The sequence below is a fragment of the Vidua macroura genome, chromosome 8 (assembly GCF_024509145.1).
Source record: "Vidua macroura isolate BioBank_ID:100142 chromosome 8, ASM2450914v1, whole genome shotgun sequence".
Taxonomy (NCBI): Eukaryota; Metazoa; Chordata; class Aves; order Passeriformes; family Viduidae; genus Vidua; species Vidua macroura.
Window position 1 is genome coordinate 35,115,913 of NC_071578.1, and position 121,896 is coordinate 35,237,808.

General features: G+C 43.6%; 8 protein-coding genes and 1 long non-coding RNA gene across 15 annotated transcripts; 1 reads left to right on the top strand and 8 right to left on the bottom strand.

The window, feature by feature from the left end:
• Positions 1-2,335: 2,335 nt before the first annotated feature.
• LOC128810783 (hexokinase HKDC1-like) lies at positions 2,336-21,589 on the bottom strand. Of its 3 annotated transcripts, XM_053983917.1 has the most exons (18): positions 21,356-21,589; positions 17,691-17,853; positions 14,591-14,739; positions 14,369-14,488; positions 13,492-13,587; positions 12,318-12,417; positions 11,516-11,699; positions 11,050-11,205; positions 10,087-10,320; positions 8,974-9,278; positions 8,551-8,699; positions 8,342-8,461; positions 6,778-6,873; positions 6,593-6,692; positions 5,838-6,021; positions 5,012-5,167; positions 4,094-4,327; positions 2,336-3,471 (listed from the first exon to the last, which is right to left on the bottom strand). In XM_053983917.1, the coding sequence occupies exons 1-18, from the start codon at positions 21,416-21,418 to the stop codon at positions 3,327-3,329; spliced, it is 2,754 nt and encodes a 917-aa protein (XP_053839892.1). In that variant the 5' UTR covers positions 21,419-21,589; the 3' UTR covers positions 2,336-3,326. The 3 variants fall into 3 exon arrangements, with proteins under 3 accessions (XP_053839892.1, XP_053839891.1, XP_053839890.1); XM_053983915.1 differs by lacking the exons at positions 13,492-13,587; positions 14,369-14,488; positions 14,591-14,739; positions 17,691-17,853; positions 21,356-21,589 and having other exon boundaries at positions 3,359-3,471; positions 4,094-4,305; positions 12,318-12,411; XM_053983916.1 differs by lacking the exons at positions 5,838-6,021; positions 6,593-6,692; positions 6,778-6,873; ... (10 more) ...; positions 17,691-17,853; positions 21,356-21,589 and adding an exon at positions 5,705-5,778.
• Positions 21,590-26,450: 4,861 nt separating this feature from the next.
• On the bottom strand, positions 26,451-44,226 carry SUPV3L1 (Suv3 like RNA helicase). Of its 2 annotated transcripts, XM_053983953.1 has the most exons (15): positions 44,015-44,226; positions 39,333-39,410; positions 38,967-39,074; positions 37,291-37,405; positions 36,565-36,733; positions 35,021-35,132; positions 34,652-34,729; positions 33,440-33,531; positions 32,855-33,035; positions 32,320-32,413; positions 31,414-31,633; positions 30,960-31,040; positions 29,304-29,480; positions 27,606-27,754; positions 26,451-27,263 (listed from the first exon to the last, which is right to left on the bottom strand). In XM_053983953.1, the coding sequence occupies exons 3-15, from the start codon at positions 39,028-39,030 to the stop codon at positions 26,768-26,770; spliced, it is 2,028 nt and encodes a 675-aa protein (XP_053839928.1). In that variant the 5' UTR covers positions 39,031-39,074; positions 39,333-39,410; positions 44,015-44,226; the 3' UTR covers positions 26,451-26,767. The 2 variants fall into 2 exon arrangements, with proteins under 2 accessions (XP_053839928.1, XP_053839929.1); XM_053983954.1 differs by lacking the exons at positions 37,291-37,405; positions 38,967-39,074; positions 39,333-39,410; positions 44,015-44,226 and having other exon boundaries at positions 36,576-36,689.
• A 224-nt stretch (positions 44,227-44,450) lies between these two features.
• VPS26A (VPS26 retromer complex component A) lies at positions 44,451-57,129 on the bottom strand. Of its 3 annotated transcripts, XM_053983554.1 has the most exons (10): positions 56,835-56,973; positions 54,474-54,609; positions 53,810-53,959; positions 52,048-52,120; positions 49,872-50,028; positions 49,302-49,466; positions 48,769-48,875; positions 47,733-47,801; positions 47,026-47,168; positions 44,451-46,169 (listed from the first exon to the last, which is right to left on the bottom strand). In XM_053983554.1, the coding sequence occupies exons 2-10, from the start codon at positions 54,573-54,575 to the stop codon at positions 46,056-46,058; spliced, it is 1,080 nt and encodes a 359-aa protein (XP_053839529.1). In that variant the 5' UTR covers positions 54,576-54,609; positions 56,835-56,973; the 3' UTR covers positions 44,451-46,055. The 3 variants fall into 3 exon arrangements, with proteins under 3 accessions (XP_053839529.1, XP_053839531.1, XP_053839530.1); XM_053983556.1 differs by lacking the exons at positions 54,474-54,609; positions 56,835-56,973 and adding an exon at positions 57,062-57,129; XM_053983555.1 differs by lacking the exon at positions 54,474-54,609.
• A 412-nt stretch (positions 57,130-57,541) lies between these two features.
• SRGN (serglycin) lies at positions 57,542-60,208 on the bottom strand. The gene is made up of 3 exons (XM_053983557.1): positions 59,986-60,208; positions 58,062-58,209; positions 57,542-57,908 (listed from the first exon to the last, which is right to left on the bottom strand). Exons 1-3 carry the CDS (start codon positions 60,074-60,076, stop codon positions 57,695-57,697), a joined length of 453 nt encoding a protein of 150 aa, XP_053839532.1. The 5' UTR covers positions 60,077-60,208; the 3' UTR covers positions 57,542-57,694.
• Positions 60,209-70,145: 9,937 nt separating this feature from the next.
• On the bottom strand, positions 70,146-81,971 carry KIFBP (kinesin family binding protein). 2 transcript variants are annotated; one of them, XM_053983714.1, is made up of 7 exons: positions 81,627-81,971; positions 79,253-79,351; positions 75,625-75,704; positions 75,327-75,510; positions 74,146-74,230; positions 72,266-72,375; positions 70,146-71,585 (listed from the first exon to the last, which is right to left on the bottom strand). In XM_053983714.1, exons 1-7 carry the CDS (start codon positions 81,969-81,971, stop codon positions 70,707-70,709), a joined length of 1,782 nt encoding a protein of 593 aa, XP_053839689.1. In that variant the 3' UTR covers positions 70,146-70,706. The 2 variants fall into 2 exon arrangements, with proteins under 2 accessions (XP_053839689.1, XP_053839688.1); XM_053983713.1 differs by having other exon boundaries at positions 72,266-72,378.
• Positions 81,972-82,145: 174 nt separating this feature from the next.
• Positions 82,146-94,792, bottom strand: LOC128810432 (nucleolar RNA helicase 2-like). The gene is made up of 16 exons (XM_053983237.1): positions 94,649-94,792; positions 94,032-94,529; positions 93,638-93,904; positions 91,822-91,897; positions 90,698-90,876; positions 89,448-89,565; positions 88,617-88,802; positions 87,793-87,938; positions 87,390-87,539; positions 86,418-86,579; positions 85,739-85,858; positions 85,198-85,271; positions 84,284-84,443; positions 83,520-83,654; positions 83,099-83,143; positions 82,146-82,652 (listed from the first exon to the last, which is right to left on the bottom strand). Exons 1-16 carry the CDS (start codon positions 94,790-94,792, stop codon positions 82,485-82,487), a joined length of 2,628 nt encoding a protein of 875 aa, XP_053839212.1. The 3' UTR covers positions 82,146-82,484.
• Positions 94,793-95,492: 700 nt separating this feature from the next.
• Positions 95,493-106,810, bottom strand: LOC128810580 (nucleolar RNA helicase 2-like). Its single transcript, XM_053983568.1, has 15 exons — positions 106,640-106,810; positions 105,874-106,143; positions 105,122-105,197; positions 104,252-104,430; positions 102,644-102,761; positions 101,606-101,791; positions 100,966-101,111; positions 100,154-100,303; positions 99,495-99,656; positions 98,651-98,770; positions 97,811-97,884; positions 97,438-97,597; positions 96,997-97,131; positions 96,575-96,619; positions 95,493-96,086 (listed from the first exon to the last, which is right to left on the bottom strand). The coding sequence occupies exons 1-15, from the start codon at positions 106,745-106,747 to the stop codon at positions 95,865-95,867; spliced, it is 2,151 nt and encodes a 716-aa protein (XP_053839543.1). The 5' UTR covers positions 106,748-106,810; the 3' UTR covers positions 95,493-95,864.
• Positions 106,811-107,375: 565 nt separating this feature from the next.
• LOC128810582 (uncharacterized) lies at positions 107,376-109,011 on the top strand. The gene is made up of 3 exons (XR_008438074.1): positions 107,376-107,460; positions 107,587-107,707; positions 108,647-109,011. It is a non-coding gene; the product is annotated as an uncharacterized LOC128810582 (long non-coding RNA).
• On the bottom strand, positions 107,701-113,074 carry STOX1 (storkhead box 1). The gene is made up of 3 exons (XM_053983569.1): positions 112,876-113,074; positions 109,072-111,349; positions 107,701-108,059 (listed from the first exon to the last, which is right to left on the bottom strand). The coding sequence occupies exons 1-3, from the start codon at positions 113,006-113,008 to the stop codon at positions 108,020-108,022; spliced, it is 2,451 nt and encodes an 816-aa protein (XP_053839544.1). The 5' UTR covers positions 113,009-113,074; the 3' UTR covers positions 107,701-108,019.
• Between the last annotated feature and the right edge of the window lie 8,822 nt (positions 113,075-121,896).

A 121,896-nucleotide genomic window follows, 5' to 3' on the forward strand; every position in this document is an offset into this window, starting at 1 on the left:
CACTGCTGCCACCACCCTGACCCACAGCCTGCCAGGGCCTCTTCTCACTCTGGCAGTGCTGTTTGGGGGTTTTTGGGTTGTTTTTTTTTCTATTTGTTTGTAGTATTGCATTTGTATTTTTAATTTTCCTAGTAAAGAACTGTTATACCTATTCCCATATCTTTGCCTGAGAGCTCCTTAATTTCAAAATTATAATAACTCAGAGGGAGGGGGTTTACATTTTCCATTATAAGGGAGGCTCCTGCCTTCCTTAGCAGACCCCTGTCTTTTCAAGCCAAGACACGAGTGAAGGTTGTATCCCTGGTAAAATCCCACAGTGGCCAATCCTGCCCTTCTCCAGGGCTGCCCAGCCAAGCTTTGCTCATTGCCCCCCTCCCAGCTCAGCTGCCATCTCCCTGCCCAGATGTGCATGGGGCCAGATGTGTGTGGGAGCTGCCTGGCTCCAGAGCTGCCTGCAGCAAAGGCAGGAGCACCATGGCTGGGCCTCAGGGACCTCAGCAAGAGCTGCTGAGCACTTTGTGAGCGGTTTCAGGTCCACGTGATCGGATTCCATGAGACCCACAGACTGACTGGGGAAAAAAAAAAAACCTGCATATGCAAAAAAATATTATTGTGTGGGCCTAACCTACTGCAGGAAAAGGAAGAAGTGCAGCTGAGGTGTAAACTGACTTGGGGTGAATATTAAATTTCCCAAAAAGACTAAAAAGAAAAATCAAAGCATGATAGGATTTCTTTCTATATGTGAGGGTTTTACCTTGTTTTGTTACTGATTTACATTCCAATTGTGCAGAACAGGCTTTAGAATAAAAGTACAAAATGTGTTCTGCATCATACTCACATGGCCATCGTGGGGCAAAAGTCTGCATCACCTCATTTCAGATGTACAGGTGTGGCAAGCACATTTCTCTCTCTCTCAGGATTTTTCATAGAGGTGCACAGAGAGAAAGAAAGAGAAAACAATTTATATTTCTGCCCCTTGTTTTTCCCCTGTGGAATGTGCTTGGAGAATTGTTTACCTGGGCTGATTGCTTGATTGGATTCTGGTGAGGATTGTTTGAGCCTGGTGGCCAATCCAACCCACCTGTGGCTGGACTCTGAGGAACAGGGTCACAAGTTGGGAGTTAGTTAGATTTGGTAGTTAGAACAAGCAGGTTTGTAGTTTTAGTATCTTCCTTTATATAGTTTATTAATGTATTATAGCACAGTTATAATAAAGAAATCATTCAGCCTTCTGAACTGATTTTGGACATAATTTTTCTTCCCATTGGGTTTGCCTGCATTTTACAATATACAGGGACATACTTCATTCACAGGTGCAATTCTGCAGAATCCACTCCCCCAGAAAGGCCCAAAACCACACAGATAGTACAAGATTTCAGGTGCCAAAATACCTGTTTATCCCTTTGGGGCCTAAAACAGCTTAGAAGAGCTATTCCAGGCCCCACACAGACTCAATATCTGATTTTTTTCTTCTTCTTCTTCTACACCCAGCCCCTCCAAATTTAACCTGTTTGTCACCAGCAACAAACTTCCATTCCAGATAACTGCCCTTACTACACAGGAAGCTTTGGTTTCTGCAGCTCTGTGGATTCTGAAGTAGAAAGAAAAAGCAAAATACTAAGTTTCTTGACAAAAGGAGGAAAACATTAAATCTAATATGATTTCACAACTTGTCTCTTCCCAACTGTTTGGTATAGCAAGCTCAGCACCATGAGGAATTCCTTCAAAAGTGGAAATTATTTGCAGGTATCTTCTACCCATCCAGTAACTCCAACACAGACACAGAGCTGTTGACACATTTTGTTTTTTTAAAAAAAAACACAAAACAGCAAAAGTCTGTAGCTTCCAATTTTGAATTTGTGATTGCTAAATTTAAACCCAGCAGCAGCCTTGTTACAGATTATTACATAAACCCAACTGCTTATCCCCCTGCACCACAGTTGCTTTTGACCTAACTAGGTTTAAAGCACATTTCTTGGCCCCACTTTCTGCTGTCAGCCCACAAGGAAGCAAATACCCACAAAGAGAGGATTAAAAGGGATACAGGAATGCTTGAGAAGAGAGAACTGGCAGGACACAGATTTGCAGCTTCTCTGTACCATATTATTGTTTTGGTTTGCTCTGGGTAAATCAGGTCAGGGACATTTGGTCACACAAAGCCATGAGATCTATCCACAAACCCCCTTCACAATCACTGAAGTGCTGCTGGGTACCACTTACAGATTTATATTTAAATAAAGGTTTAGGTTTAAAAATTTACGTTTTAAGAAAGCTCCCACTTGCCTGCATGTTCTTCCCACAACTCAGATGATGCACTGGACAGGGAAGCAAAGGCTCAAAACAACACAGATTTATTTACAAACACACTACAAACAGATAGAGCAGCAGGCAACAGAAAATGAAAACCAAGGATAAACTCCTTTGCACAAAATTGAAACAATTCTCTCAGGAACATGCAAGAAGATAACAGAGGGAAAACAAAGAGGAGACTTTCAGAAATTTAGGTGATTTTTTTTTCCCCCTCTACACACTATTTTGGTGGCCTGTTTGATACCCTCTATGCAGCCCTGACACAGACATTGCAGACTCTGTAGCTCCTTCTACATTCTCTGTTTCCTCCAGTATCAAAAGAATCAGTCACAGTCAGACTCCATGCAGCATTGGTTTAGCTTTATGTGACTCAGATGCACGGACATATTTTGACACAAACTCATATTCTGTGGAATCCCATTTTTTTCCTTTACATTCCTCTATTAAACATGCCTCCTGTCCTCGGGGAAGTATTGCATTACATTTGCAACCGGTGCAGCAGCGGGGGAGCATCACTGACCAAAGGTCCATTCATTTATTTCACCTGCAAATTTATTGTAAAACCTGTGAAGCATTGAACAAATGCGTCCACTAGATAAGATGCAACATCAGAATCTCAATATTCTTTTAGCCAGGGCAAGACAAAACAAAGCACACGAATCCTAAGAAACTGGTGATAAACTCAGTTGTGGTGCAGTAGCTTAATTAAGATCTTGTAAAAAGACACATTTGGGTTGATTTCATTTGTTTTGTTTTCACTCTCCCACATGCATTGGAGATGCATTGCAGGAAGTACAGAACTGAGTAGACTGTGGTATGCCAAGACATAATGCCAGTGGGGAGCAGAACACTTAATCCAAGTTACCAGAAGTCCACAATCCTGCTTGGTCAAAACCAGCTGCTCCTCAAAAGAAGGTACTTGTGTGCTGGTGTCTGGCAGAGCTATCTGGAATCACCACTCAGCAAACCCCTGCTGCACACGCCTGGCAGGGCTGAAATTACTTGACCACTCATTTCTACTTCTGTCCAACATTATGCAATCTTTTTGCAACTGCAGTAATGAGGGCAGCTCCCTTCCCGCTTCCATCTTCAGAAAGCATGAAAGTCACATCACACTGAGGGGCCAGCTCCTTCACTGTTTCCCGCAGGATCCTAGAAAAACTGAAAGGGAAGGGAGAGAAGAATATTTCAGAATGTTTCGGAATATTTCAGCAGCTGCTTTCTGATCTGAGATCTTTGGATTCGCCTATAAGCAAGGAACCTCAGCCATTGCTTTCTTTTGCTTTTTCTCCTATTCGTGAAAGATACAAATTTCTGTACACAATCACATCCTAATTTTTATTTCTCCACTCGAATTTTGTTCAGCATGATGCCACACACTGCCCACATCTTCAGAGATCATGAAGGAGGTTCTCTTCTCCCAACTCAAAAGCTAATGCATCTATTTCTAGGCCTTGCTCACAGAATACTGACCCACCTCCAAAAACTCAAGACAGCTTTCCATCTAGGAGACTCAGATATTGTAGAAATCTACCAAAACACTGGAAAATAAGTATTAGGTTCACTCAACATCCCAGAGAAAAGAGTCTCCCAGTGGTAACTGGAGTTGACTTTACAATTTTTGCTCCTATGGCTAGGAAAGGGAAATGACAAAATGCAGTGAAATGTGTTAGATCCTTACCCCCTCTCAGGTTCCTAATGATCTCAGCAGAAAGCTGGTACAGGTGTGTTTTCACAGTGAAAACAAGCAAACAGCAAAGGGAAGTGGTACCAAGGTACTCACTGCGGATGGAGCTTGTACAGAGTCCCATCCACTCCAACAGTGATTTGCAAGCGCTCCACACCTCGGTTCTCCCTCTTCTTCTCCACAACAGCAGCCAGCCCTGCCCCACAGAGCCGGGCAGCTCTTGTTGAAACAGCTCCACACACCTCCTTGACAATGATGCTGTCCTCACAGGTGCTGTCCAGGCCCAGCTGCTGCAGGATGCGCCGCACCTGCAGGAGGGCGAGCCGGTCACTGCGCAGGGAACACACGGAGCAGTTAGGGAAAGCTCCAGAGCTGACACAGCTGTGGTCCAAAGGAAATGGGACCACTTCAGCTCTAACCCTCTCCAGTTCTTTCAAGGCTGGTTTCTGTCTCAATTGAGATGGAAAAGCTGCTCCTGCCATGCCCTTTGCCATGTTAGGCTGCATCTCCAGAAGGCACAAGCAGTAATCATCCACCTAACTCCCAGAGCCATGAGGGAGCAGAGCCACAGCACTGCTACTTTAGATCTCAAAGCTGAGACACTCCTGTCGAGGCTTTCCACAGCAGAAAGTTTCAAATAGCCTAGAGACCATTGTAATCATGCACAGATATATAGGTATGCACATATTTGTGTACCACTGACTTCTTGCTTTCTTAAGTAAGTGCTATTTTAAGTCCCACAAGAAACACTTAGCTTGATGGCTAAGGCATCCAAGATAACCCAGGACATGGACAGGAAATGATAATTCATATGGTTACGAAAATAATGCTGTAACTTCCCCAGTTTCTTATTTTTAACTTTTATTCTGGAGGTGGGGGATGCTCAAAGAAGAAAACTCTAACTGACTTAATTGACTTCTTGAAGGAAAGGACTCCACACACTTGCAAAAGACTGTTTTCTAGGTGTCCCAGAAGACTTTAAGGATTTAAACCACGTAAATCTAACAACTTTACCTCTCAATCTGAGACAGGAATTTTGTTTCAAATATGCCTTTTTTCCTGAGTGATTCCGAAATGTGACCTCTGAACAGCAGCCCTTGTTTGGTTAAGTCAATCAAAATTTGCCTTACTATTTCACCTAGGTACATTCCACTGGTCATTTTTTCATACCTGTTGGGTCAAAAGAGGAATAAAAACGTTCATTTAAAGAGATGGCTTTGTTTAGCATGAGGAGTATGTACACGCCCCATGAACTCAAAAAAAAGCAGTCCAAACTTCAGAGCAATAGCCATTAAACTCCATTTCTCAATCAGCAAAAAACTGTTGCAGTGACTTCAAGTGCAAACATTAATTACAATATATTTACCTATGCTGAATGGTAACAGAAGTAGAAACAAACCCTTGCAATATTAAACAGAATATAGTGTTAAAGTCAGAGTCCACACTGAAGTGAAACTCCTCCCTGTCCCCGAATGCATTCACCAGTGAGTCACATCTAATCAATACTGTCTTTACCCAACAAGCTTGAGTTGTATTTTGGCTTTGAAAAATCACCCTAAGAGGAGGAACAAAACATGACCTAGACTTTGCAGGGAAATCTTAAAAGCAGCACTGTTTGGTAATGCTTTAAGATGAAAACAGTGCTGTGGTAACAACGTACATCTTTGTTTTTCACTTTTTTTTTTTTTTTATATTTAGGTTACTTACCAAGCAACAAAAGAAATGCAATATTAAAATTTCCTTTTTGATTATTCATTCATTAAGCACATTTTAAAAAGCAGCCAGTGTCTCTCGAAGACTGACTTTGTCAGGCTCTTGGCATCAGGACCATCACGTTTACCTCTGTTTCCCTGGGTTTAGTGAGCCTTCATCTACTTCTCCATCATATTTTGTCCTGATGTAGTCAATGCAGCCATTGTCACCAAATGCTCCCCATTCTGTATTAATGCACATTTTTCCTTCATTCCCTTCCACTATTTCTATGTTTTTCATGTCCTCCATGTAGCAAACATTGGTGCCTGTTCCTAGAAGGAAAGAAATTACAAGACTTCAGCTGGAAAAGTGAAGCAGCACCAGAAACTTACAGAAGACAATTGCAGTGCTCATCTTAAAGTTCTCTTTGCCACATCTCAAATTTCAAGGTCCCTTCCAACACAGGCCATTCTGTGATTCTATGCTTAGATAGATCAAAACCTGGAGGAACCTACTGGGGGAATAATCTGAAAAGCCCAACAAGAATTCATTCAGATTTTTAAAAATATTTTCTTGTTCCATGGTCTATGACCTGGCTACACCGTAACTATGAATGTACTTGTCAAAACAAGAATTCATGCTCTATCTGCTTGTATTCTTGTACCCTGCATACACTTGTTAGGCACCAGAGAGATGATCGGAAGTCCACCAGGTTGAGGAACTTATCTGCTACAGATGTTGATAAGTTTCCTGCTGAACACCACACAAACCTGCCAAGAACCCCAAGCAGCTAATAATACTGTATATCAAACTCAAATAAAAGGTGCTGCTTCGCAGATCCCAAAGCCCAGCTCTACATAGGTGCTTCCTTCTCACAGTGGCCACTTGTGTGCATCGCTGTACCTGCAATAAGGCCAATCTCACAGTTTGGATCCTCATAGCCACAAGTCATCATGGTCCCAACAGTGTCATTCACCACTGCTACAATGTCCAAGTCAAACTCCTAAAACACAAGTCACGATCAGCAGTGGAATGCCAGAGTGAGGGTGCATTAAATACACCAAAATGAGCAGAAAAAAATAGCTCACATTTCTTCTCCTGATAGCCTCTCTTAGCATATCAACAACATCTTCCCCCTCACAGTCTGTTGCCTTGAATCCTTTTGTCCAGCCCACAAGTGTTCCCTGAAGCAGAAGAGAAAGAAAGTCATGAGTGAAGACAAAGAGCAGATTGTACATTGCAAGCATCAGCTTTTTCTTGCCTCCCACCCCAACGTTTTTTTTTTTTTTTCAAATAACATATTTTCCTGGACAGGTTACTGTGGGTGTCTAGTGCAGGCTGTGCTCGTGTATCTTTGTTACTCAACTGCTGATGGTTGTGGCTCCAAGTTTTCTCAGCTTTTTGTCAAGGCACTGCACTCAGTACCTTCTCAATCTCATTTGGAAAATGCTTTTGTTGTAAATCATCAAGCACCCATCAAACATTAATGAACATCTACTGTTAATTTTTGGGTTGTTTCCTGAAGAACATTTGGTATGATCCCACAACTCCAGGCAACACTAATTTGCTTCTTTTCAGACAACAACCTGGCCTGACAGAAGTTGATTTCCAGGTTATATGAAGTAATTAGCTTTACACTTCCTAAGTGGCTCTGGACTGTCTGTCCAAAAGAAAAAAAAAAAAAAAAAAATAGAAGACAACTGGGAGAAAAAGCTGATATTAAGAAACACCCTCAAGTTCTAGCAACAGTAGAAGACCAAACACACAGAGCAACATATGATGGGAAACAGATGTGTCTTACTCAGTTTGCCATCAATACTGTAGAATTTGCTTCCTAATCATTTCTTAAGACCTAAATGCTAAGCTGTGGGTTTAGAAGGCATATGAATTCATTTCATTTCCACAAAAGGCCAAGTCCTATTTCTATACTCTCAACAGTGAGCTGAAAATTGAGACAGAGCAGACTAACTTCCAGGTTTAGAAGCTATTGTGAACCCCACCAGGACATAAAAACACTCAATAAAACATCAGTCTCTCATTTCCCCAATATCCTATATATTTGACTAGAACTAAGCAGCACAACATCCCCTGCCCCTCTCAGAAATTCATAAAAATAATATTTTCTTACATAGGATCTGAAAAGATAAAAGATATTATATCTGTCAAAAAGCCAACTCTTCCAAGCTGAACAAGTAAGTTCAGGCCTGTCCGCTGACACTCAACAAAAAGAAGCTAATGTGGTGCAGAAGTTACACAGACAGAGCTGTGCAGCACAGCTTGGAAAACAACCTGGGATTGCAGCTGAGCAAGCAGAAGGAGCCACTTGTTATCTGTTGCCATTGAAGAGTTAAGGCAGCATAAGGAGGTTCCTGGGTTAATAAAAATATGCACTTCATGTTGCTGTCATGAGGGCTTAATCTTTATAGAACAAAAACAAGTTCACGTCCACCACTTACCAGAGACAAGAAGTGAAAGTTTGGCCCCCATAGGCAGGTGGGTAACACGGAATGGTAACTTTCTCATGAAACACAACTGATTTGCAAAGTAAAGTAATAAATTCTCCAAACCAACAAGTCAGCCTTGCCCAAAATGATGACATTTACCAAGCAGATGCAGAGCTGCCATCTGACCATTCTGTGCTGCGGCTCGTACCTTGTCAATGCTGGCTTGCCTGCAGGGGAAGGAGAAGGTGAAGCCCAGAGGAAGACGAGCACCTTTAATCCCCATATACTCCAGAAAGTCTGCTATGCACTGGACAATATGGTCAAAGAGCTGGAAGGAAAGAAGAAGCATATAAATCTCACAAGTAATCCCATATAATGGGCCTTGGCTGGATCAGTTAAACATTCATTTAACATTACCTCTTCTCCTGTCCCTTGCATGATCTCCAAAGGAATGGCAAAGATTTTGTTATACATTTGCACTGATCTTCTTCTCCCGCTTTTGATTTTGACCAGCAGAACCCTGAAATTTGTGCCACCAAGGTCAAGGGCAAGGAACTTCCCTTTCTCTGAAGGAGAAGAAAGGTATTTCATTTTGGTACTTCTCCTAGCACGTTTGCCAGTCAGAACAACACACTGATGACAGAACTGTTCACTATGGCATTTATCCCATCAAGTCTACTAGCATGGGGCTGAAGATAACAGATGACACAGCAGGAAGCACCGGTTTGACAACATAAATCCCCCCTGGCATGTGCCAGGTTAATCAGCATACTCCCTCCCCCCAAAAACAGACAAGCAACTTTCCTGAACCGCCCCCAGGTGCTCAAGAGCTGACCTCACCTGTTCCATCTGGCGTCCCACAGACGTACGTGGGCAGCATCTTCACCGTGGCCTGGGCCTGCGTCTCTCTCTTCAGCCCGAGCTCCAGCTCAGCCCTCATCTTGTCCCTCACCTCGCGGAGGGTGCCGGGGGGCAGCAGGAAGGGCGCGAGCGCGGCGTCGAGGCGCCGGCGCTGGGCCGCCAGCCTGCGTGCCACCGCCGTGACCACGGCGGCCCCCCGGCCGCTGCCGCTCTCCGACAGCAGGAACCGCACGTCGCACGTGGGCACCAGCCTCCTCACCACCTTGTGCAGGCGTTTGGCGTACCTAGCAGGGACACAGAGTTCCTGTTTTAGGCTCTCACGGGCCTTTGGGGCGTGGTTTACTTCATCTCCATCTGCAACCAGGCCTCCAACCAGTTTGGGAGAATAGTTGGAGAAGGTTTCTGGTTTGGGAAAGCACAGGTTCAAAAACGGGGAAGTAGTGGAGGGAGAAAGAAAGAAATGAAAAAAACCACAGTGAGCTGCAAGTGTCCTAGAGGCCCAGGAGTCACTTGAGAAATCAACTGCATTTCCTCTGACACCATTATTCCAGGTGTCATGTTTTTCACAGAATGATGAGATTGGAAGAAATTTCAAAGATCATCGAGTCCAACCCAGCCCCAGCACTTCAACTAAACCCTGGCACCCAGTGCCACATCCAGTCTGTTTTTAAACACATCCAGGGGTGGTGACTCCACCACCTCCCTGGGCAGCCATTCCAGAAATTTATCACCCTTTCTGTAAAAAACTTTTTCCTAATATCCAACCTATATTTCCCTTGATGCTGCTAGAGACTGTGTCCTCTTGTTCTGTCAGTGCTGCCTGGAGAAAAGAGCCCAACCCCACCTGAGCACAGCCTCCTTTCAGGGAGTTGTAGAGAGTGATAATGTCACCTCTGAGTCTCCTTTTCTCCAGGCTGAACACCCCCAGCTCCCACCCTGCTCCAAATTCTAAAGCTGCTGGGACAGCTCTGCAATACCTAAGCCAGTTAGACCTCACCCCAAAGCTGAAGCAAAGCCGGCAGCTCTCTGAAAAGCCACACACATGTGCAGATGGAGGCTCTTAGCAATTACCAAATCTCTTTAGTTACTCACTTGGGGTGAGTTTTGTAGAGCCCCCCATCAATCCCAACAGTGGTTCGCATCCTCAGCAGCTTCTTGTTCTCCCTGAGCCGGGTCAGGATGGCTGCCAAGGCGGCGGCGCAGAGGTTGGCCGAGCGGAAGGAAACGATGGTGCAGACGTGCTGAACAGCCACACAGTCCTCCTCAGAGGGAAACAGGTTCAGCTCTGTAAGGATCTCTTTTGTGTTGCTCAGGCCTTCCTTGTACCTAACCCCAAAACAAAAGAATACATCACCAAATGCAATAACGTATAAATCAATACCTTGGCTCAGAAAGAAATGAGAGGAGACCACGACACAACCTATCAGACAGCATCATAATTGGTTCCCATAAACCAGTAATGCGTTTCCCACAGCATTCCCAAAAGTACCCAGGGGAGAGAGGCTGCTTCCTGGGGCTCAGCACTTGCTGAGATCAATCAGCTAGTCAAAAAGAGAACGGGATAAACAATCCAAAGAAGGAGGGCACAAAAACGGATACGCAGCTTCACTAAGTACAACAAAGAAAATAATTCCTGGAGTGACAGTGAGGACCGGGGTCCCTCTTCAAAACATCGGAATCCCAGTTTTCCATTAGCTGATCTATTATCTGTACTACATCTCCACAGCCCCAGTATTCCCACATCAGAGAGGCTGAAAACTGCAGCAGTCATCCCACACACTCAGGTCTCTAGAGAGGTTATTTGAACACCCTGCATCTGGGCTGTTTACCAGTACACTTGCTACTGTGGTAAAACTTTGCTAAAAGTATCTTACACCAATTCCTACTTACAGAAAGGTCAGCTTTTCTCCTAGGCAAAAGCAAGATCAAGCTGAACAGTTCAGGATTGTTCCCAGCACTCACAGTTTTTAACTACACTTTCAGTATCACTGCTGTGCTGGTGACAGACTAACTTTGAGAGTGGCTACTCTCAAGGAACATATTACAAATTCTTACTTTTCCATTGCAGACACGTGTTTCATTTCAATCTTGCCCTTAGTAAGCAGAGCTGCTGACACTTTCCCATTGAAGAGCAGACCTTCCTTTGTCATTTTTAGGAGAATGAGTCTCACAAGTTCCCCCAAATACAGGCTGCTGATCATCTTCTCAAACCTGGAATGGAGCACAGGAAGGAATCCAGGTGTTCACCAGCTCCCCTCTTTAGCCCTCCACAGCATCATACCGGAGCAACCACCTGGTTTTAACAACACATGAGCAACTGTAGCAGCAACTCCTTGGCCTGAAGTAGGGAGCTGGGAAAGGTACTCACCCTCTCCAGAGGGGAAAGATCTGGATTAGACAGAACCAGCATCAAGACATCTCAGGTTCACTTCAGACAATTTCTGTTCCAATGGGGCTCCTGGCAAACACTGGAAAAGCACTCTGAGAACTCAGACTGCAAGTCAGCTAGGGCGTCACTTACAATTGTTTTCCCGGGTTGAGAGATCCCAGATCCAGCTCCCGATCAAACTCTGTGCGGAGGTCATCCAAAGCACCGTCGTCTCCGAAGGCCCCCCACTCCGTGTTAATGCACATCCTCCCTTCATCCCCCTCCACCAGGCTGATGTGCCTCATCTCCTCCATGTAGCAGGCGTTGGTGCCAGTCCCTGTGGGTATTGGATAAACCACTGTTTGTTCCATGTGTGCTTTTTGTTTAAGGCCACATGTTTGGGAAAAAGTCAGCACATTGCCTTTGGAAGAAAACACAAACACATAACCCCGTGGCACAGGATGCTAATACAGGCCACCTGCACCCGTGAAATCATCATTTCACAGTGAATGAAAATAACCTGAAATTATTCTAAGGTTTGACTTGTTTAAAAACATTTTTTTCTCTTTCAAATATATTCCTGTGTGCCTAATCAAAGGCATCATAGTGCATAAAATGGAGAAACTGTGGAAAGCATAGCTGGTACTAACAACCAGACGTGAGGGGAATTCAGCTTTCTCTGGACAGACACAGTAATTTTCTATACAGTCAGCAGAAAAGTTTAGTATGCTGGTCACAACTGAGTCCAGACAAAATGGGGACTGTAGCATTTGACGGCAATGTGATCAGCATAAAAACAGCTGCTTTACAGAAGGCAGCCAGGCTTGAAAACCCATTGTTTTTTCCATTTTCTTTCTGCTCTTTCCTGTATTGTGAAACTCCCTCCTACTTCAGACTTGTAGCAATTCAACAAATGAGAGGGAAAAAACCCTTCATGGTGAGCAGAAAAAATTACCAATTATGAGTCCAACTTCACAGCGCTGGTCATCATATCCACAAGTCATCATGGTTCCCACCGTGTCATTGACCAGTGCCAGAACATCAACATCTATGTCCTAATAGCATAAAGATGAGTGATTAACAGGGAAAAAATGCTCAGAAAGCCTCCTCTGAGGCTTTGAAGCACCAGCATGCAGACATACTCCCTGGGTTGCACTTTGAAAGCCTCAGTCAGGAAAACTCCCTGGTTGAAAGACACTATTTCCTTTTACAACACTCTTCCCACAGCTCTGTAAGGTTACAAATACCTCTGAATTCTCAAGTGTTTCACCAGCCTCTTTGCTTGAAGGATTTGTTTTTCCCTAGTCCCACCTCCTTTGCCAGAAAAGTGACACGTTATTGGTGTGAATGTTGTGATGCTGTGCTTACAGGTTGTGTGAAAGTGCCTGTAACATCCTACCACCTGAGCAGAGCCCACCAAATGGGACAGAAAACACACACAAATGCAGCTACAGCAATACCACACTCAAGTAGAAAGTCCTTCCAACTGAGGCTGTGCCGTTTCCTCTTTACTATGAAGTCATCAAGATATGGGAAGATGCTTTGTATTTCTTATCTGGCGGTATCAATAGCACCAAACATGAAAAGCAAGACTTTCCAAAGTATTAAAACGCAGTGTTATTCAAAGGCTGTATGCTAGTTCAAGGGCAGATTTAATCATGTCTTACTGCTGACCTTAAAAATTGCCATCAGTGGCTCCATCCTACAGACTGAAGGGGACAGGCAAGCCCTGGTGGTTAGGTGTGCCAGTTTGAGGTGATAGTTTCCCCCTACCAACCTTCATCCCACAAGCCAGGCTGTGAAACACAATGTGTGAAATTACAGAGTGTTTTATATCTCACCCAGTAGTTTCACAAGAGGTTCCCTTGGGCTGAGACAGCGGGGCCGTACTGGTGAGCTGTCACAGCCAGCCTGGGCTATCAGCAGGCAGCTGCCCTCGTGTTACCAGAGCAGTCTGAATTACAGCTGTGAGAGAGATTCAGATCCACCAGATCCACCAGGCAGGCTGGGCACTTGCTACTGAGCATCCCTGAAGGATGTCTCACAGCTCCCAAAAGAACCCACACACCAAGAGATGATTTCCCCAGGAGGACGTTCTGTGGCTCAGCTCCTGCAGGTACAAAACTTGCCTGATGCTTCTGGAGGGCCCTGCGCAGAGAGCTGACCACGTCTGTGTCCTGAACTCCTCGGACCCTGAAGTGTTTTGTCCACGCAAGAAGAACCCCCTGAAAAGTAACAGTGCAGTGACCCAAAAGCACACCAAGTTTAGCACACAAACCACAAAGCCAGTCAAGACTGAAGTGTGTGGAGAAGTCCATTATTAAAACTGAGCCAAAATAAGTCAGAGTAGAACATCTTACCTTGGGGTACCTGTCAGTACCAACACAACCAAAAAGGTACAGTCATAAAGTCCCAATTCTGTGAATGTTTCTCCCTGTGCTTCATTTTAAAGCACATGTGGCTTTCCTATGCTGATCACAGTCTAATAGCATTAAGCAAAAGGCATTTGCAGGACTGGAGCCCAAAGCACAGATCACTAGAAATAAGAGAGGCTGGAATGAGAGAACACAAAATAATTGCAACCAGCCCTTCGTTTCCCCAAGAGGTGTCTCAAGCAGCTCAGCTACAGATATTTCCTATTCAGAATCAACTGTAAATACAAAAAAAACTGAGAGTGATTAAAGAAATAAAGATGCCTCAAGACACAAAAGTGCACATCTATTTCTAACCGTGTTAATACAGGGGCACATGGTTCCTGTGGAACTGGGTACTGACTGAGAGCAATAGAGTAGCTTTAGCTTAAAGATGATGCTGCCTTGAGAGGAGAAATGAATCACTGAAGGATAGTCAAATCTAGTTAAATACTAGAAGTCATCCATGCCTTCTTCAGAGAGCTATGTAAACATGACCCCACATAAAAGCCACAGGGTAGCACCCACATTCAACAGCTTCTCCAGATTCTGCAAGGAGCTCAGCTTGACAAGAGCGTTTCTTTACGCATCTTACCTCCTCCAGCTTGGTCTGTTTGCATGGAAAAGAAAACGTAAAGCCGAGAGGTAACTTCTTATGCTTCAGGTTTTTGGCCTCCATGAAGTCTGACAGACAGTCAGCAACGTAATCAAAGAGCTGCACAAGAAGAGAGGAGAGCTGGGCTGTGTCCCGCAGGCAGGCGCCGCGGCAGCAGCGCAGCAGCAGCAGTGCAGCGGCAGCAGTGCAGCGGTGCCCTACCTCGGCTCCGCTCCCCTGCGTGACCTCCTGGGGCGTGGGGTAGAACTTGCTCTCCAGCTGGCTGCTCTGCTTCCCGTCATCAAACACCTTCACCTGGTGGGCACGAAACTGGGAACCGCCCAGGTCCACAGCAAGGAATTCACCCTTCTCTGCAACAGACGGGGGCAGCCGTCACTGGGGATGGAACCCTGGTTACTGAGAATTTTAAACTTTTTGTGCTGACAAGCACCGACCCCCCAGAGAGCACTACATTTAACCTATGGCCATAGAGAAGACTTCCAAAATTAAATAATAGAACTGAAATTATAGGTGTGTAGTTTGAATAGAAGTGTGTAATATCACATAGTAGAAAATGTAGAGTTTAAAGTTTTAGGATATAGTAATATATATAAACCAAGACAGAAGTTTTAAAGTGGAAGCTAGTCCTTCTTCTTTACAAGTTTAAATTGTATTATGTAATTAGATAAAAAAGTCCACATTGTGGGCCACAGATAGATATTAAGTTAAAAGTAAAAATAATTTAAGTGTCATTTCTTAACTAGACAGTTTATCCTTAAAAAGCCTTGTAAAGAGAGAGATAGGTCTCCATTTTTTAGCTTATTAGAGTGAAGTGCTGTAGAACTCACAGTTTATAAAACTGTATTATAAATAAGAACTCATAACCATCTGAATCCAAACAAGAAATACCATCTCACACATTTAATCCCAACCCTCACAAAAAAAAAAAAAAGCAAAGGCTCAACAAGGTGCCATGCTGATGGCCACAGCCCAGGGCCCTCCCTCACCACAGCCACAGCCTCTCCTGCCCCAGCATGGCAGATCCTTATCCTGTGGGCCTGGGAGCATCAGAAAGATTGAGAGCTGGAAACCCTCAGCAAGGCTGTCAGGTCTCTCCTTTTAGCCTGCTATGTAATAGCTAATTCAATTTTTATTTGGCAGTTTGGGTTTGTTCACCCTGCTCCTTCGACAGCAGCATACTTTCAAGCTGCAGAAGGATAAGCTTTTCAGCAAGGAAGGCCCAAAGCAACTGCAAACCAACCAGAGCACACAGGGGCTGCAAAGCTGTCACCTGAAATGTGGGACAATCAGAATGTGGGATCATTACCCGTATCCAGTAGAGGATGCTGGATTTGCAGACATATGTTAAGACTGAGCTCTAGTGCAGAAGTCAGATCCCAAGTGGAGCAAAGCTAATTTGCCACCCAAAGTCAACCAACACAATCCTTTTCAAATGCCTTTTGGTGTTTCTGTGAAAGCACCATTTTGTTTTGCAGGCTTGCTCAGACACAGACATCTCCAGCAGCAAACCTCAGATGGAAGGACAGTTTGGCCTCACTGCTACAATAAAATTTGTTTATCCCTCACACAGGAAAATGCCCTTCCCAAAAGGAAAACACAGTGGTATGTGCCTAGCCTTGCATGATCTTTGTTCCACAGTCCAAACATGATTAAATCTGGTCCTGAAAGGGAAAGAAGCAGGAAATTCTACCTGTAATACCATGGTCAGCTATCAAAGGTGAGGAGGCAGACTGGGTTACTGAGTAAACTGTGACATTACTCAGACTATTAATCCCTAAACAATGAAAAACTGAAGATGTTCTATATGAGTCATTTCAGTCAGCAACACTGAGGGCACAAAAAAACCTCAAAGTTAATAATAATAAATAAGTTAATAATAATAATAATAAATAATGGGGGAATAACTAGCCAAGATTGAGCTGTTTAAACCTGCTGGAAGTTTTAACCAGTCTGGAAGCAAAATAACCAACAAGGACTTTTCTAGAGGGCAAAAACAGAAAAATCAATGTGATACTTAGAGTAGGCACTGTGTCAATAAGATATAGCCCAGCTTGATGCTGCAGCATGTCCTTGGCACATAGGAATGGCCACACAGGCCGGGAGAGCACCGCCTTGGGGGACATCAACTCTTGAACACTGATGACACTACATGCAATTTTCCAAGTCCTCTGGCCTCAGGGGCTCCCTGCTGTTCCAGAACAGCATCAGAGGCCCATGAGACCTCAGGACCAGTGACTGCCACTGAGATTGCAAGGGTTTAAGAAAGTACTTCTTTCTCTCTGACAAAGCTAGCCGAGAAGGAAGAGTGCTCCCTTCCATCCAGTCAGCTTGTGTATAATTTCTCTCAGACATGCCTCATTTCAAGGAACTTGCCTTCAGATACCTTCTTTATGCCATTAAAGCTGTTATTCCTCATTTAACTGCAGGGAAATTACCCTCAGAGGGAAAAAAGTCATGTGGAAAGGTACAAAGCTAACGTTTCAGTTTTCTGCACAGCTAGTTTACACTGAGTCCTGATCTAGGTGAGACACAGAATCCTGCACAAGTTAACTTGGTTAAACCTAAGAAAAATGTCATTTTCTGTCAGGCTGCACTGCCAGGAGCCAGCTGAGGACTTATTTTGGATGTGCATACTTCTCCAAACAAGATGAGCTTTTAGTTCCTATCTCATGTCACATCCTCCCAGAGGACACTACTGCACTTTCTCCCTCTCCGTTCAAGTCTCAGCTGAAAAAGCAGAGCAGTTTCCTGGTAGACCCCATCCAGGAGCAGATCTTCCCAATGGAGAAGGCAAGGAAGGGCAGAAGGGATCACTTTTTTGGGAATTAGCAAAAGCAGTACAGAATTTGGGGATCACAGCTCTGAGGATGCCATGCTGCTGTCACCTGGCAGTTTGAGGGGTTTCAGTGCAGCATCCTGCCCTCCCTGCAGCTCCAAGAAGGCCAGGCCACACATGCCACAGCCACGGTAGACTGCACTACAGGCTCTGAGCTGTAGAGGCTGCCCTTGCCGTGTCCAGCCACAGCTCCTACAGCAAGGCCCGGGCTAGGAACAGATGGGAGAAGCTGCTCCTGAGCACTTACTAGGTCCTTTCCTCAAACAAGCAGCTCTAGGTGAAAATCCACCTGGTTCAAGGAGAAAACCGCTCTGCCAGTGCTCCGCCAGGCTCGGTGTACACGTGTGCTTTCTCCATGAGACAGGCAGGGGCGCAGAGCCCCTGGCTGCTCATGTCTCTGCTGTGCTAACCGCAGTGCTGGCAGCAGCTGGCCCTGCAGAACAGCAGTGCTGAGCAGGGACTCACCTGAGCCATCGGGCAGCGAGCGCACGAACGAGGGCAGCATCTTCACCGCTGCCGTGGGGTTTGTGTCTCTGCCCAGCCCCTTCACCATCTCGGCCTGGAAGCGAGCTGTCACATCCAGCAGGACATCATCAGAGAGGCGCAGCTGGTACAGGTACCTGTCCACCTGCAAAGAGGGAAGGTGGCACTCACAGGAGGCACGCAGGCTCCTTGGGCTCCTTGGGCGCTTCATTTTCGACCTCAGCACCCAAGTTCTCGTGACTGTCAGTGCAAGCAAGCTCCAGGTCATCATCAGGACATTCACTCTTCTATAAAACCTTTGTTTTGGAAATGTTTAATGCAGCCCTGGTGAATTACTGCCCACAAGTTGGCCATCTTTTCTGATGGCTCAGTAGCTTGGCAATCTATGTAAGCCCATGAGATTTGCTTGAGACCCTGACAAGCTGTTTTTGCACCATCCTCTCCTGCTAGAGATGCAATGAACTAGAACTGCAAAGTATGTCAATCTGGTGAGAATTTGACCTCTCTGAGGCAGGTCCAGAAAATGCCATCAGTACCCAAGCGTGTCAGCCACAACCCAAAAACATCTATTCAGCTACTGCTTCACTCCACAGACAATTAACTTTGTTGGCATGCCAGGCTGGAACTCCAAGCCTTTTTCTCACTCCAGCTCTGCTCTCCATTCTCTCGTGATTCTAGGATTACATCTAAAACACATTTTTGTGTGCAATCAATACCCTTTGTTAAAGGTCTGTAACTCACAGAATACATCAAAATAGAAGCCAGTTGAATATAAAAGAATTCAACAGTATCTATGAAGCAGCTCATTCAGACAAACTGGCAGAGAAGCTAATGAGTGTTTATGAACAGTTTCATCAGGGCAAAGTGAAAGGTTTTTTCCTTAAGGACCACATGCTGCTGGGACTGACACATACCTGCAGGAATATAAGTAGTGTGGCCTAGAAACCACACAGCTGGGTACAACAAAGGATTAACACAGGGAAAAAAAAGAATTTGTCTACATCCAGAAGCTTTTCCACTGGGGAGCCAGACTTTGGTGCTGTATGAACATGATGCAGGCATAATAAATGTGTGCTCCAAATAGCTAGGTGTCCACTAGGTCATTGGTGTTTGCATCCCACTCCCCACCACATGAGACCCGGGGCCAGAGGAGGTGGGCAGGGGAGAGAGGTGGGACAGCTGCCAGTGCTCTGCTACTACAGACACTCAGCTCCTGCACTGTGTGCTATGTTGTTATGGTGCTTTATCTGTTCAGAGCATTTCATCAGTCCCATTTACATAGGGAGGTCTGGAGGGTTGGAAGGACACAAACCAAGTCCCACCAGCAATATGGCAGGATTTTAAAGGCTGCATTGTTTAAGCAGGAGGCAATGCAGGTTGTAGATAAGTTGGTCTCTGCTGCAATTTGGACTGGCCACCTACTTTAATGAGTTACCTATTCACAGTCGCATTTTAAACTGATGGTCAGCAATGACCCACCTGAAAGAGCCAGAATCCTGAAAGTCACTCCAGCACTTACTTAACACACACACAGAGGAGAAAGTGTTAAACTACAACATACAATTTTCCTAGAGCAGCAGCTGCCTTTGGATACAGCTGTGCCTTGAAAAGACTGTTATTCAGATTTGTCTTTGTAGCCCTTGTTTGTGCAAGATTTCCTCCAATGGTGTTTTGAAGCCCCACCACTGTGTAGGATCCATCACCTTAGCTTATGCAACCGTACTGATTTTTTGGAGAAAATACAGTGACTGGAGACATACAGCACTCATGCACTCTGACACAGACCCAAATAGCCTTGTGACAGAAACCCTTGTGAGGAAAAAAAACTCTCAAGAGCAATAAAAATTACCATGTCTGTCTGCAGAGAACATGCAGTAGCTCCCTGCTGCCCACAGACATTGCGTTCCCCGCCCTGTTTACCTACAAGCACAGGAGCAGACAGTCCTCTCCAAGGAACTAGATAAGGCAGAGCCCAGGAGAGCCTGCTGGCTCTCCAGCCTGATTTACAACCTGAGCAAGGCCCCGCTCTCATAACCATTTACTGGTAAACACAGGAATGGCCAAGCTGTGCTTAACCAAACTGGTTGCCCTCCTCCCGTGGCACAGGAACAGTGCCTTGCCTCATTTATGGAAAGAGCACTGTTTTGATGGCAGGCAGGCTCTTGGTTTTGCTACCACAGAGTAAATAAGCCTGGGGAGGGAGAGGTGGGAAGACATTCCTTCTTTCTAATAAGGGAGGAATCAGCCCTATTGTGTAAAGCCTACCCTAGGCTACTTAAAAGAGAAGTCTGAGGAACATGTGGTTTCTTGCCTTCAGGAAGGGCTAGCTTGCACCCTGCAGAAAGACTTGGATTTTTTTAATGGGTTTGCCAGAATTTCTCTGCTCCCTCGTCTCCACTGTCCTCACTCAACTACAAGCTGGATGTTTCTCTGCAAAGCCCACTACACCCAAGCACTGCTCCACAAGGTCTTTCTCTTTCTTAGTAAAAGGAATGAAGAAATAGTACTGTCTAGATAAGAGATCAGCTCCTCACAGAGGGGAGGGGCAGCGAGGCCTTTTTGGATTACATTCAATCCTAGGGATAAAAAGGCTATGACTGAGTCAGGGACATGATTGTTGAGATACCAGTACCTCTCTCGGAATGCCTCTCTCCAAAACAGAATTAATGGAAGAAGTCCCCCTTGGAACAAGCCACTCCATGTTTTGGGCACAGACAGGAGAACCTGGAGAGGCTCACTTTGCTGATGAGCTCAGTGATGGAAGCAGATCCATGCACCAGGACCTTGGATCTCCCACCATGCATCCACAGACAGCCCCACCTCCCACCTTTCCAGCCCCTGGCTGGAAAACCAGAGGATGGAGCCTGGCAGCAATGGCCACCTGCCAGCACTCAATGAAGACACCAGGAATACAGAGGACCTGCAGGGGACATGTCCACAACCAGAGGACCTCTGACTCATGAAGCTTACAGGTCTCACATGGTCTTATGATGGACATAAGCCCACAGACCCATTTCAGCATGGCCATGAAAGTAGATTAGGGAAGAGCAACCATTAGGCAGCTGACTCCCAGTACTGACAGCTCCAGATCTGAGCCATCTCGAGCTTTTCCAACTGTAAATAAAGGTCACACCTATAAACCTCAGAGTGATTAGCCAGTTTTGGACAACCAGAGAGGAGGCACAGGAACCTCAACACCAGTTGGAAATCTGTCCTGAATCTCAGCAGACCCAGACCAAAGACCACAGGGGTTTTCCCTATCCCTGCTACGTGACCGATTCCTGATTCCTGCTCAGATTGAGAAATCCCATCATTCACAATACACTTGCAAGGCGATTCAGAAAGAGTCATCCTTTCTGTCCTCTGGGCTCTTCCACACCATGCCAGATAAAGCCTAAGCACTTTCCCTTACTGAAGGGAATTTGCTCCATTACTAGGAGAGCACTTGTAACTGTGCAGGGAAAACCACTAACCAGACCTATTTTCACACTCATCAGGTAGTTTAAAGTCTAAATACCTCCCACCCCGTTTGGCTGAATGGTTTTAGTGGATAATGCCATTATATGGTCTGCATTACGCACTGCAGACCCCTCCGTATCTGGGCAACACAGTTCTTAAAATAGCAATCAGCTAACGCTGCAACTTACCTTTTTTATTTGATCCTCTTTTAGCTTTGTGAAATGGAAAGCTAGCAAGTGGACAGCAAACATTTTCTTGAAGCAGATGGATGAGTCAGTTAGTAGTGACAGAGCTGCTGTGAATAACTCCAAGGTGACAGATCTTTATTCACGAAACTGGAGCTACAGAAACTTCAGCAGAGGCATTTCCCCCCTTGTGGAATAGCAGAGTTCCTGGGAAATTGAGTCCAGAAATAAATCCATCCAGTGCGATCAGGTCAGTAATTAAACTTCTGCCTCTTTGTATCACACCCCCCATCAACCCCAAGTCCCTCCCTCCCCAGCTACACTCTTCATTGTGCCAGAGCAGGCACCTGGAGAGCTGCCAAGCTGAAGGGGAGAAAAATCGATTTTGTTACTGCCCCACTTGGGAATTGTTACCACTTCTCAATGCAGTTGCTACGCAGCCTGCCCCGCTTCATTCCAGGGGCTGACAGGCTCCCACCACTGCCGCCCGCTGCCGGGAATCTGGAAAGTTGAATGGTTTTAGGAGACTTCTTCCCTCTGCTCAGCACTCCCACTCGTGAGACAAGCTCTTCTGCATGAATTAACTTCACTCTAGCTCTGCACAGTGCACCCTTATCTGCAGCTTTGTACCAATTAAGCTTCAGCTGTGTAAAGAGCAGAGACACACAGACCCCTGCCCCCAGCTGGAATGCCTCTTGTGCAATTCCCAGCAGAGAGGTTTTGGACTGATTCTTCTCCCTTCTCCCAAAGCTCCAGACCAGTGAAGATCCTCAGTACTGCAAAACCTGGGGAGAGGACAGATTTACCTGGCAGGCAGCAGTGTAGGTATCAGACTGTCCCACTGGAAGGATGCCTTTAACTGGCAGCACAGAGCACCTACAGCAAGAGCAGCTTCCTTACACCATCAGATTCTGACACAGCCTTTAACCAGCACTCTCAAATTCATTCTGAATACACCAGTGTTTCCAGGATTTTGTCACTGTATCAAGTGATATGGACTAGGAAAACATCACCCCAAGAAAACTCGGTGAAATGCTGACACAAAGGAGAGGAAGAAAAAAAAAAAAAAAGGCATTTTCATGGGGTAATTAGAGGTTCACTCTCAAACTACACCTACACACAATGTGTTTCCCCCCAGTTACTGTTCAGCTGAACTGAGCACAGTTACTGCAGACAATTGTCACCCTAAATTCTGCAGAAGAAGGTAACAATTAAAAATTATTTTGAAAGATTAGAAAAACAGCAGGGGGAGAAGAGGAAAGGGGGAGGGGAGTGCCAAGTAATGTGAAGAAACACAAAGAAGTACTGAGCAGTAGGAATTGTCTAGAGATCCAGGGAAGGGCAGAGGCAGCCAGTCAGTAGAAAGGATGTCTGGCTACATCAGTTCATAGCCTAGAGTGGACCCAACCATCTCATGCTATTGTAAAAAGAAAAAAAGTAGAACTGATCATGGTGGGCTGTATCCTCCTCTATAGGAGGATAATCCAGAGGCACACAAACCAGCACTCAGCTCCATACTCAGCACCAGTCTTGCAAAGAGGACTCTGCCCAGTCCTGTCAGCTATGGCACGTCAAGAAAGCAGGGATCACGAGGAGTTAGCTCTGCTGAACATCAGGAGCAGTCACAGGTCACATATTTTCAGCTTCTGATCATGAGGAAAGATTGAAAGAGCTGAGGGAGGGGAACTCCCTCTGCAGAGACAAATCATAGAGAACCTCTGCTAGGAAAGGTCTTTTTCTTTTTTTTTCCTCCTGCCTTGCATCAGGGATGAGCTCTGGACACTGGGAGATCCTGCCAGCTCTATTTATTTTCCATTATTCTAGAACAAGAGTAAAGCAGACAGAGTGGCTGAGCAGTCCATAAATAGGGCTTGTTCTAAAATTAGGCCTTTGATCTTTGAGAGAAAGAGAGAAAAGAAAGAAGAAAATAAGCCACACTACCAGCCAGAAAGCACGGTTCACTTCTCCTCTATTCATCTTTTAATAACTGCTGGCTCGTTAAGTCAGACACTGACTCCCAAAGGGACTGTCTCTCTCCTCATTGTTTACCCATGCCATCCGAGTCACAACCCCTCTGGCCAGCAAAATTGAAAACATCACCTTTCAAGCTCCATCCCACTTTGATCCAGAGCTCATTGTGTCTGTAACACAGTAGATTTATTTTTCATTCTCTCTTTTCTTTCTTTCTCTGATGGACACCACTGGAAAATGGTCTCAAAGATCTAAATGTTCCTAAACTGGCAGCAGGCTCTGTGAAATACCTGACATGTCAGAATCACTGTGTAACCTGTTCACTCACCCCTGGTGCATCCCAGCTTCCGGCAGGCTGCTGTGCAAGAGAAGACAAGACATGATCTCATTTCCACACAGACAGAAGTTCAATGTACCAAGGGCCCAACACCCAAAAGTGTCACAGCCATTTTGTACATATCCTGGCCAGGACAGGGGAACTAGTCCAGGCCCCAGTGAACAGATCAGCTCCAACTGCGTGCAGCCTGGAAGTTTGAGGCGATGTTGGTTTTCCCTTTTGTTAGACCTGCACCAATAAAAGTTATTCACAAACCTTCCCCCTCTCTGCATTGCAAGGGCCAACAAGACTTTAAAATTGTAATGCCTCCCTCTGTACTTTCTTCTCCTGCAGTTCTGCCTCCAAACCCCATCTCACGGCACAATGGAGAATCCTGAAGAGTCTGGTGCTCATCTGCCTCCCACAGCCTTGCAATCAAAGGCCTGCAGAGAAAAGGAGCTCATAGCTACAATGGGGAAACTCACAAAAAAGTCTTAAGTACATCAGCAAAACATGCCCTTATTACCTCCAGAAAGAGGTACTGTATCAATAAGCATTTTACTGCAACATAAACTCATCTATCTTTGGTGAGGTATCAAAGGCAGTAGCAATGCTGGCTGCTAAATTTGATATCCAGGTTAACAAGGAGACAGTGGACAAGGCTACTAGCACATCATCAGGGGAAATCCTTCTTTGTTATAGTTTATGATTCCAAAACCAACCCCTAGAACACACTCCCCCTTCCCTGCAGTAGCAGCAGGCTCATCCCCCATTATACTCCCAAAGGTTCATCAAAGCTCAGGAGAGAAAGGGGTCCCCATATTCATTCTTCCTGCATGCACCACCCCTAGTGCAACATCAGGACATAAAGCAAGGCAGAACACCCGAGGGGACTGACAGGAAAAATCGGAACAGAGATGGAAACAGCACAGACAGAACAGAGCATACTGGGCTTAAAAGACAAAAGGATTTTACCAAGCAGTGCTGTTACAATCAGCATTTGAAGGACAGCAAATAAACAATTAATGAATAAAGTTCCAAACATCTCTAATTTTGATGTCTGAAATTAATCTTGAAATCTGAACACCTGAAATAGTTTTGCAAATGGGATTCCCAGATCAAGAGAACAGTGCTGTTGCTTAAAAACAAAGCTTCAGCAGAGCCCCATGAGGCAGGTTAAAAATGAGTAGTTGGGATAAGTGCACCACAGCAGTCCAGATTGTACCAATTTGGCAGCCATTCTAATGGGAGTCAATGACAGCCACACCATTAGCTCAGAAGAAAAGAAAACTTCCATAAAGTCAGCCTGGAAACGCCTGAATAAACTTCAGAGCTTCTGAAACAGTTACTATGGAGTCACTATGGAAACAAGCAGTGAGTTAAGCAAAGTGCTAATCTCAGCAAAACACAAAAAAGAATGCCTATAGTCATTTAGCTTCTTTATTGCAAGGCTTGGTGCTGAAACACAAGGCTGGCTTACACCCTGAAGTCCCAGACACTCTTTCCTTGCTCAAAATATACACTAGCACTCAGCTTACTGTATGATTGAAGGACAAATTCAGCCTAACAGAAGCAAAGCACAATACCAGTGTGGGTCTCCCACAAGCCAACCTCACACATTGGGCAGAGAAAACGACAGCCAAGGTGGTTTCAAACAGTGGTTTGCACATCCACCCTGGATCTGGGGGAAGTGCAGTCCCAGGGGTAAGTGGGACAACGCATGTGGTCAAAACGTGCCTCAGGCTTCCCTTCCAGTGAGTGCCAAGCAACGAGGAGGCAACTGATACCACTCCATCACACAAGCTGTGTGAGAGTAGCAAATACAACACATTTGGAAGGGTTAATGCAAGCTTGCACTCTGTGCAAGTGGTGCTGCTGTTCAGCAGGACTCTGGGAAAGCAAAGCTGAACTACTCATCTACAGAGCAGAAAATCCACAACACTCACATGGTCACTGCCACACACATAGAACTGCTGCTTGGTTTTTCTTGAGGGAGGAAAAAAAGATGTGGCAGGGGAAGGACCTAAAACTTTCTCTTCCCACCAGTACTGTACTGAAAGCAGCAGGAGATCATGTGGGCTAGAAACATTTACGCACTGCTTGCTTTTTAGTAAATGATGAGGAAAGAGCACATGGACTACACTGAAAACAGCTGAAAAAACATTTTTCAAACTGCTGCAGATTTCTTTCTGAACAGCAGCATAAAGGACTGATACCAGGAGAAAGAAAAGGGGATTCAGAGCAAACTTTCAGCCTGCAGAGAAACACATTTGATCACTTCAGAAAGTCAGGTATTTGACAATGAAACTCAGCCTGGATCTTAAAGGCTTCCCAACACTGACACAAGCAGGACCTGTGCACTTGTACACAGCTAACCCCAGATACGTGGCCAGTGTAGCATTATTCTCCTCAGGCAGCCCAGCAACATGTGCAAGTGCTGAAACCCATTTCTGTAAATACACAGCAGTTTCAGCATCTGATTCTTTCCACTCTCCAGTATCCATACTGGGAGCTCAAGAGCACACCTTAAAGCTCCTCGCACGAAAACCAAATCACACAGCATCATAATTACTCCTCAGATTACAGAACTGAAATTCACTCCAAAATTCTTGTGGCCAGAATTCCATCACTCCTGACATATTACCACAAATGCTTTTAACCTCCTTACATATTTTCACAGGACATAATGGTTAGAGGCACATGACTCCTATCGCCATTCTGAGCCAATTTTGTTCCAGGCTGTTCATCACTTGTTTGTGGTCTGTTAAACTCTGCCCTTTGGGAAGGGGTGGAATGAGTAGCTAATTCATGACTAGTGAAATTTCTGACATTTATTGATGATGAGAGGATATCTTGCAAGAAGACACCAAGTTCAAATTTTCACATAGCAGCAGATCATACACTGATGCTGAACACCATGATTAAAAGAGTGTACAGCTGAGTGGTTAAAACAAACTTATGGCCTCTGAGCTTTTAAGAGTCCAGTTCTCTGAGTGCTTCACATTACTGGTCACAGGAGAAGGAAAAGCATCAAGGAGCTCCAGCAGTGTAAACATGAAATGCCAAAGAAGTTATTAAAATAGTATTTTATTTTATGAATAAAAACTAAACAGAATTAGGGCATGGTTCTATTTTCTCTTTTTTCCCGATGCCTTTGAACTATGCTGATCATCTCTTTTTGAACCAAAGCCATATCTACCATTCCTGTGCTGATCCTGCCACTCACTCTCCAGCTGTCTCAGCATTTCCTGTGTCAGAAGTCCCTCCCGCAGCAATCTGTTGGCAAGAGATCCACGTCCATAGCTTTTCAGATCCTCCTGCCTGCCACCAAGCCGAGAGGGTCTCAAGTTCTTCGCTCTTCTCAGCCCTGCAGCCTCCACTGCAATGGACAGCGCCTCTGTGGAGGCTGCACCGTGACGGTCTGACACCACCCTGGCGTCCCTCTGAGTCCTTGAGAGAGGGAAGTCTTCTGACACGGCTTCAGCTGTGCCAGGAGCAGCTGCAGACTGGGAAGCTCGGATCAGCTTTGTGATGTTGCAGACACCGATTTGTATAATGTCATCTAGTTTTTTCTGGATATCCCTTACAAGGACAGCGTCAGGGAACATATCCATGAAGCGGTAACTGAAGAGAGGCAAAAGAACACACATTTAAACCTTCTCACTGGGACAAAAATGGGATAGGTACTAAGTAAAAAGAATATTCATTACATGTTGCATGGGAATACATATTTTAATTTGCATTTCAGCTGCTCCAGTCCTTGTTTCTACCTTTCTCCTCCTGTCAGTCACAAACTGCTGTCTGCAGAACTCACTCCCTCAACATTGCATTTGTCAAGATCCTCTAAAAGGCCAAAGGAGCCCATCCTGCACCACATACACATGGGCCTGAAGACACTGCACTTCTAGGACTGTAAGTCATAAATAATAGGAAAAAATAAACAGTCTTCAAGCACAAAGACAGTACCTTAACCACAGATAGAGGTCAAAAACATCATGCACAGCTTCAAGGTGTACAAGTTCCTTGATGTTTTTTGGAGCAGCTAAGGGCCACTTGGTGTGCCGGCAGAGCCAGTCGAATGTCAGAGGCTCATTTCTACTGAACTGTCGTGCAAACTGAAAAACAAGCAGATTCAGTCAAGTCCTCAGTCAGGAAAGAAGAAATCCCCAAAAGAGTTAAATTCCCCAGAGTCTGTATACACAGAATACTCCATAAAACTCCTGCTTTGTTTTACACAACCCAAATGCCACACATTCTTTTACTTCATTACTCAACACAAGAGTCACCTCTCCTTTCCAGGGCCTCATTAACACAATTTGTCCATGGGCCATGCACACAGTTAAGCAACAAAAGCACAGAGCTATCCAGAAAAGCGTAACACTGAAGGCATTTGATTGCATCTAGCAAAGCAGATGGACTTTGGGTCTTTTTTAATCCTCCTCCTCCTCCTATTTGGTTAATTATCTTGTTTCAGGGTTGCCAGAGTTTAGAATATTAAATGTATTCCCTGGTTTAGGAAACACGCTACCCACAAACCAAACAGATTAATCTGCACTAGAAACCCACTCTTCTGAAACCCAGATACCTCAGCGCTTCAACTAACTGAAAAACAAGTCAAGTAAGATTTAAATCTAAAATTTTCAAGAGTATTGATGACTTGGAATAAGTGCTTCCTATCTGGCTAATACTAAAGTGGATTTTCTTCACCAAGGAATGGGGCTTAAATGCACACAAGCATTCACAAAAGCCTACCTCCCTCTAACATTACATTATGCCCCTCTGCACCTTCATTACTTGGAATCCAAAAGCTCAGCATTTTCCTAATGAAGCACTTTTTTCAACTCTTTAATCAATCACTCATTTTTTAAAGATTATTAGCAGGGTTCTAATATTTGTGACATGAGGGCACCACGTCAGTTTCATTTTTATACTATTTAATTTTTAAAGTTTAATGAAGTCTTTAAAAAGGGAACAATGGCAATACTGTCTAACAAAGTAACAGTCCCAAGTGACATTATTATTAAACCTGCAAAACCAAAAAATCAGCTGACTACAAATTCCTCAAAATAATGACTCCTGGGGCACAGCAAAAAACAATTCATCCACGCCTGAAAAGTAAAGTGACATAATTCTGAGAGCAACTTACAGCTCTGCATTTTCTGAGGTTTAAATTCTATGTTACTGTATTATAGCATCAGCAATCACCCTTAATCCTACATTCTCTTCTTCTCTTGGCAAGCTAACAGCTCGAAGGAGCAGTCACTTGGTTTTTAATGACTGCTTTTAGGAACATGGTAGTGCAAAGCTTAACAGTGCACAAGTGACTAGGGAACACAAACTCATCCCTCCCAGTTCAGAGCTGACAGACAAGGACAAGCAGTAGGATTTTCAGAGGCAAACAGCAGAGAAGCTATCCAAACTTTAACTTCCATCGTGAGAACCAGTTCTCAGAAGTTAAAAGCCTTGGTCAATAAAAACAGTGAAGAATTCAATACACGTCCAGCTATTTTATATCTCTTATACTACCTGTAAGCACTTTAAGAATGCTCTCAAATTATCTGATAGCAAAGCCCACAACAAATACAGCAGCTAGATACAGTCCCAGTGCACCAAAACCCTCTTGGTCCAACATAAACACATTTCTTGAGGGAAAAAATAGCTGACCTTCAACAAAGTGGTACACACAAAAGGCTCTTTTCTGTTCAAGGGTGCAGTGCAAAAGACGTATCGTGATCGCAGATTGAGTGGAATGTGCTGAATCATATCTGCTAGAAATTTAAAGTCATCAATGTTGCAGACAAAGTACATCCCATCGACTTGTGAGAGGCTCACAAAAATATCCTGTGAAAACAAAACCAAATGTAACAATGTTATTACAGGAGAGGGTTGTTAAACTTTGTCTTATCAGACCAAAAAATTATTTAGAGTTTGAAAGACTAGTTATACTGAAAGAATGATTAAAAATCATCAAATTTCATGACAGTAATAATAAAGTGGGCAGGGGAGTTCCCCATGCTCTTTTAGCAGAATTTGCATTAAATTCTCCAACACAGGATCAAAGACATAACACACTACACTTGATTTAGTCAGTCTCCTAAATAAAAAAGTTCTGGAAGGGTATGTTTTAGTTACAAAGAACACCATCACAGGAACCAGTTGCCACTATGTTTAGAAATTTCTCCAGGTTTGTCACTTAGCATGACCCAAAAAGCTAACTTTACAGCATACAACTCAATAATTGAGGTATTTTTAGCTCAGTGTCAGGATCAGATATATTTTAGGAAGAAAGAAAACACAAGCTAAATACAGTATTCCAACAGAGGAGTTCAAAGAAAACATGAGACATACAAGGTCTGGAGAAATGGAAGATGCAGTGCACCCTGCAGGGGGAATTTTATGGACCCCCCAAAATTATTTCTCTAATGCAAATCTTTGAAAGATTTTTTAAAAAACATCTTTAAAGAAACTATGAGCTTTTAAATTAAATATGTGACTGAATATTTAAGAGATCAAAAACAACACAAGGTTTTTATCTTAACACTACTATGCTAGCCCAGAAATTGTTAATTTAAAAATTTTAAAGATGTGTTGTTACCCTACCAGACTAAGTCTTCCAGGAGGTTTCCAGGTATGATCGTTTTTTTCAAGGTTAGAAATATACATTTTGCTACATAACAGCAGATCAGCAGGAACAATAATGCATATTTAAAACAATGAAAGCTGCCAAGGATTTCTCAGATTTACTAAAAGTTGTGATCATGTTTTTTCAATACAGCATTGGAATCTTAATTTCTATTTTTTAAATGTTTTTGTACATCCAAAAGAACTAGTATCTATCTAAAAAGGAGATCAAGTCAATCCCACAAAATTAGTTTTCTAAAAGTTCCACACTGTTTTACCACAAAATCCACAGAAACAGGAAAAAACCAATCAGGTAGCTTTCAGCTATGTGGAAATCTGACATGAACAGTTTTCTAGGAATTTTCAAATAATTTATCTAAATTTAGATCTCTAGTTATCTTCAGCCTCAGAACTAGATGTCTACATTTAAAATGCAAAAAAGCTGGAATGAAAAAGCCGCTGCACAGTTTTAAACCCATGTAAAAATGACTGACACGTTTCAAAGCTTCCAAGTTTAGCACAGAGAAGTTAAACATCTTAAACCTATCTGCAGTCACTTGTGTGGTAGAGAGAAGAATCCAATCGATAAAAAAATACGCACAAGGCTGTCAGGTCTCCCAAGGGCAGGTTTGTACAAAGCAATGACTATTAGTGATACTTCATTTTTAAAGCAAAAGCTAATATTTTGATCATTCTTACAATTAAGTTGGATAGAGTGGCATCAGGAAGATGATAAGCAAACATTTCTATCTGCTCAGGAGTAGGATGTAGGCCAGCTGCCTAAATGGGAAAATAAAGAAAAAAACTACCATTAATTCTCAATATTGTTTTAAAGTTAATGTTCCAGAAACAACATATTGAAAGGCAAGATGCAAGAAACCAAAGCACCCTGCAGGCTCCAGTTTATTTAGCACACTTAGCTGAAAGTTAAGAACTTTTGTGTTTGAGCTTTTAATTCTTAAAAGAGCAGATTGAATATAAAAGTAACACAGCAAGTCTCCAAACAGGATATATATCCAAAGTCACTCTGGCACAACACACCTCATTTTTATTACTAAATTGCAAACAGACAGAAGGAAAAATAACACGGGATCAGAGTATCATACGCCAGCCCCAGAGCACAGCTGTATAAACTGGGTACGGAGGTTCTCACCTGGACAGGGGGCACAGCCTCGCTCAGAATCTCCTTCAGCTGCGCGAGGTCATCGCGGTGCATGGTGGTGACCTCTCCCTGTTTGAAGGAGGAGCCGAAACGCCCAGCCCTGCCTGCGATCTGCAGAGCCTGCGAGGTGGTAATGGAGTCTATTTCCTTCTCTCCCTTCTCATTGACAGTCGGCTTTACTATGGAGTTAAAAATTATTCTTCTTATACACCTGAAATATTTCAACAAAAACAAAGAGGAATCCTTTTTTGCTAATTACTTCCAATATGAAGAATTAAAGCTTTTACTTTTTTACATGCTTTTTTCCTCCTCTATAAATTAGGGTATCACATATACTACTTACGGACACAGCATATTCTAAAGGGCAGGAGAAGGCTACTGGCTAGTTGCAGGAGGACCATCATCCCTGCACACATCAATCATGTCCTAACCACCTCCCAATCCATTCACCACCACCTGCCTCAGCAGTTTGTAGTGATGTGATTGCATGTCCTTCACCAATTAAACACATCTGACACTGGCCTGAACTTGCTCTGTATTTCAGAAATGCAAGAGAACAGTAACTCTGACAACCCAGCCCATATGACTCCAGTTGATCCAGCAGGCCCTGTCATCCACAGCCAACTATCACACTGAATTAGGGCCAGGGAGCCATTTAGTTCTTGGAACCAGTTTTAAAAATAAAGCTTAGTTCTGCTTAACCAAATTGATCGCTACTTCAAAATTGAAATGTATGTACTGTGTACATACAGGATACAGCAGAACTGTATATCTGCTGTGTAGACACAGCAGATATTTAGATGAGTTAATCAGACTGGGAAGATAAAAAGCAAGGAAATTAATGTGTATCATATCCAAAGGAAAACAAAAGTACTGCAACCTGCTGCAAGTACTTACAAATTGAGTCCCATTCCAATTGCATCTGTAGCAACTAAAATTTTGCATGGATCATCAGGATCATTGAATTTCTTTGCCTGTTCAAGCTTTGTTCCTAAAACAAAATGACAGAACACTTCACCTAGCAAACTTCATACAAAATAAAGACAATGCATCACTAAGTCCGATGCCATTATAATAGGCTGAAGAAAAAGATAAATAAATTGGTATTTGATTGGTACTTGGCTGCAGATGAGGGAAGAGGACAGGAGAGATTTAAATCATTCCCAGAGCTGTGGATAGACTTCCTTTAATTATATCTAGCTGAAGATCAAATTTAAGTACATAATAAAGGTCTAATCCCAAGATTAAAACACCAGTCAATGAAAGCTGATTACTTTCTCTAGCTATATAGAGAAGCAAAACTAGGAAACTTGCACTGCTTTATTTTAAAATAAAGAAAGCAGAAAAATAAATAAAGGACAAGGGGGTTTTCTCCTAAGAAGAACAGCAAGAAACAGAACACCGCTTAACAAGAAAAGCAAGAGTGCTTTACCTGGTGGCAGACTGCCGTATATGACAGCACATTCTAATCCTCTGGCTTCAATCTGCCGGCTGACAGAGTAAATGTCATTCTTACTGAAACAGACAATGCAGTCCCCAGGACGGAGGTTATCCAAGGACTCCAAGGCATAATCCAGCACAGTCAGAGGAGTCAGTCTCTCGTAGTTTCGGACCTACAATTAAAGTTGTCAAAAAGGGTATCTTTTTTAAAACACTCAAATTATGTCATATCAAGACTAACCAGCAACGCATCCTGTCAAGTCAGCAAACTCGAGAGCACTGTGCCTTCCTGGAAGATCAGAGCTGTAAAAGTCCATAAGCAGCTGTACCAGCTGCAGCATCCCCTAAAGGGAACTCAAACCACTTATGTTCTTTCAGAAAAACAGTACCACTATTTAAAAAGGGAAGGAAAGAACTTTGCAACATCTTTGCTCTACAGAAATTGAGAAACATTTTAACAAGACTTCCTGCAGGACAACTTTGAGCAGTGATACCCCCAAACAGACCCTACATTTTTTTCCTGTTTTACAGCAAAGAGAACTTGACATTCTGTTCATAGTGCCTCAGAATTACTTACTTCAACTTCCTCCCCTGTAGTGTACATGAGCTCTGTCACCAAGTCAATAGCAGCAGGTTCTCCACAAACGTGGATTTCTTCTGCACAGAGGCCTGAACAAAGTCCAGTGAAATAAAAAGCAAAATGTTACTTGTTTATATACAACAGTAGCTTTAGCTGGCTCCTAAGGTATCAAAAAAATCGTATTTTGGTTGCTAAACACAATGAAGACTTTATTTCACCTCCTTCAAGGACCCAAACCTGCACCTAAAGCCTCTCCCACAATACACTGTTTCCCTAGAGCTAGTCTTGATCTCTTACCAGCAGGTGATATTGACAATTCATTCGTGTGATAATCAGAGCAGCCAATACCTCACTGCACCCTCTCGGCCAAAACAAGAGGTACCCTCAGCCACTGAACAAATGGAGCAAAGCTTTGAGGATGTTTTACTTACTACTCATGTTTTACTAACTCCCAAACCACAGCAGAACTGAGGAGTTTTGTTTTCTGCATGAATTCACCTCTAATTCAGTCACAACAGGAAAGGGAAAAACAGGAAGTAAAGGAAGTGTGACAAATCTGCTTAACTTAGAATCAAAAGCAACGAAAGGAAGGGTCAAGAGGGAATCAGATTCCAAACTTCTGCTCCGAATACGAGGAAAAACGTTTCAAAAATTCCTCTAGAAAAATTCTAAAATTATCAAATAAGCATTCTTGTAAGAACATAACAGATTGATGCAGCTCTATAAATGAGCCATTTGAAATTAACACTATAAAATATTTAAAGTTACCATTATTTAACACAATCTCTACAAAGGTAGTCTCTTGAAAACTGGTGTTGTTTTAATTGAACAGAAAAGCATACTTGGAAATAGTCAATGTAAAAGGACACACAATGTAGTAAAAGGACAGCACAATGTAGTAAAGACTCCCTATTATCCAAGGAACGAAAAATAAAAGAGGCATTTGAATTTTAATTTTAAATTTTTAAAAATTTAATTTTAAATTTTTAAAGAAATGTAAAAACCCATTTGTTAAGCAAAACACGACAGGTAGCTTCATGTCATGCAGAAAAATCCTGAGGCAGAGTATCTCTCTAACTTGCTGTGAGAACACATGAAAAACAAATACTTTTATTTTGTATCACATAACCACTAAATGGCTACACCAACTGCTAATCTTGAATTTCATGTGCCATTAAGCTAATTCATTGCCAACACGACCAAGCTTACCTAGAAGAGCTCTTGTCCAAGCCCAGCCTCTGGCAGGATCTCTGATCATCTGAATTTCATCAATCACAGCAACTTCATCTTAAAACAAAAAAAGAAAATATGATGCACCAAGGAAGAGCATCTAGAACAGTAGTACAAGACATGGAGGAACTGAAGGAACTCACAGGTTTCCTAAAGAAGGTTGCTCAAACAAAGCTAATTATCACCAAAAAGCTATTCTGAGATGATCCAGGTTTCTTGAACTGCTCTATCATAGTTCAGGAATTGTTCAAATAAGAGTGAAAAAGAAGAGCTCAGCTACGAGTCCAAGGAATAACACCCACACACAAGGATACCACAGATAGGACAGAAACAATTCTGTGTACTTACAAGGTGTATTAGTGCTGCACATTTCAATGGTACAAGCAACATGAGGAGCATGTCTGGAGTCTTCATTGGCAAACACACGTTCTTCTCCTGTCACCAGGTCACAGGGCACATTCTAAAGGCATCCAGAAATCTCAGGGTAAGTTTCTTGAACATGAAAGAATCCCCTTTCCAAAGAGGACAAAACCAGTTTCTTAACAGTAGTTTCTAGGACAGTGTAAAAGAAGCAATCCAGGAAACAACTACTCAACCTTGAGAGACTTGTGCCTTTTATTTAAGTCCTAACAGAGTGGAGGTTTAATGAAGAGGTGGTATCTGTAATTAGATGCCTTCCCCTATTCCTGCAGGAGGTTACAACTTCCCCTGAGCATTTCAGAGATGTCACATCTACCACAAAAGAACTGTTAGAAGAGTACAAGGGGCTCATAAAGCAAGGCCCAGCAGTGAAGGGGCCTTGCAAGCTCCAGACAGCTCCAGCTCTTTTGGCAATTGTCCTGCTGCCAGCCTCACCTGCTGCTTTATATTCACACAGCAAGAGCTCATGAGGATCAGCTGTGAGAGACAGCTCTGGCCTCAGGATCAGCTGAGGCCACCACCCTGCCAGCCCTACCCTCCTTGGTGTTCATGGCTGCTCCATCCATACCTACTGCCACCTGCAGAGCCCAGCTGGAAGCCCTGTTCAAGCCCCAAGGGCCTAAATATGATCCAGGAGCCAACCACTGAAAAGCTGTCACATGGGAGAAAAGATTAGCAATTCCTAGCAAGGAACATCACTGCATGGTACCCACTGTCACTCTGTGAATACACGTGGTCCATTACAGCTATCTCCTAGGATAAAACAATCTTTCTGATGTGTTGCTTGGACATATACCAGGAGTTACAAATTCTATATTAAAAAAGAGAAATCACATCATCACTACTGTACACACACACTGTGCTGTGTTAACATGTGATATGTGGCTGTAGTGCTTCAGAGCTAGTCTGGTTCTCTGCAGCTGGAAACACACTGGTGAGGAGCTTTCAAAAATATGCCAAAAGCAATACACAACACTAATGAGAATTTCTTCTAGGGATCTGATATACAGCACTGAATACACATCTGAATCTGCAGAATTTTTCAAGGACAGTGAGGTGAAATATATTTATACATTTGCAGAAGGTTGAGGGGAGTTAAGCAAGGGTAACTTTTTGTGTACAAGCTGTAATAAAGGTCATGGGCAAAAGAAGGCATGGTCCCTATGCTTAAAAAGCTAATAGTAGAACCTGGCTAAGCCAGGGAGCAACAAGTTCCAGAAGAACAGAGGCAGGTTACAGGGATGACTGCACAGGACGTGCTCTGGGGACAGCACTGTTCCACTTGGGGAAATGATGTTCCATTCTGCTCCTAAAGCAGAAATGCACAACTGATTTCACATGAGCTGACTCCACTGCAAAGCAAAGGCACAGGGCTCCAGGGACCACCTGGGGCCACTACAGAACTTTACAGACATGCACTCATGAGACTGTTCCAGTTCTAAGGATGTTGGTAAGTAATATGACATACTGACAGCATCATTACTCTTTTGGAAGATCTCATGAGCCAGAAGTTTTAGTGGACCACAGTATATTCCAGATTTGGCTGACAAAAATCTCTGGATAGCATGGTAAGTTTTTCCACTGTTTGTAGGACCGGCATGGAATATTATCTTTCTCTGAATAGCCCTGGCATCTGGATACCTAAAGCAAAGACAGAAAAAAGCAGATCTGTTGAACATTTCTCTGGATACTGATTCAGGAGAAACTGGAAATTAGCTTAAGCATTTATTTATTAATAACTTTAATAAATGTGTGTTGAAAGCAGAAATATCAATTACTTAGAGACAGTACAAAGAGGTTACTGTGTCTTACACACTGATGTTCTGAGTCACACAATGCTTTCAAAGATTCAGAGTGAAATACACACATTGTGTTCAAAAATATTTCTTATTATTTCTGCAATTCTTTCTCCTTGAGCTTATCAATATTTTAATATTTGATGTGCTACCTCCCAAACACATTGTCAGAAAACATTTTCCTGGAAAAACCACACCAACTCAGTGACTTTCATAGCTGATATAATCTTATTTTCTTTTTAATTCATTGTGATGTATCTTGTAAAAAATACAAGAGTTCCTGACACAAATTACTGCAAAAAGCAGAGAAAAGCACAGAAAACGTAGCATAATTACACTGAAGTCCACAGCCTATGGAAGTCTGTGAGACTAAGAAAGCAGTGCAGCCACTGCAGCACTGACCAGTTGGGCGGCAGCCTCAGGTCGCTGATCTTGCGCAGATCATCCATGCAGTCCAGCATTGGGAAGATCTGCTTGGCGTGCCTCAGGAAAAATGGAAACAGATCATCCACGTGACCTAGAAGAACAAATCCTTTTCAGAAAGTTTCTGTGCTTGTCTGAGTGCCTACATTATTCATTATAAACTTTGAAAAAGTCTTTTCTGTTACTTCCACCGACACTTATGTAATGCTTTCAACTCCTGGCTCTCTACAAAGTTCAGTAATTACCTCAGTGGCAGAAAGGGAAACTAACACAAGTACATGGACTCATTTAGCAACGGAATACAAAACAATAATATGAAAAAGTGCATGTCATTTCAGTATATTCCCTCTGCTCAGCCTACTCGCCTACAGAACTTCTAAGTAAAAAATGAGAAACTGTGGAAAAGCTGGATGAGAAACAGCTTTTCTGTCCTAAGAAGATTTTAGCCCCTTCTTCCTAAATTCAGAGGGGAGGGGGGGAGTGATCTTTTAAAGCGCTTTTATGAATTAACAGAGAAAAACAAATTTGCAGCTTCTCCAAGCTACTGAGACTCAGAATGCTGGCTCCAGATTCTAAAATCAACTCAGAAGAGAAATCCAGGTTCATTCTTCTGAATGTTTGCAGAGTAGACATGTGGGCCTTAAAGGTCTCATTTCAGGTCACACTCCTACTGTGCAGCTCTCTTAGAATTTCAAAGAACTGTCTTGATCTAAAGAACTGTTATTATCAAACACACAAATACAAAAAGAAAAAGGAGTGGTTTGGGGTTTGTTGGAGTGTCTTTGTTTTGTTGGGGGGGATGTTTGATTTTGGGGGAGGTTAAATTGAGAATTATTATTCAATTAATAAAAATTATTGTGGATTTTTTTTAAACTGTAGTATATGTAATTATCATCTTTGGACATGCAAAACTCAAATTTAAAAATCTCAATACTTCTGTATATGAGTTATAAGGCATAATGCTCATCTATAATCAAATAAGAAGTGGAAATGAGAAAACCCTGTGAAATATTTTATGGACAAGTAATATAATGAGAGAATTTCCTAAGATGGCCAACATTTAAAATCTACACATCTGCATTTTAAGACAAAACTAACAGCCACTGCAACCTTTAAAATCCCATCATTAAAACACACACTGTGCAGCTCAAACCTTGGAGAAAGCCGATTCTGCTGCTCTCAGTTAAGTGCTGTTAATCACAACACAGGATGCAGTAAGCAGGCAAAGACACCTCTGTGAGTGCCACAGGGAAACACAGCACTGTCACAAAGCTGCCCCTAGAGCCACCAGCTGGGAGAGAGCTCTCCAAGTGCCCCCTAGTGACTACTGGATTCTAAAGAGAGGAATAAACAACTGCACCATTTTCATTTCAGCCCTGAACAGATGCTGTACAAACCACAGGCTGCTTCTTGCTAACACTTTCACATCTTTCATTTCCACTTCAGAAGATTTAAGAATAGAACATTCCCTAGTTTGGGCACAAGTGTTTCCGATAGGGAAGTAGGGATTTTTAATCTCTCTGACGGTAGTGAATTAATTCTCAATCATATTGAACAATAATTCTCAGTAGGGGGTCCACATGTACCTAGGTAAGTAAACAGGACAAAAACAAGTAAAAATGCACATTTTTTTTACAAGCATTCCAGATACTTGCCTGCACCACAGCATATATCATTGAGAATAATATGCAAGTCAGCACTCACAGAACTGGATTCCATGATATACTTCCTAAAGCTTATAAATGCCTGGTGAAAGAGGCGAGCTGCCAAAAATAATAAAAAAAAGGGAACAAAATTAACATGGCCAGGATCAGAAAACTCTATCTGTAAACACCGAAGCAGTTCATTAAAAACCTGTACCTTATTATAAGCTATTAAAAGTAAATAAAAAGGTTATTTGAACTAAGTGGCAGAGACAATGTAAAGAAGCAGTGTTGTGATAAAAAGATCACATTTAATACCATATTGGAATTAAAACAGATTTCACATTAAAGTAATATAAACTTAAAACATTTTCTTACCATCTAGTCCATTTTCGGCTCCTAGTCTTTGAATTTCTTTTCTTTTGTAGAACTTGTTTAAGTTTTTTAGGACTTCACCTGTAGAAAAAGATAACTTTTTTTTTTCGCTTCCTCAAAATTTAATCACATTCTCCTGGCCCAAAGATCCTGGGTTATAGTCTCCTTACTCTGAAGAGAGGGATTCTTTCTGTGCTGAACAGACACAAATGAACACCCCCTAAATCAAATAAAACCAATGAGTGAGACTGGGGCTGTTGTGGAGGACAACCTTCATCTGCAGCAGAGTAAGAACTGCCAAGAAGCTGGTGCCAGCCATCTCCCCTGCTACTTGATAGGAAACCATGAAGGTGGGAACATGCAGCTAACAAGTCATGGAACAAACTAATTACTGTGTTCGGGTGGGGTTTTGTTCGCTTTTTATCAGCGCCTATCAGGAGGTTTTAATATGAAAAGCAAATGTGCTTGAGCTACTTGGTGACAGCTTTTAATCAACACCCTGAGGTACGTTCTTCCCTCCACCCTGCTTCCAAGACAGACTCTTCGGAAAGATCAGGTAATCCAGACACAGTATTTTCTCTTTTCTCAGGTTAAATAAAAGAAAGGAAGAAAAAAAACAGAGTTTGTTCATATATATCACAAATTACTCAGCTTTCTTTGAATAAAATCTCATAAACTTATTAACGAACTCTTTCCCTCCCCTAAAAGGCAAGTTCAGTGTTGCAACATAATTCTATTTACACAAATACATGCTGATTTTAGTTCATTGAATGTTAGTTAAATGACAGTGCAAAAAGATGTATCTCCTTTCCATCTACAGCTGATCAGAAATTCACAAAAAATCAAGTAAATTTCATGAACATATATTCATGAGCTTACATTATTCTTAAAACTCAAGTCTGTGAAGCCTGCATTATAAAATGTTAGGAGTGACAAATGTAGCACACCCCGGTGCCAGTCACTGGACACAACACTGTCAAGCTCTGCTCTCTGCAACCCACTCTGTAACTGACATGACATGGAAAGCTTCCCATGAAATCAACCTGAAATTACTGAAAGCTTGCCTCCCTAAAAAGCTGTAACAGAGACAGTCCACTTGGCACAATGAAAATCACCAGCTGACAAGAATATGGCAAATTTAAATGCACATCCCATACCACTACAGGAGTGTTTTAATGGGTTAACTCATGTTCTGAAATGTTCCCAAAGGTAACAAAGAAGCAAGGGCACCAGCAGGATTACATTTCCTAGGAAGGCATCCACTCTCGTGTTTAAGGGCCCTGAAATCAAAGACAGACTGGAAAACAGTGCAGTATAAGCAAGCACAAGGCTCAATGCTCTTCAGAGCTTCCCTAAGAAGCTCTAGCAACTGACACATCATCAGCCACACAGCTAAATTCACAGCCCACTGGCCTTACTACAAGAGTAAAGGTCAATGCCAAAACATGTTTCTATCCAAGGCAACATGACATTGGGACCAGGCCGCCCAAGGTCACGATCCTTCCCAAGCACAAACACTTGTCTTAATAATTAGCTAAATAAAAACAAAACAAAGCTGGCCTTGCAGCCCATGTGAGCTTATCCAAGTTCACATACACTCAGAACATCTGGGTCCTGTCTCAATCACCACCCTTTTTACCCTTCACTCCTGCTTTGAGATTTCCCTTTGCTTACCATTCTCTCATTCTAGAACTGTGTTTTAGCTGTTACTCCTTAATTACTTTGACTTCTCAGCAGCATTTCTAAGGTTCTCTGTAAAAAGACAGCCCAACTGCAGTAAAGTTGAGAAATCATTCCGTTAGTCTCCAACGTATCAGATTCATTTAGCTGCCTCAACCGTGTTTGCAGGAAGACTTTGAGTCAGATGCCAACAATCCACTGCAGTCAGGCTGTATGTTACCACTGGGGCAGCTGAAGTGCTTTATTTACAATTCCTCCCCAACTATTAGCCTCCCATTGCCCAGTCCAAGCAACCTGTGCATCTACCAAGCCCCCTGTTCAGGCATCTCCTGCTCCTGCCATGCGAATTGCTGCCAACACTTGGTCTTTCCTGACCTGCACCTCCCACAGGTAAAGCACAGCCCCGTGGTCAGACAAGTGAAGCCACAGAACTGACAATCAATGATAACTGAATCAGAAGATACACACACCCCAATTGAAAGCAACCATCAGCACTCACAGGGCTACTCTTCCTATGAAGTTGAGGAAAACGGAAGCAGTGAGTTAATTCCAGGTATGTTACGAAGTTTTTACAAAATTGGCTTTACAAAAGTAAGCTTCTAAAAAAGACCTTTAGTCTTCCTAACAGTGTTTGACTAATGTGAAAACTATAATCACTCTCACTTGAGCAAGCTAACAAGATGATCCACACTGCTAGTACACTCACTAACAAAGTTCCTTCACAAGCTGTAATCAGAAAGATCATAAATACACATATTCCTTTAATGAATCTAATTCAGTACTTGGCAGCAGAATCTGACAGAGTATCTTCATTTAAAACATAAAAAAAACCCCAGATGCATAATACTGTGTGTGGTCAGAACCTGAAGGGGGAAGCAGAGAAGACTAATTATTTCATTTTTTAAAAATGGCTACATGTAAAGAAGGTCTTGTGCAGTGGGTTTCAAAATACCAATACTTTTAAAATATGTCATTATTTTTCAAAATAATTTTCAATATTATTGAGAGACCACCAGAGGCCAAATAAGTCAGATGAGCACCCCACTGTGGCATTCATATTCTCTGGACAGGGACAGAATTCTGTTTCTCAGGAGAAGCACAGAGATGTGAATGCCACACCCCACAGGTCACCTGGCTGCTATTCCCTGCCAGTCTCACAGAGAGGAACGTCAGGATGTCTGAAGTGGTTAATTTTCACCTGTGTGAGCACACATAATTTTAGCCAATCTGTTCTCTCTCAACAACTTAGCAAAGACCAAACAGAATCTGTACTTATTTTCCCAGAGCATTTTAGTTGTAGTTTTGAAGAAATCCAACATAACTGCTCCTCTAATAAATGACACAACAGGCTACGTACAAGTAAGAAGCCATCATTCATCTTTATTGGCACCTAAGGAATGCACTATTCACATAAAAGACAAGTTTGACAATGCAGGTTTTTGCATTACAGCTGTTCAGGATTCTTCATTCTGACTAGGTTTTTTTTTAGCTTTCAAAGACAGATATTCTTCTCTCCACAGTTCTGAACTATCAAGATAATTTGCCCATGCTCCTATACTCTGGAGTTAAGATAAATAATATGTCATCACAATACTTAATTATGAGAAGATATGAAAGATTTCCCTTTGCATCCTTAATGCTTTCAGATCAGCAAATATCAAGAGAATCAAGACCTTGTCTGTTATTTACCAAATCTTTTGAGATCACGGAGTCATAAGATCACAGAACTGTCTGGGTTGTAAGGGATGTTAAAGACCATCTCACTCCAGTCCCCTGCCATGGGCAGGGACACTTCCACTGTCTCAGGCTGCTCCAAACCCCATCCAACCCGGCCTGGGACACTTCCAGGGATGGTGCAGCCACAGCTTCTCTGGGCACCCTGTGCCAGGGCCTCACCTCCCTCCCAGGGAAGAACTTTTTCCTAAAACCCAATCTAAACCTACCCTCTGTCCATGTGAAGCCATTCCCCCTTGTCCTGTCACTTCACCCACTTTTGATCTAGGCACGTTCACACACAGACAATCTCTTCGGTCTGTAACATCAATATTTGAGGAAACTATGTCTTTTAAGTTCAGACACAGTTGTGGTTCTGGAATGCACATGGCTGCAGTTTTGCTGCAGGACTCGCCCCAAGCCAAGCTCCTTTACCCCGGCCAGCAGAGCGTTTCCTCACACAGGGCAGCCTACGGGCCCTAGGCAATCGCAGAATACCCCGAGCTGGAAGCACCCACGCGGATCATGCCCTGCACAGCACAGCCCCACGAATCCCACCACATGCAGGTGTCATCTCACCTGAGAGCCTTTACCCCACTTCACCTTCACGGGCACAGTTAGCTACAGTCACACAAGCTGCACGGAAGGGGGAGGGTCTTTGTGAGCCCAGGAAAGGACCCGAGAGCAGCAGGGGCCAGTTCCCTCAGCCCCCAGGAGGGTCACAGAATCAATGAAGCCGGAGAAGACCTCTCCGATCATCGAGTCCAACCTATGACCGAACACCACCTTGTGTGCCACATGCAGCCTGTCCTTAAACACCTCCAGGGACGGGGACTCCGCCACCTCGCCGGGCCGCCCCTTCCAACGTTCAATCACTTTTCCTGTGAAGAAATTCCTCCCAATGTCCAACCTAAACCTCCCCTGGCACAGCTTGAGGCCGTTTCCTCTTGTCGCACTGCTGTTCCCTAGGAGCAGAGCCCGACTGGCTCTGGCTGCAGCCTCCTGGCAGGGAGCGAGGTGTTCCTTGAGCCTCCTCTCCTCCTGGCCGAGCCCCATCAGCTCCCCCAGCCGCTCCCCAGCGGATTCGTGCTCCAGCCCCGTTGCCGTGCTCTGGACTAGCTCGAGCTGCCCAACGTCCTTCCCGAGCTGAGCGGCCCAGAGCCGGACACAGCGCTGGACGCGCGGCCTCGCCAGCCCGCCTCCAGCGCTGGCGGGCGGACGGCGGGCGAGGCCTCGCGGTCGGTGCCCCGCGGATCCCCGCCCCGTCCCCTCACGGTCCCGCCCGCACTCACCCTTGTCGAGGGGCCGCGTGAGCTCGGCGCCCACGTCTTCTTCGGCCGCGCCGCCGAGGCCGGGCTTCAGCGGCACGGGCACGAAGAGCGAGGTGTCGGGGGCGCGGGAGGCGCCGCCGTCCCCGGCGGAGGCCGACGATGAGGACGATGAGGACGACGCCGAGGACGCGGCGGGGCGCGCGCGGGCAGCGGCGCCGCCGCCATGCCGGAGCGCGAGCCCCGCGCGCGCCGGGAGCCGCCGCAGCAGCGGCCACGCGCAGCGACTCATCCGCGGACAAGGGCGGCGGCGCGCGGCCCGCGCGTCATCGGCCCGCGCCCCCGCGCGTGCGCGGTACCGCCCCCCGCCGCCGCCCGCCCCCCTCCCCGCCGGCGCCCGCCCCCCTCCCCGCCGGCGCCCTGAGGGAGCGCAGCGCCCCTCACACACAGACGAGGCGGGTTTAGTGAGAATACAGCTGGTTTAATAATTCAAATAGCAGCTTAGGATGTTTTCCCCCCGCTCGTTATACATGGTTGCACAATCTGAGGCTGGTTAAGTACAATCAAGTTTTTCAAAATCATCGTTCCCAGGTTTACGACATGCAAGTGACCATGAAAATATTTGGTTGGGTTTTTTTTTTTTTTTTTAATTCTTCTAAGTTTCTGAACAGGCACTTACATGAGGGAGTTGGATTTGCTCTCAGCCGAAGATATCCGTGTTAGGAGTATCCTAGCATAAAGTACACAGAGTCTTTGCTTTATCAAAGTGCCGCAGTAATAAAACAGTTCTTACAGAAATGTAATTTGATTATTTACTTACTCATAAAGTAAGGTTACCAATGACACTTGCACCGGAGCTGAGAAGCCTTGGTTTAAAGGCCAAGTGAACTACAAGTGCAAGTTGCCTTCCTCACAGCAGGCTTCCATTTGTGCCCAAGCCACAGGTCTGACAACAGACCCCACGCTCTGTGGTGAACAGATGAACACTTAACTCCTTTAAGCTACTTCTTCAAACACTAAATGCCTATGAGATGATGATAAAGACAAACAATCTGCTGAGCCAGACAAGCTTCTAAGTTTCAAGGCTTGCCTGGCTTTGAATACCTTTGCAGAAGACCACAAGAAGCTTGTTTGCTCTAAGAGGTCCTTTGGGGACATCTTGCCTCTCCTGTCAGGACAGTTAAGACACTGACTGTGAAGACAGCGGAATCATGAAGCCAGGAGGAAACACAGTTTCACATATTTGCAAAATAATCAGTGTTACCAGCATTTACTTCATCAATAAGATAACTATGTTCAAATACTTTACCCGCTCACCACCTGAGGGTGAACTCAACCCTACAGTCACTAATTACTGGGTAACGAGCCCCCAGAAGTTAGGAGCAACTCGTGTGAAAGACTTAGAGAAGTCTGACAGAGAGCTGGGGGAGAGAGGGCAAAGATGCTTCCCAATATTCTCTGTTACTGACAGATGCAAAGCCTCTTAGAACCGCTGGTCTGAAGGCTCCAGTCACAGTGCACGTACATGCAGCTTCAGTTAAACCCTGTCTAACGTAGTAATTGGGAGATTTTAGGACAAATGCACCATAAACCTTGATTTTTAGTGTGATTTAGTCAATTGTGTCTTAATGCAGTTTCAAAACAAAACAAAGCAAATAAGCAACATTGGAAACAAACATGCAATAAACAACATGAGAGACGGGAAATGCTTTTAGTCTACATCGTAGAGGTGAGCAGCAAAAATCAAATACACCAGCCTACCATGCATGGAAATAACTAGATTTAAGCTTTTGCATACCCAAGTGCATACAACATTATCAAATAAAAGGAAATGTGCAGTATAAAATAGTAGCTTAAGAAAGTTCCAGTGTTTGAGAAAGCACTTTATTTTAAATGTATATACATACTTGACTGTTTAACTGAAGAACGCTTTAGTAGCATGGTAAACGCAGCACTGCAAGATGAAGGAAGACAGTTGTAATGGGAATTCTGGCCTTCTTTTCCCACAGGCTGCTGCCATCTTTAACCTGCTGAAGCACTGCAAAGTTTTTCACCTCAGACCAGTTCACATTTCGGGCTGCTCAGCAGATGCTTGTGACTCTGGAGATTCAAATCGCTGGTGGAAGTTTGTCCGTTGTTTCCTCAGCTTCTCAGGAGCTTTTCTCCATAGAATTATTTCCTATTTGAGGAAGAAAACACTCTTGAAACCAATAGTTGCCAATAAGGCAACAGCATCAAGTATCTTAAATTCCTGATAAACTAAAACTTTCGGGAAAAAAAAAAAGATAACCAAACACAAGAGTCCACAAAAAAACGCATCCCCACTACTTATCAGTGCAGTTCATATAAAAGCAACAGAAAGACACCACCATTAAGTTCACATATTTAGTTGCTGCTTGAGCAAACTTGAGCAGTCACCCCTTCCTTAACTATGCCTCCCTCAATTTTAATACTATTAAGGAGTTCAAGAAATTTTTCTTCCTCCTTTTCTCAAAACCCAAAGCCTACCATAGCCACCATATGCTCCAGCTCCCTCTTGTTTTCCATGTTTAATTATACTGTCTTGTCTGCTTTGTAGTAAGAGGATTTTGATCTAATCCACACAGCTTCTTCCAGTGACCCTTTTGGCTACACCTTCCCTCAGCATCACCTCATCCTGCCTAACACTTTTAGTGAAATGCCTTGGTCCTTATTAAGACTTCGCAGTTTTGAACCCAGGCTAGTGCAGGAGGGGGGATTTCTCTGCAGGAGTTTAAGGAATGCAACAAATGCAAAGTAGCTCATTTTACCCACCCAGTGTTTTTTCTGGGTATTCCCAAAGCAAGTTCTATGGTACTGAGCACCCTTATCCTTGCATCCAGTCCTCCTTGGCTCCTTTTCTGCAAGGTGACATCATCTACAGAGCTGTCAGTACACTTGCCAGCAGAAATGATTGTGCCACACATGAAGCACAGGTGGCTTCTAACCTGCCATGGTTCAAAGCAGCACGTAAAACAGCCCAGATAATTCTGCAACAGGACTGCTACAGACCATACCTGCTGTTTGAAGTATCGTCTGTCTTCTTCATCCACAAGCACCAGATTTAAGAAGTACCTCACTGAAAATTTTTTGTTCACATCCCTCATTGTTGGAGTTGGGTCATAGCCTGCTAAGAACAATCTTATAGGAATCGATTCACCTGCAAAAAACAGAAAACTTAAATGAGTTCCTTACAACTGGAATAATTAATACAGTTTCAGAAAACATGCAAAATAAAAGCAGTTTCCCAAGCACTGTCTGTGCTGTTCCTTGGTTTAAAAAAAAAAAAAAAAACAAAAAACCAGACTGCACAAGACATAAAAATACCCACCAAAAATCAGAAACATAACACTGAGCACAGAAGCAAGTATGAAATGAAAAGTGAGAACTCTTTCTCAGTGCAAGCATGGTAGCCAGGAAAGCCAGAAGGATCAGTATTTTTAACTCTCTAGAGCTGCTCTACACCATGGAGTCAGGTTTGATGAAAGAATCAGTCATACAATTTCCAATAGTAAATAAAAGTTACTGGGATCCCAAGAAAATGCCCTAAGTTCATGAAAATGTCTCCTCCAAATAGAAAATGCATCATCATTTCAGCAACCTAAGGAGAAGTGTGGTTTCTCCAGTTAAAAAAAAGTGTGTAAGTCCTCTCTTCTGCCCCAGATTTTAAAATAGGATTTTTAACACTAAATGCTCCCCCTGTAAAACAATCACAGTTATTTACCTTTAACTGGTGCACCATCCATTATTTCGTACTTTGCAATGGTTTCAGTCTCTGTCGTAGTACTGGGTCCTGGTGAAACAAGTTTTTAGTGTGAACACACACTTCAGTTTTAAACATTCACAAAGTTTTATCACAACAACTTCCATTCTGCATCTTTTAAATTAACACAGCCCTGCACTTTTGCCCATGTCTTGCATTTAAGTCAGACATGGCTAAAGCAAGCAAAACCCTCTCCCAGGCAGGGCATCTTTGTTACTCTCCCCCCGCCATGCTAACACAGATGAGGCAGGCACCAGAGCTTCAAAGGAGCCCTGGATATGCAAGCTTTAAATAGGGAACAAGCAAGAGGGTCTGGAATCCTGGAACTGCTCTGCTTGGTGAGCAGTGCTAGCAACTGATGCTGCTAGGCCATGCTCAAACACGGAACTGAAGGGTTATCAGCCAGCTCAACAGCCAGAAATAAAGTAGAGCTTTCTGCCCTTCCTCTACTGGAAACTCTCTCATTCTCCATACAAGAAGCTCCCAAGAACCCCAGCTGCTGGGGAATGAAGTGTCACGAGCCACAGCCTCTTCCAGCCTTGTTCCAGCAAGTACAAGCCTGATCTGCAATAATCAAGCCGTTTCTGCTTCAAAGCCGCTTGGTATTTCCATCATATCCATTTTTTGGATGACAAGCCCCCTTAACCAGTCAATCCCTGTAGAGGCAAGGGGGTCTTCAGGACGCACTTTACACCTCCTCCCTTGTTCTTTATCAATTAAGGCAGATTAAGCTACTTTGTATTTATGCCCAAGTTCCATTTACAAGTGTTCAAATTTGTGAGGAGTCACAAGAGTCACAACCCCAGAACAATTAAACAACTGGCAGTGTTGACTACGATGTGTTATTGCCAAAGCACAAAATGCAAACACCAGTGAGAAAAAAGCTGGTGGAGCACTGGTTCAGCCAGCACTGCAACTACTGACTTCACTCTCCAGGTCTGCACAAGGCTCAACTGGCACACAAGCTGCCATTTCAACTGGACTTTGTTTCTCTTACCAATTCCAGTAATCTCCTTTTTGATCAGCTGCAGCTCCATGTGCTGAATTTTTATTCTTACTAAGAGGAAATAAATTTTTCCAACAATCACATCCTTTAAGTGATACCTTTAAGAAAACAAAACGGGGGGTTTTGTTAAAGAATAAACACAAGTTTTGCACCTTCTTGAACACAAGTCACACAGGCAGTTATCTGCCTGGAAACTACTTGGAGCTTACTTCCCCAGTGAACTAAGCACTTCAGCCAGACCAAAGCAACTGCAATATTTCCAACATTCCATCAGTATCAGTAAAGGGAAGTGCTATCAGTCATACTGAAAAGGTGTAAATGCAAAAAGTAAGTCTTAAATATTTGCTAGTGACCTTCCTCTTAGTACTGAAGACAGAACAGCCCATTGTAACTCAAAAAGGCCTTTGTGTAATTAGTACTTTACATTTTAAGTCTCCAGAAGGTGAAGTTGGTCACCATATATTACATACTGTACCCTTTTATACCAAGTTATTTACTTAATAGCATTTTGCTGTGACACTTACTTTGATTTATTGTATTCAAACTCTATGTGGAGACAGTCTTCAATGCCTACTTCCATTTTGATGGAGTTGTTTACATCTGGGTACGTAGCGAGCTGGTGAACAATCAGATCATATTCTTTCACCAAGTCTGACAGCCGTCTCACTATTGTCACTTTTAGAAAATACCTAGGAAAAAAGCCACTGGATTAGCGAGAATTATTCAGAACTAAGAGCCTTCGTGTTCTGAAGTACAGCCATTCTTTGAAAGACCAATGTACAATCTCATGAGACTATGTAGAATAGAGTAAGACACCAAAATACAAGACAAAACACTCACATGTGGGAGTGTTTTCTTCAGTTGTGGGTATGGGTTTTTCTTTTAAAGGAAAACTGGACTGTCTTCACTTGATTGAACTGGAGGAATTTTATTTATAAAAACAGCATTGAGCGATTCCAAATTAAGTAGAAAATACCACATTGTGTTAAAATCTCCACAACTCCAATCAAGGCACAAGAGGGGGCAGTATAATTGCTAAATTATGAATTTTCTGCAGGGGAGGAGAGGAAAAAAAGGGTTTATAAGTTACAAACCTCAGTCTGACGTTGGCACCAATGTAGGATTCATATGGCTTTTCAACCTGCATGAATTCAAAGTCATAGTTTCTGCTTTGTGTCAGTTCTCCGGGTAAGGCCAGTTCTTTCACTAAGTTTACAAATTCATGGGTATTGCTTTTGTCATTGAAGAGTTCTAAAGTTAGAAAGTTAAAGAAAGATATGTTTCAGTGTTTATTTTTAGCCAACACAATTGTCTCTAATTTGGGAAAGTATAACAGAAGCAATTAACTTAGAACACACATATTTGACCAAATGTTTTATTCAGGTTTTCGAATTACCTCCAGTTGCTACAGTTAGCAAGCCTAAAGAACTAACTGGAATGAAGAGAACACTTTGAGAGCTTCACTAGCATGGCATTGTTTGTTAATGACAGTTTAGCTAGCTTTAATAAGTACTTCTTGCTTCGCATGCTCTGTAATTAAGCATTGCCTGCTTTTGGCTTCCAGCATTTATTGCTGCAGGGACAAAATCTAAGCAATGTCAGGACTGCCTTATTTAGGACAGGCCAGTGATCCTAATCTGGTCTGCAGATTAACATCTAGCAAATAATTTATTATTACTACTAGACTACAGTCAAATGGCTTATTATGACCCCTGGTCTAAGTCAGTCATTTGGAAACAAAGGCAGTTTCACAGCAACAGCATCTCCTGTCCCCACAGCAGTGTCGGTGATTAATTCCTAGATGTGTGTCGTGCAATTCTCACCAAGAATTACCCTAAAATCAGAACCCAAACACTTCAGTATCTAAAAATAAGCTTCTCTACCATTCAAAACTGAACATCAGCATTGGTAGTTGGTGTTACACAGACTGAAGTTTTTCAGAAAAGAATAAATGAATTAAATAGACCAACTCCACAATTTATCACTGCCAATGTGGTAGAAACTGACACTAACTAGTAACTCCTATTTTCTAATATGACCACAAATTGTCTAAAAATGTACTTAGTTTGCTGGGACAAGCATTTATCTAATGCTGGATATCAAATACTTTTTGTGCCAGTCAGTCAGAAAAGCTGTACTCTGAAGAGCTGGTTTAAAATACAGCTTTGATATGGAGTTAGTCTGCAGATAGTGCAGAGATCACTCTACTGGAACGCTTTCTGCATTTCTATACTGACACTTGGAAGGATGCAAGAAAACATGGACTAGTACAAAGAGCAGTAGTTTAAACCACATCTGCATAACTCTGTGGACTTCCAAATGCAGCTCAACAGAAAGGCCCAGAAATGCATGAATTTCAAGAAACACTACATCAAATGAAATTCACCTAGGGAATAATATGTGTAAGTCAAGAGCAGATGAAAAGCAATCTGTACAGCTGTTAGAAGACAACAGACTAAATGAAGGTGACATACCTGAGCTCTTTTTTCCTCTGTCTATATGCCTCACTCCCATCACAGTGCTGCTTTATTCTCAAAGTTTAATTTTACAACCTCACTGATCAAAACCTCCAAGTATAAAGCAGCAGGTGCCAGGTCTGTCATATGTGCTATACAAAACTTCAGACACAGACTACTGGAGCCTACTGACTGATGAGAAATAGAAAATTTGTGAAATTCCGTTTAAAGTCAATTGTATGAGGCTGAAACTTGAGTAATTACTTCCAAGGGGGGCAACAATGCAAAGAGCTCTCTGAGAGGGAAGGAATTTTAGCATCACACCTTAGATTACCTGGACTGGTAAGAAGTTAGATAAAATAAAGATTCCTCATAGTTCAACTCTAAGCAGACTTCAGTAGTTGTAAGAAATTTACATTTCTAATAGGTTTTAAAAAACCAGCTACCATAGAATTTTTAAAAGTATTTTGCTATAAGTTGCCTCTTCATTTCTTTTCTATGCCTCTTCTCTTTCAGAAAAGCCCACTAGTTTAATTTTCCTAAATCTCTAGTGGTTACTAATCCAACTTTTAGCTAGTCTGAGACTCACCAACCAGGTTCTCCCTCCCACGTACATATCTTTCTCCCAATGACTTTCTGAGTAGCACAAATTAGTACATCACTTGCTTTAAAGTAAGGAAAACAACTTTCCTCTGGCCCTTATCACCCACTGATCAGAACAGGTTGCATTGTCTGAGCCTAACTGCTGATAGTCACAAGTGCCAAGTTCCATGAAACACAAGCACCTAAAAGCGCCTTTATAGCCTAAACTCACCAATTTGTCCTACAAATTCAATTCTGATTCCTTGGTGCTCTAGCCTCTTCCCATGTTTAAGGGAGACGTTCACCTGTCAAGGTAAAACAAAACAAAAGAACAAACACAAGTTACATTTTTTCAACATTTTCACCCTAACGCAATCACAGTAAAAAGGAAAACATATTAGTACAAGCCTATGGAAAGCAAGATCTCTTCTCAAAAGCCCCATCTGAAGGCAGCCAATTCAAACAGCTGATGATGAAATTAAGCATTTCCAAGGCACCACTAAAACATTCAAGAAAAATCTAATCATCCACGAGACTGAATTTTATAACTAAAATTGGAACTTTCAAGTCCCAAAATTAAGTATCCAAGCCAGAGCTCAAGCAGAGCCAGTCGTCAAAGTTCAAAGCGTCTTCTGACAGTCACATCAGGAAGTTCAAAAATTAAATGCCATGAGATTGATTCCTTTCAAGTCATGTGAGCTTCAGTCCCTTCTCTGGCAGACAGATAAATACTGGTGTTGGCTAAGTCAATGAAAAATAACAGATAATGAAACCTACTATGAAAACTTTCTCTTGTGACTCTGATTCTCAAAAACAGACAAGGATTTCACAAGGTTATGTTGTGTTGAAATATGAAAATATTAAGCATATAGTATGTTTTCTTATAAGGCAGAGATGACCAGAGAAATTCCTCTACTACAAAATCCAGCACACTGTCACTATCTGAGTAGGAAGTAAACCACTGGAACAATCCATCTTTGTGGTGAAAAAAAGGATGGGGTAGAGAGAAGCTGTCCAAAAAATTTCTGTTCTCCCAGACCTCCTCATGCCACTGTGCCTGTGTTAGCCAAAACTCATCAGGCACTTCTCAGCATCCCCCATACAAGCAAGCAGTGCTCCAGCAGGTCATCATAAGCTTCTCCCTCAGTTTCCTGGGTTTGAAGCTCATCTTGTGGCCCTTCACATCCCTGGAAGGATCCTTCTAGAGAAGTAGGATCTTTTTACAGAAAGGTAAGGCCAGATCAGGAAGATGCCCAGTGATATAGGTCAGTCAAGATCAAAGATCAAAGCAGGCATTCAGAAGTCAATCTCAGAACCCAACAAAACCCAACTCAAATCTTTTGAAGGAAAAATGAATTATAACAGAAATGCTCAGAGTGAGAATGGCTCCAGTAAAACAGAGTGAGGGCACGGAGTGCCTAGGTGCAATACTGAATGTAGGGAAATCCCTCTGGCAATCTCAACTTCATTGTCTTTTTTCCCAGTAAGAAAAACTCTTGTTAACTCAGCAGTCAGCTGAGCTTCATATGTTGCTCCTCTGTTGCTCCTCTGATGCAATCCAGAAATCACTTCAGGGCATGGAAGCCAAGGCTTATCTTCAGGGTATGCAAACTTCTGACTGCCCAGCCAAAAATTACTGTTACCTGTATTGGATTGTGGATTTTGGAGTTGAATGGGAAGGGGAAGCAGGGGATCCAGTTTGGAACAGTTTTTTCATCAGAAGCAATGGCAGGATTGCACACCATTGCAAAAAAAGCTCATTCATAATATGACTGGAAATAAATAAACAGTTACCATTCAAAAATGTTGACTTCTATCAGCTGCCTGAATGACTGTGGGTAAAAAAAACATACATAGCAAAACAGTTTCCTCTTTGAATAACAACACAAGTTGAAAATGCAGCTCCTACAGCAGTTTTTAATTTACCTTCCAACATGCATGTGCATGCCAGAATCAGAACAGTAATTAATAGTCACTTTTAAATAACAATTTACCTTTCCTGAAACAGATTCTCCATCGTAGAAGAGAAAATGCTTTTCTACTTTACCATCTTCTGTTTTGATTTCTGCAGGTTTTCGTGTTTCAGCATCATTAAGTACAACATCGATCTCACAAACAGGAACGAAAAGGTTTCCAAGAAAACTCTGGAATAACAAGAACTGGATAAATTACTACACAGTGGACACTCCATTTTCAATGTGGTGTTTATGGTGTTTACTTGCAGCTGTACACTATATGCCGGGGAAAAACCATTTGTGCTTCCACGAAGTTACAAAGCCATTATGTATCAGAGACCCAAGAAATAGTGGTGACAAAGGACAGCTGTTCATCTAGCAAATAACTGAAATCAGGTCAGTAACAAGCAGTGACAGCTCTTACAAAATATCACGTTTATAAGAAGCACACAGCATAATTGCCATTACTACCACTAAAAAAATCCAAACGCTAGAGGAAAGTAGAATGGAAAGAAACAATAACAGGGGATACAATGCAAAGCCCAAAGCATCCCCGTGGCTGGGGAAGCAGACTAGGGATTTTACTTGCTGCCTCTGCCTACACACCACAGCTGTCTTAGCAGCTTTGAGAGGCAGCAGCTCTTCACACAGCCCACCTCAGCTGCACAAGGCTGCCATCAGAGAGTGCCTGTCACAGGGGTACCTGTAACACTGCTCCAAGCACAGGGCTTGTCCTCGCCTTCCCCCGGCATTCTCCGCGCTCAAACTTTTGACCGGCACCGAACGCAAGAACATGAGAGATCATCCTTTGATCTTACACAAACACTTCTTACAAGAAGCTGCAAAACATGTTAGTAGCTCTATGGGAAACTCAACAAGATTAGTACAAAAGCCAACATTTTCCTCCAAAGATTTGGGCACTAATCTGCTTTGATGTACTAAAGCAGATGACACTTCACTAATTCAGTGTGATTTTTGTGGGTTTTTGAGAAATTACACTATGTTCTCCATGAGAACATCTGCTTCAACTGGATGAATTTGTTATACATGAAACAGTCTGATACAGCACTGCTTTTTGGATTCAGTCTGAGAATAACACTGATAACACACTGAGGTTTTAGTTGTTGCTAAGTCAGGTTCATTCTAAGTCAAGGACGTTTTTGTGCTTCATGCTGCGCCAGTGGGGAGGTACACCAAAGAGCTGGGAGGGAGCATGGCCAGGACAGGTGACCCAAACCAGGCAAAGGCATATTCCACACCTCAGAATGTCCTGCCCAGTGTATAAACTGGGGGTGTTACCCAGAAGGGGCTGACAGGGGTCTGACATCAGTCAGCAGGCGGTGAGCAACTATATCGTGCATCACTCGTTCACGTTTCCTTTTTATTATTATTATTGATTTTATTTACCATTATTATATTTTGCTTTGATTCAATTATTAAAATGTTATCTCAACCTGCAAGTTTTACTTTTGCTACTCCTCCCCATCCCACCAAGGTGGGGAGATGAGCGAGCGGCTGTGGTGGTGTTTTCTTGCCAGCTGGGGTTAAACAACACAGTCACTGCCACCTCATCAATTTAACAGTGAAAAAAAGGAGTGAGAACTCTTTGCAAGACATTCTGGGGACCTGAAGTTTGAAATGCAGCATAAAAAACAAAGAGCCTAGGGGAAGATTTGATCTGAATGCTACTGCTTAGCAGTAGGAACACTGGGTGACTTCATGCTCACCCCTCCTGGAGAAAAGAGGACACAGAGCAAGCTGGAGCCATAGAACAGCGATTCACACAAGACTAAACTGACTTTGTATGTGCTCAGCAATCGGCCCCCCTTCAACCCACAAAGATGTGTTTGACTCCAACTGAAACCCTGTTACATCTACTACACATTCTGAGGTGAAAGCAGCAGCAGATGACCAACAATGCCAGCAGACAGAAGACCAAAATGTCCTCCAAGGCTCTGCCAAGCACAGATTTGTACAGACTGCTGAGAAATTATTTTTGTTTTTTAAACAGTGCATACTAGAATCATTACTGATTCTTGGGTTCTGGGGAAGGGCAAGAGAAAAAGCAGAAAGTTTCAACAAGAATTCCAAGTTGTAAGACCGTTTTAAACACAAGATACTTTTGAGCATGGCCACATTTTCTCCTTGAAGCTGTACTTGTTTTCCAGATTAGTTTTATACTCCCCTCCAACTAAACAAGGAAGCACACTGCCTTTAAGCAAACTATACAGGATGCTCTCACAATACCTTCTGAATTACAGGCTAACCATTTAAATGGTCAACCAGACCAAATATTGATAACACTTCACTTCTCAGGAGACTGCATGTAAATATTTCAACTGCACTCCTTTGAGATTAGCTATAATCTCCTTCAGAGAGAACAAGAACATATGAAATAAAGAAGTCAGCAGCAGGCATCTGCTCCAGCGGCTACCGAAGATACTGCTGCGGGGAAACTATGCAAAACAAGAAGTATTTTAGATAGCTATCATAGGGCTTATTGTGTTACAGTTTAAGAGAATGCAGGCGGAGAACTGGGGTTTCCAGAAACTGGCCAAATGCCAGGCTAAGCTCTTGGTTTCGCGCAAAAGACAGACGCTGGAGATTCTGCTACATCAGGACCAAACCCAAGCTGCGTCCAGCCCCGAAGTGTAATAGCTGCACGGAAGGACTTGCGGGAATGCCAGCGGCTGACAGAGGGTACAGAAACGCCAGCGACCCACGGAGCGCCGAGCAGCCTCCGCACGCTCACGAGACACGTGTGAAGGAACCCCAACACGCCAGAGCCACAAAGCCACCGGTCCAGACGACTCCTTACAGCACGGTTTGTTTTTTTTTTTTTTAACCTCTTCATGGGAGCACACCGAGCACTTCGCCCAGCCTGCCAGGCGCAAGGCGGCCGCCGTTTCCCGGCGGGTGTGCTCCGCAAGGATCGGAGCCCACGGCCGCCAGCGCTGCCTCACGGCACTGCCGGAAGATCCCCATAAGCCCAGGTCCGCCCGGGCGCTCTCCCCGCCGGCAGCTGTGCGGGGCACCCGAGTCTCACCGCCAAACCCCGCCCTACCGAGCTCATGCGGGCACTCTTTATCCGCAAATAAAATTAATAACCCCCTAAATCCTTGGTTTTGGAAGGAAGGAGCGGGAGAGGAGGCACCGCCCTGCCCAGGCCGCCGCCGCCGCCTCAGGCGATGGCGGATCGGCGCTGGCCCCCCCGCCCCGCACTCGCCATGGTACGCGCCCCCTGCACACCCCTCACAACCGCCACCAGCCCCCCCCCCCCCCCGCACTCACCATGGTACGCGCCCCCTCCGCGGCCCGACCCCGGCCCCGCGCGCACCAGCACCAGCCGCCCCCGGCCGCGCGCCCCTGGTCATGTGACCTTACGGGTCTCCCCCCTCCCCTCCAGGCCACGCCCATCCCCGCGCCGGGACCACGCCCCGCCGCACGTGACCGCCCCCTCCAGCTCCGTGCCCGCCGCGGGAGGGCGCCGCCTGGCGGCCGGGAGGCGGCAGCGCTGTGGGGGTCCCCTCAGGAAATACCCGCGGTAGTAAATCTCTCCTTTCGGCAGGACTTCGCGCTCCTTTTCGGGATACCCCATTGGCTGACTGCTGGAAAAGCGCAGGCGGCTCCCAGCGCACAAAGGGGTGGAATTTATCCCCTCAGAGCACGGTGACTTTCCCGCAGAGCTGGCTGCGCACCCATCACTGTTGCTCCCCCCCCGCCCCGCCATTGGGATGGCTGCTGCACGCGCACACATAAAAAGGCAGTTCAGACTGAACAACAATGCTTTTAGTAAGTATTGAAAGCAGTAAAGATCTTAAGGCAGAGTTTTTATTGGTGCTGGTTTAAAACCGCTTCGTGGCTGTCGGGTGAGGCTCTGGGGAAGAGGCGAGGGAGCGGCACGTGAGGCGGACGTCTCCAGCCCTACAGGAGCAAATCCTCCTCCGACAGCTTTTCCTTCAGCTCGCTGCCTCGCAGGCTCTCCAGGAAGACAGGCAGCTTCGCCTCAGAGAAGCTGTCATTGTCACCAAGCCCCGACCCAGAGGCTGGCTCTGCTTCCACCATGGTGTTGGACCCGGAGCCAGAATCCTCATCTGACAGAGGGAATATATCGCCCAGCTCCTGGTATCTCTTCATCCTGAAACACAGAGTGGCAATTTTCTCTCTTAGATGAACACATCAAAGCCTCACGTTACCGTGGGCGAGCCATGCTGCGACAGGACTGTCAAGGCAGGAATAATACATTCTGGGGTGCTAGCATTAATGACAATCACGTGGCAAATGAACTTACAAGGACGGGTCTGCCTTGGGAGGAAGGATCCTGTTGGCCCCACCAGAGGGCATGTAAAACCAGGGCCCCTTCTCTTCGATGCAGTTAGCAGACCAGGCGTCGGGCCGGCACCTCACCCTCTTGTACCTCGCCCTCTGCATCGGAGCACCTGATGGAATCAGCCACACATTGTCCACGAGGACCAGGACATTATTCACCGTTCCTACAAACTTTATGAGCACCTAATAAGGCTAAAAGGAGCGGATGAAAGTAATCTGCGTGGCCCTGATTGCTCAACCTCTGGAAAAGTAAAGTAACCCTAAAGACTTTTTTTTTTTTTTAATGGCTACTGACATCCTAAGTGACATTTTCATCATCAGAGACATCAGGCACGTCTCGAACATGGCACCAGGAAGTCCATGAAAAATCCCAGGGAATCCCCTCACACACAGCAGCAGAAGTCCATGGGAAAGCACTGCTGTCACAGCAAGGCTCATGCCCAGCTCACAGTATGGCACAGCCACGGGGGACCTGGGGGCTCAGCCTCCTGCAGCTCTCCTTGAAGGTGGAGGTATGTGAAAATAATGTGCAAACCTCTGGGGACAAGGCGCCCAGCAGAGAGCTGGCTCCTGTGCTCTCCTTCCTCTGTTGGCTCCAGCTCTGCCCCTTCAAGTTCAACAGGTGGAATTTTGGTGGGGACGTGAGGAACTCAAGGTGTGCCACGGGAGCAGGTTTGGGGTTTATGGAGGTTCTGGGAGCACTTGCCAGAGGAGAGGCAGTTCAGGTGTCTCCTAGACACCACAAGGTTTTGTAAACCCAGGTTCTCAGTTCTGGTGCTCCCCAGGTGCCTGACTGGGGCTGTCACTGAAAATGTGGGTCTTCAAAAAACACCAAAATGACAAAATAAGGATCACAAAATAAAGATAGGAGCAGTGACATTTCATCCTTCCTCTTGGTCTCATGTAATTAATTTGTTCAGAAACCTCCTGGTGCATTCTCAACCTGTTGGCATTTTATCTATTTTTTTCTCCGTTTCCTGGGAATATCTTTCTGTAATTACACTTCTCTATTGCCCTATATATTTCCATAATGTACTGGATGACTTTCAGCTACCTCCTACACTCTTCTGTAAAAGAAAAAAGATCTCACAGGTGTAATTTCCTGCTGCCTCTACAGTATATTCCTTTTTCATACTTATTTTCTTCTCCTCACCTGTTATTAAGAAGGTTTTTGATAATATCAGTGGCAACAAAACAAACAGCTGCAGCTGAAAAATTTGCAAATAAGCAACATAGAACAAGCAGACCATAATCCCTCAAAGACCAGCCTCCGAGTGGTAATGCATGTTGAGAGCCTATAGCTATCACAGCTTTGGTTTGTGGACAAATTATACTCTACGTGCTTGAAGAGCAGTTTTTCTCTCATGAGAAAAAAAATCCATGGGGCACGGCATCACGAATCAATATTTCCCTTTTGTCATTGTAGTGGTGTATGTTGCAATGTTTTACGGAATAAACCGTTTAGTTTCCTCATACTTACAACTAGTTTCCTTTCCTGCTCCCCCCAGAAAGCAGACCGTAGGAGTTATGACATGTTACACACTGTGTCTGTAACTCACAACTGAGTAACAGCAGTAACCAGACCACTATGGAAGGGACATTTAGAAAAATATATGTTGAGATATATAGGCTGAAAACGTACACACATGCAACAACATATTTTATGAAGTCTTTTCTCAAAAACTGAAATGCTCCAATTGCAAAAAGCACATTTTCTTGCCATTCTCCCCCCCCCCCCCGAAAAGGAAACATTAGCAAAACAGACTTTCTGAGCAGATCTCATTACCCCCAAAAGAAGGCCAGTTTGTAAAATTCGGAGGTTGCTTACTTGGCCTCCGCTGCATAGCCCAGAAAGAGGATTACTGAGAACAACCGCCCCGTTTTACCTTGTGCTGTGTATCCCACAAAGAGGATTAGACAAATAGCCAGGAAAATCCTCCCGTTACATCTGATAAGGAGCTGCATCTTGGCTGGCATCCCTCTGCTCGCAACCAGCCTTCACCACAGCCTCACACTTCAGAAATAAGACGGAGCGAGGAGATCGACTTTTAGAAAAAGTTTCCAAAACCTCAAACCCAACCCATAACCTGCGTCACCACTTCCTGATTGACGGGAGTGAGACATGAACAGAAAAGCCCAGCACCGTGGCCTTCCTGCCTTCATCAGTCCAAACTAAAAGTTCCTCTGCCTTCATCTCCTGTTTTGCCCAAGCAGGAAAGCAAACCCAGGACCCATGATGGACTGAAGGTGGTGCTGCCAGCAGCCCGTGGTCAAGGCACACATCCCACCCAGTCCCTGCCCAATGCTGAGAGGGCTCCAGAGTGAAAAAGCAGTGCTTAATGTTCCCTGATTTTAGGTCAAAAAACTGCATTTTTGCATCAGCACTGGCACTGCTTTTCCCTGCCTCAAGCCCTCACCAGTCCACCAGACTGGTTAGAAGCCAGCTACTCAGAGTCAGTACATGTTTCACCAACTGGGGAATCATCTTTTTCCACAGAAGTAAATTATCTCTGGAATCTCATGCCAGGCTTTTTTTTTTTTTTTTTTGGTTTCTGGTGGTGGGTTTTTTTTTGGGTTTGTTTTTTTTTTTAAAGCAGAATCATAGATATTCGCAGTAGAAGTGAAAAAACTGTATTAAGTTAGATAATATATCCTGGTAGAAACATATCAACTCCTTCTGGAAGAGCACAGGCAATTTGCTTGGCCAGATTATCATTGTGTGGTGCAAATGCCCCAGGGAATGTGGCAAAGGGTTTAGATCACATGAGGCTCCACAAGGTACACATCTGAAAAGCCATGAAAGCTCTTATATAGACAGAAAAATAGAAGCTCCCTTTCAGCTGGCTCATACTTTTTGCTTGCCTTTTGGCTGTGGTTAAACCAGGCTTGAGTTCACTTCAGAAGAAATGACAAACAGCGAGGTTATCAAAGCAGTGGAGGTTTTTCTGTCATACAGAGTGCTGCTGGATTAACTGGGGCACTGACGTGTGGGCTCGAAGGTGCTACAGAACCTTGTCACTGCTGGGGCTGATAGTGCAAGTTGTCTGTGGTAAATCTATTTTTATGTGGTGGAAAGTCCACAGAGGCCCCCAGTGGGGATCTGGGCTGAGCAGTGACTTTCCCCAGGGTTTGGTGTTCCACCAAAACCCCATGAAGCAGCAGAAGAGACTCCAGCAGCTCCCTCCCCTCTCCAGGCTGGGATTTACCATCAGACTGAGGAACTGAATTGTGTGTTCAGCTTTCTGACCCTCTGCACATGGGGCTTTTTCTCTGGCATGGGAAAAATAGAAGACTCAAACCAAGCAGGTGCAGAAGGACTCGTGTGCAGTGGGTTTTATTACCACCCTCACTTCTACTTTGTCTTTTTAGCATCAGCTCTTTTTTCTTTTCTTTTTGTTTAAGGCAGTGCTCAGCATCAATAGGAAGCTGGGCAACCACGGGAGGGAGATAATCAGCCTCCCCTCGCTGGAGGCTGCGGAAACCATCCCTGCAATAGCACCTCTCACTTTCTGCAGATCACGGGTACACGCTGACCTGTTCCACACCCCTCCTCCGTGCACAAACAACCCCCGTGTGACAAAGAAAAACTCCACTGGCTATTTTTGCCCTTCCCAGCAGCCCAGGGCATTTTCCACCATGGCACTGGATGCCTATGGGGTGAAGCCAGAGCGATGCCCACCAGTGGGCACAGTCATGGGCAACTGAGGGAGCCGCTGTGGGTAGGGGAGCTGCGCATTCCCTGTATCTGGAGGGAGATCTCGAGTTATCTGTCTTGTACCATCGGCTGATGGGGGAACTTGTAGCACTGGCAGTTTTGCCACACAGTTTTGTTATTTTTTTCTGTGTCTGCAGCACGCCTCAGGAAATGAGATCGCTTTACAATTGGTAGCTGTGGGAAGTCCAAAGCAAATGTTTCACCCCTGTCTCACGTACATCTGTGTAACAGGGCCCTGAAGCCTGCGGGGAGGGCACTGTGCCCATCTCCTGCCCTGCTGCGCTCTGCTGGTGCCCACATCCCGCTGCGCTTGGCAAGTGAAGAGTTTTCCACCTTCCTAAATACATGGAAGTGATTGGAGACCTGGATCTGAAACAGTCTGGGATGTGCAGGAGTTAAAAGTAAAGCATGCCCTTTGTGGAGTGCTGTGGGATGCCCAAGGAACACCATCTGTAAACCACTCAAGACATACAATGAAAATAATCAGCTCTAATTTTAAAAAAATCTCATCTTAGGCTAGAGGCCACAAACTGCTGAAAGTTAACAAACTTTCTTTTTTTAAACAGAGAACAACACATGAGCTAAACTATATTGGAACTCTAACCTTGAAACGTGTCATGGCATGACTATCAGAGTTCAAGAGAAACAGGATTTTAAGTTAAATATTTTAAATCCGAAGAGGAGAGCACAGTCACCATACCAAGGTCAGCTACCTCAAATTTGCCTTCTATAAACTGTGAGAAAGATTCGTAGGATAATGTTCTTCCTGCATAGATCCTGTGTATGCAAACTGAAAGATTAAATATCCCAACAGAACAGGCCTACAAAAAGAAGCAAATAAATGAGGAGCAGGTATCTGAGAGCACAGTTTGCTCCTGGAGCCTTGCTTACAGCTCCTGCACTGAAGTGCTGCCATTATTTTCAAATCACATGCAAAGCAGATTTCTTAACCTGCAAAGCTCTTGCTTTTGCATTTTTGTAAGGCATTAATTTGGGGAGCGGGGAGCAGGTGGAGGGAGAAGGCTGCCTTGACACTGTGCACCCTGACCCCTGAGCAGACATCCAGGACTTCCCATTATGTGCCTGAAAAATCTGGGAGTAGTCTTACAATAAACACTTCAAAATCTAAAGTGAGAAACTGCTCCTTAGTAGTAACTTTCAGGGCTGTTGTATCTCCCAGCTGGCTCAGGAGTAATCGCTCATTTAATATCATCACCAAATGTGGACCACACTGCAGGAGTGCCTGGCACAGGGACATCTACTCTGCTGAGGAAGGCAGAATATGGGGCAAAAGGAAACCCCAGCAGGAAGCCAGAGGGGCATCACAGGGGTGTTTCAGCCAAATCATTGGACATCAACCCCTTCTCTGCTCGAGCCCAGGTAAATGTTGAGGGAGCAGATTGGTCCAGAGGAGTAGTCTGGCATAGCAGTGTCAGGCCACTCCCTCTGCTGCTTTTCCTCAGCAGGCAGCACAGGTTTACTTTGCTGCCTGTATTCCTGACAGGCAGCCAGATGGACAGATGGACTCCTATGGGTGCAGGGGCACCCCCAGATGCTTATCAGGGAGGCTCGAAGGCAAGGCACTATCTGTCCAGGCAGGGTCCTGATAAAGAAGTTTCTCATTGACAACTGCTCAGAAATCAGATAAACCCTAAGTGCTGTGGGGTCGCTCTGCTCTCAGGTTCAGGTTTTCCCTTGCCTTAGCTGATTGGAGCTCAGCCCTGGCTTCCATGGGAATCCAAGCTGACCCCTGCACCCCTCAAACACTCATCCCCATGGAGCAGCAAAGCCATGGGTGGAACAACTGGGGGGGTCCTGAAGTGCTGGGCCCTGCCTGTGATGCTCAGCTCTTATTTGCTCTGCTGAGAAAGTAGAAATACATATATTTTACAGGTCGCTGCTCTGGGGAGCAGCCAGTACAGAAAAGGCTACATCTGTTAGAAGCAGAGCTGGAAACAAAACAGAATGATGGCAACAGAAAAAGAATAGGGGATAGAGCACAGGGAGAGTGTCTGAATGGCAGCGGGGTTCAACACAAGGAGAATTTCTTTTGCCCATCTTGCCTTTTAGGAAGGCAGAACAGTTTTCTTCCCTGACACTCACTGCTGAAGTGGGATGAGATTCATGAGACCTGGATATCCAACAGGTCCTGAGCACATTGGTCCATCTCAGGGATACCCATGAGCTGTGCTGTTAAATGCCCAAAATCACCCTTGATGCCCTTCAGAAGTGAGCTGCTCTCCAGGCAAGAAGTCCTTTTGCCACCAGCACATGTTCAACCAACCAACCAAAAATCTCTCCTCTTCAAAATAGCAAAGAGCTGGCAACCCAGAGAGAGGGGTTTGGGTCCAGCTGGGGGGATTTCTAAATCCAGCCCTGAGTAAAAATTAATTCTTAACCTGGATCACATCTGAGCTCAACACCTGACCTGTGTTCACCCCTGCTCCCAGAGCATCATGGCCCAGGCAGCCCAAGGCATCCCTCGGCCTCTCGTGATACCGCCTCTCTCCTCTGAGGGCAGCATCAAGGCCTGGTCCTTGCAGATAAGATTTGGATCTTGTAAGGAAGCACTGAAGAAATTTATCACATAGAAAGCAGGCAGTCACTGCCATCTAGATCTCACAGAAGAACAACTCCTTTTTTCTTCCCATGCTGAAGGGGGAGATCTTTGCTGGAAAGCCACAGCTGCATCAAAATTGAGCACAGCTGCTGAGAGACAGGAAGCTGCCCACTACCTTTCCCCATTAGCAATCTCCCCTCTCTTCCAGAAACTTAACCAAGCAACAGGCCTGTCCTTCAGGTGGAAAAAGCAGCTTTCCTTGCTGCTGGGACTGCTGATGCTTTCTGCTTCCATCTGCTGAAGCACAGAGCAGCAGAAGGTTTTGGCTGGCAATTTCAGGACTAAAAGTTTAAAAGCAACAGCTTGTTAAGACATGACACAGCAGCCAAGCTCTGGTTACTGATTAGGGAGGCAATTTCAGCAGCTGACTGTCCTTTAAAACTCCATCCAGAGCAGCACTAGTCCTGCAGTGCAAGCAGGACCTGCAGAGCAGAGCAAGGGGTCACAGAGGATTTGTTGGGAAACTGCCCCTAAACCCAGAAGGAATTAACAAGGGAGAGAAGGATGGTGGTACAAAGGCTCTTGCCCATAGATCCACCCCAAGCAGCTCACCTTGCCTCCACTGCCTGCACAACTGCAAACTTATTTCTATGTACAAGCACCATTGGTGACACAGACAAACTTCACACCTTGTGTGGGGAGAGAGGACGTCAGTACATTTGGGAAGATGAAGAGGAACTGGAAGCAGTGATTCTCCTGTGGAGGTCTTCCCATGAACCAGACCTGCTGCTCCCATCCTGTGTGTAGAGTGGAGCACAGCTGGTGTTTGGGCTCCAGTTAACCAGCCTGGAGTCGTAGCTTTGCGATCTTCACTGAATTGTTGGGGAAAGAGGTGAATTTATGTTTACATTAAAAGAGAGCAGTATTTTTTTTCCCTATCAACCAAAGCAGCTAGGCATTTCTTAGCCTGCTTTAAGCACATTTGATTTAGTAGAAGCATCCTTTTGTTTCGAAATGTGACAGAAGAGAAAAATGAGGAAAAGCAGGAAAATCAGCTCTGCCACAGGAGCCTCTCCCCAGTAGGACTTGCACTCCCCAGGCCTCCAAGATCTTTTTAAAGGATCTGCTGGGTGCTCTCTGGGTGGATGCTGCTGCAGTATGAAGCAATAGTCTCCAAACTGCTGCTCCTCAGGTTCAGAAACTGCAGTGCCAACAAAGCTGCTCTGCCCCCTTTCAAGATGAGCACATCCCTTTTGAAAACATAATTTGTATTAACTAGGAAAAAAGATTTTTTTGTCTTTTCTTTCTTCAAGGACTCAGGGGTCAGTCAGCAGGGAAAGCTGAAGCCTGGGACAAGATTCACCTCATGCAACATTTCCAGCAAAGGGTGCAGCAGGGAGGTCAGGACAGGCTGGCCAGGGAGGTGAGAGTCTCAAGACCCTTGCACTTGTAATACCTTGTGCCTTTGCAGAGAGAAGCAAAATGTCTTTCCATGAGCCCTAGGTAACTTGGCAGCTTAGTAACATAAGAAAACATTAAGGCAAAGCACACGGAGACATTAAAAAGTGTTTGACACCTATTTGCCAAAAGTTCCAGATTTGGACAGGCAAGATGGATAGCAGTGTCTGATACTTATCAGGTGTCATGCACAAGCTATAGGGAAATATTTGATTTAAAAATAAACTTTGCTACCCAGGGATTATGTTGGGGTTTTTTGTCCCCTCCTTGTCTGCAGACCACGTGCTGGCACAATGCAGTATCTCAATTTCTGTCTCCTTGTCTACACTAGAAATCACTTCTAGTGATTCATCTATTTTAAAAGTCCTGGAATTCAGGTGGAAGGAGGCTCTGGGCCCACCTGACTGCATTCTCTCATGGGCTGCTGTGAAAATCCTCTGGTGTTAGCTGAACCCACTGGCAATCCGAGATGGCCTCAGAGTGGTTTGAGACCCTGCCTGGGAACTTTTTGCTCTTGCTCCATTCCAAGACACTTAAGTCTGCAGAAAAATCATCTTGTTCATTCCTTTTTTTGTTTGCCCCATGCATTTCACCCAGAGATCTCAGAATAATTCTGACACAAGCACTTTGTATTCCTCTTACAGTATTCAGGGACTAACACCAGCTCACTCATCACATGCCTATCCTATCCTAGTCTTTCACTGATCACTCATCCAATTCCTCTTTGTTTCTGCAGAAAATTGCATTAAAAACCTCAGATAGCAAAATCCTCATATCCTGGTCCAATGCCAACTAGTAAATCTCTTTCATAGCAACAATAAGCATGTAACAAGACTTTGCTGTATTTTTTGCACACCAGATGCCAAAAACTCAAGCACTAGATATTTAAAACAGTGCTATAAACACCCAAATTATTAAAACCTTTGGTGTTAAGGGACTGCTTTATCAGTTACTTCTTCCCAAACAATCAGTATCACAGACACTTTCTCTTCTGAATGGCAGCAACATGTTTTCCAAAGGTGCTGTGTTTCATATCCCAACAGTCTGCCTGGCTCTTCAGCTGCAAAGGCACAGCCAAACAATGGTTTTGGGGAAAAGGCAGCCAGGCAAATAGTTCTCTTCAGGAAACCACCGTTTTTGCACCTACCTGTGACAAGGAGGAGTTAGAAACCACCAAAGTGCAAAATGAAACAGCACTAGGAGGCACTTTGGACAGAGTTCCTGGGAAGTACGTAAAAGCACTTTTCAAACCAAAAATTAATCATTCGTAGCAAGCTCTAAAATAGCCATGGATGTTGCAATAGAAGAGGAAAGAAAGTTGACAAATGCTTCTCACCACAACTTTATGCACTTGGCTTTACCGTAACAGTCTTTAGTTCTGTAATTTCAAGTCTGCAGAAGGGTTTGCCTCATCTTAAAATGAACTGTTCCACAGAAAACATCCAGCAAACACCATCTCAGTCTTTTTATAGAAACACACAAGTAAAGGTCATCTTTGCTCCCTCAGGGCTGACCGAAAAGGAAACCCCAAACAAAAGTGAGATGGGTAAAGCCATGTATTTACAAGATCACTGGTGTTTGTCATTGTCTGGTGTCAAGGCTAACCAGGCTCCCACAGTATTTCTGGAGGTGGAAGCACCATCACACTGACACATCTCCATGTGCTGACAGAGCAGGAAACCATCCACACCGAGCCTGTGCTGGGCCAGGACCAAACCTCCCCACCCGGGAGCTTTCAGGAGCACAAATGAAGCCCGGGGAGCTTTGGCCACACGGAGGCAGTGAGCAGCACCAGCAGCTGCCCTTGCAACACAGGGGACCTGCTTTCCTGCCGCTAAGGGGAAGTGAGGGCTGGCAGAATTCTGCCCACTGCCCCGCTGCTTCAGATGTCTTAGGAGCAACAGAGGTCACAGCAGTCACCTCCTGCTGCTCTCCTCCAGTCCAGGTTCCTTAAGGAAAAAAAAAAAAACACAAAGAGCCTGCTCTGACAGCCTTGTAGGGAGATAGAACAAGGCACTGGTTTCTTTCTCTCACAAAACACTGAAGCACAGCACAACCGTGCCCATCACTCCATTTTGTAACACCTACCATATCTCAAGCCAGCTTAAGAATTAAGCACTTAAATTAAAATAAAACTGCTTTTAATCAAACCAAATCACTTCTCATGAGTGTTGCATGTCATTTGAAGAAGTACACTGAGGTTATAGCTCTGATCTCACACTTGACAGGAATTCTGCAGAAACTTGGACTTCTTGTAAATCTCGCTGCTTTATGCTAGCTAAGGAGAAAAAACTAGTAGAACAACAAAAAGGAGGTTTCAGTTGTAAGACTTTTTTGCTGTACAGAAAGGAATAGAAATGCAGGTTAAACAGAGTTCACAGGAACCTAATCTTCAATTAATCTTTGAAATAAATGCCTGACCTCACACATACTTTACAGTTAAAACTCAACATTCCTGAAGGGAGCTTTGCTGCCTAATCCAACAAGCTCCTCACCTCCTTTTTTTTTTAACTAAATACAGAATCTTACATAAGTTCATTCTCTCAAATCATTGAACAAACAGGAATTATTCAAAGGGTCTGCTTAAAAAGATATGCCTAAAAAGAAACACCGCATAGTACTTTGTGAGCATCTGGCACAATGCAGACTCCAGTAATAAAATATAATTAGCTGGCAGAAGCCTTGAACATTTAGTCTAGGAGATGAACTGGCCTAATTGCTTTTTGTAACTCCGTATGCATTTATATTAAATATATTTTTTTTTTAAAAGCTGGAAAGCCAAAGCGTTCTGGGTATCTTCAGAGGAGAGAGCTCTCCAAGCCACAGTGCCAATCACACTGTGCTGAAAAAGCTCTGATCCTGCTTATATCAGGCTTTCTTAACTTTGGACCTACTCCTACCTGTCTGCTGAGCTCTCACTGTGGTTTCTGTGGATTCAGGGTGTTTCTCTGCACACCTGATGATGGTTAAAATGGATACATAAAATGATCAAAAGGGATACATCTGATGGTTAAAAAGGATACATCACCCTGCACTTCATTCAGCTTTGCAGTTACCTGCAGGTTATTTTTCACATTTACTTCAGACCTGTATTTGAAGGAGGAAAAAAAAAAAAACCCAAAAAGATTTTTCATGCTGGGATAGCCCACAAACTATCCTCCTCCAAATTACAAGAAAACTAATGATGATGCTCTACAAAATTTGCTCAAAGGCAAAAGTAAAGAAAGAAAAAAAACCCAAACAACTACTCCAAACATACATTGCTGCCTTCTACTTGAATATGAAACTAAAAGTTAGCAGAAAAAAATGTAATCTTTTCGTTTGTGGTAAAAGTGCACACTAGCTTTAACTGAAATCAGACAACAACAACGTGCAATACAGCCTGCTGAGAAATGTTTCACTGAGAAACTAGGGCTGTCTTACTTTCAGGCCAGAGGGAAATCTGAATTAAAGATCTGACTGCAGAAATGAAACTCCTAGAGGCTGACTAGACAATTATTGAGTAAAACAAAAAACGCACACAGGCACGTGCATTCACTCTCTCCCTGATTCTACAGGCACACAGGTAGCTGGTCTAGTTTTGAGTTTTGCTGCTGCTCATTTTCAGCACCCATTTGTTGGCCTATTTGTGGTTAGTAGTCTGGCCTGTAGAATTCTTTGCAGAAGAGAATTTTACCACACATTTCAGATGTACATGCTTTCCCCTCACACCCTTTAAGCAAATGTGACGTTTCCTGCCCTTCAATCTCCAGAAGAATCCAGCTATTTTGACTATTCTCCTTCAATGCCCTGTAGTGCTGTGAAGATCTTCCCACCCTGCCACCACATCAGTGACAGGACTGTTGGTGCACTCCTGCACAAAGCCACATTGTCCCTTCTCCTGCACCATGTCCCCTGGAGGCTCTGGCCATCATCTCTTGCTGTGCAGCTGGACTGTGTGCTCTGCCTGTATTTCATCTCCAACAACTTCAGAGAGGTCCCAGGAGCAGCTCCTGCTAAAACAGCACCTGGGCTCCCTGAGCAGCACAAAGTAAGAAGCCATCCATGGCATCGAGCTGTATTAGGCAAATGTCTGGAGCACTAGAAAATGGGAACCTGTGAATACTCTACCGTGTGTTAAGAGCAGAGCATCTCCTCCCACCACAAAGAAAGTTGGCTGCTTTCTTGCTCTGGCTTCTGGCACTAAATTGCTCACGTGTTTTTACTGAAGACACTCATATGGAAACACGTTCACAACTACTTATTTTGGCCAAAGTTAAAAAGTATTGTATCTTAGTAAGACACAGGATACAGAATTCCAAGGACTCTGAAGAAACATTTAGCCACATTTAGTCCATTTATTGAGCCTCTATCAAGTAGGTTTTGATTAACAAGGCAAAAGAACAACAAGCAACATACAAAATAAATACTGAAAACAAGTTCCCTTCACAATGATTAAGTTTTCTGGGGACAAATATTAGAAGAGATAAAATGCATTCTAGTTGGAAGAAAGTGCCTCAGGCTTATTAGAAAAAAAATTCCCAGAGAAGAATATTCTCTTAAAAGAAACTATTTTCATACAGCACTACACTTAAAAACTGAATCATACACCAAAGAAAAAGCTGTGAGGGAGAAAAGGTTTATATTTACATATAGGACACACAGTACAAAGCATTAGCTGGACTTATACTTTACATTTAGAGTTTATACCATTAGTGTGGGTGAGCTACGGACCAGGAGAGCTCTGAGTTTTTCACAAGGTTACACTAGTGCAGGCTCTAGGTGGATGCCCCTGCAGACACCTGACTTCTATCAATCAGTAGGGAAGCTGTGCCACAGCACTGGCTTGGACAGGTAACTGTTCTGATAGTGCCCACTGCCTCCAAGGCAAGCATTTATACAAATGAAGACACCTTTGCTCTTAGCCTCTCCATGCTTGCTGGAAGAAGATTCACCATCTCCTTACTGAGTTCTAGTTCAGTTTCAATGGCAGGGACGGCATCTGGATACTTCTCACAATAGTCTACCAGAAATGTGTAATATTCCAATGATGTCTGCATATTTTCCAGTTGCTTTTTGCTATCTGAAGTAATAAGCTTACCATATAGTCGTGCAATATGAAATTTAGCCACCATTGCAGGGCGAAGAACATCTTCCTCGAGTTTTTCAGGAAACACCTTATCAGGGTTCCTCAAAGAATCCAAGAAGAGTTCATAATATTTGATTGCAAACTGAGCCAGAGAATTAATTTTTTTAACTGTGTGCGAGTCTAGTTTCTCTAACCTGTTACCAATAGCTACCTTTAAATCCATCATCTCATAATAGGTGTCAGCTAGTTCACACTGAAGCTGCCTACGGATCAGCAGGTAGTACTGGGGGTTCAGGTCTGCATAGATTGGCTCCAGCATGTCTATTCTACGCTTGTGCATTTTGCAGCGCCTCTCATAGTCTTCTTCAAAGAAAGCAAGTACCTTAAACAAAGCACTGTGATCCTGAACGATTTCAATATGGTCAGTAACATAACCATCGACCTGAAAGAACTCTTTTGCCTCCTGAACATAGTTCTGACCAACCAGGAAGACTTCTCTGGCTTCTTGAAAATCTAAAGGATATACGCTGCTCACTTTCTCCTCCATGGCTAAGACAGAGTCACATATATCACTTGTCCCAAAAAGAACAGCTTTTTTCCTGCCCTTCTCTTTTTCATCCTCTTCTTTTTTCCTTTGGGCTTTAAGTTCCAATTGCCTGTCTGGATCCAGCTCTCCTATGTTATCCTGAAATGAGAAAGCATGCTAATTAAAAACGAATCTGGCTTATAAAGAGTGACTGAGTCATTCTGAGTCACCTTTGAAATACAAACTAGTGAGGAACACGACAAAAGAGAAATCGTTGCTATATGAGGCCTTACATTAACAAAAGAATCATGTAAATTACATTATCAATTCTGTAAAGACATAAAATTAAGGTGGTTCCGTCTCCCTACCCTGTGTGACAAAATAGACAAAGGAATAAATGTTAAGCCCAAAGGCTCTGCTTCACAAAGTGTTTCAGCAAATGCTGGTTTAAACAAATTAAGTGAACTGAATCAAATCTGAATTAATCGAATGCTTCAATGAATGAGAACACCAGCACAGAAAACTGTTGCATATTAAGACAATGTTCTTACTAGCAGTTAAATAAGAAGGAATCTGTCAAATCAAGCTGCAAGAAAATGCAGCAGAGAGGAGGAAAATTTGTGAAGGTGCTGTAAAAGCAATGCACTGATCACTCTACAGAGTTGATCCCCTATCTGTGTGCTGACTCTTAAGTGCTGCGTTTAAGTCAAAGCATACCATGTTCACTGGGCAATTGCTTATTCCTTGTTACCAACTGCAAATTGACTCCTCTTGCAAACATCAAAGCAGACGTAGTTTGCTGTTAGACAATGACAGCTACAGAACAGATTTTCTGTTACCTCAAGCAATTTTCGAGCGCTTTGCAGAAGATTCAGGCAATACTTAATCCAACACCGTGCAATTTCAGCTTTCCTCTCTGGAAGGTCCTGTTGGTCTGGCTCTGTTTCATCTGCTGAACGGACATAAACACAAAAACTTTAAGAGAAGTCCAGAACTCCAGCAAGACCCTCAAATGTTCCATGTAAAGTATATACTTGTATTTAATTTTCCTCATGGTTAGACAGAAACATATTGTCCATGTTAGTTTATGTAACAGTTCTGTAAACTGTCATTTCTGGTAGAAACCCGTATAGATTAACAAGGATTTGTCATGTATGAGTTCTGAAAATAAATAGATCATAATGTATCTTTAAAAAGACCTTTCATCTTCAAGGTGTTTTACTGGAAAAGGTTTCCAGGTCTCTTTGTATTATGAGAAAGGAATCAGGATAATTCATTTTCTGAGCTTCAGCTGTCTGCCCAGTAATTGTTTCTGAGGATAGTAAGGGCATTTGCATTGCAATGGGCCCCAGACTTGCTACCAAAAAAGGGAACAAAATAGGGGAAACTGCCTTTGGTTAAGCTACCTGGTACAAACATAACATTTATTAGCTCTACAACTTCTGTATTTTTCTCTCCAAAGTCTCCCCACTATCATAAACAGCAGCACTGTTGATATCTCAAGATAACATTTTCATAAACCAAACAGATTTCAACAAAAACTTATTTCCCAGTCTCTATGCAGAAGGCAGTGAGTTAGCTGAACAGAGAGAGAACATTCCTACAGGACAGCAGGACTTCTGTTCACCAAATAAAAAGCCAACTTCAGACTCAGACCCACTGCACTCATTATCTTTTATTAGGGAAATCAATTTCTTATTAAGGAATTAAGAATTGCTGCTAATTTAAGAAAAGGCACATTTATTACTTATGTCTGTGTTAGTTTGTATTCCAGTTAACAAGATAAAATGAAAGTGCTTGAGAATGGCCAATGCTGACTGTGTACTGGTCTTTCTGTAAGTTAGAACCTTCTGCAAGTGCACAGCCCAGCTCTCTGTCCCATGAAAGGGAAGGGAAGGTAGGATAAGCAATTATTCACCAAACAAACGGGATTATCACTACATCTATGTGATGCAGGAAGAAATCAAGATAGAACCTAGCTGACTCATACTTGCTCCCTCTCCATGAATTAAAGCTCTACCAACTGGAAGCTTCCACTTTCCCAGGACAGGCACAGAAGGGTGTGCTGTAGATAAGCAAAGACTAGGCCTAAAACTGACACCATCATGGACCACAGGTCCTTAAAACTAGAGTCAGTTCTCTAAAAATTTCTTCTACTGCTATTCACACTAGACTGCCAAGTTGTTCCTTTGCATCAAGGCCCAAACAACAAGGAGGGCAGCTACAACTCCAAAAACAGCCACTGATGAGGCTGCAGCATCCAGCAACAAAAGACAACACAAGTACCTTCTGGATTTGGGGTTTTAAAAGCTGCAGGTTTGCTCCCTCTTTTAAAGCTATTCCCAGGAAGCATCTGGTTTGGTTCACTGAATGACTGCCCTCTGATCACTGAGGCAAACTGCATTTTTAGCACATGTACAAAGCCAAATGGATGAACAGAGACACTGCCACTGTTGAAGTGGATATTGTTTTAAATTTCACTTTTACTAAATTATTGCTTTCTGAAACAAGCACTTTTCTTCAGAGGGTCTACACATAGCTGATCTTGAGCTGTAGTAGCAGTCACTTTTCAGAAACAATCAACTCTATTGAAAAATATTTTAGAAAATTTAACACTGGGATAAGTTTTGTACATGCTGTTAAACTTCAGTTTTAAACATTAATACATAGTGATGCTTAATTCACAATAATTTTATTTAAAACTGTTTTATAAACTTACCATCTTCAGCAGATGGCACCTGTCCAGCTTGGCTAAAGATGACACTGGCTGCTGCTAGACAATGTCGAGCCTCCATAAAGCACTCCTGAGAGAAACAGAGCAGCATTTAGCACGGGTGTGAGCAGCTCAAGCACTGCTGTCACTTGGCCAAACCCCTCACCTCAGAGAGTGAGCATACATGACCACAAGGGAAATGACAGAACTGAGAGATTCTGGGGCATATTCCCCAGGCACTGAAGAAAACACAATTTTTCCACACCGATTACTGAATACAGTATTTTCTGATTGTTTTTTCTGTACCACAGCCTTTCCTTTAATACTGCAATGCACACTGAACGTTCTGACTGTTCTGGCTGCCCTGATGTGAAGGAAGTGATGCCTTGTGGCAAACACTACCACAGGCTGTTGGTGGGAACAGCTGGACATACAAGTCAACACTGAGTCAGAACCAGATTCCTTTACCCATATTTGGCAGTGCACTGTTAAATAACTACTGCTATCAATGCATCAAAAAGATAGGGAAATTAGGAGTTACTACTGAAATTAGCACTAACCTTAGGTAGGGCAGGAATCTTTTTAAGCATCAGAAAAGAGCGTCTAAATAGTCTGGAATATAGAAATTCCTAAATAAAGCTTCCTGTGTTAGCACTTCCTAACAGTAGATTGTTTAGAGTCAACATGTGGCAAACAGCTACCAACTGACACATTCACTTTAATGTTCACATAGGTTCAAACAACTCTTGAGCACATGCTAAGGCACAAAAGACAATAATTTATAGTAAACAATAAGCCATACCTTGGCCCTCAGATGCTTTTTGTTTTCAAACGTTATAATAAACTTCTTATAATAAAAAATTTTAAATTGAATTATTATAACCCCGAAGTTTACTTCTGAACATGACATCACATCACTGCTAATATTTCATTAACTATAGAGCTTTTCTCATGTTTACACCCCTGTTCATCTTCCCCACTGCCATCGCAACACCACAGGAAAGCCACCATGTCCTCTTCAGAAAAAAACTGACAGATGCTTCATGTCAGAAGACAACTTGTGGTTTTATAGGTGCACGCTTTCAATTCATCTTGGAGCGCTGTCTCAAAGAGCTGTTTGAACAGCTGTTTCAGTTGGCAGCTACATTAATGGCACAATTACAGCAGAAAAGCCCTGGATATGCTACCTTGGAGAGATAGTACTGTGACAGAGTGGCAGCATTGCGTGCCCATTCCACTGGGTAGTAGCCACAGTACTCGAGCTGTCGTTTCAGAGTAGTGTGGCAATACTGAGCAGCCTTCTCAATCATGTCCAGGTGCTGGTAGACTTGTGCCAGGTAATACAGAGTATGTGTGTAGGCTTTTTCAAATCTGGAAAAAAAAAACCCAACAGTCTCTTTAGATTTCTTTTTTTTTCATCCCTAAATAAAACCTCATAATTTAAAAAAATGTAATAATAATGGAAGTATGCTGCTTACTACCCACCTTTTCGATCTTTCTTGGTCTGTGAGTTTTTCTTCTTCTGCCATGAAATGTTCACTGGGATCCAGGGGAGGATTTCCATCCTGCAAGGGTACACGACACATTTAGCAAACTACATTTCTTACTCTGTGGCACAGTGCTCCCTCTCCTGGCTGCACATCATTTATCATTTGCCAATCCCAAATTCAACAAAGCTTCACATAACCTATCTCAGTGCCACTTGTCTGGAGCAATTCCACAATGCTCAGGAGATTTAGAGGATGAAAGTCACAATTCCACAGGGAATGACAAGGCTCACAGCTTGTAGGAGACTTCTGCTTATGTACTTTAAAGCAATGCATGCTGCCTGCACCAGAGATACTCAGCCTGGATTCTACAGGACTCTACTGGGCATCTTTATTTTGTACAATAACAAACAGGGTTTTGAGGCATCAATTTAATACCAAGCACGCCTTCAAGTGTGAAATATTTGTTTGCCCAGCTGCACTGATCAGTAGCAAGAAAACATCCTGCAGGAAGTACTGCAGAGAACACGAAGTGCTGAGTGCTCAGCAGAGCTGCTGTGAAGACTAACTGCTCTGAAGGGACTCCCAGAATCCACAAGCTGGCAAGATCACTTAGACAAACAAATGAGACAACACGCAATGTCTTTGGAGGATGAAGCTGCTAAACCTTCGTATCAGGCATAACCTACATGCAAGTTATTAAATGTGGTAGCTCCCATCATTAGAAGCACTTCTTTGCTCTTTAAACCACGAGCTCTGTCAGAACCCTTACCCTATACACCTTTTGGCATTGCTGTATCCAAATCCGCCTTAAAACAATTGTCAATAATGTTACCAGACAGCTCACAGGCAGTCCCAACAGATTAACATTGCTTATGGCAGAGCTTTATTAGCCTGGGCTTATCCCATTTCCTTTGCATTTGTGAATAACTTCAGCTGCCAATTCAAATGAAAGCATCTTTTAAAGAGAGCTTTTCTCCCATTACACAGTGCATCCTGAAGGGTGTCCAATGTTATCTGCCAGCAACAAAGCCCAGGTCAGTATGCAGCTTGTCTAACCCTTTCCTAACCCTATTTCTTTCTTAGCCCAAGAGAAAGTAAGGCAACAAATGAAAATCAGTTTCAATAAATACTTTTCATGAGTTAATACAGACTTAGGCAGGAACAGGAACAAGGGCAGAGAATACACTCACTTTACAGGGAAGAACACATACTATGGTTGTGCTGCTTCTCATTAAAAATCCCTGAATGGACTCATTTACTTGCTTTTAATAGAAGTGTTTTACTCATCTTAAAAATTGAGCAAATGTACCTGAAACTCATAGTGACAAGTAAACTAAAGCATGTTTAACCTACCAGAGGCATGTAGATTTTTGTATATGATCTTTTAATCTGTAGGTTTTTGTTTACACCTCGTTAGTTTTTTAATGAATTTATTAGTGAATTTAATTGAATTTTTTAGTGAATTTATAACTCTTCCTCGTTTTCTTTAGATACTAATGTTCTAACAAGATCTGGAGTACATTCTGGAAGACTAGAGCTATCCCTGCAAAGAACTGAAATGACACAGTAAGCAAAACTCTTGCCTCCTTCCTGTATCTACAGATCTATCTCTGATATCAAGCCTTTTGCCTTTACTTATCCTTAGAAGGAGCTCTCCAACTCTCCTAAGTGGACTTCATTAGCCCAAGCTCTTTGCCTTGGTTTTGTTTTAGGGGGAGAAATCACCTACCCAATTTGTAAGTTAATTAGACCCAGTCAGTAAACAACTAAATCCACCAGCTCAGGAAAATGTCTCCATCATGAGGAGTTTATCAAAGACTCCCTGACAGGAAGGCTTCCTGATAGCCTAGAAATGGGGAATGTTACAAAAAGTATATTCACATATTTATAATTTGTGAAAGACAAATGTTCACATCATTGTATAAATCTGTGGTTTCTTCTAAAAGGAAGACTTAAGGCATAGTTATGTTTGGCTACAAAATGCCTTGAACTCTAAGTGGTAAATAATGTTGGGGGGGAAAAGCGTGGCAAGTGATCATCACATATGAATAACACTAGTGCTCTGGTTTTGTATAGGAAGCATTTACAAAAGTGATGCAAGGTTTTTAGTTGTTAGAAAGTTGTATATGTTTTTGTGAAAAATATATGTTAAAAACAAAATAAATTTGGGATATTTTTCGTTTGTAGCAAACTAATTAAAATGTTACATTTTGTTTCTTTACATTGTCAGTAAGAAAAAACTTATAAAGAGAAGTATTCTAAAAGTTTTACTCTAATTCTTATTACTCTTTCTTTTAATTACTGTTAATAAATTTTTCTTTATACCCTTTCAAACTTTTAAACCTACTCTTCCTTTCTCCTAATCCTACCTCACAACAAGAAAAAAATACTCTAATAATTAACCAACAATAAAACGCACCACATTCATTATTACATTAACCAAAAAAACTCAAATTAACAAACCAAAACCACTACAGCTAGTCAGGCAGCAAAGCCCCAGAAGAAATATTCAGTAACCACTACTAACAAAAATTTAGTTTCAGAAAAGTCTACAGTGCAAATGTGAAGTACCTGGCAGCACTTTAATCCACTATACCATAGCACCAGTTTAATTTCATAATAACTGGAGCAAGTGCCTGATGCTTTTGGAAGTCATGTGATAGCTGGGGCTGGATATAAACATCAAAGTTGAACATCAGGAATTAATTAGAGGGATGCAGTATCTCTGGTTAGCCCAACTGATCCAGAGAGCAGGAATTAAGCTGACAAGCTTTTCAGCACAAGTGGGGCTTTCTTCTAGATCCATTTCCTCTCCTATCACTGTAGGCCAGCATGGCTGCAAAGGAGGAAAGAGGCCAGTGACCAACCAATAAAAAAAACAATTTAGATCTCCACAAGTATCATCACTACTCTAAACCAATTTCATGGTAAAACCTGAACTGAACCTGTAATTTCACGAAACTAAAGTCTGCCCAACCTATTCAGCAGTCCTGAGACACAGCTACTGCTTCTTGAAGGCCACAAATGTTTTTAGCTCACTCCAGAACTGCCCCTGAGGCAAGTCAGTGTAGGAACAGCTTTGCAAAGAGCTTAAAAATAGCACAAGGGAGTCTTTGTAGGATACACAGCAGAATCCACAGCTCAAAAGGTTGTTTAATATGCAGGAGAGGGTTAGCTGTCTGTGAGATTGTCCTCTTGGATATGGAACTAAACTACTTGCCCCTGCAAAACACTGCACAGTCAGAGCAAACCATGCAAATATTAGTTTTATTTCCTTTTCCCACTGAAAGCAATGGACATTTTTATTGCATTTCCAAGATAAAATTTAATAATAGTCCTCATTAAAATCCAAACTCTACCAGGCGTCAACTTTGGATTATTAAAGAGCTTTCAAACTGGACCATTATTTTTGAGCAAAATTTTTTCTGTTTTGAAATGAGCAAGTAATGCTCTAAAATTGCCTTGTCCTATACTGCAGTACAACTTGTATCACTTGGCATAAGTATCACAGCAGCCAGTATAAAGCACAGAAACTCAACATTCCATTGCATGTTTATTTCATAGATTACTTAACCTGCAAGTGGCACGTGGAAGTAAGACCTGCCATGACATCAACACAGTACCTCTTTCATGTATTGATTATACAAGGCTTCTGCAGATTCCAAGTAAGTTTGTGCAGTTTCAATTTCATCCCTTTGAGACCACAGGATCCCCAGATTGTTCTAAAGGTAAAAGAAAAAAAAAATAGTCACATTCCATTTTAATCACACTTTTTTTTTTTTTTTACAAATAATTGATCAATCTTTATCCTTATATGTGTGTGTGTTCTAATACAATGGGTTTCAAAAGGAAAAGAAATTGTGCCCACACATTTCACTGTGAGTTGCTCAAAAGGGAGGGGGTTTTCACACAGCAAATTTCACATTAAAAATGCACTTCAGTCCTTCTCTGTTTACTCTGCTAGATAAGGACTAGTGTGTTCAAATAATGAGCTTTTTCCACAGAGTATGTTCTGCATCCAATTCATGCAGCTTTTACATCACAGAGAAATATCATACAAAGAGACCAGAAATCAGAAATTTGTTAACATGACTCCATAGGAAAAATTAACAAGAAAAAAATATGCTAGGAATGAATGCTTGTATATTTTCAACCACGGAAAGGATGAAAAGCACCTCTGAGGTCTAAAAGTTATAGACTAATGCCTTCAAATTTAAATTAAAGGAACTGCATCTGTGAACCCAACTTGGACAAAAAGTACCTCTAATTTTATTAATAAGATGGTGTTAATAATAATCCTAATGATGTGATAATTTAAATCCTAGGCAGTGCTGTTACAAAACTCAAGAGTGCTAAAAAAAAAAACCCAAAAGCCTTCAAAATAATTAGAATGTGTGGCTGTATGGCAGCCCTCTGCCCCCTTCAATTCCATTCTACTATTTTTATAAGAAAGCACATCACATGTTGTTTATGAACTGAAACACTTTGCCGAAGGCCAGGCAGTGGAACAGACCAGATTCCATTAGGCAGAGACTGGGAAACACAATCTTATGCAAAAGCTCAGAAATCAGAAGTGGGGCTAAAGAAAGCGGCCCAAGCAGGAAAAAGGAATGCTTCTTCCTACAAAATACCAGTCAGTGCCGTGGCAACACACTGCAGACATCCCACAAGGTGGAGAAGTACAGCCACTGATGGCAATCGCTGCTTTTCAATCAGAAATGGTTTAAATCAAGTACTCAAGCCTGTTACAGCCCTTGGGACCGAGGGCTGAGGGTTCATTTCCCAGCGCTGTGCTCAGCTCCACCCCTCAGGACAGTGCCAGGTAACAGCAGAGCCAGCGCTGCTGGACCCCAGCACTCCACACGCAAAACAAACTTCATCCTGCTGCTTCCTGAAGGCCCCGAAACAGTGAAGTCCATGCAGACTCTGGGCTAGCACAGAGAAGAGCTGCTTTCCAGTCAGAAGCACAGTGGAATCTCTGGTCCTGAGCCACATCTCCCCAGGAAGGTGTGGGAAGATGTTATCTTTGCTCCAGCTGGAGCAGTCTCCTTACCTTCCCAAGGGTAACAGATTTGTAGCGGTGCATCCAAACCCTCACGCTGAAGGACAAGGAGCAGACGTAACCTCACTGTCCCAGACAACTCAGCTACTTTAACCAGTGTAAGACAAGCCATCATTTCACTTCCACCTTCCCATGTACAATCCCTTGACAGTTTGATGAGGAAGCACTACGGAGCCGTCGCTAATTAGGGCAACCATTTTTGACACAGATATCTAAATAACTGCTCTATTTCATGTACGAGAAGACTATTTCATGGTCTAGAGTCAGATACCTAACCACCAGCTGCCATGACAGAGTGATCAAGTAAAGGCCCTTCAGTGAATCCTCACGTAGCAAGAACTAATTTTCCCTTCTTCAGAATAAAGAGAAAATATTATTACTTCAAGCACCAACAAAACTGTATTTAGCCATCTGGGACAAAATGTAATAGCTTAGAATATAACAGGCAATGCTGAAAAACAAACAATTTATCGTTTCAGGATAATGCATCAATAAAGCACCTCCCAACATCACTCTGGCAAACAATGAGTTAAGGAATCACAAATTCTGGACGTAGTGAGGTCTTTTTCTAATTTATTCTTGCACAGTTCTTACAAGTTTTGTCTCTGTTCAGAAGAGCACACTGATCAAGATCCAGTTTCAATGAGAACATATTTCAGATGCTCTGCACGCCCAGAGGCATCAGCAGGAGGCTCAAAACAGAAAAGCACCCCTCCAACAGCCACCACCTGCGAACGATTCCTTCCAGCAGGAACTGAACGCCAGGGCTGCTGTGTTTATTATGGTTAAACGAGCAGCACCTGTCAGACGCGGGAGCGCCCCGGGTCTCCTCGCAGTCCCTTGCAGAGAGCACCCGGCCCAGCCCACGGACGCAAGGCCCCGCTCCGCCGGAGCCCCTCGCCTCACGGCCAGCCCCTGCGGCCTCCCCAGCCCACCTGGGCCTGTATGTAGAGGGACACGCAGTCCGGGGACAGGCGGTGCGGCTCCAGGAGCTGCGTGCAGCGCTGCAGGTGCTCCTCGCCGGCCGACAGCTCCTCAGTGTCCGTGTGGTTGACGCCCAGCTCGTACTCCAGCACGGCCCGCCGCACGGCCAGCACCGCCTCGCCGCCCTCCTCGGCGGCGCTCAGCAGCTGCTTCACCTCCTGCAGCAGCGCCCGGGCGCTGTACTTGGAGCGGTACGGCTCGGTCTCGGGGTCCTTGAGGGACTCCACGGCCGAGAGCGTGCGGGCGGCGCGGAACTTCTCGCACACCGCGGGCCACCCTCCGCCCGCCGCCGCCATCTTCCCGCCTGCCCGCCCCGCCCCGCGCTGCGCCGCCCGCCGCGCGCGCGCCCGGCCCCGCCCCCCGTGGCCATGGCCGCGCCCCTCAGGCGGCGCCGTGAGGGAGCGCCCCGAAGCACAGCGAGCCCCGGCAGCCGCGAGAAGCGCTCGAGGAACGGCGCTCAGCGGTTCGTGTCCAGCTTTTCTGAAAAAGATTTATTTCAGAACCCGATTTTTTTTAGCGCTGCTGAGGAGGCAAGGAGTGGTCACTGTCCGTGCTTGGATGAATTCTGTTCCCTCGCAGGGCTGAGTTTCAGGCACACCCACTGGGTCACAGATGCAGCTACTTTGCTGGGCAGAAAAACAAATTCTCCCAAAACACCCAGTCATTTCAGCAAACGTGATTTTTCGCCATCCTCAAAGACAGGCTGCTTTATCAAAGAATAAGACAAAGAGGAGGCTAACAGGCTTTTACTGCCTCATAAAATTCAGCTCAGTCCCATTATCTGTAGGGGAGGTCAATCGAGTGCTCCGTTAAAGTCCCCGATTTCCACTCTTGAACCAGCTGTTTCTCTTGAAGTCTCCTTGCTTGCTGTTCCTGAACCTGGAGAACCCTCGTCTCCCCTCCTGGGGATGCTCCTCCAGCTCGGGCAACTCACTGGCCACCGAGAGCTGCCAGCGCCGCGTGTCCCTCCACTGCTCCTGAAACAAGACCCATGGAACCAGACGTCATGCAAAGGCATCTCCAGACAAATCCCACCCCTGCCAAAACAGGCCATTAGATCCCCCCTGGGAGACACTCACAGTCCTGTGACAAAGATAAACAATCAAAAGGGACAAGAGGGAACAAAGTTGACAGAAAACTGGTGAACTCTCAAATACGCTGGAGAGGCCAGAACACAGAAAAGCCAAAGACCATAGAATTTTGTTTAATGAAATCAAGTAATATCATGGGAATGGAAATGAGAAGAGGCTTGGCAGGGTATTTTCTAATGATTATGCTGTGCTCCTTCTAATCACTCCATTACCTATGCAAAATCCTTATTAAACCACAAACCTCCCTAACCACCCCATACGCAATCTTATATGGCAGTTGCCAATTTTCAAATCACCAGGTTTTAAAGCCAGCTCTGGCTACACAAACATACCTGTATATTACTCAGTTCATCAACAGGGATATCAAAGCACACGCCCTAAAAAAACAAACAAAAAGAGGCACAGATTTACAATGAAAGAATAAAGACCTCAGTAACCAATCCCACTACGTATTATTTCTGATGCTTTTTTTTTTTTAGGAGGCAATTCCTGCATTATCATATAGGAGTAATGTCTAGCAAGTCTTTTAAAGCCCTCAACTAATAACAAAGCCTTTTCCCAACAGCACATGTATAACAGCATTCTCATGATAGGTTACCATTTCCTGAGAAATGAGATTGAGTGGGGATAGTGCAGTACCAGCATTCTGTACCAGTACTTCAGAACTCCAGGCTCAACCCCTGCACAAACTGGCGACATGGGAACACACACAAAGCCCCACATCCCTTCATTGCCAAGGCTGGGCCACCTTACCATCTTCCCCTTGAGGAAACACATTGCAGACACTTTGTTATCGACCTCCTCCCCAAGCTGCTCCTTCAGCCCCCGCCAGGCATAGCGCATGGTATGCATCTCTATTGAACACTTCAACACCATGGTCACAAAGCCCTGCAGGAAACAGAGAAAAAGGTTTATCAAGGCTAAACTTGGTCAAACCTGCTGCTAAAAAACAGATAAAAAACCCCTCAAACTGATGTAAGAACTACAAGTCAATCACACGGTATGTGCAAAATTGGGTTAGCACACACTGGCCTGGGCCACATTCTCCCTAAATGCATTAGAAAAGGAAGTGCTGTACTTTCCTTCAGTCAAGATCTCTTTGAGATCAGGCAATCACACACTATACTTGCATTCCGACAAATGTAGAAGATTCTTGACAAGGGGGGACCACAATAGCACAAACTAATCTATTTGCTTGTAAATTGTCATTAATTGTAAAATGTCATTAGTTAAACTCTCTTAGAGCATCAAAATCTTCTGTCACTTCAGTCTCTGGAGAAATCCTTTCAATTTTCATCACAAGAAAATTTACCGATTTTAAGATTCTCCAGGGAAGAGCTGATTTCAGCTAAGGAACATGCAACACAGCAGGAGCCTGGGGGTAACAGCTATTCAGAAACCCAGCTGAAACAGCCTGGGAAAGAGATGCCAGACATGGCCTAGACGCAAGCAATTCACGCATCCATCCTTGTAACCAGGGATCATTACTTACATTACTTCATTACACCATTACTTACAGCTGTTGAGTTGAGCAGGGAGCGCTGCTGGATGTGAGCTGCCCCAGAAATGTGTGCCAGGGCTGCAGCCAGGGCAGCCACCGCCCCCTTCTCATCTATCAGCTCCTCAGCTGATTTTCTGAAGTAGTCCACTGCAGAGGGGGGAACGGCCTCCAGCAATCTACACAGTTACAAGATGGGTTTAGATGGATAAGAAAAGGCCATTGTGAAGGGCAGCCATATTTAAGATATACCCTAAATCGGTTATTTCTGAAAAAGGCAGGGAGGGAAAAAAGATAGGAACCTAAGAAGAGATACTTCTGTAATGCTATTTCTGGTACAACTGCTTCCCCCATCATTTTTCAGTACACTGTGAACCCAAACACCATGCCCATCATCTACTTTATACTGGTCAAAGCCTCGCTAATTATAATAACCTGCTTCAAGGCAATTTCCACCACAGGGGCAGCAAATGTAAACAGAGCTGCATGGAATAAAAGCCACAACCCTCAGAAATAATATAAGGAAACAAAAGCCAGGGCTAAAACACCCTCACTACTGCAGAGTAACTCCTCATTAAACCAAGGATTGCTTTTTGCACACTGCTTCCACCACGTCATCTGAGCAGACAAAATCAGTTTCCCCTCATGACAGCAATTCCCTCTTCTGTCACTGATTTCTGATTTTATAAACAAAGGTTCATTTTCTGCAAAAACTTAAAGAACATTATGTTCTATGAAAATGTCTGTGTTCAGCACATAGAGATTTTACTGATACCATCTTATGTTGGCTATACACAAAGGAGCTGACTTCTACAACACAGGCAAAGCCATGCTCACATATAGGCCTGATCCCTTAAAATTGTGCATTAAGCTCTAAGCATCTAGAGCAACAACATCTCTAAACCTTTCTTCAGAACAGGCAAATAAACTTACTTTTTGGCATCACTACTTGAAGCTTTAATGACATCTGTAGCAGAGGGAACGCCTACACGTTTAAAGGTAATACCCTGAAATCAAGAAAAGAAATTAAAGGTATTTTCAGCAGTCTACAATTCAATCCTGTCTAAAGCACATGACTGAGATCTCAACTGTTTGCAAGATCAACATACTCTTTACTAAGTCATTTCTAAAGCTAAATTAAAGCTTTTAAGTTCCCAGCTTTGTTAATCTGGAGCTACTTTACTCCAATGTGCATGCAGATGCAAGGCACAGTCTGCCTTAGGCATTCCTGTCCCAGCCTGCCTGCTGACATCCAGAGAGGACTGCCAGCACGGGAAAACTCAGGCAATGCAAGAAACAGGCCGATACAGAAGCATTTACAAACACCAAATATCAGCACTTTAGGCCTACTTGTTTATAGTGCCGGAGACTCCCATTCTGGACTCTGCAACCCATGATTACCAAGTCTAAGAGTGGCAGGGTCCTTTTAGGAGCTGACTCATTTCCTTAAGCAGAGCTCTGAGGTACAACTCACCGCTTTGTGCTCAACTTGTTTCAGAAGATCTTCTTCTCTTCTCTGAAACAAACAAATGCAGATGCCAGTCCGGCCCGCTCGGCCCGTGCGTCCAGAACGGTGGATGTAGGAATCCACATCCTTCACAAATTCAGATCAACACGAGAAAACCTTATGTTATTTAAACTGCTGACATTTCAGATTAAACACAAGCTAAATTCAAATTCAGAAGCCTAAGGAGTGACACATTATGTGTTTATACCCAAACTTAAAACTACACATAAACCACTCAGGATTGCATGTGCTCCCCCACCCAAAGTATGCTGCTCAGCTTTAACAAACATTCCTGACAGACATTTTAAGTTTTCTAAATAAAAAAGCTCCACTGGAGTTGCAAAAGATGAAAAAAAGCAGCAAAAATATTTTAGAATTTTTATGAAACTTGGCAACATTCATAAAGAATTCAGGGAAGTTTCACGATGTCAAAACCTGAGTTTCCAGAGTAAACAAAACCCAAGACTTTAATCAAAGTTCAAACTGCAAAACTATAACTATGACATTTTCGGCCTGGCATTTATAAAAAATTCATTAATTCAAAAATGAATTGCAACAGAACATACTTCTGATGAAACAAAGGAATAACCCACCATTCTGGCACCAAAAAAAGTTAATCCAATTTTAGTTTGCTCTAATGACTTACTTTTGGTGGTGAGCACTGTATAACAAGGTCAACCTCAGGAATATCCAAACCACGGGCAGCTACATTTGTCGCAATCAGCACTTCAAACACACCATTTCTGAAGCCTTTTAATGTGATTTCTCTCTGCTTCTGTGGAATGTCACCATGCAAGGACTGGGCATCCTGTCAGTAAAACAAGCCATTAACATGACATTTAATGGGAGTCTAGGCTGCAGCATCTAAAGATTAACTGTAAACCCCAAAACACTGTGCAGGGCAACAGAAAATAATTACATAGCTGATACCAAAGGAGTATACAGCATCCTACTTTGTTTGATCCTTCTCTGGGATTTACTGTGAAAGCAGCATGGCCAAGAGGCAGAAATTATTGCTGCAAGTTTTTAGTGTGGATGGTACATAGGCAAACCATGTATTCCCACCACTGGTCGCTCTCCATAAATCAGCATTTAGTATCAAACAGGATTTTCTCTGAAAAACATGCAGCACTTTTCCTCACATTCAGAAAAAGGGCAGTAATTCAAGCAAGCACAAAAGACTTGCTCAACAGATCACCTTGGCAAGCCTTCCAAGGGCAACAAGACATTTCATTCTACCATGTTAGTTGGATTTTCCTGAATGACTGTTCAAAGACCAAATGCCATTAAGAGATGGGAATCCAAAAAGCACACTAATATAAGATGGGACATGGCCACTACACTAGCTCCTATTTCTTGCAATTATTACCATCTCCTGGTTATTTAGCATAGGCTGTGTATTTCCTATTGATCTGTGTCCTGCACTATTTTAAAGCCAAAGGAATAAATTCATCATCTCTGTCAAGAGGATATTTTAACTTCAAAGCTGAATTTTTAGAAACAAGTCTTAAAACCATGCACAGAAATAATTTCCTCCACACAGTTGCAATCTCCTATTTATTTCAGGGCATTCAACCCCTGGCTATCCCAACCACTGCTCTCCACTCAGCCCTGGTACCTGTTTGAGAGAAGCATTCATAGCCAACTCATTTGCTTCCTTTTTGGTCTCACAAAAGACAATGGTCCGCCCACGGCTGCCACTGTAGACCTGGATGATGTCCCCAAGAACTCCTGCCCTCTGAGATGAGCGACACTGTATGGCCAAGTGCTGTTTGGGAAAGAAACAAGAAACCTATGTTAATCTAAGGCACACACAGGACAGACAACATGAAAAAAAAAAGCCATTTTAATTTTTTTTAAGCTTGCAAATGACAGGTCCCACATGAAAGCTTTGCTTACAAAATCTGTGTGTCAACGATGTGCAAAGTCATTCCACATGCCCATTTATAAAGTCAATGCATAACCCATGTTATCAAGGCCACTTGTTCTCAGGATCCGCACTGCTCTGTGGCAGAACTCACTTCCACAGTTGTGGCTGTCCTTTGAGTCTTCTTTCCAATCAGGTCAATCTGTTCATACTCATCTCTCATGTATTTTTTTGCTACGTCATAAACCCATCGTGGACAAGTTGCAGAAAACAGCAGCGTCTGCGGGTTGTTCTCGGAGCCTGCAAGGAAAGGCCATCGACTTCAGATATCTCAACAGACCCCAACACTTGAAAACTGATAAAAAAGCAAGAGCTGCTCTCACACTGACAGGTTTCTATGTGCACTAAGTCTGTACAAGATGTGAAGAAACATTGCCAGCTATCAGCTTTTCATGGCTTTCAAAGCCATACTGATAAGTCTTGCTCTTAGTAATCGCTGAGAATTCTATTTCCAGTAATTCAAGCCTTTTCAAAAATTCTGGCAGACTAGTGAAATGTGGCAAGGAGCTTCACACATTAAATAACCTCCTTCTGCACCATACCTGGTACCTCACAGCTTTGCTGAACACCCCACTACATCAGAAAAGAGCAAATATTCCCTCATTGTCAGCTCTATGTGGTGACAAGTGTACAGACAGACCATAACCCTAACTCTCTGCTCAAGTCACCTCACTCAGGATGAGGAACTCTGGGGATTAGGGAGTTGGGTTTGCTGTTTTTCTCACTCTACTCCTTCCAGAGATGCCACTCCAGCCCTTCAGCCTTCTGTCACCTCTCTTTGAACCTTTTCCACCTCTACCTTCCCCTTTTCTAGCATCACACTGAGAATTTAAGTTAGAGATGCACCAGAAGTTTCTAAAGCAGCATAACTGTGTTTTCTGCATTGTCCCCCATTCCTCTCCTGATGTCTCAGTTCACCTTTCTTATAGGACGATCCCAAGATTTCTTCCACTTGTTCAGCAAAGCCCATGTCCAACATATGATCCACTTCATCCAAAACAACATGCTTCACATTGGAAAGTTCCAGCTTGCTGTTCTGAATGTGGTCTTGGATCCGGCCAGGAGTTCCCACCAGAATATCGATGCCACTTTTAAGGAGATCAACTGGAAGACAAAGAAACAAGGACAGTGTCAGACTGCTAAGAGACAGCATGATAAAAAGTTAGCAACAGCAACACTTCTCATTTCAGAAGCAAAAAGCTGCTGCCCTTTAACCTCAGAATAAAGCAGAACATCCAAAGTAACAGACACTGAAGTTAACTGCAGTCCTAGCTGCTCTGTCAGGAGTACCAGCCAAAGCTCACTGAAGTTACACGGAAATACAGCAATTTCCAAGCAACAATCAGCTGACATTAGAACCTTCAGAGCTCTACTACATGGAAACACTTCTGTTTTCCAGCTAAACTTAGTCAAAGCTACATCTGGAGACACACAGAGCCACAGGCACATACATAGATCTCCCCTTTCCGTGGGCTCTCATCTAGTCCTGGTCTAGGTCCACACAAAAACACAATAAAGAAGAAATTAACAGGACTAGACATTTCACAGAACTACAACCATTCTTTTCCCTAAAGGTTTATTGGAACTAAAATAATTCAACACAGGCTGTGTGCTTCCTTCAAAAGCCACACCAATTGAGTTCCTGACCTAACTCAAAGTCTGAGGTGGCAAAAAGCCCATTTTTACTTATGGAGTGCCTTTGGAGAAAGTCAGCTCCAATCCATTAGTAATTCCTTGGCAGTTACTTACGCTGTTCTTTGTATGGAGTTCCTCCATAAAAACAAGCAATTGACAGTTTCTTTGTGATATTCTTGAAGTCTTTGGCTACCTGAGTGGCCAGTTCCCTGGTTGGAACAAGAACCAGCACCTGAAGTGAGAGAAAAACAGACAAAAATGCAGCTGTGCTTGGGAGAAGGTGTAGGAGAAGAGTTTACTTCATGTCAAACAGCACTCCCATCTTCATTCTACACTTGTTGCAGAGGTGCCCACAGCTTCCCACCATCCCATTAATATTAATATTCCCTGCCACCTGAAGCCTGCACAAGGAGCCTCAGAGCCAGCAAGAGGGAACAAGGGAAAGTGCTACAAGATAACCAAGACCAGTAATTTTCTTTCTTATGTTAAAGCCAGATAAAAGACACTTCAGCAACATTATCAAGGGCAACAAAGGTGCAGCTCAGCGCTAAAGGGTAGGAACAGTCACTAAATCTGGTGTAGTAAGATTTTTAAAGATACAAAGTGTGATGCACTCCAGTCATACATCCTTCCTTTTCTCCACCAACCTGCCTTCCTCCAGTATCTACCCCTCTCCCCAACATTTAAGAATGAACCAATAGAACAAAGAGCTGAATTAATCTCTTAAAATCTTTCAGGCAGTAAGATTTTAAAATTTACACTGCCTTTATAATTAATAAACCAAATGGATAAAGCAGGCCACAATTCTGCAGACTGTATACAGTTCTACAGCCTAATGATAAATATATGCTCTGCAATGCATGGGAACAGGTATCTGATCACTGGCACCAGGTTACCAGTTCCATCCCTGGTAAGCTCCACTTGCATCTCTTGAGTATCCAGACATGGGTGGGGGGGGGAGGAAAAAAACCCAAAAGCCTTCAGTTATCACCATGGAATTTACAGTGAGAAACAACCTCAGCAAACAGAGATGAGTCCAGGTGACTCAAACACCTCCTCAGAAGAGGCAGGGGACTGAACCCCAAAGCTGCATGCCACATGCCCAAGGACAGCAGCCCCCAGACACTGCTGCAGTCCCTGTTTGCCCAAACACAGTCACAGGGGACCCCAAACACAGAACGTGTCATTACTGTGATGCTGCAAATTGTCACATTCTATCTCCTGATCTGAGCAAAGTATTCACTATTACAAAAACAGTAAAGGACAAAGAAGTCCCCATCAGAAAACCCCAATGCAACAGTAAAATCACTTTCAAAACCTGCCACGCTCTAAGGTTTTGGTGTAAACCCTGAAGTGTAAGTTACTTTTGGTGCACGGCCTCTTCTCCCATCCTGTGAGACACTCTGAAGTTTTTCAATCAGTGGAAGAGCAAAGGAAAGGGTTTTCCCAGTTCCTGTTCGAGCTTGAGCAATTACATCTTTGCCGTCATATATGGGCTGGAAAGTCTTCACTTGCACAGGGAAGAGGTATTTTATACCTCGAGCTGTAAGATAATTGAAAGAGGTTTCATTAAAAGGTGAACTAACAGTTAGAAGTCCTCATGTATAAATTGCCCAAATATGAAGGGCACGCCACCTCAAACCCTGCACACAACAGAAATTGCAACTTAGAAGAAAACCATGTATCTTTGTGTTTTAGTCCTACTCTTGATCAAAAGAAGCTCCACCCACACAGTGAGTGTTGAATATCCACGATGAAATAAGTCTTTGTGATGTACAGTTTAAGACAATAGGAGAAAACCTGTTTTTTCTGATACAGCTCAAGATTTTGTGGTAGCTGGGTTTTGAAGGCAAGAAGGTGACATAGTTTGTTTCAAAACATTCTAAAACTTCAAAGAGACTTTGCACAGTGGAAGTAAAACAACCCATCTAAAAGAAACTTCAGAGCATGGAGAACTAAGCAACAAGGAGAATTTTTTCTGACGAACAAGAATTGCTCATCTACCCAACACAGGGGACAAGAACCCTACAGCAATTACCTGCTCAACAAAACTAACCACAAAGAGAGATGAAAATGCCCCAAACTATGAGAATAAACAATCTGTTTAAAGAATTGAAAATCTGTTCACACAAGGCAAATAGTCTTCATATACAAAACTCCATTAGGCTTGCCTAAGAAGCAATATTGTACACAGCAGACAGAAGATACACAGAATGATGCTGATGAGAAATGTGTCTCTAGAATGTCTGTCTAGGAATCACCATTCCATGAAGAATAATCTCATATTAAGGCATCTGAAATTGAACAAACCAGAAAACTTTTTTCCTACTAACAACAGCAGATTCTCTGAGTCTACAGTGACTGCTCATGCCATCCTTACCATACAAATGTAACACAATTTAGAAATATTTACTCTTGTCTTATGCAAGTAACAGAGCACAGCTCTGACCAAACATTTACAGAAATGTCTTTTACCACATGAACTAACCTGTGAGAAGGTTGATAGTGCTTTGTGAGAGAGGAAAATTAGAGAAGGCGCCTTCTTTTGCTTCTTCTGTCAGCTCCTAATAAAATTTAAAAAAAAAAAAAAACAAACATAAAAAAGACTTAGTATACTTAGTATCCCTTCAAGATGAGCATAGAACATACCCTACACAGCCACTCGATAGAAGCTGTGCATTTGCTTTACAAGCACAATTTAACCAGATCCCTCCTTTCTGGTCAATGAAAAAGAAAACCCTTTTGATGTAGGCACTTGCACATATATGCTTGGTAAGTCAAAAAATGGAAACTATTTGTTAAGAATCTTAATTAAAGTCCACTGAAACCATGAGAAAACTGTTTTTCACAAGAAAACATATCTGGTGTCACAATTCACTGTGCAAAGACATGCCTCTAGAAGACATCCATGTGGTACACCATGCAAAGAGCTTCCAACTTCACACAGGAGTGTACTCAAAACACAAAATTCAGCTTTTACTTCAGAGATCCAACAGGTCACATCGTTACACCTGAGGTACAGAAAGCACTCTTTTGACTCACGTTCCCCACCTTAGACACAAAAAACTACCCACAGAAAGGCCCTTGCATGTTTGTGTGAGAAGTGTGAATTAATGAGCATAACTGTGGCTTTCCATTACAGAACACCTGGCCAATACTTCTCCAAAGGTGCTGCCAGAGAGAGAAAACGCCATCACAGCACAAAGCACAGCACGCTTCTGGACCCCGGCTGCCTGTGCAGCGGGGATGTGAGAAACGCCAATTACTTGGTTTTTAAAATTTTTAAAGTTTAATAATAATAAAATGGTTCTAAAAATAGTAATACAATTAGACTAATAAAAATTTAGAGTTAGGACAATTACAAGACAATCAAAAGCAAAGAATTCCGGACATCCGGATGCTCTCGGGCACTTAAGCCACGACAAGCATGCCTTGTGAACAAAGGAATAACCTTAAAAACAATAGCCTGTTGCATATACAAAACACTTCATGATTATGCATGTATTTTATTTAAAACAATAACTTCATCTGGTACTTGTCAAAAAGTTTCTGTTAATTCCCAGGTGCCTTTGAGTCTAAGTCAGGCTTGAAGAAGTTCGTTTCTGTTGATAAGGAAAGCCATAAACTCCTCTCCTCTGGAAAATTTAGGGGTTTCTGTAATTGCTATCCTTATGCGAAAAATTCCTTGATTATCTCATCTCTTTCTTGAGATAGTTAAAAAGTATTTTACATAGTATAGTTTCTATTTTAACATTGTGTTATACCCCAAAAATACATTCAACACACTACTTGAGAGAATCAACACAGCACAACTTTCCAACATCACACATATAACACTCATTGTAACTACTGCGTAAAGCCAACCATAAAATATGCATTTTTCACAGGGGAGAAACCTTTGAGCTGTGGGACACCAACAAGCTGTGACACCAGGAGCAGCACCCATGGCAACTGCGACCCTAGCCAGCCGCCTTCCCTGCGGGACACGCTGCACCAAACGCTCCGAACTCCCCGGCTGGCGGAAAGCACGTGGAGAGCAGCTCCCACGTGTCGGTGCACGCACTACCGAGCCTCACTCACCGCCCCGGACCGAGCGGGATGCCGGGCAGGGTGAGAGGCGGGATGCCCGGCACTGCCCATGCCCAGGACCAAGGCGGACAGCAGCAAAATGCTGCCTCGTGCTTCCACACTGTCCCACAGCTCAAGTCGCCACAGAGCGCACAGTACGTGTTTATTAAGCCCACTAATTACTAGCAGCTCGTTAATTAACCGAGACAAAGGGTTTGCTGGCAAAGCATCCCTACCTCGGCGTCGCTGTCCTGCTCTCCGGCAGCCGGGGATGTCACGCCGCCGCTCACAGCGGGGGCAGATTTCACCGCCTGCTGGGACGCGTCGCTCTCTCCTACCAAACCGTTGCTTTTCTCCTTGACTTTTTTCGTCTTCTTGGGCACGGGGGGCTCGAAGTCGCCGTCCCCCAGCCCGTTCTCCTCGGGCTGCGCCTGCTCGGCCTCGGCCTTACCGCGCCGCTTCGCCTTCACCTGCTGCTTGGCCTTTTTCCCTGGGGTCTCCTCCTGCTGCGGGAAAGCCGCGGTCACACGGAGGGAACCCCTTCCTCCCCGCTGCCCGCCCCGTGCCCACTTTAAGCCCCGCAAGCCCCTACAAAATGGCCGCACCCGCGGCCGCACGTGGCGCTCCCACCTTGACCTTCCTCCGGCGGCCGCGGCGCAGCGACTCCGCGGCGGCCGGCGCCTGGGGCTCGGCGGGGCTGCGCTCGGGCTCGGCGGCGGGCATGGCTGCCGGCTGCTCCCCGGGCAGGTGCGCGGCGGCAGCGCTGTTGGCGCTGCCAGTGCCGGGGCCGGTCTCGGCGCGGCGGCCCCAGGACGCGCGCCCCGCCCCGGCGCGCAGGAAGTGAGGCGGGCGGGCCGGCCCGCGGGGCAGCGCCGCCGCCAGCGGCAGCAGCGGGCCCGCCCCGGCGCCGCACAGCCAGCCCAGCCGCCGCCCGCCGCCGCTCGCCGGGACCGCCGCCGCCCGCGCCGCGGGGAGCCCGAGCCGCGCCGCCCGACCCCACACGGCCCCCATGCGGCCGCCGCGCCCCGGACCGCCCCTTCCGCCGCGCCGGCCCGGCCCTTCCGTCGCCTCCTCCGCCGCCTTGGGCTCCCGCAGCGGCCGCTCCTCGCTGTCCGCTCCGCAGAGCTCCTTTCACGGACCTCCCCTCACGGGGCTCCCCCCGTCGCCTCCTCCGCCGCCTTGGGCTCACGCAGCGGCCGCTCCTCGCTGTCCGCTCCGCAGAGCTCCTTTCACGGACCTCCCCTCACGGGGCTCCCCTCGTTGCCCACCAAAGCGGGCTCGTTCCCCGGTGTGCAACAAGCCGATAATGGCACGCTCTGAGAGGCCTTAATGCTTTCGGAGCTGCGCAAGCCCGGGTGCTCGGTGGCGTTGCACAAGTGCAGCACCACCATCGTTCACAGACAGAAATTCAGAGTTAGGAACGTGCCCAGCAGAGCCCCTCCATAGGGATTGGTTAGTGCTTTCCCTACAAGTTAAGTAATCCCAGATAACATCTCCACATGCTCGGGAAAAGGGACTTGACCCCCTAGGTAGGCGCCTTTCTGACCCATAGCCCTGAGTTTTAGTTGCAGTACTAAAACGTAGTTCACCCATAGGATACGTGGACCTTGAGTATTTTGCCAACCCAACAATGTACACATAGATATACACCAACATACTGATTCACTTTAGCCTTAAAGCTTGTTAGCTCCAGGATGTCCTTGAGTAAGGGCTGCTGCTGTTCCACTAATTAGGCTTGAAAACAAAGATCTTAAATTGCAGAATATTCTTACCTATGATATCTTGACATATTCCCCATTTTGCAACTCCCTCACAGGGTTATGGGTCTCCTCACAGTTCTTGCTCCTCAGGGGGCTTCCCCTCATGCTTTGGAAACTGCCTTTCCTACCCCCATTTTATAAGGAGTGACAATCTGGGACAGAAACTAAAAACTACGTTTTAGGGAAAGAAGATCTTCATTACATATCCACAAAATAAAAACCAAATGGATTTATTTTTCTTTCAAGGGCTCCTGCTGCCACAATCCCCAATCTGGCACCTTCCCACATCTCCACCTGCAAAATACTGCTTCAAATACATGACAACAAAATATGAAGTTGTAAAATAATATTTAATTTTATCAGAAAATGTACAGGTTTGAGCAGCAATTCGGATCTATGTATTATACAGTGAACCAGGCTACAGTTTTGAACGCAACAGACATATTATGGAAAGATTAAAAGAGCAATATGAGAAACAAAAGAAACAATTATTTTTTTTTCTTGCAGGTTTTTTGGGTTTTTTCTTTGCACTTTTTTTTAAATGAACAGAACCTTGTTTATGAGCAAAGTAGTACTGACAAAAAAAAAAAAAAATCTTAATGAAGTATTTTCCCCAATGGTACAAACACACAGAAACAGCCTAGGTGTAATGTAATATAAAATACTTCAGTCCCATTATATTCTCACTTCTGGATTGTTGAAGTTAATGTTCAAACGCTCTGCTGAAACTTCGTTTCTGGCCTCTGCTCCTGAATCTGTTTCTACCAGAGCCACCACGCCGACCGTTCCTGGAGCTTGAGAAGCTCCGGCCATTTCCTCCACCACTCCCTCCTCCTCCTCCTCCTCCTCCTCGCACGGATTCTACCAACTCTGGTAATTCAGTCGCCACACACAAGCGCCAGTGTTTTGAATCTTCCCACTTTGCCTACCGGAGTGAAGTCAGACACAGCAAGTTAAATTCTAGCAATACAAATACAGGGTATGCAATAATTATTAAATTTGCTCAACTGAAAAGGGAAAATCATGAGCTGATAAATGGGATTCAAACTTCTAACTGAAGGGCATGGTAATACTAATGGCTACCAAGCAAAAATCTGAATTCATTTTACTGTGGAGAGAATTCTGGGTGAAAACAGGAGGCAGGGAATACAGAAAATGAGATTAAAACTGCCTAGAAAGATAAATCCAGCACCGCTTTTATCAGTGCAAAAGTTTCAAGTTACAGACTTTTGGTCACAGGGGAATGCCTTAGAAAAGAAACACTGTGAGCTTGTTCTGTTCTTCAATTCCTTCCAAGCCATCCCTTTTGCCACCAGGAAAGGCAGGATAAAGGCTACCTAATGTTTTCAGTCTAACCCAGTCCAGCCAGTTTCATCTTCAGCCTGCTGCACCCAGAATTTGCAATGAACGTACCTCTATTTCTTTTTGTTCTGCCACAGGAACGTCAAAGCACACTCCCTAAAAAGAAAGAATAATTTTAATGCATACAAGGTAAGCATTTTAAATGACTGCAACTAAAACAACAGAGCCCACAAATCTTCACCTGAGAGGCGGGCACTATCAGAACTGACTGTCCTAAGAAACGCTTTTCTGTTTTGTCATTAAGGCAGAGTTAACACGCTTCGTACCTTTTACCTGTTCTGCTATCCCCATAGCCATGCATTATCCTACCTCTTAAGCATGTCAGCAGAGCCCTAAGCACTAAAAAAACAGATTGAGGCCCATCATCAACAGTGCCTGGAATAGATTAAAAGACCAAACAGCTCCCTGACAATTGCTAAGAAAAGGCTGCAATCAGAAGAGCCCAGTATCAAAGAAACAAAACAGAAACTTACCATTTTTCCCTTGAGGAAACACATTCTGTTCACCTTCCGATCAACATCATCACCCAACACTTCTCGCAGTCTTCGCCAGGCATAGCTCATGTTGTTTATTTCTTCAGAGCAGCGTAGTATCATTGTAACAAATCCCTGAAAAGATATGGGGCATGTTCCACTCAGGCAGAGGAATAAGCTTCAGCACATGTATCAGACAGGAGAAAGCTACCAATTTACAGTTCATTAATTAAATCTTCCAGCAGGTAGTGTTACAGGGCATCAAGTATCTTTACAGCCACTGTATTGTTGCTTTTAACAAAATCAGTGGTTCCTAGTGGCTTAAGTATAGTTCTTGAACAAAATGGTCAGGAGACAAATAATTCTCTATCCAGACAACACAGGGGTATGTTGTTTCTTTCCAGTTTCGAGACAAGCATTAAACCATAATCCTTTCCTTACCACATCCGAGTTCAGCAGTGAGCGCTGTTCAATGGAAGTAGCACCCGAAATATGGGCCAGAGCTGCAGCCAGAGCATTAACTGGTCCCTTTTCTTTTATTAGCAACTGAGCAGATTCTCTGAAATACTCAATAGCAGTCTGAGGAACAGAATCCAGGCACCTAAGTAGTAAAGCAAAAAAAAAAAAAAAAAAAAAAAACAAACCACAACCAATTTATACACCAGTAGGCTCTGGAATAGAAAAAAAAAACCACAGTAGTCCAAGATTTCAACAGTGCTCAGGAAGTTCAAAGAGACAGTAAAGAATAATTCAAATATCCTTTCTGAACTAGGAAGGCAGGAAGATACAACAGGGCTTGAGTCCCCAAACACACCTCATGGCATCTTTGCTGGAAGCCTTTATTATGTCTGTTGCAGTAGGAACACCAACGCGCTTGAATGTAATGCCCTGAAATTTAAAAGGCAAAAGACTCATAAAAATTGCAGACCATAAATAATTCAGCTCATAATTCATAAATAAAGAAGCAGTACTGAACTCCAACACAACACGTATTTAAGTCTGTAATTTTTCTTCTTATTTTCACCTTTTAATTTCCAATTTTTCCTAGAGAAAATTGTACGGTTAAGCTTACAGGAAAATGGGTAACACTTAGAAGGCTTTTATGTACCAGATCAGTTTAAATGATTCAGTGAGCTTAGACTGAAAACAGAAACCATTTTGGTACATTTCTGGGGAAAACAGAGTCCTACAAATTCTAAATCACTACTTTTAGTCTGATAGATTTGAATTGAAGTACAAATTATAGAGCCTTAGTCTAAATGTAACACTGCTTTATGTGCCAGGAATAAACCCTCTCATCACAACCACATACTTAATTGTTGAGGAAACCAGCATATGGAACACTGCACAAAGTGCAAAAATCCAAGTAACAGTTCTCAGGAAAGCTGCACATATGCACATCACTGATCAGATGATAACCAGGGTGAACACCACACAGAAATACTGCGAGTTTTTTCTCATTTCCACAGGACAACCTCACTGGCATTTGCTGAAAAGGTGTGCGTGTTAGAATCTGCAGTGCTCTCCCTGCTCCACAGGGACTGACACTGCAGCCACCCTCCTCAGGGTGCCTGAACCTCCTCTGTGTGCTTTATAAACTGCATTCTGCAACTGAACAAATTAGCCTGGCAATTAGAAGAAAACTGTACTTTACCGCTTTTTGTTCTACGTGTCTCAACTGGTATTCTTCCTTTCGCTGATAGAAACAGATACAGATCCCAGTCCGCCCAGCTCGGCCTGTGCGCCCAGAGCGATGGATATAGGACTCCACATCCTTCAGAAACAGAGGGCCTATGAGTTACCTAATTCATTGTCATTTCATCAATTCATTGCCTCCACCTCACTTGTAGGAGCCATTACAGATAAGCATGAACAATGCACAGTAACTGCATCATAGAATTAAATTAGAAGACATTATTTCGCTAATATTGACCAAATACACTTTTCTGTAATCATCTAAAAGTCATGGCTTGAAAACCAAAGCTGTGAACGTGAATCAACTTTTCTTTATGCATCACCACAACATTTGGAGTGTGTGTACCTCTACAACAATCCCATTCCCCTCCTGCACATCCACTTGAGCGTGGTTACTGCAGTATTAAATAGCTATTCACTGCAACATTACATTGTTTCTTTTAAACCTTTTTAATTTCAGCCAATGTTCTCACGGTTGTGGTCCACACCTCACATTCACCCCCATTCCAGAGAATCATTCCTCCCCCTGCTCCCAGCCTTGCAATCACCATACCCAGCTTCCGGGAAGGCTTTGAACAGCCTCGTAAGAAGACATCTTAAGGAAATAATCTTTAAACATACTAGGGACTAACACACTCCCAAAAAATCCTCTAAGAAACTACTTCTACATATCTGGACATTTCTCTTCCTTAAGCACAATGCTGATGAACTCTGTGTGACCAATACCATCAGCTGATAGCATCACACCACTTGAAAACAAGACTACGGATTATTACAAGACATGCAACATAACAGTCTCCTACCTTCGGTGGTGAGCTTTGTACAACCAGGTCAACTTCTGGGATATCTAAACCACGGGCAGCTACATTGGTTGCAACCAGAACTTTAAATGAACCATTTCTAAAACCCTTCAGCGTGATCTCTCTCTGCTTCTGAGGAATGTCACCATGCAATGACTGGCAATCCTGAAAAACAGTATTATTTTAGAACCATACCAAAATCCAAGACAGCACTCCATACTATGGTCAGTTTTGGGTACAAAATCTTGGTATTTGATAGGTACTGAGTGGCAAGTTAAAGAAGAATAACTGAATTACCTGAGTTTATATTTTAGGTGTCTCACAATATGTACTCAGTAATTCTTATTCATATACCTCAAAGGCCTTTAACAATGGCAGGAAAACAGAACTGAGACAATGTGTGTCTCAGCTCACCTCTAATTACTGTGACATGTGAAAACTCTGCCCTAACTTGCCATCCACACCATTTATGCAATGCTTGGCTGTTTCAAAAGAGTAATCTACAATTTTTGTTCCATGTCCATGAGAAAGAGTGAAATCCTATCTGACCACACGCAACTTTGAAATTCTCTCTTTAAAACATACTCAGCATAGGTCTGGTATCAACATAGGGTTGATACATCTCTGAAAGGTTTTGTTACTTAATACACACAATAAAATACCTGTTTGATTGAAGCATTCAGAGCCAGTTCATTTGCCTCCTTTTTGGTCTCACAGAAGACAATGGTCCTCCCATGGCTGCCACTGTAGACCTGAATGACATCTCCAATAACCGCAGCTCTCTGAGACCAGTGACACTCTATTGCCAAATGCTGCAGGAAGAAATTCCAGTGATAACCTTATGTAAAGTTAAGATTATTTTAAAATACATTTGGAACTGTTAAACACAGAAATAGTAAAGAGTTATACAGTTCCCTGATGGGGAAAATGTGCTTACTCACAGTCCTGGAACATCCAAAATCCATAAGGCTCTTATTTATGCCCACCACAATTAGTCTAATGTTCAGCAAAATAATTACAGTAAGAGAAAATCAGGCCTCTAGCATATTGGTATTCTATTCCTTGCTATGGTATTTACTGCACAGCAAGCAAAGGGCTACTGAGGTGAGATACTACGGGAAGGCTGAAAAAAAGTATCTTGTATACCGAATACCAGAAGCCAGCTGGGATGTCCATGGAGAATTAAAAGCAGCAGGCTGATGTTAATGTGTGCCTTTTGCTTACAACTTCGATAAATTCAGGTGTGCTTTTCTCTGAAAACCCACAAAACTGACAAGAAAATCTACTCTCTACCTGTGATGTGAGAAGACAGATCCAACACCAACTTGACCAGCTGTAACATGCCTTATGCTTGGAAAAATTTCTCTAAACAACTTCCAACACCACTGTGATAATGCACCTTAGGAAGAGGTGACTTTTGTAGCATAAAAGGAAAGGGAAAAAGCCTGAAAACGTTTCACATGAGGTTACTCACTTCTACTGTTGTAGCAGCCTTCTGAGTTCTTTTCCCAATAAGGTCAATCTGTTCATATCTAGACTTCATGTATTTCTTAGCCACATCATACACCCAGTGTGGGCAAGTCGCAGAAAACAGCAGTGTCTGGGGATTGTCTTCAGAATCTTAACAAAAAAACAGAACAATGCTTCACAAACTTCATACGTTTCACCTAACAGATGTACACGAGCTGATTATGTGGGTAATTAAAAATGAGGATAAATATCAGTACCTAATGTAAAGAAACCTAACGTAAATTTATGCATTACCAACACCTGGAGTAAAAAATATTCTACAAAGTCTAAATAATTTCAATATTATGAAAATATTACTATGGCCAAAAAAAAACCAGTCAGTTTTCAAGCAGTGAAAAAGGTAAAAAGCTAATTCCCTTTAATTTGAAGAAGTCCAAGCACACTTAAAGATAGGTGCCAAAGGCACTTATTTACAGACCCCTAGGTACTGGACTTCAAGCTTTGCACAGATTCTGTGAATGATTCCCACATATTCACAATACATAATATTCAGTCATTGCTAAACAAAATCACCTTATACCTGAATTTTCACCAACTAAATTATTACTAACATTTATTACTATTTGTTTAAATATTGAGATTACCCTTCTTGTATGCAACTCGTAAAATGTCTTCCACTTGCTCAGCAAATCCCATGTCCAGCATCTGGTCAACTTCATCGAGTACAACGTGTTTGACCTTGGTAAGGTCCAGCTTGCCATTCTGCAGGTGGTCTTTGATTCGACCAGGTGTCCCGACCAAGATGTCAATGCCACTTCTCATGAGGTCGACTGGTAAACAGGGAAGCCAAGAGTTAGCAGTGAACCAGGGAACACTCTCTGCAGCAGTAACACATGGCAATCACAAAACAGCTTCTTAAACTACTCATAAGTACTCTCCTTACAAAAGTGAGAATAAATGGTGAACCAAAAGAGAAAATCTGGAAAAAATATGTAAGGCAGAAAATCTGCTCTTCCTGAAGGGAAAAAAAGAAGAACTTAGCACCCTTCCCTCCCCCTGTGCTAAAGCAGCAAGGGTGAACTTCTTTTAATATTCTTTAGAAATAATCAGCTCTTCCCAAATTATCTACTTGAACTGGAAACTTTTAAAAAAATTATTTATTTAGCTATCCAAATGACTGAAATAAACTCCTTCCTGAGGTTCTGAGAAAAAAAACATCCCTAATGTCTCAAGATGTATCACCATGAAAGAGCTCACTCTCATTCCTTGTTTACAATCACCAAGGCAGTAAATTATGCTCTCACAACAATTTCTTCTCCACTTTACAAATCCTCTACATATCCCTTATCACATGAAAAAACACATACCCAGCCACAGCTGTAAGACTAAACTTTTGTAATGAAAATGGGTTTACAAGAACCTAAACCCAAATACAGGTTATACACACAGCATACTCTGTTTCACTCTAATTTAAGGTACGTGAGTAAATAAGGAACACCAAGAATGTAACTGAGAACTACAGCTATTTCCCTCCATAAGAAGATACATTTTGAACTGCTGAATTTCCCATGAACAGTCTCCAGCTCTTGAGCTGTTAAGTGTGTGTCTGGAAAGATCCAACTGCACTTCTTAAATATGGCAGCCAATCAATATTTAAATTATTAGTCCTAAGAGTCACTTACTTTGTCCATTATAGGGAGTTCCTCCATAAAAACAACCTACTGTCAGCTTCCTTGTGATATCCTTGAAATCTTTGGCAACCTGATTTGCCAGCTCTCTTGTTGGACAAAGAACTAGAACCTGCACAGAAAAAAGACAAAACAGATGTTTTCTCAGCATGGCTTCTGCCAAGAAACCACTAGACTTCTGATCATTAATTTGGATCTAACCCTTTGTAAAATTAAATTTAAAAAAAAGTTTTAAATTATTATCTAAGGAAAGGCTGAAGAAACACACTGCTCAAGTCTCTTATAACATCATTAAACACTTCAACATACACACATTTAGGACAGGCTAACTTCTTTTTAAACAGGATAGGAGGGACTTAAATCTTATTTAGCTCTAGCTCCTGAACAGACCAGCTACAAGTTTTCTTCTGCATGTGCATGCACTGATTGAAATCAAGACTGAAGGATGTGGGTAACAAAAGGTTTTTGCTTCACAGTCCTGTGAGAAGGTGCAAGGAAGAGCTGTCAGCTGTCTCTCAGCTTCCCTGTGGCTCAGAGAAACAAACATCTGTTAGTCTGTCGAGCTGCTGTGCTAATCCATACCCCTGCAGAGGCAGCTAGGCAACCATCCTCTCTTCCAGCATGCAGCCCTCCCTGCAGGCAGGTTAACAGATTGTGTTTAAAACGTGACTGAAGCACTGCTCTCCAGCCTGGGATCAGCCACTTCACAGAAGGAACCTTAATCCTTATCCCAATACCTCCTTCAGCATCAAAACCCATTACCAAAAAGCAGGCAGTGGTGTATTATGGTAGAGTGAGGTCTGGAATCTTTTGTAAAGCCCTTCCTTCTCCAAAAGACTGTGCCAAATCTAGAGACAGCGTTCTCAGTCAGCCGAGCAATGTGATGGGCAGATGCATGTAAAACTGCTAGTACTGCTTTTGGAAGGCACTTCAGGTAATCTGTGAGATGACTGACAAGATGAAAAAACTGACAAAAATTATTAATGAGGATGTGCTCAGCATTGGCCTCTCTAGATTTTTTTGGAGGCATCATAAGAATTCAGTGAAAAACCACACGTGGGTTTTCATTCCTTAGCAGAATGAACGCAGCTCTTAACAAATTTGCGTTCTCTGGAGCAGGAGCTTCAACATTTGGTGGTGTTCCTAGAGAAAAATAAGCCTATTTTTAAAACCTCCCACTGTTTACATGTTTTAGAATGAAACATGTTGGAGTAGACAGTTTTTATCAAGCTGTCAAGTTACAATTAGTAACAAATCTGTTAGCAATTTCAGAGAAAAACAAGCATCCAGCAGCCACTAGCCCTGAACTGGTAACATGACAGAGCAGAATTCTATAGGAACACGTTGACCACCTGTAGTTTTGGTCTCCCTGTGGCAGAAAAAGGAACTGACAAGTGGAGAGAGCTGTTGTGCTCCCGCTCTTCATCAGAGGCTGGAAGGCAGCACAGGATGCAGGCAAAGCCCAGTGGACACAGCTTTCAAATCACCTTTAATGTGGGTTAGCTTACCCCTGCACAGACCTGAAGAGCTGCTCCAGCAGCTGAAAAACCTGAATCAGATGTAAGACAAAGCAAAATCACCATTCTAGCCAGGCACATTTACCTTTGGTGGACGGCCTCTTCTTCTTTCCTGTGACTCTCCCTGAAGCTTCTCAATTAAGGGAATAGCAAAAGAGAATGTTTTCCCTGTTCCAGTTCGTGCTTGAGCAATGACATCCTTGCCAGTATACACTGGATTGAAGGTCTTCACTTGCACAGGGAACAGGTACGTCACTCCTCGAGCTGTGACAATTTCAAGAGATTTCCTTAATATGGTTGTTTTACAAATGTTCTTTCATACTCTTCAGTGGAAATTATTGCAAGAAGAACTTCCATCAACTCTAAAGTAAGTCAGGACCTCCACTGATTTATTTGATCAGATGAGTCATCTGCCAAGAGTGCCCTGGGACTGTCCATTTTATTCTCCCACTTCACACCACCAGACACAGTACTAGCTATGACAGAGGAAGTTATTAGCCTTTATGAAAGACTGTCACTACTGTGCCTTTATTTATGCAATACTCCTTACCTATCTGTGAAAATCTCTTCCTTTTAAATAATTCACATCTCAAAACCCCTTCTGTTCTTAGTTCGTACTAATTCATGTATAAACAAACATCAAAGATACTAAATATAATTGTTTTTTCTTTATTCACACCAAAATAACCTTTATATGAAAAATTCTCACACGTAATTTTTTTTTCCTTGGTTCATGTCATTTAGAATTTTATTGCAAAGGCTGAACTGGACAACACTGCAAAGTGTGTGTTCAAAGGTGTATTTGGAGCAGGCAGTCTATGTCTTCTGCACAGCATCCGTGCTTGTACAGGCATGAGCAGAGCACATCTCAAAGTTTACTGATCCAGGGTGTAGAGCATAAAAACACAACAGGGATCTCTGACATTCTATGGTCACACCTTGCCAAGAAACTTACCTTGAAGAAGCTGGACAGTTTCTTTGGAAATAGAAAAATTGGAGAAAGCACCCTCCTTCTGATCTCCAGTCAACTCCTGTTAGGTAAACAATAATTTAGGTAAGATTCCATGTGAATATTACATGACTGTCAGTAAATTCAAGGCAATTCAAGCAAATTCAGTATAGACACTGGTGTCAATACTCTTCAGTGACAGTGTCACAGCTGCAGCTAAAGAGCCTTCTTTGTTTTACCATCCTATTTCAAACTTGGACAAAGTTGGCAGAAGCGATCTGGAGGTTAAGGCTGTTTCATACCTAGCAGCACAGTAAATGCAAAACGCTCAAACCAAAACTGAAAACTCTTAATTAGAATCGTACAATATCACGAGTTGGAAGGGACCCACAGGGACCACCAAGTCCAACTCCTGGCTCTGTACAGGACAACTCCAAAAGCCACATACACCTCATGATGCTGAATCATATTACAGCTCCATCTCAGAGCAACCTGTCTGTCCAGCAACAGCTATCACAGCACCAGACTGCTGAAGTGAGGAAACCATGATGCACTTGTCCAGCATTTTGCAAGAATTGCAAAATTCTTGGCAGACTGAACAATTCGAGAACTTTAAATCTTGACATTTTACAGCACTTTCGATTGATTAGGAAAGGGAGGAAAATGGGATACAACCCCTTCTAAATTTGGCCGTGTTACAATGCAGGAGTTAAAAGCCATACCGCATCACTACAACCAAAAGCAGTCATTAGCTTTACCTGATCCTGCTCGCTCTCACTTTCGCTCTCACTGGACGTTTCACTAGAACTACTCTGTCGGCTTCTGCGGGAGGATTTGCTGCTAAAGGAGGACAATCTCGGTTTCTCCAGGCTTTCCTCTTTCGTGTGACCGTTCTGTTTACTGACACTCTTTGATTTCTTGGGTTTCGGGGCATAACGCTCCTCATCCGATTCCTCGCTGTCATCTGTCTGAGTCTTTCCCCTCTGAAACTTGTCCCGGCGTTTAGATTTCTTCTCCTTTTTCTCCTTCTGACAAGGCACAGAGTAAATGAAAACACACGCTCGTGGATCCAAGCGACACGGAACAGAGAAGAGGGCGCAGAACAGCTAAAGCTTGAAGCGCACGTTCTAGTTACTGACGGGGGCGGTGGCTGACACGAGGCAACAGATCCCTGCCGGCCGCCGCCGCTCAGGAGACACGTTACCGACCACGAGACAACCGGGCCTTCGCTTTCGGGGCTCTGCCCCGCTCCGGGTGCCGGGGAAAGCGCTTCCCGGGCTCCCGGCCGGCTGCGGCAGGCCCAGCACGTCCGGCGGGGCCGCCCCGACACGCGGCGAGGCCGCGGCCCGGCCCGCCCGCGCACGTGGCCGCCCGGCCCGGGCCGCCCCGCGGCCGCGCCGCGCACGCCTCGCCCGGCCCGCGCCACCGGCGGTGCGGGCGGCCGCGATCCGAGGCCGCGCTCGCCGGGCGCCAGCCCCAGCGCGCGGGCGCGGCCGGGCCGTGCCCGGAGCCCTTCCCTGGTACCTTGTGCCGCCGGCGGCCGCTCTCCGGGACCCCCTCGGCGTCCATGGAGCAGTCGGAGCCCGACTCGGCCCCGCTGCTGCTGCCGCTGCACCGGGTGGCCTCGGGCATCTCCGCTCGCCGCCGCCGCTCCGCCACGCCGCGCTCCGCACCAGCCGCGCGCCCGCCGCGCGTCACGCTCCGAGCGGCCGAGGCCCCCGGCGCCCAATGGACGGCGGATCCGGCAGCGCGGGGGCGGGGCCACGCCGTCCAACAGCCAATCGCCTGCGGCCGTCGGCGTGGGACCACAACTCCCGGCGTGCCCCGGGGGACAACGTGAGGACTGCAAGTCCCGGCGCGCCGCACGCTGAGGCGGGGGGCGGCCGCCATGACGGGTCCGCCATGAGGGCCCGGCTCGTCCCGCCGCCCGTGCCAGGGCCCTGCCCTCCCCAGAACAAATCTCCAGCAGCTTTACGAGCTGACGACTTTAGCCTCTATAACTACCGCAGAAAAGGGTTCAGTAGTAGTGAAAAGTCTGAGGTAGGAAAGGGCAGTGTGACCAAATTACTAAGATTTAAAATCCACAGGCCTGTGGTGATACGCAGCATGAGCCCAGCACAATCTGCTTGTAGCTACAGGGGTAAATCAAGAGGAAGAAGTCAAAATAAGCCTTAGGAAGTAAAATGTGTGAAGCAATCCTGACAGCGGCCAGGATGTGGATTCCTTACAGGCTGGGAAGGTCGGGACCGGAGCAGGGCCTGCCCCACCGCAGTGGCACTGGCCTGAGCTGCTGCCTCCTGCCACCAGCACCTTTTCATTTGCAAAGACTAAACCCTGCTTGACAGGTACAAACACACCGAGTAGACTGAGGATAGCTGGGAGTGCTGTGGGACACGGTCAGAGAACCTTGGCATTGAAGGAATTTTTGTAGGAACCACGTGCACATCTAGTTCACTTGTTTTGTTTTCTAGCTGGGAAAGTGAAGCTTGTGCTGATTCCTGTGGCACAAGTAGGAAACGCTTTCCAGAGTTAGAGTGTGGAACAGCCCTGTCCAGCTGCAGTTGCTATTGGAGAAACACAAACCCCCTCCAGGTCAGTGGTGTGGTCTGAATGAAGAATGCCAGTTCTCACTTTTATTTTCACAGGGACACACAAAAAATAATTAAAGATGAGGGCAAACAAAATACACGTGCCCTCTCCAAACACTACCATCAAAAGTTTTAACTAACTGCTTTGATTTAGAGACTGCCTCACTGATGTGACCGGCTGCATTTACAGTTACAAGGGGAAAGTTTACCAATCTCATTAAAATATAATCAAATATTCACAACCAGAGTTAGATGAAGGAATTTTGTTGCAATTGTTCTTTCACTTATCCTCCTTTTTGCATTGTTATTTATACTTTTAGAATTTGGCAGGAAGCTTCATCTTCTTTTCAGTCCACCTAAAATAATATAATTATTAGAAGTCAGACTTCACATTCCAAAAATGAACTGAGTTGGCTTAGCTTTTAGTGCCTCAGATGGGCATATGTACAAACAGTCAAAATGACCCTCTGAAATACACTTTGCTAAAGATTTCAAGTCTTCACATCCAAGTAATACACAGGAAGTGTGCTTGGAAGGGTGCACAGCCAAGAGCTGCTTAAGGGAAAGATTGACAATTAGCAGGATTCCCTTAGGAGCAGTAGTTTGTGGTTTGTTCCTTCCTATGCTGGCTTCTCAAGGTGACAGTACAAATCTAATGAAGACTCCAATGGTTTAATTACAGTTAAATACCACTCATTTAAGATATTAAGAATACGTGCTGCTGTAAAAAAAAAAATATTTGATTTTTACCATAGATTCTTGCCAATTTAGTTAAGTTTGGAGGTCTCCATGTACAACTGTGTAAAAATTTGTTTCAGGCCAATTTATTTTCCATTAAGGGATTTTCAGGTGTAATTACAGGCAAAATGCACACTGTGAAAGCTCAGGTGATGTACGCATTCTGTCTGTTGTGAGCAGGTCAAATGCTATTTTCTACTTTCAGTTTCTGCTGGATCTCTATTCTTTATGTACAACTGGAGAGTCTACGACAATATCCAACGTCATGTGTTGATTGCCTGCCAACAGGAGCTTATCAAACACAGTGTTTAACACTGAATTTATCAAACACCGTGTTTCTTAACATTTCTGTCCTTGATCACCTCAACCTGCAGGACAGAACTTCTGCTCTTTTCTTGCCTCATGAAAACAAATGCAAAATACCAACAGCAGCAATTCAGGGAGAATGTTCATGTTACAAGACTTGGCAGAACTATAGAGTTTGGGTGTTTCTGGATCAGAACACTGAAGTCTGAATAAAAATAGAATGTTGTTGGGGAAGGGGTTTGTGATTTACTGCAACATTTCTGCCTAAATCTGATGGTCAGCTTGGAGATAAAGTATCTAACTTAGTGCCACGTGTTTTCTTACCTTGGGGAGTCAATTCCACTGTCTCCTGTAATGCTGTGGTTTTCTGTCCCTTCTGAGTGTTGCTGTTGTGGGATCACAGGACATGTATTCTTTACAAACTGCTCTTTTTTTCCTGGAGGGTTTCTCACTTCTTTGATCTGTGAGCCCAAAGCACGGCATGTTGCTCCTTCGCCCACCTCATGGGTGAGGTTCTGCAAAGTGCCAGCATCGGAGTCAGCGTGGCAGAAATCCGTCACAGCTGAGCCCTTCCCACATTCAGTGGGGCCAGTTCCTTCATCCTTTCTGTGGCCTTTCAGAAGAACCTGACTGCACAGCCAACTTTCCTCTGTGCTGTGTGGTTTTGGATGCTCCTTTGAGCCATCTGTTGGTTCTGCAAGGCTGGCACTTCCCTTACATCTTAGATCGCATTTATTTACGGTTGTGTCGTGCTGGGCAGGGCAGGTACTAACCTTAGAGGCTTTTAGGGACACAGCTGTACTCCAGTCTCGTGTGTCTGAAAAGGCATGGCCAGGGGGCAGGAAAATCTCAGAAATCTCATCCAGATGTGACGAGTTACAGGTGTCACCGTCACGTCCCTTTCGGTGCAGAAGATGGGAGTTACCAGTGAACCCTTCCCTTTGCAGCTCTATTGATCCAGGATGGCTGGCACAGCCATAGTTAAGTATAAGTTCACTCTTTTTATCAGTCTTTGGTCTGTATTGCACACCATTTTTTGGGGCCAGATTAACACTGGCCATGTAATTTGAAAGATGGACATTTTGAAATTCACTGCCTGTTCGACCTAACAGCTCGCATACAGAGTCTGCTTTGCATCTGCAATGTTCATCTTTCTGGTAGAATGGAAATTTTGCATCTTCTTCACACACACCATTATCTTTAATGTAGGAGCAAGGGGATGTTTCTTTTACTGTTCTTTTATAGACATTTTCTTCAGAAATATTACTCTCCAGGAAGTATCTGCTTCTGTTATCTATTTGCAGATTACTGCCTTGTGGATAACTACCATTTTCACTGAAACTGTCTTTCTTTAACTGAAGGTCAGACCTGTTAGCATGGAGTAGGTTCTTTTGCTTAGCTTTGTCAGCCTCTCTTTCTGCATCCAGCCTTTCAGTTTCACAGCCAAAGGGTCCTGAGGAGCCTGAGGACTGTGGCCTTTGGAAAGCCCTTCCTCCCTTTTGAGTCTGGCACTTCAGCTGACCGTTAACACCACCTTGGTGTCCTCTTGCATGAAAGCTGCGAGGTCTCCATGGCAGACCCTGAAAAGGATTCTTAATCTGCTTCTTGTATATCATGTGGGATTCCACGGCTACATCAGGTGGCTCTTGGTTTTTGATGGGCAGTGAAAAGCTTTCTTCCAGTTTCATATTTTGGGATGTTAGTTTCTGTATGTGAGATTTCCTGCTGCTCCTGCTAATCTGCCTTTCCTTCTTTGATTTGGTTTTCCTGGTGCGTTTTGCTGTTTTACTTGGTGCCTTTTGAATACAGTCCTTTGAAAGACGGTTTTGGCTGACTGTTGGCACTTCAGCCGAGGTACCAGTACTGATGTATTTTTTCTCTTTACTGATGCATTTTTTCTGCTCCTCAAACTTCTGCATTAATATTGTGTGTTTAATCAAATTATCAACTGTAAGAGTAGGGTTAATACGCTTGATGATTTCATGTTCAATATCACGTGGAATATTGTCTAAGTCATCTTCATCCCTGACTGGCCACTCCTGGGGAGGAAACTGGCCTGAAAAAGTGGAGTACTCCTTCTTGTGTTTTTCTTTTTTAGAACCACTTCTCCAGAAAAGGCCAAGGCCAAGCATTTTGCTTTTCAGTTTTGCTTTCACAGATGTCAGGGATTTGATGGTGTCCCAGGAATGGTTCTCAGCAGATGCAGAGATGCCCTGAGTTCGAATTGAAGGCTTCAACTCACTGCAGCCTCTCTTTCCCTCTCCATTAGATTCACGGCTCATCACCTGCCAATGCCTTTGTTCACAGAGCCTGTTTTGGTCAGGGAAGCAATGGCAGGATCTGTAACGGGGTACTGTAGGAATGTTTTCTTTCACTTGGTCTGCACAGGGCTTAATGTTTATCAGGTAAGTGATGGAAGGTGATGAACAGCAACAACTGTCCTCCAACAGGATCCTCCTGTTGTCTTCTGTGGCATCATTTGTGATAAAGTAAGTGTTGGGAGTCACAATGAAATATCCTTCTCCTGTATGATAGACTTTTCTTTCCTTAATTAGAGTGCCAAGGATATTATGTAATATGTTGTGGGAGGGCACTGCAATGCCTAGAACAAAGAGACGGATACTTCAAATCAGAAATAAGTTTTCAAATAAAATGGGTTCTGGCCAAAAGATCTCATACAACAGCCCTGAAATCAACTGAAAATTAAATACCCAGAGCATTTAGGTAAAGGCCAGCTGTGTTGCCACTGCAGCACCACTGTGAGGGAGCAAGGATGTTGTCTTTATGTCTGTCAGGATATGATATTCATGAGAGAGACCTTCTGCCAGGTACAAACCAGACAACATCTTGTTCTAAGCATTTCTCTCCTGGCATGTTACTTAAGAGGGGTTTTCATCACTTTCTGAAGTTTCTGGTGTAGTTTGGTCAGATGTCAATTTATTACCTCACTGAGACTGGTCTCAGCTACAGTTTTCCATCAGGTGTCACAGTCTCAGAATCCTTAGTCTAGTCACAGCTGACCTCCTGCCCACAAAATTAAGACCTTCCAGCAAGGTGAAAACACAGCAAGAAATACCTTCAAGACCCTACAAAGTTCGAGAATGCTACTTATGGCTGACTACAAATTCTGCCTTGTAGTTATCTCAGTGCACTTATTGACCACAGCACATTCCTGGCATGGTTCTGTGCCAGTTTGTGGGGTTGCATTAATATTTTCCCCACTGGTTAAAATGCCTACCAGATTCAGCCTTGGCAGAGCATTGGCAGAGCTGTAAGATTAAGAGGACTCAAAAGAAGCAGCTCAGTATCAAACAAAGCAGCTTTCTGAGAAGGCCAGAAGGAGTTTGTCCAAAGTCTCAAACACAATAACACTTTGATATTGCAGATCTAAGGGAAATGGGATATTTTTCAGACTTCTAGAAAACATTTAAGGGAAGTGGCTGCCACCCCATTAGAATCACAGAATATTCTGAGTTGGAAGGGACCACAAGGATCATCAAGTCCAACTCTTAAGTGAGTGGTCCATATGGGAATCAAATGCACAACCTTGGCATTATTTGTACCATGCTCCAACCAATTGGGCTAGAAGTGAAGAACTAAAGATCACTTAGTAAAAGTAATTTCCTTTCAGGAGGGAAAGGGCTAGAATATGACCAACAAACCTGAATTTGAGGCTGGTTATAGTTTTTGATAGCAAACACCAGATGTAGACTCCTACCCAGTCCCTCTGCAGTCAAAGTCAGCTGTGTTTCTGTCTCTTAAAGCAGGACTTAACAAGTCCCTGTGATCTAACAGTCTATTTTGTGCTATTCCATATCTAGCACCTAAATACCACTTCTGTGCTTTCCCGCCCTCTAGAAAGGGCATGCTCTCAACTACAATCAGTTCCCTCTTACTCTCAAAGATGTATTAAAATCTGTGGAAAGGATTGCACTCAAGTCAATGTAGCGACACTTACAGATGGATGAGAAGTATGCACATTCATGGATTCTACCAGTTGCCTGTTAACTGTACTCCTTCGCCTTGCCAGCTTTGCCTGCAAACATTCCCTGATCCCTTGTCCAATATCAGAAACTCAGGCTTGATGAGACAGCCACTTTTTAAAGGAGGGAGAAATGAACAAGTTACCTGGATAATTTTTCACTAACTGCTCCAATAAAGTTTCCTGAGTGACCATCATATGATCTGCATTCATGTCTGATATGGTCCAGTATATTCCTTCTGCCAAAGGAACAGAGCGTGGCTGCGAGAGAGGATTCATGAGAGCAGGGGTCACATCACCTAAAAGAAAAGAAAATTATTTGAATGGAATAATGTTTCATTTTTACTATTAGCTGTGAAAGATTTCCACTGAAAATTTCCAGCTAATTTTCTTTGGCAAATTACTCAGAAATATTTCTGAGAGGAGGGAGGTGGTGCTAGCACTTGTCAAGAGCCTTGGTAATGAAGGGAACAGAAGGTTGCCTTAAGCACGTTTGTTTGTTTGGTATAAAATTACAGCCAAAGCCATAATTTAGATTAATAAACAGGGAGCTGAGAGAGGGAATTATTTCTGATGACTGCTGATTTTTTAGAAGACTGCTTACACGTTAAACCATGCAGAACCTGTATTTCTCCAAGTAGCTAATGGGGTCAACATCCAACAATCTAAGTACAGAATGTCTTCACCAGGTCAGAACACAAGGGAGTAAAATACAAGCAATAGGCTTTGTCCCTTGTCAAGCACATAAAATGGAGTAGAAATGGTAAAATGCCACTTTTAGACTGGGTTCTAGAACTAGAGATTATTTAGTATACTGGGTAGAGAGCAAAAACTCTTATTACAACTGCATGCATTTTTTAGGCTACCTCACTATCTGTCCTGGTAAGAGACAAAAACATTGGTTTTATTCTGCATGACAAAAGCAGAAGTTTGGAGGGGCCAAGAATGTGGCCCATCTTCCCCTGTAACTCTGTGACCCCAGCCCCGAGGGCTGAAAAGGGTCATAGTCCTTCACCTCAACTCCCCCAACCATAAAACACAGATAAACTCTGACCGCTCCCCTTCCCAAGGTGGCAAAGCCAGTAAGGACAAGCCCAGCAAGTACTTCTGACACGGAACCTGTGAGTGCTGTAGCTGAAATAAGTATTTTCCCTGAAGCTGTTGATGACAAGGCACGAAGCAGGGACTCACCTGAGGTCCGTGCACACAGTGAGACAGTGACTGCATACACCTTCTCAGACAAAACAAAAAGCCAAAAACCCCCTTTTCTTCTTTTCTTTTAGTCAGACCAACGGTCTGTTCCCACAACCAGGTGATGTTCTGTGCTCCCTTGTTCTGTGCTGCTCAGAAAGCCCCTGGCTGTGCCCAGCTGCCAGGCAGGCAGAAAGCAGCAGGGACTCCTGGTTCCTTCACAAGGATAACCCACTGTTAAACACTAACAGGAATTTTCCTGCAAGTAAAAAGTGACATTTTAGATTAAGCTACGTTCACGTTTAACTAAACTACTGTTGTCTATTGGATGACACTGTAACCCAATATTTATCCTCTAGGCAAAGAACTACAACACAAACACTTCTCTGAGTAAATGTAATACACAACATTGCTTTGAAGAGCTTAAGTTGCTCTTGACCTTTGTTTTACAACTGCTGCCATATTCAACAAAAAGAACTCTGAAAAGAAAATCCTGGCATACAGTTTCCTCAGTGGTGTTGCTAGGAAACTCCTTGCAGGTGCAGAAACCATTGCAAGCTTTCTTTTTCTATGGGAAAGGCCATCAAGCATTCAGTAATGACTCTTGTGAATAGTTTGCTGTCTGAAGTCTGCTGTGGGCCCACCGTGCTGCTGCCAATTTGACCATTTGTTCCTGCAGAGCACCAGACTGCTAAGGAGTAAAATACCAAGTGTAATTAAAATTTGTTCATTATCTTTATAGTTATTATCTTGCTGTTGTTGTCTGTATCTGTTCTGCAGCATCAAATCCAGTGCCTCCATTCAGGGAAGGCTGCTTCAGAATAATATTTAAAGCATTAAGCAAAAGCTAGCTTGATACTGAGGGAATTTTAAAAAATCTAAAATCATGTTTGAACACAAGTCTAAAATGTTGCAGTCAATAGTGCACACATGCTAACAACATACATATTTGATATAATTCTCTCCTGACTTTGAAATAAAATCTGAAATTGTGAAAGCAAGAATTAGATCGTTGGTGACATTGATAAGGCCCAGGCAGCACCCTACAAGTGTCTATCAAGTTCTTATGAAAAACTTTTAGATTTACTTTGCATAGCTAAATAACTGTTGCACTTCAATTAGTCTCCCAAGTTCATTGGAAATACTTAAAAGCTGCATGCCTTAGATTTGCACATGGAGAAGATTTATCAGTTTGTGCAAGCTGTGATGCAAAATCACCAGAACACCATTCTTATTAAAGCTCCTTAGTATCTGTCCTTTTACAGCTCAAACTCCCCTGCAGAATGCCCTGCCCACTTCCCTACTCTACAGAAATCTGATGACAATCACCTTCCTGCTGTCTTCATAGTCTTAGGAGGGCCTTGCTTACACCTTTGTGCAGGGAACTGCCAGCAGTCAAGGAACGCAGCTTCTCCCTTGCCGGTCTAAAGACAGCCTCCTTCCTTCCGCCCTCTGCAGGTTCTGAGAGCCACATTAACTAAAGCCAATCTCGGCAGCTGGCCAGGGTTCAGGTATTCTTATCCTTCAGTTTGCTTTGCAGGTCTGCTCAAACTCTGCTCATTACCTGGACACATAAAACCCGAGAATACCCTTTTTGGAGCATTTATTGATTGCAGTGTGGGAAGTCATCTGTAATATGAGCATTGGGTAACAGAACTCAGCACACAGAAAAGCCTCTGGGTATTCTTGACTAGCACAAAGTGATTTTTGTTCCATCTCTGTAATGTGAGCATTATCATTTTTCACTGAGTTGTTTAACAGTTGCAGAGTTTTTGCATCTTTGGGCTCTTCAGAAAAATTACACACAAGACATGTTTATCTGGGTGAAACCCAGGCTAATTCTGGGGAAGTGAACAGAGAGGCATTTGTTACAACAGCACTCAATTTACTTCTTAAAAGTTCAGGTAAACTGTTTACAGAACAATAAAGGACTAGGAATAAATCCATTCCAGAAAAAAAACCCCAAAACATCTGTTGGGCAGAGAAGATACAGCATGTAGAAATAGAAGATTGATGTTTCTGTTTTGTAGTTGGGATAATCTATCGTGGAATGGATTATACAAAAGATGCCACAGATCCTGTGCCTCTCTGCATGAGAGCCTTGGCTTGTTTGATGTAATTCACTTTTTGCAGAATTGTACCAGGATGATCATAAGCAAGAGCAGTACTGCTACCAACTGTGAGGCTTCTGCTTTTCTATAGACTAGAGTGCATCATGATCACATTTTATAGCAAAAATCACATGTTATAGTTAAAGAATTTTAAGGAAAAAAATGTTAATAAGAACATCATAGAAAACTGGGAGCTCTAGCAAAACTCTTTTTGAACATTAATGATTTGACAAGATGTGTTCTTACTAAAGAATAAAAATTCTATGTAAATTATAAAGGCAGTTAAGAATAACATTTTCAATTTTAAGTATATAACATAGAAACTCTATTTTGGCACAAGTCCTCTGTACTAATGCTGTACTAAGTCCTGTTTTCAGAAACATCCTTTTACTGAAGCAAAGAGTAAATAGTTCAATTAAATGAAACTGTCAAATCTTGTAATGTGTCTAATCTATTACTGAAACAAACAAAAGCTCTCAGGAACAGCAAACAATATCTGTTCTTTGATTATTTTGTACAACCCTCAGAGAAACAATTCAGTGTCAGTTTAAGGCCACCAACACTTGTTCAGTTGACATCAAAGAAGCTACAAACACATGAAAATGTGAGATTTCTGTACCTACTGATTTCTGCCAGGACAGACACTCCCAAATCAGGACATTTAGGCAAAGAGTGCCCTCCATTTCATCACAATTTCTGGTTTTTACAGTCCCAAACTTTCTATGATTAACTTATCCTTACTAAGTTCTTATTAACTTTTTATTCCTTAAAACTTTCAAAGGGTGATGCCATGCAACTTAATAAGAAGTAAACAAAACCAACAAAAGCCAAGTACTTTTTCTGCCTTCCCAACAGCACATGAAAGCTTATTTCCAAATGCAAGTGTTACGAATTTTTGGAAATACGACTTCTAAGTGCTTTCTAAGGTTCCTACCCAAGAGCCATCCTGAAATTGTTACTCTAATCTTAGTGCTAATGGCAACCCACAGCCATAATTTCTTTCACCAGCTATTAAAAAACCCCACAGGCAGATATGGTAGTGAACAACGCAAGATTCAGGAAGAATAGGAAGAGCTCTCTCCTGCAACCTCTGCCCAAGTGCCCGGACAGGAACAAGTCACACGGCAGACACCAACACATTCAGTGTGGTACAATTGTCCTTAAACTGAGCACAGTGGGTGAGCTTTTGCCATTGAAATGTGTATCTCTGACCTTCAAAGAGATGAACTCCTTCAGCTCTTAGCAAGGCCACTGACACGTCCAGTTGGATGCTCCAGAAGCATCTTGGGAGCAGATTTCAAGCTCCAGAGGTACTGCCTGAACACACTGTCAAGAATGCAGCTCCAAATGCACTGTTCAAGAGAACACAGCCCAAGGTGTCCAGAGATCTGCATTTCACCCACAGCTGGCACAAAAGCCAACAAGCAGAACTGCATAAGCACATCTACCTTTGGGGCATTCACTGAAATACTGGCAGAAAAATTCAACTATGAGCAACAGCACTGCAGATAATTATTTTTCATATCATGTAGCATGCTGATGGCTTTTAAGCCAATTCACGTATGCACTGAACACACAGAGCACAGCTGATAGCAAGGAAGGTCATCTTTAACCATTTCAGCATTTAGTGTCAGGCTTGGTGGTAAAAGACAGATTGATTCAAAACGTTCATTGCAAGGAGATAAAAAAATAACACAAAACTAAACAGGCCAAAGCAAGTTGCAAAACAACCACCACGGAGTCAAACAACAGAACAGGAATAAACAAGCCACTGGCAGTGTCTCTAACTCCTTTAACTGTCCTGAGGTGCTGCCATCCACTGCTATAGTAATTTGACACAAGCACAGCTTTTCTCCTTGGCCTCATCCAAAAAATTCCCTTCACAACCCTGGCATTTTCCCACTAAAACTGCTCTTTTTCTTACTTCCAGCTGTGCCCTCTCTTCTGCAATAAATCTCAGAAATTCAAATAGCTCTTTAACGTCCAAAGCTTTGTTCTAAGCAGCAAGCAGTAATGGGGGTTGGCTACGTACTTACCTCTAGAGTGAAAGACTGACTATAAAAGCATTGGGATGAAGCTGTGCATTCCTGTGCTTGTACAGCTAAAGGTCAGCTCCAACTGCTGCAATATTCCTGCTGCCTCCTTTGCCTGGAAGTGTGCTGTCACATAAAAGGCAGACATGAAAATATGCAATGTAATGCTTGGCAGTAAGATACACCTATGGTCGTGTTTCCCCCTCCCCAGAATGAGCCAAAATTCACTTTGCACATTCCCTGACTTCAGCTCACACATACCCAGCCCAGAGAAGTCGCGTTCTAGACTTTCAGAGGAGCAGCACACACAGAGCTGTTCAAAGGAGAGCACAGCTCCCTGGAGGGGTTTTCCAGCAAATCCCAGATCAGGGGGACAGAGCTGAGGACAGCTCACTCCCAGGCAACACCTGTCCCCATCTCACCCCATGCAGCAGCAGCTGAGAGCAAACAGTGGTAGCTTTCCTTGGACCCAGGCCCCTTGCTTGGATGAGGACAGGAGCCACCATCACACAACGCAGTGGAACCAAGCAGGCCTCAGATCTTGTTTTAGGACAAATCCCACAGCAGGGAGGTTTTTCATTCAGCTGAGAACAAGACTTTAATGGTGTGGTGCCACTACACACCTGACTGGGAACCTGATGGATGTGCACAGTCACTTTTCCTTCCACTCTCCCTAAATGGATATCCAACTTTAGGGATGCCCCCTTTGCTAGAAAATAACTTTCTGCACCCTTTCATTAGGCTGGAATCTATGGTCCACAGGGAAAAACAAAACAAACCAGTTTAGAAATTAAAAGCAGCATCTTTACCACCACAAGAGGTCTCAGAGGAATTGTTTGGACACTGCAGATTAAATAGTACTAGTCTGAACTCGAGGACTTTAGTCTGCAGTTCCCAAAATTGTCTCCATGGCTTTAGTGCTATAAAAACACCCTTTCCATGTTTCAGTTTGTCCAAATTTCAGCCAAAATGATGTCACAGGAGACCAACAGTGCAACCAAGCAACTCCTCTGTATTACAGAAGACTCAGTAAATAGTGAGTGTTTTTTCAAAAGCCAGTTTAGCAGAACACTTATGGTGAAGATACTGGGTTGTTGAATCCCACAGACCAAGGTGAAGCCTCCAAAGGAAATTATAGAGATGTGCATGTGTCTGTGGGATGTTGAAAATGTAGAACAATTTCAGAGGGAAAGATAAATTATACAGTCTATGAAGCAGCTAAGGAATGGGGGCAAATTCAGCAGAGGGACAGCAAGATGGGCAGGCCTGGAACACCTGCCCTGGGAGGCACAGCCGAGGGAATGGCTCTTATGGAACCTGGAGAAGAAACAGCTTTGGAGGGACCTGGCAGCAGCCCCCTGAGAAGATGGAGCCAGGCTCTGCACAGCAGAGCGTGGGACAATGAAACACAACAGGCATCTGCTGCAACAGCAGAGGTTCAGATTTGCTCTCCTGAAAACCTTCTCGCCTTCGAGGACAGCACAGCTGTGGAGCAGTGTGCCCAGGGAGCTTGTGCAGTCTCCAGCCCCAGCAGCTCCCAGGCTGTGACTGAGTAAAGCCCAGAGCAGCCCGGTCTGAGCCCAGAGCTGACCCCCTTTGAGCAGGAGTAGGACAGGAATGACAAAGTGCAGCAATCCCTGGTCCAGCTGGGGTACCTGTACCTCCCAGAGCCACCCTCACCCCCACCCTGCTTTCTGTAACCCAGTGCAGGGGCACTTCTGACCTCCACGGGCTGGGAGGTTTTCTGGGGTAACACCACCTTAGAGAAACAAGGTTACACTGTCCTCACACTGGTAACGAGACCATGGCAAGCAGCGTCCATGTGAGAAAGTGATTGGTTTTCTCCTCACCTGTCAAATAAATAGCTCTGTATTCATAACTTTATTTGCATGGCTGAACTGCAGATGTACAGGCTGGTGCTCTGCACAGCAATGGAGTGGGCCTGTGCTAAAACAAGAAGGCAGTATAGAAAAAGCTAAAAGTAGCCTTAAAATGAAGTCTCTACTTCTGAAACCATATCAAAGACTACAGCAGAAGCACTACAAACGAATGCAATTTATTTCATTAACTTCATGATATGAACACAAACTGTTGTATTTTCTGACTGAGACAGAAAAATTTAGGCCCGTTCAAATTACCCTCGTTCTAAAAGAGCATTAAGGCAGTTAAGACCTGCCTTTCATGATTCAAGGTGCAAGATTTCAAAAGACTGAGGATATAGTGCAGCTCAGCCTATTTTCTTGATTTTTTTCTCACCCAAAAGACAGAAGCAATAGCTTTTGCTGCTGAAAGTCTTTATCATAGAGAAATACACAATACACACCAAGTTCTTTCCAACTAATCTGCTTAGAGATTATTTTTAAAAAATCAGAGTAAATTAAGTTGAATGGAGCTTATTATAAAAAAAAATATATATACTTCTGTTTAGTGGCACTTGCTAAACAGTATGATTAGAGACTACTGCTGGGGTAGTGTGAAAAAATTGCATGCACAAGTGCTTTTACAGATTACACCTTTCAAGTAATTCAATCTGAGCAGATCTGGTAAACTCATCGGGATTCTGAAGAACATCACAGGCCCTGCTACCTTGCTGCTGTAAGTTCAATCAGTAGTTTGAGTATAGCATTTAGGGTTAGTGCAATACACGTTCTACTGAGAAAGGGCTTTTGTAACACAGAATTAACACCTTAGCAAGAATTTTATATGGAAATGCATTAAACGTGCAGGGGTATTATCTGAAGTCAGTGGTAAGGGCTAAATGCCAGCTAAAATTAGGTACTGAACATTATGAGATAACATCAGTTTTACACAATTGTTACACAGAGAGAATTAGATCAAAAGCAAATAATAGCAAGGTAGATAAAAAGCTCCTTCAAAGAGCAAAATGTTTTCCTCCCTTTTTCCTCCTTAAAATATATCAGCAGGATCACCACTGGAACAACTGTGATAACAGGTAAAACCCAATTACAACAGAATATGCAAGTAAGTGAGTTCTGAATCACATACCTTACTGAAAATAACTTTTAAAGTAGTGTTTGACAACAAAACTGTTAGAAACTCAAACTGTTCTTCGTGTTTGGCAGCCTATCCACAGCAGTGCAAAATAAAGCACCATTTTAGGTCATCCACTCTTTTCAGGCCTGATAAAAATAAAAAGACACAGAATTCTAAATAATCCTAACCAGTTCAATGCAAAGCACGACCACATGCTGTGAGTTACATTTCACAGAAGCCAGCACCATTGAAATACAAAATTATTCTCCTTTGACTTGCAAACCTGCATCCCTGTTTGCAAAGCAGGATGAAAGACACGGGAAGAAAGGAACTCCAAAAGAAAGGAATCCCATGAGGCACATCCCCAGCCTCTTGCTGAGCTGCCATCCTCATTAAGGTTGTGTGTTCCTGTGTGTAACTGCAGTGCCTGACAAACAATATCCACTGCAGAGTGGTGACCTTTTGTAGGCCAAACAGAAATCAGCTACTCACAAGGCCTTAGTTTCATCTGTGGCTTCAATAAACGTGCGGCAGAACCGTGCTGATACTGACATTCATTGCTGTGAACAAATTTAAATTACTCAAATGAAAACAAATCTGTCCTAAAAGCTTGCCAGGTAGCTTGGGGACAAGAATTTGTCTCTCATTTTAAGCAATGCTGAGAATTGTTAATAAGAGGGAAATGCTCAAATACCCAGCTGTAGATGGACCCCAGGTGTACCAGTGCCAGTGTGGCACTTCAAAACTGTTCCCAAAAACTGGTACAAGCATGCAGAGAGGCTGAGCATGAGGACCTCCACAGCCAGGCAGCCAGTGCCTGCTGAGCTCACTAAATAAG

Bases quoted from the DNA above. Each gene is read 5' to 3' on its own strand.
- LOC128810783 (XM_053983917.1), bottom strand. From the start codon at position 21,418: ATGTTTGCTGTCCACTTGCTAGCTTTCCATTTCACAAAGCTAAAAGAG. The intron at 13,588-14,368 runs GTAAGATGCGTA...GTTACTTTTCAG, and splicing joins AACAGACCAAGCTGGAGGAG to GGGGTTCTTCTTGCGTGGAC. The intron at 6,693-6,777 runs GTGAGCTATTTT...CTTGTGTTTTAG, and splicing joins AGGCTATCAGGAGAAGAAAT to GAGTTTGACTTGGACATTGT.
- SUPV3L1 (XM_053983953.1), bottom strand. From the start codon at position 39,030: ATGGAATCCAGTTCTGTGAGTGCTGACTTGCATATTATTCTCAATGAT. The intron at 36,734-37,290 runs GTCAGTGCTGCA...TCTTTGCTTTAG, and splicing joins CTGAGGCTGCCGCCCAACTG to GTATCCAGATGCCAGGGCTA. The intron at 27,264-27,605 runs GTACTGTCTTTG...GCCTCTCTTCAG, and splicing joins GACCTCTATCTGTGGTTAAG to TTACCGCTTCATGGATATGT.
- VPS26A (XM_053983554.1), bottom strand. From the start codon at position 54,575: ATGATCTCTCATGTTCTTGCGTTCGGTGCCGGTCAAAAGTTTGAGCGC. The intron at 53,960-54,473 runs GTACCCCTGTGA...TTGTTATTCCAG, and splicing joins TGCTTGGAGCAGTGTTACAG to AGTTTTCTTGGAAACCTTTT. The intron at 47,169-47,732 runs GTAAATAACTGT...TGTTTTTTGCAG, and splicing joins GGATGGTGCACCAGTTAAAG to GTGAATCGATTCCTATAAGA.
- SRGN (XM_053983557.1), bottom strand. From the start codon at position 60,076: ATGCCAGCCAAGATGCAGCTCCTTATCAGATGTAACGGGAGGATTTTC. The intron at 58,210-59,985 runs GTAAAACGGGGC...TGATTCCATCAG, and splicing joins TGTGGGATACACAGCACAAG to GTGCTCCGATGCAGAGGGCG. The intron at 57,909-58,061 runs GTAAGTTCATTT...TCTGTGTTTCAG, and splicing joins CCCAAGGCAGACCCGTCCTT to GATGAAGAGATACCAGGAGC.
- KIFBP (XM_053983713.1), bottom strand. From the start codon at position 81,971: ATGGCGGCGGCGGGCGGAGGGTGGCCCGCGGTGTGCGAGAAGTTCCGC. The intron at 74,231-75,326 runs GTAGCATATCCA...TGTTTCTCTCAG, and splicing joins CACAGTACTATCTCTCCAAG to GAGTGCTTTATGGAGGCTCG. The intron at 71,586-72,265 runs GTAACAGAAAAT...TTCTCATTTCAG, and splicing joins GCGCTCGAAAATTGCTTGAG to GATAACATAGGAGAGCTGGA.
- LOC128810432 (XM_053983237.1), bottom strand. From the start codon at position 94,792: ATGGTGGTGCTGCACTTGTGCAACGCCACCGAGCACCCGGGCTTGCGC. The intron at 90,877-91,821 runs GTTAGTTCATGT...ATTATCTTACAG, and splicing joins CACTATCAACCTTCTCACAG to CTCGAGGTATAAAATACCTC. The intron at 86,580-87,389 runs GTACCAGGGCTG...TTTTACTGACAG, and splicing joins TGAATGCTTCTCTCAAACAG to GATGCCCAGTCCTTGCATGG.
- LOC128810580 (XM_053983568.1), bottom strand. From the start codon at position 106,747: ATGCCCGAGGCCACCCGGTGCAGCGGCAGCAGCAGCGGGGCCGAGTCG. The intron at 106,144-106,639 runs GTACCAGGGAAG...GTGCCTTGTCAG, and splicing joins GCGGCCGCCGGCGGCACAAG to AAGGAGAAAAAGGAGAAGAA. The intron at 104,431-105,121 runs GTAAGTTTCTTG...AAATTGTCACAG, and splicing joins AACTGTCCAGCTTCTTCAAG to CTCGAGGAGTGACGTACCTG.
- STOX1 (XM_053983569.1), bottom strand. From the start codon at position 113,008: ATGAATCCTCTCTCGCAGCCACGCTCTGTTCCTTTGGCAGAAGGAATA. The intron at 111,350-112,875 runs GTAACTTGTTCA...TCTTTGTTCTAG, and splicing joins GTTAGTGAAAAATTATCCAG to GCATTGCAGTGCCCTCCCAC. The intron at 108,060-109,071 runs GTAAGAAAACAC...ATATTATTTTAG, and splicing joins AGTGGAATTGACTCCCCAAG to GTGGACTGAAAAGAAGATGA.